Source organism: Apteryx mantelli, chromosome Z (assembly GCF_036417845.1).
Source record: "Apteryx mantelli isolate bAptMan1 chromosome Z, bAptMan1.hap1, whole genome shotgun sequence".
NCBI classification, from domain to species: Eukaryota; Metazoa; Chordata; class Aves; order Apterygiformes; family Apterygidae; genus Apteryx; species Apteryx mantelli.
The window spans coordinates 60,307,655-60,446,194 of record NC_090020.1 but is presented as its reverse complement, the minus strand read 5'-3'; the positions used below and the strand labels follow the sequence as shown (position 1 = coordinate 60,446,194).

Sequence of the window (138,540 nt, the reverse complement as noted above, 5' to 3'; positions counted from 1 at the left end):
TTCTGCCTTCCTTGCCAGTCTGGACAAGAAAGGCTCTCGTGCCTCCCCAGGAGCACAACACTGCCCTCTCCTCCTGCGCCACCTGCACCGCATCTTCCCTTCAAAAGTAGGAGGGATCATGGCAGTAACACCAATTAAAAATGTAGATTAAGCTCCAACTAGGCTGGAGCTGGGTCAGTCTGAAGCACCATAAGGAACTGTGAGCTAGTTAACTGTGGAAGACATTCAAATGCTGTGGCAAATTGAATAGATGGGTAAAATGGAGACCCAGGGCAAAAGTGTTGAAAACACTTTCCAATATCAGCAGCAACTGCTCCATTCAGTTGAGGAAGTATTTTTAACTTATTAACTGTTACGATGTACAATTGAAGACACTACTGAATACCAAAGCATGGTCTCTAGAAGAATACGTCCCTCAGATTTTATAATGGTTTCTAGGGCAAGCAAAAGAAACCAGAAGTAGGCCTCAGCAAGCTCTGTTGGGCTTCAGTAATACATTCTAAAAAACAAGTAACCATTATATATCTATATAATTGAAATTGAAAAAACGGTGTTTAAAAACAGAAGAAATAGTTCTTGGGGTGGAGAGAAAACAGACGTACAAGAAACTTTGACTGAACCAACCTCTTACATGAAGAAACCAGATATGTACAAAAACGTGCATGAAAGAACACTTTTGCGTAGTGCTGACACCTGAGAAAAAATGACACAGAGAAATGAATTCAGTGTTTCCTTGCCAATGTGTATCCTTCAGAAATCTTGCATCTTTACACCACTTGGAGATCTCATGGTGTTTGCCTTAAAGGTCCAGCTGCCACAGTGACGTGGTACTTAGGAATCTGCACATACACTGTTCTAAGTAAAAGAACTTTTCTAGACCTTTTGTTTTGTGGAGAGAACTACAAGTACGGACAAATAGTTTCCCCCAGCACTTTTGTCAGTAAAACCTTCTGACTTCTGAGTGAGTTTCGTTACCCCAAGGGGTCTGATTTCCAACCCCGAGCCCTTGGTGAGGGCAACACTGCAATTCTGGGTCCCACATCAGCCCAGGTCCCGAACTGCACCTTACAGGTCCGAGAAGAACCACTCAGGCACAAGGCTGGATTTTAGCATCTTTCAGACACTGCTAGCTCCATACATGATCTGCCTAGATGGGGGAGTAACTTGCCAAATTTGTTAAAGCAGCCCTGGCAGAAAGACGAGTGCACCTGAATCCGGGATGCCATCACTGTTGAAGTAGTACTTCGGTGGTACATGATGGAACTGCAATCTAAAAAGTGTTTTGCAGCCGTGACTGTAACTATGGGTTCCTGATACAAATACTGGCTTATGTTATTGTGCTGGCATAACAATCTGGGTGGGCCACACCATTAACCCAGTCACAGGACTGATCTGACTTAACTTTCCTCTTCCCCCCTCAAAAAGATGTGATGTCTCACAAGCCAGCTCAGCCCGCAAGGAGCTGTTTAAGTACAATGGGGGGCGGGGAGCGGCTGTGGTGAAAGTGAGAAGCAGTGGTGGGGTGGGAATGTCATGCTATACCATGCCTTGATGGTATTACCACTAAATACCTCGTATCATAAACCACAGCCTTACCTAAGGTGCATTTTTAAGGTGTGCTTTTATATGTCCGTTCCTGTCAGGTGAGGGCTCCCTCCATTTTTCCCATCGAGGTTAGAGTTCCGGCAAGGATTGGTTAAATCCTGCCTGCCAAGGTACCTAAGAAACCAGTTTCTCTGCTTGAACAGGTTTAAAAAAAAAGTATTTGTTCAAAATGTCTTGGACAAATGCCCTGGTTCCTGCAAAAGTGACAGAGTTTTGCAAGACAGAGGTAGCAATCTTTCTCCAAGAACTCTGCTAAAAAAGAGCTTTTTCCATTTGTCTGTTGGAATAAATATTTATTCATTTAACAGAATACTTTGGCGTGGAGTCACCCTCTGTGTCCAGACGTAATGAATGACCATAAAAATGAATTCAAAACAGTTTGAAAGGAGGGAACATCTGTGTCCGGCTGTAGCAAGCAGATTCAGCAAGAAGCTTTCTTTACTGGGTTGGATGTAGCAAAAGTAAAATTTAGATTGTTTCCTCACGTGTTATCTGTGAGCTAGAAATGCTTGTGGTGGTGTTTGCTTTTTTTGTTTTGTAATACAGTGTGCTTCCTTGCGACTGCATGTGCCTAGTAATGTTTCCAGTCTGCTAAAAGTCCATGCATTATTCACTCATTAATGTATTATTTATTTATTACTTTCTCGGCAGAGCAGTAGGAGCTTTACATTTACAGGGTAGCGTGTGACAACTAAAGCAACCTCACAGCTATTTCCTGCCTGCCAACGGTCACCCCACAGATAAAGCACAGACTGAGCTCCCATGGATTTCCACTAGACTAATTCTGGTCTTCTCATTTCCACCCCTTTTCCACTGGCATAGCTCCAGTCTTTTGAAAAGCTCCTCATTATTCACATTAGTGTAAAAATGAAGAACATGTCTAAAAGACCGACAAATTCAGGCTCTGAGAGGCTAAGGGGGAAAATCTAATTCAGCATCCAGGACCCTTTGCAGAAAACACAGCGTCAGCAGCCTCCTCTTATTTAAGTCAAGATGGCTTCAGTTTCCACTACTTTCCAGGAAGTTGCTTTGTTGTTATTCTAAAGGCAAAAAGTATTCCTCAGATAACGAGATCCCAAATCAGCCACAGCCCTAAAATTAAAACCAGTGTCTTAAGCTCCACATAAACAATAACGAGAAGCCCATGTAGGTCGTGAGGGGCTGGGATCCTGATGCTGACTTAGGGGGTTATGTCAGCAGCGCTCGCGGAGGGGCCCGGAGCCTGCCTCAGCTCGGCACCTGCCGGGGCAACCCGAAAGCGTGGCTCAGGCAGGGCCGAGTGCCCCGGGGGTGGCGCGTCCCGCAGGCCCCCAGCCGGCAGCCTGGCGGGAAGGCGGCAGCAGGCAGCAGGCAGAGCAGGCGGCGCTCACGGGAAGTGGGGCCAGGGGCTCTCCCACAGAGCCTTAAAGCAATGCAGCCCCAGCTCCTCGCCGTGGAAGTGGCCAGGCAGGCTAGTACCTCCGCTCACCGCACTGCGGACCTTGAAACTGTTTGGTCAGCTGACTGCAGGTGTAGGCAATGCAACCTCGAAAGCTGGTAATGCTCTCTAATTTTCAGACTACACCTGCCCCTGCTACTCAGCACTTCGGCCACCCTCCCATCTTCTGCAGACGGAGCTTCCCAACTCCCTGGCTACTGCTTTGGCTCCACCATTTCCAATTTCCACACCATACTTTCACGGCAGGATCAAAGGCCTCAGAACAGTTGTAAGCTGTTGGCAGATAGGAGGTAAACAGTGGGCACTTTCAATACACAAATGCAGGGACATGTAATACCAGGTGGAGCGGGGTCCTCATCAACTTCCCTTCTCGAGGCCCCACCAACATACGTTGCTCATTCTGGTTATAGGGAAGCAAAAAGCTATGTGAAACCACTCTTGTTTTTTACCAGTAGAACTTTTAAATATCTCTTTTCAGTGACTGATTGCTGCTAGAAGATTTTCGTAGTGCTATTTGCAAAGTTTCATCCCAGAGCAAAACTTTCTGGCAATTATAAAGCTCCTGAAAATGCCCTGGCTGAAGCAGTGAGTGTGATTCTCTGCTGAGTTAATCTCTCCCTGAGCACCCACTGTCTGTGGGCAGAGGTAAATTCAGGTATCCCAGCTCAGGATATTTTGTTCACCCACGTTACGAGGCACATGTTTCCCTGTCAGTAAGTTTACCTGCAAGCTAAGGATCTCAGCCTGCTGCTGTGCACAGTGCAATATGGCTGAAGCTCTAGGCAAGCTTTATGTTAGTTAGATCTTTCCTGATCCTTTTTGGTAGGTATTTTTCCTACTCCACCTGCAGGTCAGATTGGAAATGGCACTATACCAATGTGGACCTGCCTATTTTCAATAACCAGACATGGCTTCTGCAATAAAACTAGCTCCCCTGACACGGCCAGCATTCATGTTCCTGCAAGAAGGGAGGTTCCTATGTTGAAATGAAGATATATTTCTTTGATTTCAACATTCATGTAACAACAACAATGCAAAGTAATATATTTAGTTACAGAGAACTTTTTAAACAGATGTGTGCTCTCTTCCTCCTATTTTTTTAGTTTATGATCAGTCAGTAGTCCTGATATGCTTTAGCCAGTCTAGTCTGGAGTTTTCTCCTGGGACATAGGTTCCCTATGTCAATGTCCATAGCTATTATGCATTTTATATATATTCTAGCTCACAAAACATAGTATAACAGCCTTACCAAAAAGGAAGTGGAAGACAGGTTAGAGTTCACACTAACTATGTAATACTGATATTCCTGTAACTCAAGAGTATAGCAATATCTTATTGTTCCTTGGCCTACTTCAACATCTTTACTAACAAGGCAAGAGCTAGTGGCCTCTTTTTTTTCTGAACAGAACCACCATTTTATTCTAATTTAAAAAAACCTCTGATTTCAGATAGACTGAAGCCACAAAGTCAAACTCCTGCATACTGAGAACTGGGCTGCAGAGTAGCCTATGCTGCTCTGAGCCTTGTGTTCAAGTGGCCTGAGCTTGTTTTCTCATATAAGTTTAACAGAGACTAACAAAGCAATCATTTCTGCAATCTTATCATTATGAATGGAATATCATAGGAACATATTATAGATAACAGTTCACCAAGGCCCACCAAGGTCCACCAAACCTACTGGATGGGAAGTAAACTCATGAAAAAAGATCCTAACTGCCAGGTAATCTACGTAACAGAAGGATTTCCTTTCACATGTTCTAGCTCTACCACCAATGCTGGAAAATATTGTGTGTAGGCAGAAGCCTGAGTTTGCAAGGGAGTCCTGCGGGGATCGTGTGCAAGGAGAGCCACTCAAAGCTAAATAACATGACAAATACAAGATTCCACTAATGGCTTCACTTCTGGGACAGCTGAAGGTGAATCACTTAGTTTTATCTGATTTCTCCTTCCTATCCTCTGTAAAGTCCACCAGCTGGTCTGACTGCAAAACAAAGGATGTTTTTATTTAAAGTCAAGAATGCACTGAGATTCACAGGGTTAAGTAGTTTGAAGTCTGTATGGACACACTTACACCCAGGTCCTAAAGAAAGTTATTTCCCTTCTCTGTCAGAATTTGTGATTGTTGTAGGAGTGGCTAGTAGGAGTGCACCTGAAGGGAAAATGTGGCTTTAAAAATAGCACCCAAAAGAATCAGGTGAAAATTCCACAATTCCAAACTCAGTTTGGAGTTCCTTGCATGAGGAGAAGAAGAAAGTCCAGGAGAAATGCAAACAATGGCTCATCCTTATCTTCCCATACTCTCCTTTGCCTCAGGTTTGCTTGGGCGTGTTCCTTTAGTAAGGAAATTTCTTCTCTTGTTTAAAGAACTTTCAGTGTTAGGTGATTAATAAGGAAAAACACAAGTAAATATGTTATGATGCAATCTACTGTAAAATCCACCATTCAGAGCTATTGCAACCACTGATGAAATTAGTGTTGTTCTGCCACAATTCAAGTCTATGCATTATCATGACTTTTTTTTTTTTAATAAAAATGCCATTTGCCTTTACCGTCCTATGGGAAAGCTGAGGCTAGAGCTGTAGCCTAAGCTATATCTGATCAGAATTCAGCCAAACTAGTTAACATATGTAACCAACCAAAATGTCGTTACAGGAGACATTTCACGCTTCATTCTTGCAGCTAATGATTCTTAAACACGTATTTTTTTTCAGTGCTGGATGATGGTATGCTTGAAGGTATACTTTGACAATTTTCCATTCTGTGGTTAAAAGTGCCATAGTGCCGTGGCTTTTCCAACAGATAACAAAAGTTATTCAATGGTTGATAAGACTGGCACTGGTTTGTCTTCTCACTTTCAGGGCTGGAAGCATTGCCTAGATGGATTAGTGCAGGCATTTCCAAACATAGGTTGTTCAGGTATTATCACTGGCAGCAGTAGCTGCAGCTTCTGACTCCAGGTCTCAACGTAGGGATGACATTCAGCTTTCTGAGCAGAATTCATGTGGCGCTTTGAAGAAGGCTGTGCACCACAGTGCAGTCAATAGTGGTATAGTGGATCACAGTTTAAGCTCTGTGTTTGTGTGATTCAATAGCTATAGACATCGATGCAGTCAGGTCCTTTCTTTAAGCTCTATGAAACAGCAAGGGATCTCTCTGTAATATGGCTGTTGGTGTCTTCCCAAGTTATTTTGCATATATAACACTAGTTTGCAATAATGACACAAAACCATTACTGCCGTAGCATTCAGACCAATTTGGTCCACTTCAAGAGCAGGAAGTAACACATTCCATCTGAGTGCTTTCTGCTGAAAGAGTGAATTCAGCTGAGTACTTTGAGAGTTTACATATAGTGCCATGAGAAAACATATAGACTGATATAATTTTCAGTTCAGCTTATGTTTCTTAGAAAAGCCTATGGAGAACTTTGAGCCATTTCTTTTTCTCTGTTGCCAACATGAAGTGTCATATAGAAGTTCCAGAGAGGACTAAGTGGGAGAGGGAGTGATTTGGATCAGATACTGATCTCACAGCACCCTAATATATCATATGCTTAACTTTACAACTGCAATGGATTAAATAATAATCACAATCTAGCTGGCATGCTAGTTGAATGCAAACCACATGGAGGACGTGCATGATATGTCTTAGCATTCAGTGTCAGGTATATGCAATGCCACATTCCACAAAATGCTGCACCCACAGTCTCTATGTACCTGTGCTCACACACACACACACACACACACACACACACACACACACACACACACTACTCTAAACTAAGCACCTGATGCTCTAAATTAAGCATCACCACTTTGCTAGAATAACTGTGTTGGCCAGAGGTCTGTTTTTCTCCAGTTCAGGCTGACACCAGTATGTCTGCGAAATTCTTCAGAAAAATGCAGAAATGACCTTTTTGCAGGATCATGTGCTACATTTGCAAAACTGCTCTAAGCCCTGTTGACACAGAATCCTTTGCTGCTGAAGGTTTTCTGCAGAGCAGATGAAGTTTCTGTAAGATTTTTATGAACATATGCGCAATTCTTCTCCCACACTCCCTTTTGCATTGTGATCTTCTGCAAAAAAAAGCTTAACTTCTTACCTGAATTGGGAGACTAGGAGGAACAGACGTAAAAGCTTCATCTCCATTAGATGAAGAGACCAGTATAGTTATACCATTAACCCCCTCCAGATGTAGATAGATGAAGGTGTAATTTTAAGAGCACTTTTAAGATGGATTACTACTTTTGCTGGTAATATTTAATAAATGAAGAATGTTTTTTCCATACTCTACCACAAATAGAACAAACTCTGGTTGCCAAAGGACAGTCACAAATTCACATGTGTCCTCGAGGTTGTTGGGTTTGCAGATGGTGCTTTGCATGAGCTGAAAAATGCTTAAATTCACATGTAGCCTAACTTTTTCCTATTGGTGACACAGCTGAAGAAGCTCATGTGCTTTGTTTATTCCATCATCTGTTTGGAATAACCTATATTTGGAAATGTATTCCTGATCCAGCCATGGACATGGCAGAATATAAATAACTCAGCAGTTTTTTGTTATTTTAAAGCTACCACATTTGATCAGTTGATGCTTTTCTGGGGCTCTTAGAGCACAATGCAATAAAGAAATATTGTTGCTGCAGTGCCGGTTTGTTTTTTTGTTCTTTTTGTTGGTGGATGCCTGGTTCCCATGGAACCATAGTTTATTGTATAAATTCCTATTAGCCTTTCAGATCCACAGATTGTTATACCTTGCACCAGTATGCTTTTCACAGAGTTAGATTAGACCCTTTGGCTGATAACATACCCCTGCAGTGCAGTTACGTAGTGAAAGACCAGATGTCTATTTGTCCAATTATATACCATAAAAATATGAATCCCAGATGGTTAACTAAAGGAGAACTTTGCCTCTTGCAACCATAGCAAATTTTACTCTTTTTTATGGTGTTCATTTACATTTCTTTAACTTTATTAACTTGTACCATATTTTTAAAAAAATGTCTTCATCTTCTACTACCAGCACTAAAAATGAAATGCATAGGGAGCCTTTATAAAAAAGAACTAGTTGAGATAAAACAATTGTTTTCAGTATTTTGAGGGCAGTGATGAATGATGGTCTAGCTATTAGCACACTGATGTGTATTCATTGCAGAGAACAACTCTTTATTTGAATATAGTGGAGCAAAAAATGCCCCTTTATTAATCTGATGTGCACTAAATAACTTTGCATTTGTTACATGGATGATAAATATTTGGCAGATAAATTTATAAACACTTCCACATTTTATAGATTTATACTGTACACAGTCATCCTACACAGAGCATGCCCTTTCACAAGTATACAGACAGCTTTCCTCAGAGGACTTAATCGAAACACTTCGTCAAACATCTTGGTAGTTGGCAATCTGACACAGAGGAGCATACTAGAAAGATGAGTTCACAATTGTACCGGCTGGACTTGAAATGGAAAATTCAGAAATCCAAAAGGAAGAATTTATCAATGCACACACATGCAAGCACATATATACAATAGTGACGACTGTAACCCGCATTACCAGGCAATCACACAGCAGTAAAAAAAGCAAACAAATCAAAAAACAGAAAGGCCAGGACCATTGCCAAGATCTTGTTGCAGATTAGTATATCTGAAAGTGAGTATGTATAAATGGGAATTCAACTTCAAAATATCTCATTACTGTATATACAATATGTACATGTTTTCTCACATTAAGAAAATGAGAATGTCTAGGATTTTCCTTGCCAGCATATGCACACTAACACACCTGTGCCTCTGGATGCTAAAGACAGTTTGCCAAATTCTGCTCCCAGTTGGTTCAGACCAGTTAGCAATTTCAGTGGAAGTTTAGTGGGAGAAACTGGAAGCAGAAAATAGCTCACAAAAAACTAGGAAAGAACACCCATTTTCCTTCTGTTGCTTAGCGTTAGAAGATGCTAACTAGTTTTTAAGAAAATCAGTACCCTGACAATGCTGATAAATTACAGTGAAGCAAAGAGTTCTACTTTCAGTACCTAGTGTTTGATGCCTGATTTTTTGCACATATTTATTATGCGGCAAAGGAAACTGCCGACTTAAAAAAATCTGCTTATATACACCTAATCGTCACATATATTTGAGGTCAAGTACAAGATACAATTTAGTTGTTGCAATGACATGCAGCTGAGGGCAATGCAGCACTTCTGGGGAATTTTTTAATTGTAATACAACATATTTTATAAAATGGCTAAAATAAGTTATCAGTTGATTCATTAGACTTGCAACGTGAGATGCTATTACAAACTCGATTACTGGTTGGGAAACACCAGGCCAAAAGTATTCATGTGAAAAAAAATAAGGGCTAAATGAACACATTTCTCTCGCCTCATAAATTCCAACTTGACAGTATACACAATCAAGTACATAACATATTCATTTTTAGTATGAGAAAGCTAAGATCCCGGTCCTGCAGATTGCTCCACTGATTGAAACAGGAATCAGTTTACATACACATCACTACTTTCATGTAACAGTTTATAGGATCAAGGCCTAAAACACTGGGAAGACAATAAACCCAATTGCTAGCAGCATGGTTTTTGTTTTACTCTTTACGAACAAGTTAGCCTTCATGCAGCACTAGGTTTGTACCTGCTCTTATTTTTGCTGTAAATGCAAGCAAAACCTTTGATTTCACTAGTAAAGTGCTGATGGAGTCAGTCACCATACTAGGAGGTATCTGTGGCAGGAAGAAATAGGAAAGAGCTGTAAGGTTTATACAAAAAGGATAATGGGATTTTGTTTGCTTTTGGTAAGATTTCTCTCCAAATTTTAATATTCTCTTTTTCCTTCAAAACTATTGCTTTTAATCTATGTTTACAAATTTCCATATGGATGGTAATATCACCAGCTGTTACTTTGAATCCAAACAGTAACTTTCTACTTAAAATTGTCTATTCATGATCACTATTGGACACTACATGCTACCCTATCACTCAGTGAGTGTATGTTTTCCTTCTGAAAAGACCCAGTACTTCCCCCAAAATACTATCATATGAGCACTGCTGCCCTTTTCTACTATCCTCTCCAAAGTTTGGTTTAGACTAGTATTCAGTTTATCTACTCACGGAACACAAAAAAACAATTGTTAGCAGCTTGGGTTTCTTTTATTGTTGTTTTAATCTTACTATAAATGAGTTAGGTTTCCCCTAGCAAATATACTTTGTCAGCTCTTCTGAAAGGAATACACCTTTCTTCTACTGATTCCTTAGTTGTGTAGCATGTGTGCATGCCCCCACCGGAGGAAGCACACTGAGAAGAGTGAACGTCTTGAAAACAGGGAAGGAGAAATGCAATAAATGCCAGAGCTTTTGAAAGAACTCTCTCCACCCTCACCACTATGTGTGAGTGTGTGCGTGTGCACGTGCTGCTATTTTAAGCCTGGATTTACTTGAATTATAGCTGGAATTACTTTATACAGCACTAATTACTGTAGCAGATCTTTGTGGGTGTAATCATTAACTGAAAGATACCCTGGCAATGGCTCTGTTTCAGGCTGGTCAAAGATTGCTGATAAGCACAGCCGTAAACAATTGTATAACCACATTACTAGAACGACAGCAGCTATGTATGCAGAAACAATGAAAAACACACAATACAGAAAGAAGACACAGACATTTTCTCATACATTACACAGAAGTTAACATGTTGAGATCCACGTGGAACATCTTTAAGGACTTTTTTTTTCTGAATAAGAGAAGACAAACTTATAGGGTTTTGAGCTGCTGAGAGTGCTGTGTCAAAGCTTTTCTCCTAGTCACCAGCACATGACCAGTGCCTCTATGTGGTGAGCCGTTCTGCTGTTTGGCACAGTGTGGCTGGGGACAGGTACAGCTAAGCCAAAGCTTATTTTTCAGACCACTTCAGGAGTTCTCTTCCAATGATATAAAGGTAATGGCCAGCTAAGATGAATCTTGGCATCACAACAATTTTATGCATGAATAAGTAAAGAATTTTGCAAAGCATAATGCAGAAGGTAACAATTAGTGACATCACAAATGACATCTTTTTAAGATATATGGTTCCTAAGTCTTATACCCACCTGTGTTATGTATACTGGTATAGGGGTGTGTGTGTGTGTGTGTGTGTGTGTATAAAAATATATATGTGTATATATATATATGTGCATGTATATTCACCCACACCCACGTGTGTGTCTATATTTATACATATCTTCTCTGGCAACTGTATAGGACCTCTTCTTTAAAATCTACAGTATTATATAGCTGCAGGTTAGGATTTAAAGAAAATGGCTGCCAAAAATAACAATAATTGAATCCCAGGCCTTGAAATCTTACTATTTATGGCTTGTATTTAATTTGATTCCATTTTATAATTTTTTCCCTACACTCTTCTTTTGAAGGTCCACCTTTTAATTGGGCAAGACAGGTCTACATGAAGTTCACAAATAACTTCCATCACATTGCCAGCAGGGGACAGGCCTATATTTACAAGGCAGACCTTAAGAGTACAGAAGGCATGTATCACACGTTAGGAAACATATAGTGTTTTCAGAATAGCTAGATGACAACTCTAGCTGTAGACAACAGGTGAAACTGGAACAACATATAAGACATCGGGCTCAGAGTACTACACTTGCAATGAGTTATGAGTGCTGCCCATTAGTAGCAAGTAGCTTCAGCTTGCTTGGTCAGGACTATTGGGAAAAACTCACTGGCAGGTGGTAGATGTCCAAAATTAGAAAGCAAGAGGAGGAGCAAAAAAGTGGATGCTTAGGATCCAAGAGAAACGAGCATAGGTGCCTAGCTGCGGAGAGAGTGATGAAAAGTAGCCTGCCAGCAATGTGGCGCTCTCCCTTGCAGCCTGAGGTGCCCGGCTGCAGCTCCAATGAAAGTGCTGAAGGACAGTGTATTGGGCAAGACCTCTGGTCTTTCCAGTACTCCCACAGACCCTCTCAGTTATGTGGCATTAAAATATATATCCATGAATACCTTGGGGGAGCAGGGACAATATTATTTTGTTTCATGTCATCCTCATCCAAAGACCTTTGCAGTTATACAACTTCTTTGCTCTCTGTGGTTGTTGGACTGTGCACTGGTTAGGAGCAAGCGATGTATTCTCAACCTTTCTCAGGCAGAGGAGATTATTAATACTCCAATCCCAGAAAGCAATTACACCTGTATTTTTTCCTACTTTTTTTCTAATTTGAGTGTGTGTGGTGGGAAGAGGCCTATAATTATTGCTATCATTTTATTCATTTTTAGTTAGACAGGATGTCCTCCACGGCCTATAAAGTATGCTACGTATTACAGGCCAGCATCTTTGGAGATAATCTGACCCATGGTCAAACAAGAAAAATCAGTCTGGTCCATTCTGCCTTTTCCTGTTCCTGACATGCTAAGTCACTGCATCAAAGAGAGGACCTGAATGTGGATGAAGTTCTGTATAATAATTTTAGAATTAAGAGGAGGATTAGAGTAGGATTAAATGCTGAAGTATGCAGCTTTTGCAGAAAGAAGTAGGTTATTCACTACTGCAACAAAAATAAAGAATGCAAATAGTGATCCAAAAATATTTTGCACCACTTAGTCGAAATTATCAATATTAGAAGAAAACAACTGAGCTGTGATACAGAAATCAACAGGCTGATTTCAGTATATGGACTGGCTGTAGACTGGATTAGAGTAGGTGAAGGTACAGGAGATTTGCAAGCAGCATTATAAATTGGTGCTTCCTATTTAATTCAGGTTCTGATGCGAGTTCCAGACTCGCTGGCTCATATGTCTCTGCTAACTCCACATCACTGCATGAGCCCCATCTTGCCTCCAATCTGCATGCAAAAGTCTCTCTTTCATGCTGTGTTTCCTGAACTAACAGTATTGGAACACACTAATTCAGGCAAGTGCTTACAGTGAGTTTATTGAACAAGAAGGCAGGAAATGCAGAGGAAAAGCAGTCTCTCAGACTTGTTTTCTTCTGGAACATGATTACTGAACATGTGTTTTCTTTCAAGACTCTGGAGGAAGTGGAGCAATTCTGTTTCACTTCTTGTGTCTTTGACCTCCTGAGTGCAAGTATTCTTTTTTAACCTTGTGATTGAAATTTTAATTGCATTTCCAGGTTAATATTAAACAGAAAGCATGGCATGCAGGTTGTATTAGCATGATATTACCTTGTTTGGGTCAAGTGGTGTAGACATCTCTCTCTGACTAATGAAGATGATTTTAAAACTCACTATGGGGAAGAGAACCGAAGCCCAGCTCACAGAGGCTATCAGTATGTGGGGCTGAGGACTATAGCCCTGTTACACTGCTAAAAAACAGAACCAGCGGATGTGACTCAAAAGCAGGCTCAGGCAGTTATATCAAGTTGAGGTTCCAGAGTGGTAGAAAAAGAAAACAAGAAGAGAGAATAACATTTCCTCCAAATGGAGCTGTGCTAGATGCACAGACAAGAAGATTCCTCCACATTCCCAGTCACCACGCAGCAGCGGCTGATGGAGCTAAACAAGGGTCATTCTGTCAGAAGGCTCCTCTTTGTATTAGTTCAGCCTTCTGGCTATGAAAGGAAAAGTGGATTTTGGCTGCTTCACAAAAGTGAGATTGTCTGAAGGCCTTCTGAGTTTGTTTTCCGTCTTGGTTTAAAAAAGGATGATCCAATTGCAAAAGGTAAGTGGCAAACCTTGTTACTGAATGTTACTGTGAAGTCAGAAGCAACTGAGAGTATGAAGAATGAGTTGTAACTGTCTTTGACAGTGGAACTCTGGTAAGAAAAGCAATTTGGGATAAAATGAATGGAAAGGTAAGCATGAAGAGAGAGTGGAGCTTGAGTTAGCAGTCTTATGCTGTCCCACTTTTCTAAGACAATAAGCAAATAATACGCTACTGGAGCCATCAGGAAGGAGGGCTAACACTTTTTCTTCTGTAGCTAAGTGTTGCAGTATACAGCTCTGGAAGGGCACTGACTGAAATCAAGCATAGAGGAAGAAGGCTTCCCAACATGTCATTCCTAAGCAATCCACTTCAGCGCTCCTGAAACCACGAACACGTAGTTCTGATTCCCTTGCCAGCAGTCCCCGCTCAGCAATCAATGCAACACATACCAAATGTTGTAGTGCATGCTTCCAAGTGACGGGGTACTAACAAGAATATAGCCAACCTGGTTAAAACGTACGAACACAATGAGTAAGATGCTTTGAAGAAATGAATCTGTTAACTCTGCCCAACAATCTGTCATGAGTAAAACTAATGAAAATAAAATTTCTTTGGCAAAAATTGAAACGTGGTCTTTTCCGCTGACAGTTTTCAAATTTTAAAATATTTCACTAGCTTGATTAATACTATAATAAATGCTGTTAAGTCTTCTCTCTCTTCAGGGGCCGCTGTACTTTGCATCATCACTGTTGCCACTGTGTTGAGCCTATGAGCTTTACAGCACAAGGGCACTAGAGTCCTTGTATCTTCCTTCAATTTAGACTAAAAGAAGTTTCCAACTAGTGGTCATTCAGTTCAGTGACCACAACAGACAAATAGGAAGTTCTGATTATATGTGCTTGACAGCTCTGATACACAAACACAGTCAAGTTTAGTTCTCTGTGTGTACAGAATGTAGTTATGTTGCCATATATAGCATTACATGGCATTCTGTTTTGAAGGTATGTGCAAATGACCTGTATATCATAGGTATATCAGGGATCTAAACAGGCCACTAAGTGACCCTTTGTGTTAGATATAAATGAATAAAGATAGAAAGGAAGTGAAATTCCTATTGTCCAGCATTTATTACCCGAGTTGCTTTGGAAGCTGCAAAAAAAAAAAAAAAAAAAAAGAAGAAGAAAAAAAAAAGACACATATTCACTAGAGACCAGCCAAATCACTTTTGCCTATAACCTAAGTAACATTTGGGCCCAGATCTCCATAGATTAAATATTTGTGTTCCAGCCTGTGGATTGTAACCAGCTATTTATACCGTGAAATTGCATTCACTCCTTTTCTCTTTATGGGATGCACCTTTACTGCACTCAAGCCTGAAATACTTGATTGTCCAAACAGCTTTCATGCTAGCTCGCGCACTAGCTCAAATCTGTTGAGCCAACTGGCTCACCAGTTAGGGGAACTTCTAGCTTTAGGTCTTGTTTAATATGTTGGCAATGTACAGGGATTTTTTTCTCTTTGTTCTTCTCTTCTGTTTATCTTTTCTCTCCTTTCCTACCCGCTATTCTCCTTTCTTCCTTTTTTCCTTTTCCTGTCTTAGAGCTTTTGCTCTAATCCTGGACCATGCACAGTCCATGTTGTTCGGCATTTTGTTTGTCTTTACTACTCCCTGCTGTTGCTGTATTCCAAGCATAGGCTCTCATGCTGCTAGCTCCACTATATCCAGACTTAATCATATACTTACGATGTGGCCAGGATTTAGTATAAGAACCAGTATTGAAATCAGCATAATTTTACATGTAACAAGATTTTAGCATATTAGTCTTGAAGTGGAGCCCTCAAAAGTTGAACCTTTATTTCCTGTGCCCCATCTCCTCCACACTGGTCAGATGGCATGATGTATTGGATCTGGCTGTTCTTCAGTATTACATACAGAGATGGACAGAATATACTACTTTAAGTGAACAGTGCATAGCATGACAATGTAATTTTCCATTGCATTGATGTTCACTCCAAACATGTACAGAGGCTTCAGATTTCAAAATAAGATGTGCAGTAAGTACAAGGAGGTGGACACACGCTACTAATGAATGGCACAGAGAAGGAGGGCCAAAGTCAAATGTAATTCTCATTGGGTAAAACAGCCTTGAAATAATATTAGGACCGTGACAAGCGGACAAAAGCCATAGATGCAAAACTAAGTATGGCATTTTGTTCTTAACTTGGAACTTGGTGAAAAATAATTCTTCTTCTCTTTTTCTTTTAAACACAGTTTGGAAATTTAAAAGACATGTTTAAATCAGATTTAAATATAAAATATCTTATCTCAAAAATTTGGACTGTATATTGTAAAATAAGCATACTTCCTAAACTTTGTTTCTTACTATGCAATATTTAAATGATCAACATGAAAAAAATGCGCACTAATCTTCAGTACTCATACTTTTTAATTTAATTACTTTTCTCATTTGTTAATAGCAGAAAAACACATTCTTGGCTAATATTTTGACGCTACAATTTAGCACAGGCATTTGTTCATAACTGAAATTTAACGTCTAGATTCAGTAAATAAAAATAGAGAACTTTAAATGTAATGAACGGTCTTCTTATGTGGACTGTCTGACTCTTTTAGTAAGACTGTGATGATGACTCACACAGAAGGCAGTAATAGATATTACTACCCAATAGTAAGTAATCATCATATATGAGACAGGAAAAAAAAAAAGCAAAATATATGTTACTATATGATGACCTTATCTGAAAGGCTGATTTCTTTGGCAACAATTCAGCCACCTGACAAAAGTTGTCAGACATAATTTGAAAAAATACTGATAAACTTTCTTTTATGTTTTATATCTAATTTTTTCTTTGAAACTTGAAACTGCAGATGGTTCATCAGCTGATACAAATTTTTTTAGCTCCACTGAAAGCAGTGACAGTTTCTGCCATCAGAGGATCTGCCCCTTCTTTCTGCTAATTTTATAGACGTATCTTTATTTAATTTTTAATGCTAACATTTTAAAATGATCCAGTAGTCTTTCATATGGAAGTAGGACTAGTAGGGAACTATTTGTTATAATCTAGAACAGTCCACATCATATGGCTTGGAAGGAATATATACACCACCACCACTCCCCACAGCCTTGGCATGGCCTCTTTCTTAATAGCCTTCTTGGGAGATGCATGAAAGTGTTAAGTGGTGAGATATCTCCAGAACTATTACAGATTAGCTGAGTAAATGATTATGTGACAGAGTGTATAAAGTGTGAAAATTATTAAGGTGTTTTTATTATTGCTTTTCTTTGTTTTGCTACTCTTTTCAAAAAACTCCAATACATTTGTTTTGAGAGTTTTTAATTAAATTATACTGTATATTGAAGTTTTCATCTAACTACACTAAGTAGGTGGCACTATTACCACTTATTTTTATAACCATTCTATGACAAAGAAATACAAATTAAAAGGTTAAATAGTAAAAACACTTTTCTGAAAGCATCTTTTCATATAGTTCACTGGCCTGATTCACCCTTTATTTATACTTACAATGACATAAATATTGGTTTTCATAGATTCACTTATAGAGAAAGACAAATTCACTGTTTTAAAATGGCAAAAACATTGCAGATGCCCACAAGCGAGTAGAAAACAAATATTTTCTGGGGGACCAGTGGCAAAAAGTGAAAGTGCTTATTTTATTATTCTCTTTTTTGCACACCTTTATGAGCTTTGTTCTTCCTTGTAGTAGTTGTTACCCTCTCCTCAGCAAATATGGGGTGCAGTTAATAATCTTTACTCTAGATCAAATCTACATAAAATGGTTTCCCAGGAAAGAGGCACCATCACTGCTAAAGCCTGCCCATGCCTCTTTCTGAGAATGCAGGAAGTTTCCACCATTTAAATATAGCCACCCAATACTAATGCAGTCAATACAGTTTCCTGATAATGCTGCATGCGTTGGTACATGTAAGATTAGCTTTTTGTGCACCAGTACGGGTTAGTAATCGACTTGCAGGTCTGTATTGTTACAAAAGCTCAGCCAAATTTAGTATGTGTATTTAAATAATATGACTGATTGCATTTTAAATATCTAATTATGGTATGGTTTTTATCTTCCTGGACACATCACTGAAAATGTTTTAAGAGGTAGCTTTGCAGTGTGAAATTAAGCTGTTTTAAATAGCAAAGTATGCAAACAAAAAAAAAGAAATTTAAAACTTTCAGATAGAGGTTTCTAAATCTCTGCCACTCCATAGTATCTTGTTTTGTGTTTGATTTCTGCCATCTGAGCACCCTGCTAAGCTTTGAGAATCTGAAGCCTTTGCACCATAAGTCAGGAGAGCTGACATTTGTACAAAGAAGGAAATAAATAATAAAATGGCTTTTTGCAGTTACATCAACACCTGGGTTCTTGTGTCAGGAAGCCGAAGTCCTACCAGACCTCCACATACTAGAACAGTAGAAGCAAGGAGAATAGGGATTGCTTTGGTTATACCAACAAGGGAACCGAATATTAAGTTTCCAAGTACAGCTGCTGCTTTGCATAGTGCATTCAAAAAGCCAAAGCCTGTTGCCCTAGAAGAGAAAACAAAATAAAGTTAAAAATGGGTGAAATAGTAAAGCCTTTGAGACAAAGCCTCAGTGGGAATAAATCCCCAATATCTTAAACAGAATTATGCCAACAAAGCTTCTGCCCATTGTCTTTATAAAGTGAAATCAAAGCTCAACTGTTACAGCACTTTATTGAGGCAAACCCATTCTGCTCCATCAGTGATCAAAACGTAAAATGAATGACTGAAAAAGTAACTTTGCACTTCTGCACAAGAAAAGGACTTGCAAATGGAAATTCAATAACATTTGAAATGCTGGATTGGGAGCCAGGAGATGGGGAAGCTTTCAAGTGCTACATGGTGATTTGGGAAGTCATCAGAGTAAGAGGATGATCATCTTGGGGTACTGAAAAGAAATGCATTTCCCACAGATGATATACATGGTGAAACAGCACTTTCTCAAAAGGCTAATGAGACCTCCAATAATAATGAATGGCTATCTCTTAGGGGGTAAAGAGAATGATCACATTAAAAAAAAAAAAAAAAAAAAAAAACTTGGGCAGAAGAGATATCTGAGAAACTCTAGAGAAAAGGGAAAGAAAATGGACTGCCATCAGAAAGGATGACTTGGGCAATTCAGAGGGGCTTTTGCTTTGTACAGGTGTGATTTTAGTAATACTTGGTAACTAAACCAAGAGTCACTGATCTGCACAGTTTTGGAAACAATAACATGTAGATATACTATGCAAACTGCTATCATTTTAATAAATTGTGTTCTGACATGACTGTATGATTCATAGCTTCAGGAATAACCTTGCACAAAATGTACCAACAAAAATATCTCTATGACAGTAGAATCTCTAACATGCCTCAAATCTCTAAGAAGCAAAAAAGAGAAGGACTATCAGAAGCTCAAACTGTGCTCAGTGGGATAAAATAATAAGAATTAGGAGGATGATAGCTTTCCTCAGAACAAAATGTTTCTTTCTTGTTAATATCATGGAAGATTGCCATCAGAGAGAAAAGCCTCCAGCCTAAACATCAAGGATTAACAGAAATACTAATGGACTGAGCGACTAAAAAGAGTCTTAGTTATCAAACTGAGGTTGACTATGAGGAAGAGAAGTCCTCTACTCAGACAAGTCTGAATTCTAGGAAGGAAGTCTGAGAGATCCTTGAAAGCAGCCCAGACATATGTCAAAGTAAGCAGATGTGCTCCTTACTGGGAGCAGGGATATAAACTGTCACGGTTCCTTCCAGCACTATTTTCTGATTCTGAAAAGGCAAACCATGATATCAAAGGAGAAGAGGTCCTCTCCCTCAGCAACAGATGGACATGGCCACAGCCCAAAGTGTCATTAGTTCATCCACTTCTCTCTTCTGCAAATCTTGTCACTGGATCTCAAAAGTTTTGATCAGTCAGGCCTGTCAGTGTCCTACCTCCAGGTCTCATGCTGGGGGAGAGGTAAAAGCTTCTGTCTAGCACAGTTCACCAGGATGAAGCATTTTTCAGCACTGTCCACATCCTGACATGCTGTGCTTTCAAACTGTCCTTCAGAATTATATCAGGCCTGATGTATTTGAGGACACTGCTCCAAAAGAATGGTGAAGGTAGGTCTGGACTCTTCTGACATACTTCTGCATGACTTTAGTTTGCTCTAAGAAGCTGAACTCAATGAACTTTTTTAGTTAACCAACAGAGTCAACTTCAGAATCTGACGAAGATTCAGAAATGTGCTAATTTGAAGTAAGTGTACTTTGACCAGCAAATTTCTGAAGTTAACAGAACGTTTGCAGAACAGACTTAAAACATGAAACAGACTGGTTAATATAGCTTCTAAAAGTGATTTTTCAGCTAACATTAAATATTAATTTGTCCATGGTTGCAGACCAAAGTCAGTCCTCTTCTTCTAAACCCTTTCTTAAGGAATTAAAATCATAAAAGTCAATACTTACTTTTCCAGTGTTAGCTCTGAGTATTATATACCTTTTCTGACCTCAAGAGAACAAACGAGTTAGTCTCTTTTGCTGTGTAATTATAACCATATTTTATTTATTAGGCCTTTAACCATACGTCTCTTGCAGTGGACAGCAGTGTTTTGCGACTCCCTTGATCTCTTTAAAATAGCCGGGATTTAGAAAAGTAATGTTTACTTTGCCTGAAGTAATCATAATTCCTCTTTGTGCAAAACATGGTACCCCTTAATATATTGAATGATTAGAAATATCAGTGATTTCTATGGAAAGAGAGACAGTCTATTTGGACAGCAGAGCAGAAACTATCCAGAAAACCTCGTTGAAACTGGTTGAAAAACAAGCAGAAGATACTCAGATATGCCTCCTGAATGGTTAAAGCCCTTACTAGTTTGATTAAACCTGCAGACCTTACCCAACACTTACTGCCAAAAAATTTGAACTTGCACATCCTGGAGATGACCATCTTTAAAGTGACATGTTCTGCTGCCTGACAGAAGGAACAATGCAGACCCATGAGGGCTGCCTGAGAGTCCACTGCTGAGAGCAGCTGATGAGGAAACTTTGGAAGTGTTGCTTGTGAAGCTTTCTGACAGAGAAATACTTGCAACAATTCCATGAAAAGATCTTCCTCACAGGAAGAATGAGCAAGTTTTAGGAAGACTTTCGGAGAAGTCAGTCCAAAGGAGGAGTGAGAGATGTGCTGAAAGAAGTGGTGAAGAGCCACCTTACTGGAGTAATCTTTCAAAGCCCATAGGAGAGTAAGATCAAGCCTCTAAGACAGAAATATCTGTACTATAAGGGCAGATAAAGCCAAGCACCAGAAAGTGTCTAAAGGAAGCTGACCAGAATGGGGAGAAGCTACAGACAATGAAGGAGCTCCAGACTGATGTACCTCGTAGGGTGAATGACAGTGGAGATAGGAAGGAGGATCAGGAAGAGGAAAGACTGCAGTGAAATATACTTTATCACAAACAGATAGGAAAAAGTTGAAGACAGCTCAGCCAGCCTGGAAAACAGAATTTATCTGATGGAGTAATAACAGGCTGCAGCTATTTTGAACAAGTCCAGGGAAGAAGGAGATGAAAAGAGTCAGAACTGCTCCTATTTTGGCCTTGTTTATGCCTAAAAGATATTTCTAAAGTTATAGTGGTGACTGGTTGTGATCACTGTCTGCAGATGTAAATGCGATTTCCTTGGCTCTCACTACTGATGTGAAACCAAACTTGTCCTAAATAAGAGTTACAGGAAAATAATAGTATTCAAATAGAGAAAATGGACACTTAGCCATCAACAGCCTTAATATATTCAGAGAGTTACTAGAACTCACAAAAGAATATATAGATTTAGCTAATACAAATTTGGACAGAGATATGGGCATGAAGTCTTTGGAAAGGCACTAGTACAGAACATATGGGTAAGCCTTACTTACACTCAGTGCTGTTTTATATTACCTTATAAAGGTAAGTTGTTTCACAGATGCTATTTGCTTGCCTCACCTGAATACAATTTTCTGAACAATTCGGACCATTTATTTTCATGTGCTGGGCTCTACAGCTAGCATATTCAGGGCTGCCACTATAATCTAGAACTATTATCAGTTCTATATCCAGTATTACCATATTAAGGATTAAGGTAATTTTGTAATACAAAATATTGTATTTTAATAATATTTTGAATTATATTAAATATTTTGTATGTATATTGATTTTGTATTTGTATTTTGTATAAATTTGTATTAATTTTGTATTTGCATAATTTGTATACAAATTGTATAAATCGCATAAATTGAAAAAATTGTATTTGCATAAATAAATGCAATTTTGTATAATTTTGTATACATTTGAGTTGTAATTTTTTATTTTGTATTTTTTGTATTTGTATTAAATATTTTGTGTTTTTGTATTAAATATTTTGTATTTCTATAATACTGTATATTTGTAATAGAAATTCCATTTGTAATAAAAGGTAAATCTGTAATATTATAATGCAACATTTCTTATATCTGAGTAAAATTAAGGTAGTTTGTTGGCACTGAAAATCCATTTCTTCTTTGTAAACCTAACTTACTAAGTTTTTCCAATTGTAAGATGTTGCTATTAGTCTAACCTTATTAATATTAACGAATTGTCATGAAAAGAGTAAGATAAAGTAAGCTTATTTTTATTGGCTTGGCTGTTCTGATGATACAAAATGAACAACCCAGCAGCAATTCAGTCTTTTGATCTTTAAGCAGTTTCCAGGCATGTCTTTTTGCCTAAAATATATAATGTGCACATCAGTTTGCCTGGTCATTTATTGTGACATCCACTGTGACAGAAATAGTAAGATTTTTCACAGGCTTAAGTAAAATGTCTAATTACATAGCTGTTACTACCTGTGCCTGAAAAGTAGTATCCCTGTTCAACATTCTCCTTTTATATCCTTCAGTTCTAATACTGTGTTTGAACATGAATTTGTTGTGCGCTCAGAATGAAGTCATTGAGCAAACTGTTGAGGGATAGGGATGGCAAATTCAGAACTTGTTTGTTTAAAAAACAAACAGCTTTCTTAAAAAGGTGCTTGTGACTCAAATCGGCTAAAATCTGTACTAATTCATCCCTTCATAGTTCATTCTACTGAATTCAGAGGAGTAAAAAAAAGCCATGCAACATATATGCTGAAACACACAAGTCTTCTCCTGCAACACTAATACGATCTTTGCCATAGTCTTTCAGGAAAGTGCTGGAGTATACAGAAAGTCTGCAAATGATCAAAGATACATGATGTGTCATCTCAGCATCCTGAATGAACTAAGTGAAAAAATCCAAAAGCCTAAAGTCATTACTAAATATACCAGTCTCCGTTATGTTGATCAGTTACTGGGCAAAGCACTGGCACAAAAATCTCTTTTTGAGTCCATAAGCAATCCTCATTACTGGCCAAGGGAGTTGGGTAGCGAGAATCCTTTGCCCAGTCAGACAGTGCTGCTGCATCAATGTGGACTTGCTTTAAAAAAAAGTTACAGATTTCAGTAATGCTAGAATAACAATGCAAAAGTCCTATGAAAGTGTCAGATATGCGAGAAAGCTGGATGTTAGGATAAAAGGCATTTCCACAAATGTATTTTACTTCAGGGGCTGGAGAAGCTGTGACCAAGGAAAACAGCTGGCTTCCTTTCATCCAAGACCCACATAACAAATGGCAAGAATCCAAAACAGTTAAAAATAGAGGGATTATCCAAGTCTTTAGATTAAAAGAGCTTGTTTCCCAGTTGCCACATATGCTGCTTCTTAGACCAGGTGCTTATACACCTAAGTAAAATACTTTGGCCCCACTTTTCCATTGCTTATAGTCAGAACACTTAACAACCTCATTGTCCTACAAGAGCCTTTGGATTGCTCCTGAATGTGTAGCGCATATATTTGACAACCTTCTTGCCAGAGCTAGTGCTGAACCTCTCCAACACTTTACAAAAGACTTTGAATACCATTTTCATGGGTGTTGATAACATTGAAAGGCTATGAAAACCATGAATTTTCTGAATGTGCTGTGGCCGATTTTCTGAAGTCCAGACATTTTCAGATGATAGACTGGCCAGTTACAGCCTTCACTGTGCAAGCAGACCCATGGATTTTGCCTTTCTGCCTTGGACTACTAATCCATTAAGTTTGGTTGTGAATCCTTCAAAAGCAATGATTCCATCCTCCTGTACGTAAGTATAAAACTGGAGACAAAATAGAAAAAATTAATCAAAGAATAAGAAAGGCCTGGTTTCTCCTATCTTTGCCTTGATGGAAGAGAAGAATTAAGTTACTTTGACAAATGCTCTCACAAGAAGAACAAAACAGTCAAAAATCCTAAACTTCTAAGCCTTTTTTATTTTATAATCCCTGAAAAAATATTTCAAATTAGTTTGATGCCTTCTGCAAGACAAGACTGGTTCAAGGCATCAAACGTAGAAGATAAGGATTTCGTTTCATATTAATCCTACCTGGTTCCATATCTGCAAGAAATCAATGGAATAAAAATAAGACAGTAAAGAAGGACTTCAAAGTAACACTGTTCAGAATTTTTCCATAGAAATATGGTCTTGCCAAAAATAAATAACTATCTAAGAAGATGGGTGCTACCACAGTGGGGGAGAAGAGGGACTCTAGAGCGATCCTAGGGTCTTTGAATTGTATAGATATTTTGGTGGTAAGCGTAAAATATACACAGCAAATAGAGAATATCTGCCTAGCATTCTTTGAGTTGTCAGCAGACTTCAGTGTGACTGGGTAAGAAATCAAAATCTCCAGTAGCTAAACAGCAAACTATTTTCAGTTCAGTGAACAAGGTAATGGTCATTATTCACAACGCCTGCTCTGCTGGGAAAGAAGAAAGAAACTGTATAGCTGAAGCATTTCATGTCCTAAAAACACCAACATGAATTTCAGCAAAGTGCAGATGAACCACATCCACAGGATGGCAGTAGAAAATAGCTGTCAGAAGTGCACTGTAAGCTGATGACTTTGCTATTACAACTGAAAAGAATAGAAAACTTCTCTTCCGACAGCCACAGCAATAAAATGTTGTACTTAAGATATCCTGTGAATAATGGTTATGAGTCTGGGGGGAGATTCTCAGGGCTCAAGAAGAGAAGCAAAAGATAAATATATAATAAACTGAAGATAGGTGCCTTATTTCCTATTTATGACCAAACCCTTATGAATTTCTTTCAGAGATATTAAAAAAAGCAGAACAGGATTTCATTCCAGACTTCATTTTGTAGCACACCTTGAATTCAAAATATTCCTGGCCAAGATTCAAAACTAGATGTCTGGCAACCATAGTAAAAATGATGAATTGTTGGTTATTTGATGCTATCTGCCCTTGATTTACTCTGCAGGAAATATAAGGAGATGACTTATTGTTTTCTAGTATCTGTTTAGGTTTGGCTTATTTGTTGTACCTACTCCTTAACAAGTCTTGACTTAAAATCTTGGTGCTTCCCAAGTTAGTTCACAAGAAGACATTTAACATTTATGTGAATGCAACGACTGTGTTTCAAAGTCATTAAAATCTTCATAAATGTTATTTCTTTGGAGAGCTTTAACTCTCTTCCATTTATATTTGTATTATAGGCAGACCTAGGCAACTGTGCAATATTCAAGCCCCTTGGGCACACACATTACAACACAATCTATAATTACCTCATCACATAGTATTTTTTTCCATATCATTGTGCCAATGCACAGAACAAAGAGAGCTAGAGGGATAAAACAGTTATGTAGTGAAGGAAACTTGCTTTGCCTCATCTGTTGCAGAAGTTGGAAGGTGCACTGTCACTAGGGTTGAGGACGGCAAGATGAGAAAGCAGAGTCTCACAGTTAAGGTAGTTGAACGCTGTCAGGAGAAACGGATAATTCCTGCCCTCATCATAAAATTCCTGAATGATGCTAGGCAAGTCACTTGAACCAAATTAAGTGGTCATTAAGTATGTGTTTCACATTTTCTGGGTGCTCAGCTTAGCACTTTCAGATTTGAGTTGCTGACAAGCACTCATAGCTGCAGTGGAAGTTATACTTTCAGCCCATTTCCCCCTGTAAAATGCTCAGTAACTGAAACCCAGACCCCACATTTGTCAAATCAGGCACCTAAAGTCATTTTTAACAATATTATCTTTCTCCTCTGTGCCTCAAGTTCTACATCACCTCATTTAAGGCAGTGTTCTGAAAATACACTAGGTTTATAAAAGAGTAAGAAATTACTCCAGGAGCATCCAAAAATGCTCACAAGAAGTTTAATAACTCTCCTTTAGAGCAGAGCTTCCATAGCTACTGAGCAGCTTAGCTCGGCTCTCCAGTGGGTCACAGCTGACCAAAGACTTTTCAGAATGTGCTGACTGTTGAGCAATCCAGAATAACACAGGCCATTAAGAAGACGAGAGAAAAGATGAGAGAAAAGATGAGGTAAAACAACTGCTTTATACTGTGGAGCTGGGCTAACTTCCTTGTTTATTAGAAATCAGCTAATTCACAGCTTATCACCATTGGTGTCCTTTAAAGTTTGTGTATTGAAAAGTAATAATAAATTAATATTATGAAATGATTATTCATTACCTCTGTGTGTGTCATCTGGAAGAGATAAACCTCCCTATGACTAGGATTTGTAACATATCTTTTATCTTTTAACATAACTTCTTCATCTATCTGAAAACCACGTGACATCTATACAGTCTCTAACATCTCTCTTACTTTAGCAGTTGCTCATATCTACCGAAGTTTTATAAAGAACATCCAGGCAAAAGCCATGCTCCAACGGCATAAAATCTGAAAGTACTCATCAGGAATTTAGGACAAACTGCTTAATTACCTCTAACCCGGGCATTAAATTGTAAATTAAAGCATAAATCCATAGTTAAGTTTGAAAGCATACAGAACCCAAATCTGTGAAGATTCTGAAACAACCTTAATTCTGCCCTCTGGGTAGACGAAGAGAAAAATGAAATGTGTCCTGTGTATCCTATACTCCAAAAGCTTCTAAACTGCTCACCACATCCCTGCCTGGCAGAAAGCCAATATGGCCTTTCGTAAATAAGCTGGAGTACGATTTATGAAACGCATTTTGTATTACCCTGCATGACACTGGCAAATCCCCAGCAGTTTGGCAACTGGCTAGTTTCCAAGAGGAGTCATGCAGGAAGAAAAGGAGGTGTTGCCAGGCTCCGTCTCTCATGCCTGTGAAGCGTTTCACCGGCCTCCTTCCACACCCTTTTCTTCCAGCCCAACCTCCAGCTGCCCTTTGCTGCTGGTTTCTAGCCATTTCACCAGTCGGGAGAAAGGAAAGAGGACATAGCAGGGTAGCAAAACAGTGATACAGTGAACAAAATGGTTGCATCTAGATCATCTTTTACGGGAAAACATTCTAGGACCACATTCACTGTGGATTCAACCAGCAGGTCTGAAAGTGCATCTTTAGAGTGAAAGCAGAGCACATCCTCTTGAGTGTGCAGGACCCTGGATGCAGCTCCGTGCATCATATATTCCTGGAAAGGCTGTCCGGTCCTGGGGCCCCTTGCAACACCTGGAAATTCCTGGCAAACTGTGACAAGTCATACTAGGTTATGGAGATCAAAGAAGTCTTAGAAGGACAAACAGGACCATTAGAGGTAGGTAATAGAGGCCTTAAAAACTGGAGCCAGCCTGGATACAAAATATCAGAGAAAGAATCGTGGAAAACAGGCAATGAGTCCCTGCAGTTTTATGAAACACAGGGACAGCCTTACCCCAATCTAAAAAGCTAGGAACAGACTTCCAGAACTGCTCATTTCCTTATAACCCAACAGATGAAAAATGGTAGTGGAGAGACCAGAACTTTTGGGAAAAATCTCACCTTCATTATATATAAGCAATACCTTTTCTGAGACAGGTAGATTGCCTATTAGCCTTTTTACACTGATATTATAAAATTATATATTTTCTATGTGAGTTGTTTCCAAAAAACCCCACATCTGGAAGTAAATTTTCATGGTGGAATTCAATACAGCTATTTTTGCATGCATAAATTTTTAAAAAAGAAAATGAGGGAAAAAATTGCTACAATCTCAACGCTAGTGGAAACTTCTATACAACAACTATTAGCTCCAAATACAGATGCCCTAGAAGAGGTATCAGTAATGTTTGTTTTATCATTCCTAGTACTGATGATTATTTTTTCTTCCTTTAAAATAAATGTGTTTTACCACAATTATTTTTCTCTGTTTCATTTTAGGAAAATATTTATGACTATTTCATTCATGAATTCCAAGAAAATATCTATTTATAAAGGATGTTTATTAAAATTATACCATAAAGCTTGACTAATGGAATAATTATTGCCAGAAGAGAAATTTCCTGAGGTGGAATAAAAACAGAAGTGCTATAAAAACTTAGTGCTTTGGATTCATGAGCAGCACAGTATGGCTATTTGGACATAACCATAAAAACAGAGATTACTTTCTTGTGTAAAGAAGCATAAATTAAAATAAAATGCCAATGAAAAGAAAGCAGAGGTGAATACTCAACCCAGTCTACAGTCTCCTTTCTCCTAATGAACATCACCAAAGCCAGATGCATCTGCGCCCCAAAACTTAGAACTGCCAGCAAGGCATTAAGCATTGATAAACTTCTGGAATTTTTTTTTCACTCTATTTGAAACTTCTACTGAATGACATAACAAGTAGTATTGTGATAAGAGAAAAGACACTCCACACATTGGCAGGAAACTCTGCAAGCTTACACAGAAATTATTTTTTAAGGAGAAAAAAAAAAGAAAAAATATCCCAGTCTGTTCAATAAAATGTGACTTTTATGTTTTTACGCTTGACATAGCGTATGACTAGACTGTTCTTCCTACAGTTCATTCAGTGACATCAGATCAACGTTAAAGAGTATCCTACACCTCAACACTAAAGGAAAAATTCCCTTCTAGCAGCAGTGCTTGCAGGACATGAAAACTGTCCTGAGTCTTTCTCCAAGATCTTTGAGAGGTTGGGAGTAGTGCCCAAGACATTCCTGTATGTGATTAATGATGAGAACATACCAACTGCTATTGACCCTGCATACAAATCCTTAGCGCACTGATTAACAGTTCAGCATGGTTCAAACCCACAATCTTTTGCAGAAGATGCTGTTCAGCTCCAGCCAGTGATTTTTATTATCATCCCCACACCACTTCATAATCAAAAGACAAACGCAGCAATATTGCTATTTTGGACCAAATGCTGACTTCATAGCTACTTGCATTAGAGGAAACCCAGAGTTATTGCATTAATGTTTTCAGAAATACTATTGATGATAAGTAGTATTTTAAACAAAAGTAGCAGTTAGACCTTCATATTTCATATGAAACTACATTTGTAGTATTTTCCTGACTAGGTAATATTTGATGCAAAACACATACCAAATAGCTCAAAAAATCTTTTTTTTCCCCTTGCTGTTCATAAGACTAACTATGTATTTGGCCAGCTCAAAACATTACCACTGCTGTAAAGCTCATATTTAACCATTTCTATTTACCATTTCTGCTGGTACACAGAGATGGACCCAGCAAGGTTAACAAAGATATATCTGCACTTACCTTCTGTCTGTAGGATACAATTCCACAGTAACGACATCAAGGGAGTTCCACGCTGAGATGGTGAGACCATTGTAGAGGCAAAGCATACCTATCATCATGGATTCACTGGTCCCAAACCACAGGAAAAAACAGCTTATGCCAGAAAGAACCATGGAACCACCTATATACAAGACAGATGAAGCAAATACTAAGTGGAGCTGTATTTAAACGATCTTTGTTTGTCTAATATTTCTATTCACACAGTGTGTGTGAATAACTGATCCATATGTTTTGAGTTAAAAACTAAAGAGATATCCTCTGTTGGCTAGACCATTCTGGCAGACAAAAGTTTTAAGGGGCTCAGGGAAAAAAACGAAAGTGTAACTCCTCAAATATTAGGATATATCGTAAAGTATTAAACTGGAACCCCCTCTGAACTACCAAACAAAGTCTTCTCAGGAAAACCACCCCTATTCTTCATTGTTTATCATCTCCTGCAATTAAACAAAACTCAATCATATATTGTAGTGTGAGCAGGAATTGAATTTATATATAAATATGCTCCTAGAAAATGAACATAATAAACTACTACGTAGTTATAGAAGTAAAATGAAAACAGATTTGTCATTGGAGATATTCTGCAGTAGATGCCTTTCAGCTGTATTACTTTCCAAAATGGCTAACAGGCTAAGGACTGCTCACTGGGTCATTGCCAGGAGCTGCTCCACTAGCCAACGATAATCCGTGTATATGCTGCTCTCCTTTCAGCTAGAGCAAAGGCAAGCCAATGGTCAGCACTGTTCCAAATCTCATCCCAAATGCCTAAATTACAGTCTTGTAATTCCAGTGTGGAAGAATAATGATTGATAATGTGGCATAGTAGAACCAGTTACAAACTCCTTTGTTCCTAGACTTCCTAAATTGGGAGCTTTCTAAAATGGCACTTAGAATGCTGCATAAAGGAATAGCTTTAGAAGGAATTTTTTTCCTTACTTCTCTGAATTAAATCCTTTAAAAAGAGAAAATGTTACTTTATCAGGATAGCTTTAGGTTTTGCTTTTGTTTCCTATTTTACTGTGAAGTGCATACCTAGCATTGTCAAACGCCCAATTCTATCCATCAAAAGAGCAGAGACAATGTTTCCTGGCAACACTGCCAACGTTCCCAGGAAGTTAACAAAGTAAATCCAGTAGGCACTATAGTCGTCATCAAAAGAGATCTGGCATCCTGTCCTGATGTGGAAAAATGTGCAATTTATAAATTCACTGTCAACAAATTTATATTGCTCGAGATCTGTGGAAACAAGAAAAAGAAAAAATTCAGCAAATATTTGACTCTGTGTGGTTTTTGATCAAAAGCATTCCAGCTTAGACAACCTTAATGATAACTAGGCCCTGATCCTGTTTCATGAAATGGGACCAGTTATGGCTGTTAATTTTCACAGCTTTCTATCTTAATAAAAAACATGCAAAGCTCATAAAAGTAAGGAACTAAGGCCTTCAAGTCAGTAAATTATATTAATGTACTTCATCTCTGCTTGCACTTTATTTGGTTATGTCCTATCAGCAAAGGCTGGTCTTGCCTAAAAAGCCTGGGATAGTTGCAAGTTTCTACCACTGAGCACTGCCAATGTTCCTCAATTTTGCTCAGTATCAGACCTACTGTTTGCATACCAGGTATCCTTCCAGCCAAGACTGCCAATCATGCTCAGTTTGTGTGGGCTTCTGTTAAAGGCAAATGATCATAGGGAATTCAGAGTAAACTCATTTTCATTTTTGAGCAGAACACTTGATCTTCAGCTCACTTCTAGTCTGAGAAAATGACTCTGCAAAATGAATCCTTCCTAGTGCTTAGAGAGGCAATTAGTTTTTTGATTATTCAACATTTTGCTAATGTTTGCTCTGTAAACTCAGCCTAAATTGTGTCTGTTTTAATATTTCTAAATGAAACACAAATGATCACATATATTTCTGACTGCTCCAGTTTTTATAGTTTTGCATCTAGTTATCATTTCAAAAGTTATCAGTCAGATCCTCCTGGGTTCTGAAAGCAGATTGCCACCACTGTAAAACTGAACGTTGATGTGGTGACATTTTCATGCATTCATTATTGAACAAGAAAATGGATGTGTTACTACATGCAACGGTTGAAGCCATTCTTCTCCAAATACCATTTAGAGATCTCTCCTTACTTCCCCTTCCCTTCTATTGCTCCTGTCAGCCTTAAAACCCTGAATCAGGAATACCTTCCTTCCAGGCAATGAAAGCTGGGCATTGCTTGTTCTGAAACCTGACCCTATTACTAATACGATTCCTGGAGTAACAGGAAAGCAGTAAGAAGTTCTGCATTCTTCCAGATGTAAGCTGTTGGCCATATGCTACTCTCATTTACATAGTATTGAATTGGAAAAAAATGTTTTTACTCTGTTTATATGTGTGAAAATGTGTGTTCCTCTTGTTGGCAGAATATGTAGTAAACTGGGAATGATTAAAGATAAAGTAGCATGAATCCTGAACTTAGAACCCCTTCCCACAGTAAGCACAATAGGACAATGTACTTCACCAGTCCCATTTAGATCACATAGAAAATACAGCTAACTGGAGCAATCAGTAAATCAGTAAACATATCTTCTCCTCTCCAGACTGAAACTCTCTAGAGATGATTAAAATCAAAGAGACATTCATTATCTGAATCAATATCAGGCTTGCAGTCTCTCCAGTGAGGATATGAACCTTTCTCTTTTCTGGTATTTAATTACTGACCCCTGTTGCTTTTTATAGCTTTGTATTCCTTACAAGAAGGCTTCCTGAATGTCTTGTTAGAAAACTAGAAGCTATAATCAGACCACAACAGTAAAATACGAACATGCAGTGGAACAATGGACTTTTTTTTTTCTCTTGTAATACCTGTGTTGTAGAAGGTGGTATTCACAAAAGTACAGTTCCTGAAGTATGTGTTCAGTGAAGTAATGTCTTCAAACACACAGTTCTTAAAAAGGGAATCTTCAAAGGTTACTGATTTAAACTTCATCATAATAAACCTGCCAATACAAATAATTTCTATCAGTCTACCTTCATAGGTCAGAAACAGTGACAGAGCAGAATGACTCAGCTACACAGGTTTACCTGGTGCCTTTCTCAAAAATCTCCACCTCCGAAACAGTGATTACTTAAAAACGTTACGGTGACAAAATTAATGAAAAGCTCATTCTAGAATACTACCTTTGAGAAAAAGCATTAAAAAGGCATCTCCACCTAGCTGCTGGTTATAATCAGTAATACAATTTATTTTAATAACTAACATAAAAAGAGACTATTACAGTTACTACATGTCTGTGATCATCAGCCAAAAATAATGTCATGGAATATCCTTGTAAAATCATTATTACTTGTAATTTGACATTACTGTTGTAAACTGGGAGCTTAGGCTCCAGAAATCTCATCTCTTGGAACAAACAAGCACCTGCTGGTACCTGGACATCAGAAAGAAAGAATATTTGAAAGAACCTTTATTTCTCCAGATGAACACTCTGCACTGTGTCAAGCTCAACTCCAAAAAATATTGATCCAAGTTTTTAAAAATGGTTTCACAAAATGGTTTAACACGATCACACCAATTACACATGCAGTTTACAGTTAGATATCTGACCAGAGTATGTGTTTGCTACTACTGTGTCTGTGCATACAATTGCAATTACTGTGTACATAAACCATGTACAAACAAATTGTTATTAGCTTTTCTTATTTCTTAACATCCTCCTTCCAGAGGATGTCTCTTAATTCATTCATTCATATAAAAATTCAAGGACAAAGCATGGTACTAGCAACAACTTCCTAGTTCTACATTACTAGGCTAAACCAGTACAATAAGCTTTTTCTAGTATATTTACGCAAACTAACATCATTATGCTAGAAAAAACCCCATAGATGTAGCAATAAATCAGAACTTTTTGTAATATATTTTATTTCACTTGAATGTGGGAAAAGCTACACCTACAAAAGGGTAGTTTTGCTGGCAGTTTGCATCAAAAGTGACAGTGCCTTGAAAAGCAGTGCTTTAATTGTTATATAACAGTAAATATAGTTAACATGGCAAAGCCTTCCAGGCACAGATCTGGCTCTACTCTAATTAAACCTGCTGTGACTAGCTAAGTATTTTTCCTATTACAAGAATAATAGTAGGAGTGCAAACATACAAAATATGCTACATACCAAATAAAAGGAATTAAACTTGCTCACCAATAAAGTTGTTAGAATCAAATTTTAATGAGAAAGGAGAACAAAAGATAACTGTGATTATCACAGGAAAATAATTTCTAGCTAATGATTTCTCTTCTTGTATTGGTCAGAAAAAAGGTGTTCTCAGCCCATTAGTATTAGTTACTATATATTTCTCATTTGTGACAGTCTGATTAAAATCAGGCTGGAGTTCAATGTCAACTCATTATCATTTTTCATATAGCACTTTCCATTTAAAAATGTAGCCTAATTTCAGGAGAGAACAAAGAGAATTTAGCAGTTAGATTAGTGAGCTGGAACAGAAAAGACAGGCTATGTCCTGTGTGCTTCTGATGCACTTTTTACTCCGGACAGGAAATATGTTGTGACTGTATTAAAACTGGTTTGGATTACTGAGGTGATCTGAATTCAAATCCATGAGAAATGCATCAGAGTAAAAAGTTAAGTATTGATGGATACATCTTCCAGTTAAGAAAGAACTTGAAGGAAATACTGAAAAATAGGGGTAAGTAGAGTACTGAGACATTTGTTGGGGAAGAATATCAAAAAAGTGCACATTAATGTGGCAAATGTTTTGTGAAACTCTGAAATAACTGAATAGGCTTATCAAAGACCTACTAAATTTGTACATTTGAAAGAGTAAATTAGGGGTTTAGAGTGGATTAGTGTTAGATTTACTGTTTTACAAAAATTTTCAGTTCAAAGTGATAAGGTCTTGATTGACAATGCAAAACAACTGAAACTTACTGAATGATAGTTAACTCTTCTTCGCTTTTAGGAGAACATCCGTCTCCTGGAAAGAAAATGAATTTGGAAGGTATAGGCAGTTTAAAAATGAGATAACTGCTCATTTTTGTCTGCAAAGCATAAACCTTCAACTCAAGACTTTAACCTCAGAACTCAAGTTCCTATTAAAAAAGGAATTACCCTGATTTACCAAAATCATCAATATTATTCATTTAGATATATATTTTCCAATGGAAATAATAATTATTTAGTACCATGACATCCAGGAGTCCCTTCACATGGTTCTTCTGGATATTTCTTAAGAGAAACCAGACACCTAAAACAGCTGTGTTTAATTTTTCCCTAAGTTATCTGGTTATCTGTAAAATTCTAGCTAGAGTCTGAAGACTTATGGATTCAGTTAAAAAATACAAAATGCATTGCCAATGTATTGTTTCCCATTTAAGAGTTGTTCATGCTTTTTATTGATTTACAGTAATATTTATCTTTTATTTTTCTGTGATATGATCTGATCCTCTAATGCTTAACATTTTCACACAGCAGTCTTAACTGCTACAAGAAAGAACCAGCAACAGAGATAAAAGTACATCCTCCCCCATCCCCCAGCAATATGCTGCATACGCTGGCTCTGAAAACCTTTGAATCCCACTGTGAAAGGAAGTAGCATTAACTTGGGCTTTTCAGGCTTTCTCCAGGAATGCAAAGAACCTGGTTTTGCATGAGGGATCTTCACAGAAGAACTTGGGGCAGAAGCATCTTTGCCAACAGGCTGGGCAACCTGGTAAGTAGGGCATTAAACTGGGAATGATGGGGGAGGGAGAGAATGACCAATGGTCCAGTAAGGAAGTAGTGGACAGGGCTAGCAACCAAAGGGTCTGGGGTGATGTAAACAGAAGGGGCCTCTTAATCAGCAAAGCGGGGCTAAAGTGGAATCACCCCAAGCACATGTATGTGAACAAGGAAGAGCCTAAGCGGCCACATTATGGGGAAGGCTCTCGTGCCCTTTCTAGGAAGTCAGCATGCCGGGGTGCCTCTCTGAAGTGCCCGTACACTCATGCACACAGCACGGCAGAGAAACTGGAGGGATTAGAAGTCTGTATGCAGTTACAGGGCTACAGTCTCACTGGGATCACAGAGACATGGTGCGATAGCTCACACGATGCACAGTGATAGCTGCAGTGGATGCATACAGGCTCTTTAGGAAGGACAGACAATACAAAACTGGAAGGAGTGGCTGATACACTAGAGGGTTGTGTAACAACAAAAGTAACAACACCTTCTATTAATAGTTAATATAGAAAATTATTAGATTACTAGAACATGCTTTAAAACATGCATTTATTTGTTCTAGCCAAGTCAGGATATTAGAAAATCTCTAGACCTGTCATTGATGTATTCTCCATTGCTGTGAATCTGATTTTCCAATGTGAAGTTGAAGACAAAATGTGAGACTTCCTCATTCCGAAAATGTTTCACTCGGGATGCATACTCGTCTGACTGCAGATGTTTAATGACATCAGGAAACCAGACAGACAAGCCGTAGTAGCTGTGAAAAACAGCAAATATTCAGTCACAATTCTCACATGTTCAGAAATCTGTGCAAGGTGAGAATGAGCAGCTTTCTCAACCATTTACTTGATGCATGATTTCCAAATATTGTGTGTAAAGAATAGATCCAGATTGGAATTCACTTCTGCATGAAACCCATGTGTCAGGGCCCTGAGGTACTAACAGCCCTCACCACCCCTGCCTGGCCTCCCCCGGGGTCTCCCTCCACCCTGCCCAGGCCCAGACCCCATTTCAGTCCAGCCCAGGGCCTCCCCAGTGACATCTCATCGGTGCCGGGCTCCAGCCCTGCCCAGTCACAGGCCCCACTGATCCCGATCCCAACTGTGGGTGACCGCCCAGCCTCGGCCCATCCCTGTCTCCACAGAGGTGCCCGGTGCCCAGGGCTGGGCTGCCCCCGGGTGCCCTGCTCCCTCGTGGGGTGGCAGGACAGACCCTGTCAGACCCTCGCTGCTACCGGCCCCTGTGGTGCCCTGACACAAAGAATGGAGCTCTGCATAGACTGGAGACAGGGAGAGATATGAAGAAAAAAGTCTCTTCTAGCATCCGGCATAGGAATTCACGGTCTGATCACTGGTGCCTTGTCTTTGGACTAAAAAAGGAAAGGAGCTCTACCGGAGTGCCAAAACAAAAGTAAGCTAGGATATACTATGCTGAATGTTCTCTAGAGTAGGAAAGTTGGGCAGATGAAGTGAAGATGTGGATTATTTTTGAAGTGGGAGACTGTAGGAGAATTGTGAAGACTCTGTCATGGAAGAGACCCTGTAACGGAGAAAAGTCAGCGTGTTTTATGAAGGGGCTACACAGCATGATTGCCTTTAGATACAAACAGGTAAGCTACAGCAGCATCTGTCTGCAGTGACACCAGTGAGTTCTGGATCAGTGGGTAACAATATCGAGGACATCTTCCAAATACTGCATAAATCAAGTCTAGCCTGAAGACTCCGGCTTTAAAATACATACTTTTTTAAAAGTTAAAGCAGGTAGAGCACCAAGCTCCCACTTTTAAAATGTTGAAGCAGGCACAGTTCTTCTATGTTTGCTGATTGCCTACATGAAAATGTTCAAAGATCCTGATCTACAGAAGATGCCAATTGTCTTAAACCATATATTCTTAATGAATCAGGCTTGCAACCAAAAAGAGACTAACCAAAACCAGACTAACCGATAAATATAGCATTACGTGGAAAGATATTGAATAAAACCTTTCCAAAGAAAAAAGATAATCATAGTGACAAAGATTTGCATGCAGATGATTCCTCTGTCTACCAAGTCTGCCAAAAATGGTTTAGGATTTGAAGCATTCTTACCCGAAAGACAGGGTGAACCATACAGCTGTAAGTTTGATTGTATTATCCTTCACCGGATAGTTGAAACACCTCATAAATGTCAACCAAATCTGTAAATCATTAGGAAATACATTTATTTTTAAAATATTTTGAACAATTTTGTTAAATGACAGAAGCTTTTCTATTCTGGTTTTCTTGCTTCTACAGGGTATCAGAGAGAATAAATTAGCTCTTTGATACCAAAGTCAGACTGTACTTATGATATAAGTAAGTTAATTTCTGGCTATAACCAGATTGTGCATGTTCTGTGTCTTTCTGGCCTCTTTTCACTTTGTCTGTTAAGTTACCTCCACAGACTACTTCAAACTTTCCTAATCTCTAGGCGTCTTCAATTCACTATCACAAATAAGATAAGGATCTGACAAAGATCCTCTCAGAAACGTTTCCTTCTCACCTCCCAGTATTATACTGCTTTAAGTTTAGATGAGCTATACTCCATAATTCAATAGGATACACAAATCAGAGTTTGATTTGTCATTATCTATTACAGCTAGAAATTGGTACTTTAACTATGTGAGGAAAAGCTGAGACCATCCCCAGGCCAGAAGCTCTACAGCAGAGCTGACTGAGAATGGTGTTTTCCTCTCTCTCTCAAGGTCATTTCCGGCTTTTGGAGAGAAGAGGCAATCTGTCCTAGCAGTTTTTAGCACACATCAGGTACCAAGGAAGACACTCTGACCCAGGCACTAATTCAGTGAAATGACAAAGATGTGAGACAACAAAGCTGCAACTTCTTAACAGTTGTTTTAGTAACAAAGCCAAATCATAACACTTCCGTTTTCATCTACTCCAAATTTGGACAAATAACTTTAAATGTAGACACTTCCTGGATTTTTTTCATAGTGAAAAGCCAATTTTTGAAGCAAAGTAATTTTGATCGGAAATATGTGACAAACCCTAGTTTACAACACTTCTGCTTAGCTCTGGAAAGCTTTAAGATGTCAGATTTTTCAGAGCTGTGAAAAGCTGTTTTGGACATTCTTAGTGTTTTTTATTAATAAGACTTTTCTCAGTTTTCATTACAAGGTTCAAAGTTACTGTGCAATTTTACTTAAAAAAAAAGGAAAAAAGGATATGGAACACAGTCCCAGTGAGCTTATATTAATGAAATAGTTCTGAAGTAGTTTTCTGGTAAAATGTTTGACGTGTACTAAAAATACATGCAGATACAATGCCTTATAAAAGTTTTATTGATATTCATCTACATAATTTATTCATGGCTTTACCATTTGTAAGTAATGTGGCCACCTCAACTTCCTGCTGATAATTCTTCACCTCATCATGTATCATCTCTTTCCATAGGTATGTATTAATATGCATTCCCAACACACATTATATTGTAGTGCTTGGGCATATGCCTGTATAACTAATAGCCATGACTTGTGTAAGGGCTGATGCAGCGTTTTCCTCCTCAGAAGTCGGAAACAGCATCTCCACGATTCACCTATACCTCTCCTGGGTCACGAAACGGGAATCTTACAATGGTTTCCAAATTCCCCAGTCACATGGAAAGCATGGCATTGCAGTTGCCACCAGTATGAGCTTGGCCAATCAAGCCTACTTCCGAACACTAACTAAAAAACATGATAAAAACAGAACTAACAGTGATGTTGTTACTTACACCATATAGCTCTGTGCGAATTCTTACAAAACACCTCCTATACCACGTTCCTGTATCACTCTCAATTTCTATGAGCTCATCTATCTGCTTTGGAGTTTTGATTCTGTTAACCTAGAAATAAAAACAGAACAGCAAATATTTGCATTTTCTTGAGGCATTAACAGCACATCAAGGAATTCTAGAATGTTTTAATAGCTCCCATAAACTAAGAATGAACAGATATTAAATCTGTGTCTACACTAGGAATACTTTAGAAATATAAAGGAATAGTTGCACACTATAGTGTCAAAATGCCTGCTATGGATGCAACTGTTTTGGAAGAGCTGTACTTCCAAATCATGCAGGAAATCCATTTCCTCTGAATGAAACAAGCTGTAACTGCTAGGTTTTACTATGGTGTTGCTGTATATCTCTAATGCCACAAAGGATAAAACATTCATTAAACCTCCAGTTAAGCATGTCCCAACCTTGTTGTCAAGTTGTTTCTGACTTGCAATGACTACATCTTTGAAAGTCTACTGATTCATTTTTAAAAATACTGTAACAAAACAAAAAGCATTTGAAATGTCAAAAATTAACAGTTGAATAACTCTGTTCTTCTGTTACTATTTCTTGTAGTGGTAGACTGGGAAGTCTCCTTGTCTATTTGATATTGATTTTAACTATCCTTTTCAAAGAGGAGAGAAAAAGTTAGCTGAAATGGTCTGAAGCCATGTGTATTATTGCTGTTATGAAGAATTGCCTACTTCACCCAGAATGAAATGAGATAAACATACATCTAGGAAAAATACAGAACTACCAGTGAGAGAGAATGCAATGCTGTCTACAGTGCTAATTTTCACTTGCAGTCTCCTGTGTGGCAGAGCAAGATTGTGTTTTATCATTTTAGACAAATGGAAAGAGAATGGAAAGAAAATAAATAAAATAATAAAATGGGGAAGGGGACTGACATATAGAAGGATAGAGCAACAGATGAGGTGTTCAATTTTGGCAGTAATTTCTGAAGGTAGCAATGTCTCCTGTTTCTCCTAACAGAATGAGGACCCCACCACCCAGAGATGTATCACAGGGGATTACAGGACACCAGGGAATTGTAGTCTTGATCGTATACCTCTAGTTTTCAGTCTGCTATTCCTGTAGATACACATTGTTTAAGGCCTGGCAGTCTCATCCCATGAACAAAAACAGCAAAGGGTTTTAACTGTAACCACTTTCACTTCTAGAATACTGTAGCTCACTGTCTGGCCAAACAATGACTACACCAAAAGCCTGTATGCTTCTCATCACGCCTCTTCCAAAAACAATAATCCTGTCTGCATCATTCAGTTGTTTTTCAGCTTTTCTTAAAGTGTTTTTATAGAGCATTTTATACAAAAGACTGAGCTGAATCCTCCAAGATTATTTAAGACCTTGTACATAGGGACATCCTCACATACTCTCATGCTGCCCCTCATGGCAGAAAGGACGTGCCTTTTGAATCCCACTCCATAAGCAAACACAGCTCTTGTAGGCTGAGATGCAGCCTTTTCGTTGCCCTGGACACCTGACTTCTCTGGAGCTGGGAAGATTGCGGGGAATCATATATCCTAGGGACACTGCATGTGATCTCAGGACAAAAAGCCCATGGCCTTCATGGTCATTTAACCTAAGAAAAGTCCTGTTGAATCAGGCCAACCATCCATCTGTCCCAGTGCAAATTCAGCTTCCAGCATATAAAGTATGAAAGAAAAAAATGATAAAAGTTACTTATTTCAGTGAAAAGGGAGCTTCAGTGTAGTAGCTAGAAATATGGAATTCCTTAAATTATACAAACTAAAGACCTGTTGCAAAGGAAAAAGTCTGCCAAAAAAAGATCAATTAATACATGGCAATGAAAGAGCAGAAAAAATTTTGGTTTTAGGGGTAGGAAGGTTTTTTTTTACTCACCCATTTAGACCAAGCAATCCAATGAATGCACATTTTAGGACCCAGGAGGATAATTAAGCATGTACATAAACGTTTAACATGTGAGTAGTCCCACAGTAGAAGCTACTATCAACTTATTGCTCTGTTATCTCAGAAGAGATTTTCAGAAGTATTAAGAACTGCCAACTCCACAATTTCCACGGTCAGTCACTATGAACTCCATTTTGGAGTTCCTAACTCTCAACGGTTCATCAATTTATGCCTTTTCAACTTTAAAACTTTAAAGATCCTCAGTAATATGAGTAACAAGAATAAACATGACTTGTGAAGAAGCTTCTAGGAAAATATGGGATCAAAATAGACAGAAAAATATATCAAAGAAAGCACACTAAAACTATAATAATAATGAAGAGATAAAAAGTTACATCAGCTGTAGAATTAGAAAACATACAAACAAAGTATGTTTATCTCTGATGCAACTAGTGACACAAATTGGAGGAAAGTATTAACACTTTTATAAGTCATATATAATGATACTGGATGAAGCAACGGAGCTTTGGAAAGTTAGGTGAATAACCTACTGAGACGAAATGTCACAATATCCAGGATTAATTTTAATTTTAAAAAATAGAGTCAAAAAAGGATGTCCCAAGCAAATTACACAGAAGTCCTTTGCGTTGTGGGCATAATAAGTGCTAATATTGTCCAAGAGGAGACAATGATAAGTTATCATTTTCTAATCATACTAACACAAGCTTACATTAGGAACTGCTACCAATGTGCAACCCTGACACACAGTCCAGTATTTCTTATCTTTGGACTTTTTGATATGAAGATCTGAGTTTTCCCAATGCTTATGGCAGAAATGGCAAAAATCCCAAACCGCTGCTGTTTTTTCCCTTATTCATGCAATGAGAAAATTGTAATAAAGGTTGACAAATTAACTAAAATAGTTATAAATAAAAATGAGTTTAACATGGGTCAGTGTTACATTTTAACAACTGTAGAGAGAAGACTTGTTAGATCACAAGAATTAGAGACACTAAGCACATGCTCTGTTTTCATCTCTGTGCCCAGTTTAGGATGTGATCACATCAAACTGATGTGAGACTGCCTTGAATAGTTGATCATTCCCACCATCTTTTGTGCCTCCTTCCTTTTCTCAGCACATTCCTGTCTTCTTCCTTGTGCCTAAACTACGCCTGTAGGTGGACAGGGTCGATGCTATGGCTCACTATGCAGTAAATCAATGAGCATCAACTCTGGCAGAAGAAAAATAAAAACCAAGCAGAAGCAGGAATGCTCCTTTGGAAAGCAGCTCAGATGAGCATTAGCCATTTGGGAAATTACACCCTAACTCTATACTGTTAGCCAAATCCCTTTACTCATAAACATCAGAAAATAAAACAAAGTTAGGTTGAATGGTATTAGGGGTATGCTACTGCTGTATAAATAATGGAGGTCAAATGTGATAGATATGCTAACCAGCCTTCTTTCAAAATGAAAATAGCAGTTTTAAGCTTCTTTTTGGAATAAATTAAATGCAGGCAATGGAAACTACATGCAAGGCAAGAAATTGAAAGTCTTAATGGACTAATGTTACATGGTCAGATGGTCAGTCCTTGAGACTGCCTGCAAATGCAGAACCTTTAAGAGGATTTCTTAACTGAGTTATATGTGCATTAGAGCAAGAAGCAAGCCTCTGGAAGAAGAAAAAGTCCCACACATAGGCCTGAGAGGGAGTAGAGTGCCAGCACTCCCACCACACACAAAAGGCTGGAAAGGCAGACTGGATTTCTGAGCAAGAAAATGCCTGCTGCTGTTTGGTCCCACTGTGTTAAGGAAAACAAAATTGTGTATATTCTTCATAGATAAAAAGACTGCATAAAAAAAAAACCCACGTCTGAACTGTCAATTTTTCCTCCAAATAGAAACAACCCAGCAATATTTCAAATACAGCCTTTTCCTTAGAGCTTGAAGTCAACAAAACAACAAGAAAGAGTCAAGCTTCCAAGATATTTTGAAAAAATTAAATGTCTGAAAAATTAATATTGAACAGAAGTGGAAATAAAGTTTTTAAAATAGCTGTATTAGCTGATGAAAATGAAAAATCATTTGAAAAGATTCAAAGGAACAAGAGCCAGCTAATTTGGACTTCTACTATGCGCTTATTGTTAATATTAAAGTTGAAGTAAACTTAATAAAAGATCACAGCTGGAGTCTACTGATTATCTCAGTACAATGGAAAATACCACACCACAGGTTCATATGGTCCAGAATATGCTGGTCAAAATTTCTAGCGGCTGGTATCTTAACATCTGCTGAATATATAACAGCGTCAATAGGAATTCAGTTTTTATATTCAGACATTTAGGGTACAAATGACTTCTTTTCTCTTTAGTACATAGAGTGATAATATTGATTGCTTAAGCACTGAAGACCTTGCCAATCAGCAAGCTGGGTGATACTCTAAGAGATTAGCTTTAAGAGTAATACTCACTGTGAAAACTTTTTCAGGCTGTCCACGAGCACGCATGTTTGTGTCATGAATTTGCTTGAGTATCATCCAGGCTTCATCATGTTTTCCAACCTAAGTATTTGATCAAAGCAATTAAACAAAATATATATTCAGATTAAGATATCCTCTATAGTCACTGAACAATCTCAATGCCTGTTATAATGATATTCTGATCTAAACACATAAACAAGTTTGACTGGAATCTAAAAACGATTTTGAAAGTTATACCTCCAACAAGAACCGAGGACTTTCTGGCATGAAGGTGAGGGCTACCACAGAGGAGACACAGGGCAGTGCACAGACGATCACAAATACTCGCCAGCTGTGGAACTGATAGGCCGAGCCCATGCTGAAACTCCAGCCTGTGAAAGAAGAAATTCACAAAATGTAGAGAAATAAGGATTATTGTAATTTGGAGTCTGCAGCTTCTTCAAAATGGGAAGCAAATCTGTATCTGGAACTTGGTTCATCTGTTCTATTTCCACAAATATCAAAGATTCCACAAATATTCCTAGCCTGTGAATTTTAAACTCTTGCACATGACTTTTCATGCTGGAAAACGTTCAGATAAGGCAGGATGAGAGACTTCCTTAAACATAGATTAAGAAGTGTCTTTCAAGCCACTTGGCAAATCTGTATGAAGGTAGTTACATGAATCAAACATGGACACCATTGCAATCTTCATACTTGTTCATAAGATTTTATACATAAAAAAGCAATAACTTAGTATGAATACTGGAAAAAGAGAGAATTAAACTAAAAACCTACACTCATACAACACATTTTATGGAATTTTGTGTCATCTAGGAATACTGCATCTGCCAGAGCCTGTGTACCATTAAAGGAAAAGCTTTTTTCAAAAAACACAATTTTTCCAACAAACTATCTATTCCAACAAACTATCTATTATTTTTCACCAATAAACAGTCTGACAAAATTGAAGTCTAACTGGCATCTCCAAGTCTTCCTCTTAGTCAAAAGCTATTTAAAGTGCTGATGAATATTGGGTATTGAATTCTCATAGTAAATTGCTAGCAATAAATAAGAAAGGAAGAAACAGAAATAATGTGAGAAAAGCATTCATACAAAAATACAATCAAGTCTACAGTAACATGCTTTCAGACTTCTAGAAACAGAAACACTAAGACCAGAGTAAATTATTCATTATAAACTCAATGCTCTTGGATCTTCTTCAAATAAGCAGGCACCTTATAATTTAGCATTAAAGTACTAGGATATCATTCATATTTGAGTTAATTTTCTTTTACATTTTTTTTTGGTCAAGATCTTTCTGAAATAGTGTTTCCATTCCATTACAAGTGTGTATGGTTGAGGCCAATGGTTCTTTTAGGTATTGATGATTACTATTTTGGAGTTTTGAGAGTAGTTTTCATTGTGGTATTTGCTGTGTTATTTTTATATAATTGAAGAATACAGGAATAATAATTAGGTATACATAAGATTACAGAGTATGAAAACTGGAATTTTAAGGTTTCCAACTGTGTTCTAATTATATTATTATTATTATTATTATTATTATTATTATTGACTTTTTTGACAAAGAGCTAATTTCAATAATCTTAATCAAATAAGACTCTCAGAATGTAACAAAATGAAATAAATAAAGCATTTACAGGGCCTAACTTCTGTTTCTATCTTGTTTCAGAGCACTATACAACACCCTAAAATCTGTGGAAAGCAAACTGAAAAAAAACCTGTAACTGGATGTAAAAAAAAAAAATCAGTATTTAAGCTTTCGTCTGAAACTGGCAACCTTAACACTGAAGTAGAGAGAGAATTGAGGATGATATAAAGAGATTAAGAAAAAAGAACAGAAAAAAAACTCCTCTTTGAAAAACTGATCCTGAAATATCTCTGAGCACTGACTAATAACATGAAGTAGAAGCCATTTCAAAGACATATTGAGAAGAAAGCAAAAGGAGATATTGGAAAACTTGTATGTGAAACTGCAGGGCTGCTAGTTCAGCTTTTTAATAAAATATCTGATTGAGTGGTACATTATGACTGGACTATAGCAATGACAGGATTTTAAAAATCCTAAGAATTTAAGAAAGAGAAAAATATGATTCGGATAACTACCCAGCCTATTAGTGTGGCTTCAATACAGCAAAATCCTTAAAGTAAAATTTTGAAGCAAAACTTATTAAAATTGGAGTAGAATATAAAAATAACAATTAGCATAGAAGCAGCTACTGGAAGAAAATGAAATACTGACTAATGAAAGAGCTGATGCCAGATTCATCTGAGATCTTCTCTGATAACTGATTTTTCTAGACAAAAGACGTGGTAAATTTAATCTGTCTGGATGTCAGTAAACAACTGGCACCACATGGCACCAAATGGGCTATTAAATACTTCTTCAAAGGAGGTATTCATCTGTTAAATAGTGTATTTTGGAATTTAAAGATCTCATGCTGTGGATCATGATTACATTCTTAGAAAAAAATTCATTCTCATTTTAAAGTATTTATGTGTTACAATATGAAGAATACAGTAATGCATTCTTCAGTTATGTGTTCTTATGTATATTCTATAGAATATATATTATAATATGAAGAATACAGAATACAATTTTTTTGCTCTTTATCAAAAGCTCTATGAAACACTGCAGACTTAAGACTGGTTTTCTGGTCTCCTACACACCTTTTGTATTTCGGAAACGATCTCAGCTTGCTTTACAGCCTCATTTAGCCCTTCTGCCTTTACCCAAGGAAGAATGAGGTAAAACCAGTGACAATATCTGCAATGATCTTGGAGTGCTATGCTACTTTTTTTTAAAAGTAAGGCTCAGGCTAACCATACTTACCCCCTCCAAAGTTCCCTCCAACAAAAAGAAGCTATCTAAAACTTCATGTTAGATTTTATCCCAAAATAGAACTTTGACCAAATATTTAAGGGAAAAAGAAAAACAGGAAAGGATGTGAAAGTGTATTAAAAATTTACTTCTACTGACTTTGTAAAATTTTCAACTTTTAACCTCACTGAAATGGAAATAATGCCCATAAATAATATGGGCATACTTTCATCTAATTTGGGAAGGGAAGGAAGTAAAGAAGGAAAGGTTTAAGGTGAGTTAATGAAGCAATTAGAAAACACATTTGTGCTTTGGGTATTGCATACACATATTTTATCATAGTCATTCTTACTCTTCATTATATATTTCAAACTGCAGTGTAAAATCACCTGATACAGACGTCACAACATGACTTTGGTTTGGCTGCGTCCGTGCGCAGTCGGAGCAGCGAGCCGCGCTGCGGCACTGTGCAGCCAGGCTGGTGCCGCCAGCTCGCGAGGGCAGGTTGCACCTGCCACCCCAGCATGACCAGGATCCTGGCTGATGGCATTAGAAACTGGCCCAGCAGCACCCACAGCTAGCAGCACGTTTGCACAATCTGGTTTACGTTTTGTAAGCTCCAACTCCACAAACAGTGCTTCCACTGTAAAATGAAATTACCCCAGCTTCACACCTGTTATAAAACTATGGCAAAATCTTGTGCTCTGTAGCCAGCCCTAGAAAACCCTGGTAATAACTTACTTCCAAGGTGTGATTTATTAAGGTAAGTGAACCATACTACATTTAATTAAAAACAATGAGGCACCGTTCATCCTGCTGTCAGCCTCACAACCTGCAAAATATCTTTTTTACATATCTCTCCTCAAAATATCTGAGGGATTGTCAAATGAAAGGTTAATTACGGTTTTTATTGCTCTTACTATGCTTTTTTTTCTTTGTATTGTTTTCGCTGCTGCAGTTTATCTCATGATTTAATATATCTGCTGAATTAATGATAATAGTTAATGTCAAAACTGTAAGAAGAAACAGGTAGGAAAAAAAAACCACAGTTGCAACACAGCTCTCTTTAGCCTGCTCTTCTATCTATTCCAGCACCACACGATAGAGAGCAAAACAAACATCTTTTAGACGCAGAGCAAGTTCAGATTTATTCTTATGTTTAACACATCACGCTTTCCTAGGTCAGGAGCTAATCTGCAAAACAGAGCCATTAGACTACTTCTGGATTTAGCTCTCAAAGTGGATTTCAGGCCCCTTGTCTGTACATCTTGAAACCAAACGGTAGTGTGCCCTTGGCTGTACCTCAGCTTGCCTCTCCCCTCCTTGAGTTATGATGCAAGAGCAAAGCGACAAGAGCTCTCTTCGGTTGCAGGCAGAGCACTGCACACGTGCCCAGCTTCACCCTTGCTCCTGGCTGTGCCGTACTCTACTGTCGTTAATCTTGAGATCAGCGGCGGCTTCCACTGCTTTGTGAGTTGTTAAAACCCTTGGCCCAAATGCATCCTGGGAGCCAGTTGCTGTAGAGCAACCGAAAACCTGCAGTGCCTGAGTGGGAAGTCACTGCAGCAGCCTCCTTGCCGAATATCACCTCCTCACTTGACTGATTACTAGAAAAGACCAAGTGAGTCACAGACATGGCAATTACTGATTACAGAACCACAGCGGCATGTGCCAGAGCAACAGCAAAATGTACCAAGATGCTAATCTATATATAATCACTGATTTATATGTCAAATTCAATGTCAACAAAATCTTTTTTTTTTCCCCTAGCACCACATTTCATCTACTGCAGAGTATTAATAAACCCAAAGGATATTTTAAACAAGTTCTTGCTCCAAAGGAAAAAGAAGAACATTTCTGTCGGAGGCATCCTGGATTAATAGAGGTGTAAACCTATCCTTATTATGCTGAATTTTGTAAATATATGTTAATTGAGAAACAGAGGTGTTTTCAGGGACAAGTATCATCTTTCATAGTGATTAGGTGACCAGAGAGTCTACCTAATGACAGGATACTAAAGAGGATGGCTTGCTTAACCTTTGAAAATGAAGGCTAAAGGGGAACATGATCGCTCCCTACAAATACATATGGGTTACACTAAAGTGCAAAGTGAATAATGAAAATACGGGTGCATATTGACTCTAAATAAATACAGGCTGGTAAAGGGATGGTTTCTAACCACCAGAGGAATAAAGTTCTGTATTACCTGTTTAAGAGAGTTATGTGGGGAAAGAAAGCCTAACTGAATTTACGATGCAGCCTACAAAAATGACTTTATGGCATGGTTATCTAAAGACTGACTAGTCTTGATAATGTTTGTTATTCATCAAGTAAGTAGGAACTGAAGGAACTAGATTCATGGCAGTGTCAGAAACTGTCAAAAGCAAGTCTGCATCTGCACAAAAAAACCCATAAAACTCTTGCTAGATCGAGGGAGGGAGTAGAGGCAAGAACACCACTAAAATTAGGGGTGGGGGGAGCACAGTCAAGGAATTTAAAGGAATTCATAGATGCTATAGATTCTTCTGCAGAATCCTTTCTATGATTTTATAATGTTGCTTATATCTATTTTATCATATACTCTTTGGTCAGAACTCAGTTCTATAGCCTTAATTTATCATTTTTAATTTTGGGAAATTTCCAGTAAATAAAATGTATGATTGCTCTATATTGCCACTCGATGGCACTGTTACTGCATTTAATACAAATAATCAGTAAAAAAATCAATAAAGAAAAGAGTTCTACTATTAAATGTTGTTTTTCTGCTTAGTATTTCTGAAATCTAAAGCTGAATTTCTGAATTCTGAAGCTAAATCAGAATTATAAGGAATAGTGGAAATATTTTACACCTGGCAGCACTGAAATCACAGAATCACAGAATCACAGAATCGCTGAGGTTGGAAGGGACCTCTGGAGATCATCTAGTCCAACCCCCCTGCTCAAGCAGGGTCACCTAGAGCACATTGCACAGGATTGCATCCAGGCGCGTTTTGAATATCTCCAGAGAAGGAGACTCCACAACCTCTCGGGGCAACCTGTTCCAGTGCTCTGTCACCCTCACAGTGAAAAAGTTTTTCCTCATGTTCAGAGGGAACTGTCTGTGTTTCAGTTTGTGCCCGTTGCCTCGTGTCCTGTTGCTGGGCACCACTGAAAAGAGTCTGGTCCCATCCTCTCGACACCCTCCCTTCAGATACTTGTACACATTGATAAGATCTCCTCTCAGCCTTCTCTTCTCCAAGCTAAACAGGCCCAGCTCTCTCAGTCTTTCCTCCTAAGAGAGATGTTCCAGTTCCCTAATCATCTTTGTAGCCCTTTGCTGGACTTGCTCCAGTAGTGCCACATCCCTCTTGTACTGGGGAGCCCAGAACTGGACACAGTACTCCAGATGTGGCCTCACCAGGGCTGAGTAGAGGGGGAGAATCACCTCCCTCGACCTGCTGGCAACACTCTTCCTGATGCACCCCAGGATACCATTGGTCTTCTTGGCCACAAGGGCACATTGCTGGCTCATGCTTAACTTGGTGTCCACCAGCGCTCCCAGGTCCTTCTCCGCAGAGCTGCTTTCCAGCAGGTCAACCCCCAACCTGTACTGGTGCCAGGGGTTATTCCTCCCTAGGTGCAGGACCCTGCACTTGCCTTTGTTGAACTTCATGAGGTTCCTCTCTGCCCACCTCTCCAGCCTGTCCAAGTCTCTCTGAATGGCAGCACAATCCTCTGGCGTATCAGCCACTCCTCCCAGTTTGGTATCGTCAGCAAACTTGCTGAGGGTGCACTCTGTGCCTTCATCCAGGTCATTGATGAAGAAGTTGAACAAGACTGGACCCAGTACTGACCCCTGGGGGACACCGCTAGCTACAGGCCTCCAACTAGACCCTGTGCCACTGATCACAACTCTCTGAGCTCTGCCATTCAGCCAGTTCTCAATCCACCTCACTGTCCACTCATCTAAACCACACTTCCTGAGCTTCCCTATGAGGATGTTATGGGAGACAGTGTCAAAAGCCTTGCTGAAGTCAAGGTAGACAACATTCACTGCTCTCCCCTCATCTACCCAGCCAGTCATTCCATCATAGAAGGCTATCAGATTGGTTAGGCATGATTTCCCCTTGGTGAAGCCATGCTGACTACTCCTGCTCACCTTCTTGTCCTCTACATGCTTAGAGATGGCCTCCAGGATGAGCTGCTCCATCACCTTTCCAGGGATGGAGGTGAGGCTGACTGGCCTGTAGTCCCCTGGGTCCTCCTTCTTGCCCTTTTTGAAGACTGGGGTGACACTGGCTTTCTTCTAGTCCTCAGGCACCTCTCCTGTCCTCCATGACCTTTCAAAGATGATGGAGAGTGGCTTAGCAATGACATCCGCCAGCTCCCTCAGCACTCGTGGGTGCATCCCATCAGGGCCCATGGATTTGTGGGTGTCAAGTTTGCTTAAATGATCTCTAACCCGATCCTCCTCGACCAAGGGAAAGTCTTCCTTTCTCCAGACTTTCTCTCTTGCCTCCAGGGTCTGGGGTTCCTGAGGGCTGGCCTGAGCAGTAAAGACTGAAGCAAAGAAGGCATTCAGTAACTCTGCCTTCTCTGCATCCTTTGTCACCAGGGCACCCACCCCATTCAGCAAAGGGCCCACATTTTCCCTAGTCTTCTTCTTGCTGCTGATGTATTTGAAGAAGCCCTTCTTGCTGTCCTTGACATCTCTCGCCAGATTTAATTCCAAACGGGCCTTAACCTTCCTCATCGCATCCTTGCATACTCTGACAACGTTCCTATATTCCTCCCAAGTGGCCTGTCCCCCTTTCCACTTTCTGTATACTTCCTTCTTCTGGTTGAGTTTTGCCAGGAGCTCCTTGCTCATCCACGCAGGTCTCCTGCCTCCTTTGCTTGACTTCCTACTCACAGGGATGCACCGCTCTTGAGCCTGGAGGAAGTGATGTTTGAATATTAACCAGCTCTCTTGGACCCCCCTTCCTTCTAGGGCCCTAACCCATGGGATTCCTCCAAGTAGGTCCCTGAAGAGGCCAAAGTTTGCTCTCCTGAAGTCAACAGTTGTGATCCTACTTGGTGCCCTGCCTCCTCCTCGCAGGATCCTGAACTCCGCCATCTCATGGTCACTGCAGCCAAGGCTGCCCCCGACCTTCACATCTTCAACCAGTCCTTCTTTGTTTGTTAGTACGAGGTCCAGCAGCACACCTCTCCTTGTTGGCTCCTCCACCACCTGTGTCAAGAAGTTGTCACCAATGCTCTGCAGGAACCTCCGGGACTGTTTGAGCCTAGCTGTGTTGTCTTTCCAGCAGATATCGGGGTGGTTGAAGTCCCCCATGAGAACCAGGGCCTGGGATCGTGAGGCTACTTCCAGCTGTCTGTAGAAGGCCTCATCGACTTCCTCATCCTGATCAGGTGGCCTGTAGTAAACACCCACAACAGTGTCACCCATGCTAGCCTGCCCTTTGATCCTTACCCATAAGCTCTCGACTCGCTCTTCATCCACCCCTAGGCACAGCTCAATACATTCCAGTTGCTCTCTCACATAAAGAGCAACTCCGCCACCTCGCTTTCCTGGCCTGTCTTTCCTAAAAAGCACGTAGCCATCCATGGCAGCACTCCAGTCATGCGAGCTATCCCACCATGTCTCTGTAATGGCAATGAGATCATGGCCCTGCGACCGCACACATATCTCTAGTTCTTCCTGTTTGTTCCCCAAGCTGCATGCATTGGTGTACAGGCATTTCAGGGAGGTGATCGAGCATGCAGGTTTCCCAGGAGGGGTAAAAGAGGGTCCTCCATAGCCACATCCCATGCGCACTTCCCTGGCTGCATTCACCTGTTGGAGGCGTCCTGACTTGAGCAGTCTTTTGCCGACTACCCTGGCACTATAACTCTCCCCTTCCCCTATCTTTCCTAGTTTAAAGCCCTCCTTACCAGGTTGGCCAACCTGCTGGCAAAGACCCGCGTGCCCCGCCTCGTGAGGTGGATCCCATCTCTCGCCATCAGTTGTCGATCTTCAAACAGGGTCCCATGGTCGTAGAAACCAAAACCCTGTTGCCAACACCAGCGGCGCAGCCAGTCGTTAAGCTGGAAAGTCCGTCTCCTCCTCCTCTCATCCATCCCCCTCACTGGCAGGATTGAGGAGAAGATGACCTGGGCTCCCAGACCCTTGACCACCATCCCCGGAGCTCTGAAATCCTGCTTGATGGTCTCCAGTTTGCCCTTGGTGTCATTGGCGCCCACATGGAAGAGCAGCAGTGGGTAATAGTCCTAAGCGTGGACGAGCCTTGGCAGTCTTTGCATGACATTTCTCACACGAGCCCCCGGCAGGCCACAAACCTCTCTAGACAAGAGGTCAGGTCGGCAGATAGATGCCTCCGTCCCCTGCAGCAGGGAGTCCCCCACAACAATCACCTGCCGCTTTTTCCGGGCGTTCCGGCAGGGCACAGGGTCTGTTGTCCCAGGTACTTCCCTTGCAGCCATGCCCATCTCCTCCTCATCCTGGAGGGCACTAAACCTCTTCTTCAGCTTCAGGTCTTCAGGAGGAGTAGGAGCCTTTATCCTCCCACGAGCAGTGACCAGTTTCCAGCCTTCTTCTACGATGTTATGATGTACCGTTTCACACGGCACAGAGCCCTCTGGCAACTCCACTGCTGCGGGGGGTTGGGACTCCCGAAGCTGCACAGTCTCCGAAAATACCCTGTCTATCACTTGCTCCGCTTCCCGGATGCTGCGCAGCCTACTGACCTCCTCCTGAAATACACATTATTGTATTTGTGTTTAGTCTGTCCTGGCATTCCCAGGTTTAACTGTGAGTGACATCTATGACTTGAGCCCATACCTTTTAGTGGTACTGACTGGAGTAATGCTAAACCATCCCTGAAACAGAAACAATGAATTCAGCTAAGTTATATAGCTGAGGAATCTCTGTTAGGTATTTTTACAAGACTGAGTGAAATATATGCTGTCTAAGAAGTGCAGCTATGTTTTCAGAATTATTGTGTAGGTGTATTAATGTGAAATTACAGTGACACAAAGTAGAACTCTTGTCTCTTATATGATTAGATTACTAATATCACACATGAAAGGCAGTGGTATTTTTAGCCTGTACAGATAGGTAGATATACTAGAGGCCCATGGGCTCAGCAGGTAAGCTGCTGATAATTTTTGCAGAAGAGAATCTGGAAATGAAAGAGAAGAGCTGAAGTGTAGCAAGCCATGATTGAGGTACCTTGCCAAACTTGCATGTAAAAGACTTTCTAATTCTTAGCCACACTAGTCTGGCTCTCTAGCCAGTAAGTCCCCGAGAGTCATAAGGATCAGCAGTTCAATAAAAGAAGAAAGTAAGTGTTAAACAGATATATTTTATAAATATATTAAATACCTAGCTCAGACTTGGTTTGATGACACTTAAAACTTTGATTAAAAGGAACAAGACATTTTCTAAAGATACATGTCCTCTCCTACACAGGCGGGAGTTGCCAGCCACTGACACCCATCACTTCCTTTTTGTGGCACTGATCCTGATCTGTAGACCTGAGATCATCAGGTGCCGAATCTTTCCCTGATAACTTTATCTGCTACTTAGACATACACCAGCTCAGTTTCAAGATGGGCTGACCTTGCATAGAAAATTATTTGCCCTCTAATAACATCAGACACAAATCCTCTAACCAGTGCACGGCACTGCAGGACAGGCGAGGCCTCCAGCTGTAGAAACTCTGGATAGTGACATCAGTGCTCTTTTTTCTAATGTTTCTAATACCTGCTGTAGTGTTGCCCAGAGTATGTGCTCTGTTACCTCCTGCCAGCTGAGAAGGAAGTTTGTGTATACTCATACTTCATAGGAGTATGTGAAGTAATGTGCCCAAAGTTCATTCAGGTTTAGTGATGATACGAAGTCAACCTTTCTTTTAAGTATATGTATACTCTATGCAGAATATAGAGCTATGGATGGATTAGGTTTCTGTTTCCTTGCTATAGAAATGCTAATATCAATCTGTGGCAGGCTTGATACAAAAACTATAAAAATTAGTTTTAAGTTAGAATACCTAACAATGCTAGGGGAAAAAAAAGAGGAGGGAAGCTTTAAAGTCATTCTGTGTGTGGACTGCAATGGTCTACCTTAAACCTGATTTCCTTTTGGCCCTGATCAAGATGCTGTGACTCAAAAGATGTAAATAGAGGCAAGAAATTCATCTCTGAAATGGCAGAGGTGATGGATGGATGTAATCATGTTAGAGAATTAAAGCAACAGCTCCCAATACGGGAAATGCAGCTACAGCTGCTGGTCATGCCATCTGTCCAATCCCGGCCAATGCTAAAGCTGGCAAAGGATGTTTAATTAGCGGTCTATTTATGACTAGAAAACACAGGATCTCTCTTGCCTTTCTAGCTAGAGAAAAAGGAATGCACGTAAGGACTTGAAGTAGGCGGTTGTCAGTACTGAGCCTCATGGGCATGGCTTATCTCTGTCTTGACTTCAGCAAAGGAAGTAACTCCTGTACTTCATTTTTCTTCACTGGGAAGGATACTGGACTGACTAAACTAAACAGGGATATGAATAAGGGAAAATCACTCATCAGCAATTCAGAGAGCTTCCCCTGCTCTCTGTGCAAAAGTCCAGGTAGCTGGTGCCAATTGCACTATCTATACGTAAGAAGCACTGAGAGAGAGACTGACTGATTACAAGGGCAAACTTCACGCATTCCAGCCCTTAAGTTTTAAAGACCTCATTTTTATGGAGTCTCACAGGGCAGAAGGGAGGTTATACAGAACCAGAAAGAAAAGTTTTTTAAACTGAATTAACCAGTGATAAATGTTTTTCCCATTCATCCTACATTCTCTGCTTCTGCGGACTATTCCAACGACTCGATAGTTATAACAAACAGTGGCATAAGAGTAAAGACCTTTGGCAAGGGGCAGCTTATGGCATTTTCAGAATTAATTCTCCATCTTCTGCACTTACTATAGGAACATGGAAAGGCAAGACAATATGTAAAGTAAATTTGACTCCTCAAAACTTCTGTGTGGTGGCTTCAGTCTTTCCATCCCCAACAGTGGAAACATCTTGTGATAAACACTAAATTCGGTAGAATAAGCAGCAATGGAGCTTTGTTTTCAAGTCAAATTAATATACAATTTTATATGACTGAAAAAGGTGTAATAACAAGAGGATTCCTGTACACTTCACAGAGATGGACAAAATAACTTTTTGTTCATGTAAAGCCATGCTGAAATTAATACATTTTTAATGATTATGTATATAACCGGAAAGCACATTAAGGAGGGAAGAAAAAGATCTTGGCAGACAGTTGGCAGGAATATAGGGTTATTCCCATAAAACCAGTCTGAAGGGCTTTTCAGTATCCAGTTTCACTCCTCTTATTCAAATCCCCAAACATGAGACTCAGACACACCAGCAAAAACATCTGCCATTAACACCCATAACTACTCATAACTACACTGTGTCCTCAAAGGCTTATAATAAAAGTATGTAAACTTTGAAAATGAGATGGAGTGACTACTTCAAAATTACGGAGAACAACCATAAGTTGTGTTTAGTGTGGGAGTTTAGTTGGAAGTTTATGAAGTTCAGTGTGGGAAGAGAACAAGAGATACTTCAAGGCCTCAGAATGAAAAGGTAAAAGGTACCAGAGCAAGGGGGAGACAAAGAAATTCGTCGAGCCTAAGTCCATTTGGCCCAGCACAATCGAATGAAAGTTTTACATAAGGAAAAACTCCGAACTGAGAAAAAAGTAAGAACTGAATAAAGATTGAGACACACTTTGTGATAAGATACATTACAACTTAAATCTTTAAAAAGGAAGTGACACCAATATTCCGAAGCTTCTGGGTTCTACCTGTAGTAACTGAAATACACAGAGTATAAAAGGCAACTGGACTTTTCAGGGAACATTCTGGTTTGAACTGGGAGCTATAAGAGTCAGCTGACAGCAAAACTGGCTGAGAGGAAATGAAGATTCTTCTCCCTGCTAACTTATTTATCTTATATAGAAGTATACATATTTGTTTATTCATCTTAGTTAATCTTCAAGTCACCATTCTCCCTAACATCATCAAAGCAATTACATGGCAAATCGAATCATTGGTATTCTGCAGAGTTTGATTCGGCCTTTTATGCTGCATCCATCTCTGTAAAACAAGAACAGTAGTACTTACATCAGCTAAGTCCTAACTGAGTGCTCAAAGCTCTCAGGAGGCACTAAAATAAGAGGAAAAAAAAAACAGAGCCAAAATATATTGAGCTTGGGAGAAGACTAGACTGTTTGAATCCATAAGGAAAGACATTTACATGAGTTGTAGAGCCATTACCCCATATGGAGAGAGGGAAAGTATATCAAACTAGTATATCAAACTAGCATAAAGTCCTCTGCATAGTTTCTTGACATACCTGCATACCTCATTCATAAAAGGATTAGGATTGTTCTCCAAAATCTGTTTGGCCCTGGAAAGGTGCTCAGCTGACATGGGATCATACGGAGCTTTGTTGAGCCTTTCCTGGATAGATCCCCTTATTGAAACCACTCACTGTTCCCATCAACACGATACTAAATGAATGTAAGGGCTAAGAGCAAAGCATTCCACCCACAGACAATACCGAGGATACCATGAGGAGTAGAGACAACCTTGCAGTCCTCTACTTCTGTTTGTTTAACTTTGGCTGCTTAGTATTTTCCATTCTCAAAAAAGGGAGAAACCATAGAAACACACTTTACTAAGACGTCATGCTGATGCAAACGTCTCCACCTGGCCATCACCATGCAGGATCCAATTTAGCATTTGACACTGAGTTACCTTAACAATTCTGTACTGAACACAACCCCAGTGCAACTATCCTGTAGGACTGGAAATCTAGCAAAGCACTTCAATGCAGAAATGAAATGCTTTGGCTTATGACATCCCTAAGGAGTTCCAGCTCTGTCCTGAATCATTCTGCCAGATTTCAGACACTTGCTACCGTGAGTCAAGCCTGAATAACTTCTTCATGGCTTCATTCTGAATGCAAATATCATTATACTGCCTGGAAAGTGAGTATATACTCACTCATTACAATCCCTGGAAAATGAGGTAAGTGTTATACACCAGAGAGCATGGATTTTGCTCTGTTTTCAGTAGAAACATGCAGATTTCAGACAGGCTGAAAAAAAAAAGTTCTAGGGAAAACCTGTAATTTTCTGCTTAGATCATAAATCAGTGTTTCCATAACTTTCTACTTGCACTTCCTCAAAATAGCTTCCTTCCTCTCTCACCCATATCTACATAAAGTATAAATCAGCACAAATTCTTTTAAAACTTATGTTATTTGCAGGTTTATGAAGTTTAAAATGAGAAATACCATTTTGCTCTTGAAATTGTTAAGTTAGCAAATATGCATCTTCCATGCTAGAAAGTATGTGCACTTCCCTCATGTGCACTTGTGCCTTATTCTGAGACAACTGCCCTAGGCTACTAGAAGTTAATGTAGATTGACACAGGTCAGATTTTGTCCACAGTTCCTAGGCAAAGCACAAAAAGAGCTGAGGTTTGTAAACAAAAGCTCAGATGTTGAATTGTCATATAAATGGTTGCTTTTGTGAGATTTCTGCACCTACATTGGATCAGGAAAATGTTCTCCTTTCAGTTAAAGATCTGATGCAGTTCTACAGCTACTTTTACGTAGAGATACTGGAATTCATATGGTACTTTCCTCAGTCCTGTGGAAACTAATACTTGTTATAAGTGCTTGGGTATGAGCTGCTAGGATTTGCAGTCCTCTCAATGCCCTGGTAATACTACAGAGTAAGAAAAAAACGAACGATAATGCTGGAATGCAGTAGACCAGTGGTTTGCAACCTTCCTGAATTTGAGGGCCACTTGGTATTTTTCAAATTGGATGTGCAGGGTCCTGTATAGCTAATTAAGGCCTATAGATGATGTGTTTGTTTGTCTTAATTACTTTTACAGGCATATAGGCTAGAAGCAACCTATGAGCTCCTCACTGTTGAAAACCATGGCAGCAGCTGAAAACATCTGGAAAGAAAGCTAAATCAAAGAATGATCCAAGTATTTTCTTAGTTTAACAACCAGGTAAAAAGTGAGCATAAAAATAAAATGTACTTTCCGATACAAGCAGGACCTATTTCAGTATTTATACTGAACTTAAACTATAGTTCAAAACAGAATGGCGACAACCTGAAGAACTGGAAAGGTCATGTTCTAATTATTCACATACAAAAAAGCCAGAACAGGCCACCAAGGGTTAATGTTAAGCTGATACCATCAAAAATCTCATTACAAGCACTGTGGCACATAACTGATCTGACTGTATGGCTGATTGAGTCAGTGGCCCCAGAGATTTATAGACTCACACAGTTCTGTAAAGTCTTTGCTTGGGTCTGGCTCTGAGCTGCTCACTCAGTTAAGGCACTTCATAATGAGCAAAACAGATAAAGAGGTAAAATCTGCTAGACCCACTCTGACAACAGCAATGGCAACTTCAGTATTGAATTGCCCTCAGAACTTACAAGCTCATCAAACTAAGGAGAAAAGGCCATTTCTTACTTTACAAAGATCACAGATTGAGCAGATTGAAATAAAAAGGTGAGAGAGGAAGCTCATTTGAAAACCAACTGCTGTCAGAATTTAAAAATACAGTGGTCAGTATAATATTTGAGACTACGCAATCAAATGTCATTAAAATGTCCTTCAAATTTTGTTTGTATAACCTCACTTGAGATTTCTTGTTAAGATTTCTATCTCTGGTCTCCTACATGTACTTAACAGTTTCCGCTATTTTATTTTACTACACCTAATTAAGAATTGAAAATGGTTTGCATATGAATTTCAAAACACCTGTTTGGACAGTGATAAAGAGTACAATAAGAGTAAATCATCAATAGCAGACAAAATCTACATTTACAAATAGACAATGAAAAAATTTTAAATGCCTAGCACAGAAGTCATTATGAACCAAGCCTGAAAAAAAACACTTGTCTGCAACAAAATCTGACTAAACTGTTGTAGAATGATGACTTTTGTCCTACCAATATTCAAAACACAAATACAGTAATCTCTACATATTTTTGTGTAGTGCCTTCCACAATCTACCATAGACCTGAGCTCACAATTTGTGGGTGAAACCCTTATGGTTTCAAATACATACTTGGTCTGTATGTGCAATCACAAAGAGAAATGTGATTAAAACCTTGAAATTGTTTTGCTGTGGGCTTCTAAAAACTATCATAAAGCTAAGTTATATTTGGTGTGACAAGTTGCTGTAGGCACTACTAATAGTGACTGTTAAATGTGGAAGCTAATTGAAAATGTAAGTGTTCCTGTCCTGGTCTGGGATTTTCAGTGATTTATGGGCATCTGAACTAAGGCTCATGGTGAACACGAAAAGAGACGTGATTAATCAAAAAAGACAATCTGTAAAAGCATAATAAAACACTGCAGTTTATGAAAAGAAATTGAGCCTATTTATCTAGTCAAATTTTTACAAACAAAGCAATCATTGAAACGCTTGAGTATTTCCTGAAGAAAGCAGAGATAGAACAGATTTTTTTTAGCAGTGATCTGTGTTTTATCTCTCACATTTTGGTACAGTGTAACAATAGAACACCTTTGCAATCAAGAAGCCCTTTCAACATCTTACCTTATTATATTTTATTTGTTTTGGAAGTTGCTGCAAGAAAAATCATTCTTTTTCACAAGCATTTTTGTGCTGTGATTTCAGTCTCATTTCTTTTTTCTGTGCTTAATTTACCTTTTATTATCTTTTTTTATTTTACAAAAAATATATAGAAACAAAATGATATCACTAAGAAACAGAGCCAAACAGACTCGACAGGGCAGTTTATGGTCACCTAGCAATTTGAACAGCTGTGCACTCTAAGAATTATCTCCTAATCTGATGCCAGTCAATTAAACAACTCTGATCAGTTGAATAGATGGGGTCTTTTTGTGCATACTATGAATCGTGTTGTGAGAAGTCCTGAATTAAAACTTTTGTCAAATACTAGCAACAAAAAAATGTTATTTGCATTCACAAAACAAGTAATAAGTATCTAAGTAGTTATTATCTATCATAGCTATCTGAGGTGATGGGGGGGGATTTTTGCCTATGGAGAGACAGTTCAAGTGTGTGAAACGTAATTATCAAAGGGATCAAGGAAAATACAATATGCTAAATAAGCAGAGTATTACACTATTTTTCAAAACACCAGAGGCGGAAAGCTGCATCTTCTCACCTCGCTCAGTATCAGGCTGAGGAGACCAGAAACTGAAACCTCAGCTCAGAGCCCTCACTATCAAATCTTTCCATTTCTCTTTGCTTATTTTATACTGGTTTTGGCTGGCACATTTGGAAAACAGAAATATACACACCTTTGTGTTAGGAATATTAAGCACACACACACTATAGGGGAGATCAATATTTCCCTTATCTTTGTAACAGTTCCTCCCCTATAAATATGAGCAGAAAAAATGCAGTCCAATGCTGCATTCACATACAGTTTCATAAGGCAGATATAAACAATAATAAAGCACAGGCAACAGATTTCTACTGTTGTATTGTATTCCAGACAAAATGAATATAATTATGTATCTGAATAATCACTGAGAAAGACCAGCAACCCCTTCCCCTGCCCATCTGTACACATCAGCTGAATTTTTCATTTACTTCTTATAGACTGATCGCATATGATGTATCTGCTTAAAACAACAACAAAAATCTTTTTGTCTTTTTAATATAAAAAATTTGAACAGAGAAGAAATCTCACAGGTAGCACCTTCTTTGCTTCTGGCAGAGACAAGCAAGGATTACGCCTGCCGCTGTAGCCACCTGTAATGGAGCCGGGGCAGAGTTCTAAGGCAGCTTCATTAACTTCTATGTAATTATTCCTAATTTACTTCAAAGCCAATTCATTGTGTGAAACTGGGTTTTCATGAAAACTCAAGCTGAAGAGATGCTGTTGCTTTACTGCCATAAAAATCGCTATTACCATGGCTTCTTTGGAAAATGTTGTTTATGGCATTAGACACTTCTGTAAGTTCCTCTGTCTGCCAGTTCCCCCCCCCCAACATCTTTTACAGCCATTGGCCCAGTTCAGTCAAATTTGACAGGAAGAAATAATCTCAAAAATAATTACATTCCCCAAAGCTTTGTGCAATGTGGTGCCTAGGCAGAGGAGAGGGATGCCACCCGTCCAGCGAGGAAAAGGCAGGAGAAGGCAGGGGTTCGCCAGGGGCGCCGCAGACACCTTGGGGGCCCGGATCCCGGCCCCAGCAGCGCCCCAGCACCCTGCCGCCTCCGCCACAGGCAGGCAAGCGGGAGCGGGCGCACAGCGAGGCCCCGGGAAGGCGAGCGCACCTTGCGGTGGCAGCGCTGGGCCACCTGCAGCTACGCCTGTAGCATGGGATTTGGGAAAGGCGGGGAGACACTGAAAGCACTGCTATGGCACCTTACAAGGGGTACAGGGGAAAACTGGAGAGAAGGGGGCGGACCAGCATCACTGGGACATATGTGGGACACAAACCCACAGGAAACTAGGTCTCATGACTTCTCTGTTCACAAAACAACGTGTTAGTTTTTTCCTGAACCTCTAGATAAACAAATCATCTTTCTCTTTCACAGTCAACCTACAGAGCCCAGGAGAAGGTTATTTCAGAAACTTGCTAATGAGCATCTTTAGTGCTCATTAAGTAGGTGTGTTAAAAGCTACTTCAGCTTCTAACTGTTGTGAACATAAACATCTAAATCACCATATAAACCCCTGCATTAGGGCACAGAAAACAGCAGACTGATAAACAAAGTGATTTGTTTTGCTCTCCCAGCGGATTTGCATAAGCATCTGCTCTAAATTCTGCTGTGTTCAGTCATTCTTGTTTCTAAAGATGAAGATTTTTTAAGTAGTCACATTTAATATAATCTAATTTTAGAGGATTTTTTTCAAATGAAAAACAATTCATGAGTAGGAATTGATAACTCAAGTTAACATTAAAACTGCCTTGTCCCACTTTAATTAACTTTTGGAAGTATATACATAGCTTCAGCCTGCAGGATACAAAATTAATGGAAGTGCACCAAATATGGCGGTGGGGGGGGGTGAATGAAAAATATAGCACTTTGGGGATAATTTTACCTCTTAGTGGAATACAAAACAGATCAACAGACTTTGCATTATACAGTAGATGCCTTTATGTCTTATCTAACCCAGTTGTTCAGTATTACATGGTTTCATAGCAAATGCAGATTCAACATTAACAAAGCTCAAACTTCTTCCTTTAAATCCCAAATAATATTTTCCATTGGTCAAAGTATCCATAGATTCATGGATTCATAAGTGAGAAGGTATACTATAAGAAAGGCAAGCAGTTTATTTCCCTTCTCTTTGCAGCTAATCTTGCTTTTCTCCTATTAGTACTCTGCCTCCTGGAAAAGATCAGAGAAGACGTCACTGATGCACCTCCAGCGTGACTAAATCAGTGATCATATCCCATTTCAGCATGTTCCAATTTCAAACAAAGAAATGGAACAGGCCATCACATAACTATTTTTCTTACTTCCAACTCACATTAATCAGGTGTTGATGTATAGAGGACAGCAATAAATAATCTCTGTAGATATGACTACTGAGTGTAATTGCATTTCCTCGTTGTTTTGGGTACAGTCACTGTAGTGATGCAGCAATATGAAATCAGTCAAGCATGTCTTCTTTTATTATAAATCATGTAAGTGTACCCCTGCCCTTTGATTGGAAGCGTGCACTGCATCAGAGAGACTCAAATTCCCCTCCGGGGACTACAGCAAAGGAAGGGGGGAAGAAGGAACTCAGTGATCCTTTGCCTGAGATGAAACCATGATTTATAGTACATTTATAAGCTGCTGGGCACCTTGCTGCTGGGAGCAGGTGATGAAATAGGTGTGAGTGAAATCAAGCTGTTTCTCTGATGCTCAGACCCATATCTAATGCACATGCCTGAATTAGAAGCTCTACAAGAAACATTTGTAAAACAGCAATATCTGTAAAAGTCACAGACTCTTATTTACAGCATCGGCATCAACTTTTGACACTTCAAAGCTTATAGCTTTGAACAGATAAACTATACCTAAAGATGCTTTACAGATATTAATCTGTGCGATCTCAACATAGTAATTAATAGTATGCTGTTCTACAGACAACTAATGATGAGGTTAAGACTGTAATTTTTCAGAGGTATTCAGGAATTTTTTATACTCATCCAGGTGTAATTCTAACCTAAACCTTCAAAATTCAAACAGAAGCCAAAAGATGCTTTGAGATACCCAAATTCACAGTTTACTTTTGAAAAAACTGTAGTCTATACAAGCTGTCTAGCAGAAAATCTGACTTCTAGTCCTTTGCCTTGCTAATAAAGCCACTCACTAGCCATTTAATTTCTACAAAAATACATGCTGAAAACAGAAAAAAACCCTCTACTTTTTCTTATATTATCTAAAACATATAATATGCAATATTTATATACTGGGGAACAATTGTTTCATGGCAGTCCTCTTGGAATAATCACCACCTTTCGACTCCACTTTGTGGCTGGAATGACACCTGCCTCTGCTTAATGTGAGGATCCAGCAGGCTAGACTGAAATCTCCGCACTTCCTTTCTTGCAGCTGCCATCGCTCAGAAGCATCCATTTCTGCTCATCAGAAGTGCAGGAGGATGGACAGTTTCTAAGGTCCTTTGGCTTTTACTGCTACTCAAGTACTCACCATGCCCTATGACCTCACCGATATCAAAGAATGCTGGAAAAGGATTTTTATATCCCCTTGATCCCAATACAGCTGCTGCCATATATCCCTGAGAAACCCTTAAGCCCAACAAGAAGACTGAATAAGGGAATTTAAAGTTTCTCTGACTTCACTGCCGCCTCATCGTTTCAGCCAGACCGGCCCTCAGTTCAGTCTTTCGCAGGCTGAGAGGTGCAGCTCCCCTGCTCCCACCACCTGGCGCCGCGCGGGCTCCAAGTCGCACAGGGAGCTGCGGCAGCCAGCTCTGCTTACCTCCCTGCCTGGTTTATGCCAATATACTTCACAATAGTTTCATACAGAAGGGGATTCTGTTGAGGTTTTGAAAGTGTGTTTACCTGTCTATCTCCAAGTGGCTGACACAAGAACAAAGCAAACGTGACAACAGAAAATGCTACAGTAACTACTCTAAAGCCACCTACCAAAAAGGCGATGAAAAGATTATTTCTATTCCTGGCACCATTCACCTCTTCAGGCAAACTGATTTGCTTCTCTTCAACAATCTTTTGTTACAAACTGAGAAATGTTTTCCAGGCCACTTTACTCAAAAAAAAAAAAAAAAAAAAGCCCAGTGTAATCACAATGGGACTAAGTTAGAAACAGGAGCTATTTATGGACTCCTGAGCCTGTGAAAAGACTCATTAGTATCAGCAGAATTATGAATGGGCAATGGGTCTCCAGTAGTAGGTTTGGTAAAATTAGTGTAGTCCTAAACTATTCAGGACAGACAGTAATGTGCCCTTAGAAACCTTATTACACCTATATTTAAAGCTTTTTTTCCTATCTAAACTAAATCCCACTTCCTGCAATTCAAACTCATTTAAGGATATTGGCAGGAGAAAACTAAAAAACAAAGATCTTTAAAGAAAAGTAAAAGAAGATATATTTTCAAATGCAAACCAGTAAGAGAATACAAAGTCTCCAGTAGGAGAGAGAATTAAGCCTTTTAAAAATAGAAGTTATTTTAAATACAATGTTTTGCAGGTCTGAGGTTTGAGTCCATAGTTTGGACACTTTTATCTCTTCATTTTTTAATACTTTATTATTGTAAAAATGTGACTCTTAAAAAAAAAAAAAAAACTTTAAAATATTGCCCCAAATGGCTCTCTTTAGTTTGATATCTAATGACTGGAGAACAACTATCCTTTGTAACGTGTCCTCTTTAAGTCACAGGACAAATTATCAGCTGTTTGCAGATGCAATGGAAAAATCTGCTTAAATAGCAAATGCGTTAATACTTTCCTACTTACACCTAGAGCCATTTCAGCTAGACAAAAAAATCTTATATTCTGAAATGAAATGCTTTTTCTTCTATCTCTTATTCCAGTTCTTTCTCCTCCAAATCTGTGTTCCCTGAATGGTGCTAAATACCTCTCTTCTGAACGCAAGTGCCTGGTCCTCAATTAAGAGGAAGAGAGACTCTACTGATGAAATATGAATAGTTCAAATGAAGATCTCTTACGTAATGTGATTAGACCAGTCTGAACAAAATGTTTAGACAAAAGACTTAAATCTGCTTTTTGTATTGACAGTGTTAGAAAGTAGTACATTTTGTATTTCCTTGATTCTGTACTATTAAGAGGGTAATTTTGTAGTCTTTTGTTGAATAATCTAGTCTAATTTAATTGGAATTTGACTGATACATAGAGTAGTAATGTCTCTGCCTCAGATCATACCACAGAGCTTTTCCCATGAAATCTGTTTGATGCGGTGCTCTCCTGTCTCCTGGTAAGTAACAGAAGTGGTGAGGTTAGTGTGCGGGGAAAGGTGTCCTCACCTCTTCCTAGACCGTTCAAAACTTCAGAGAGAAGACTGTAAAGATGATTCCTGAGGCTAAGGCCTTAGGAAAGTCATTAGCACTGTGTTGGCAGTGAGTGAGGGACATTGGAGACCACCGGCTTGAGGTTTAAAGAGCTGTCTATTCTGCAAAATGAAAACCCCCACCTATTTCTAATCCTGTTATTTTAGAACTTTATGATCCATTTTACCAGGTACTCTACTACCATCAGGTTGGATTCAGAAATTAATCTGGTGAGGGAACACCCTTGCTCTCAAAAGATTTTTATTTGCACAGATCTAGTTGCAAATACAGTTCCCAGGTAACAGGTTGCAGAAAGTCTTGATGAGTTACAAAAGACAACCAAGAAACTAGTAACAATTAATGTCGAGGAAGGCAGCTTCCCATAAATTAGAGCAAATTTTAAAATGTATGAACATTTGGTTTGTTTTACTGATCTTTTAAGAAGCAAAACCAAATGACATTATTTAGAAAGTGATATAAAAAGAGAAGATAGTGTTCCTCTTATCCTTTCCTGTATATTAATAAAAGCCTTCTGCCTACAAAGTTTTACACTCTTAAAATAGGACTTAATTAATGTATGGATATACTCCATGTGTGCTAGGATCTGCAGCAATGAATCTATAACATCAGATGTTGTGCTGGCAGAAGAACCATCATTATTTTCTTTTTATTGGGTTAAAGTATAATGACAGAACTCTTATCCCTCCTTCTCTGTCTCTCCTTCATTTGTCTATCATATATTAAGCTACATACTAAACAATTACATGCCAAACAGCAAGTTGTCGGTATTTACTTTTTTGTTATTTTGTCTTAACATTGCAATGGTAAAAAACACGAATTGTTGAAGAAATGAACATGACCTGAGTTAAGAAATGTCAATAAAGTACAGTTTCTTTGAGATAACCTTATCAACTCATAAAACTGTGCATAGAGAGATACTAATATTAATGAATCTTAGGCCTTTCATTTTCTCCTGTGCTCCCAATCCAAAATCCTACGTATTAATTTTTGTGTTGCGTGTTTGTAGATCTTAGATTATGATCTTGTTTCAGGTATTCTGATAACTGGAGAAGTCTGATGTTTGGATCCCTGATTTGAAGATACATAGTCTTCTACCAGGTTTGGAATAGGAAAAAGAAGTACCTGCAGTTGGAAGAGATCATATATATATTTACAGGTGCATAAGTTCAAAAAAATTTGTTGTAGTTTAGTAAGCCAGAAAAGATTTGTATATATCATATATGAAGAACATAAAACTACACAGAACACTATATAAACAGTTTAAATAAGCCGAAATCCTTATTCAGCCTTCCCTGATTTTTAGTTTGGTGATACGGCAGAATGAAAATCTAGAATCTAGAACAGTGTATGGCAGGCAACACACTTTTTGTGCAGAATTACTAATTTGTAACTTTCTTTTGTTTTTTAATTAATGGGTAAAACAGCTAGAACAACCTGGATGATTCTTTTTGGTTCCCAACCTCAAACTGTGATATAAATCTGGTGTAATGAATTAGTAATATATTACTATCTAGATTTTAAATTGAAATCTAATTTCTCAGTCTTAATATTCTTCACTGTTTGAAAAATGACACAGAATATTGCAATAGACATTTGATGCATCTGACAGTCTTTGAAGAAGTCTACCTTGAAATATTATGCTAAATTTAAAATTTAAAATGGTCATTATCTTTCCTATCCTGACCTAAGTAGTGCATAGAGCAATTTCTTCATAGCAGCCCAATCTGGGACTTGGTTAACTGGCAGCAATTAGAAGCATTTCTCTGTGCATGTTTATTCTAATAGCTTCTCCACGACCTGAACTCGTCTTTCAGAGATCCTGAACAAGTCTACATTCATTTTCAATTTTTAAACAGAAGCCAACAGCTATAGACTTAACGAAGTCCTGAAATAGCAATGCTTGTCTTACAGCTGAAATTGTCAGGCCCTTGCAACACTGATCCTTCAGTATACAGTCACTGCAGCACTGCAGCACATTGATTTCTCCCTAAACAACCGCCTGGTGCCAAGGCAGCTGTTACCTTTTTTTATTTTATGTTTTAGAACTTTACCCAGTTTTCAGGCATTCCCATGCTGCTTTAACAGAAACGAACTCTTACATATGTAAGATGCAATCTTTGTTCTCTCACAAAAAGATAGAGCTAAATCTTCAACTGGGAAGCTAGTATAGACCCATTGGCTGCCTTGGAGCTAGATAATATATACCAGCTGTGGATCTAGGACTTTTTAAAGTGTCTTGTATAAGAGCTAGTGCAAATGAAAAGAATACATTTGTAAAAGAAAGGGAAAAAATCTACAGAATGACTTTACTCTGTTGTTCTGGTATTTTTCTATTCATTTAAGAATAATTCCACTATACTCAATGGAGGTTTATCGCTTTTCAACAGATGCAACTTCATTCCAACTTCCTTTGCATTACTTCTGACTTTAATTAGGAAAAATCAGCTCACTCTTTGTACCCCTCGTGTGAGAAGCAAACAGCTCAGAGACTCCTATGCACTATATAAATGGAAATCATGTAGAAATTGTAAAAGCAAAAATACCACTACAGGAGTCTCCTTATGAACATATATGATACATATGGTGCAGAGACCTACGCTAGTATTCAGCTAACCTGGAACGTTTCCATGAGAATAGAGCAGTGCGTGAACGTACTCTCCTGAGTGCCGAGGCAGGCTCTGCCCCCTTGGCAAGGCCTGGGAGGACGGCAGGGAGCATGAACACGAGGCTGTTTGCCCCGGTCCTGCGCTGGCATCACCAGGTGCAGCTGTGCTGCGCAACATGGGCTGCCCACGCGCGCTGACTGCAGTGGAGCTATTCCACATTTACACCAGGAGGCAGCACACAGGCTTTAAACCTGACAACATAATGAAAAAGTCTAATTTAAAGTGAAGGCAATTTTAAGACCACATCAAAAGCCATAAATACATTTTGTTTAATTTTGCCAAAATGATGAGGAAATTCATTTCTTTTCTTGTGAGGAAGCGCTGTTTCTGCTGTTAGTACCTCTCCTTTTAGCCCTCCTTTTGGCTATTACGACTTTTATTAATATACTGCAAGGAGAGTGATTTATACGGCCAAAGCTGAAGAATACTGTCTTTTAAAACTCGCTTTTACAATTTTCTGTCTTAAGTGATTTCATAGCTATCTTTGCAGAAGAACAAAAAAACTAGTTCAGCATGGCTTTTTGTTACTGATATTCTTCCACTGCCAAAGAAGGAAGAAAATTATTCCCTCTAGTGCCCCTGCTTTGGTATAAGGATGTGTGTTATTATTCATTGAGCTATACTGCTATGTGATGTTTTAAAAGCACCTCAGTAATGGTTACTAAGTTAATTATAAAATCTACAATAAAACTAGACAACCCTTTAAAATCAATCTGTCATAATGTTTGCATTTTTCACAGGAAGAAAAATAAAATATTAATATATAGGAAAGCAAAAAAATCCTTGGCATCCAGAGCAATTTACTAATTGAAAAAAAAATTATTAAACATTGTGTCTTGCCAGCAAAGATTCCTGTCCTTGATTCCAGCAATTCAAAAACAAATGCAAGGTTAAGGAGATAGGCTGAGCATACAGGACACTAAAATTAAAGGTAATGCAATAGTCTAGATATTTGATTAGTCTGCATGATTATAATGTATGTCTGGGCATTACTGCTTTCCTATCTTGCTAAACGTTCTAATCACTTTGGGCAAACCTTATGAATTTTCCAGTTTCCTCTCTTTCACAATCCAACTTTTATGAATCTCATTGTCTGGCTTAAGAAAACTGCTTAGGATTCCAGCTAATTCACAACATTGCTTTAATTGTTTTGAAGAGTGTCAGTGAAAAGCACTTGCAGAGGCTGATTTGTAAGAACCACTGAGCAATTTCAGCTCCCATAGAGATCTATGAGTGCTTAACTCTTCTAAAAGGCAAGCCCAAGAGACTAAGAATCAAATCTGTACCTTCACATAATGTTTAACTATGTCATAGCAGTAAGAAGTTCTTTCACAAAGTGATACGTATTGCATATTCATGTAACTTCAGTCATTGCAAGTTTTCTGCTTTATTCACCTTCATTCATTCCTTCAGTATTTAAGTAGAGTCTATATGGTTTCTACATCACTAAAAAGATCAGCTCAGAACAAAATACTCAGCACAGCTTTATATTCAGAACTAGTGCTGCAAACGCTAACTAGAAAACACATAGTCCTCACTCTTCTTCTAAAGTGAGTATATTTGATATTTTATCTCTGTTTCAAACAATTAAAAATAACTTTCAAATAAAAGACAGTAGAAAGTAGCACAAATTTGACACCAGGCTTTTTAAAAGCTATTTTCTCTAATTCAAGTCTCTATATCAGATATCTTCTCCAGTTTCAACAATAACATCAGTTATATTATATGAGTCCAAGTTTCAAGTAATTTAAAGAATCTGAATAAGCATGGGTATTAGCTATTTCTCATACATGTTAATATTTTGTTTTTCAGGCTATGATCTACATTGCTTGCATCCAAAAAGGAATGAATTGTTTCTTAACAGCAGGGTCAGTATTTTGAGAAGAGACACAAAGTACCCTCTTTTAACTATACTTAAGAAGTTTTATACTAGGATAGCTACAAATCACAAGGAGAAGATGTTTTTCTTACCATAATGAGGAATTATTGCCCAAGCCATTGCAGAAGCATAGATACCGCCAATCATCCAAAACATACAGAGCCAGCTCAAGTGTTCACCTCGTTTCTCCCGAGCAAGCACTTCCGAAAAATAGGAGAAGACTGTTGGAACAGCTCCACCAATCCTAAAAGGAGATACATATCTTGGATTAAGGGAGAAAGTAACAGCTAGTTAAAGTTTGAAGAAGCCCATAGTTGCACTCATTTAAAACCCAATCTACAAGCAGCTTTTCTGGCAAGGGAGTGTGTTTTTCTTTAATAGCACCATGTATTTGAGAACTCTTGAGGAAGCCTGTACCAGTTTTGACACAGTTATCAGCAAAGATTTTCATGAAGACGCTATGTTCAATGTAGCCAGTGATTCAAATGGATTGTCAGCGCACGGGCCTCTGGAACAGAAACCAGTATAAAACTTTGACTTTTGCCATTACAAAAATCCTGTAATCACGACAGTCTACTGCCAAGTGTGAAAACACTTTCCTTTTAACTGAAAATATCAGCCTAAGGCAATCAAGAAGTGGACTAAATGACAACTATGTTATTAATACACTTTATTTCACACATACTTGGCAAGATATTTTCTGTTAAGTTGCGCTACATGATTTGCTAAACCCATGCTGGCTTTTTATTTAAGTTTTCTATGGAAAAGCCAATGCATTCAAATATCATTCACAGTTTTCACACAGTAAAACTAAACACTGTCTGAAGGTTAGCTGGATGAAAACAAGTTCAACTTGTTTTTACAAACCTAGATAAAACTCAAACTAGGTATCATTTTCAGCATTAGGTTCCAGATCATTTTTACTGTCTTTATCTCTTTGCTATGAAACCCTCCACAACAGAGTAAGTCCATTCAGCACTTATGGGTTTTATTCTTCCTGCTGAAGAAAACACCTAGGAGGTTTGAGGAGATATTCTTACATACTGGCTGACATACTCAAAAGAAGCAGTACTTTGCATGGTTTAAATTTTTAACGGAACTTTAAAGATAAATGCATATTTATGCTGTTATTTCAGTGACTGCCAAACTGGGAGAAAAAAATAAGCAAGAAAGCTTAAAACGGATCAAAACAAATATTAAAAAGGAAGACATTAATACAGAATAATATTTCAGTCCTAAGAAAATTCAGTGCCTTAGCAACACAGTTGATCGTAAAACACGTTCAGGTACTGCAAGGAAATCCTGCCGCGAGCAGCTGGGTTTGTTGAGCTGACTGTCGCTGTGTCGTTCCCTTCTAGCCGCCGCTGACCAAGGACTGCCAGGCCCCTCTGACAGCTGCAGTGAGCAGCTCCCACGGTGGAGACTGCTAGCTGTTAGTCTCTGCAGGTTCTGTAAAGGTCCGTACCTCCACGAATTCCTGTTAGATAGCCAGCAGATTTCTCAAGCAAGAGCTGTATCTGTTTTCCTCTTTCGGTGGGTGACTAAAAGGCCTCCCCGGCGCCCTGCCGCTGGCCGTGAAGCCAAGGGTGCTGCGAGGCTCACCAAGAGCCCCGGGGTAAGCAGCGGGGCAGGGGGTGCCAAGGTTGCCCCCCAGGGAAGCCCTGCTAGCTCAGGGGCTCCCCAGCTCCCCGAGCACAGGCTGATTACACCTATGATTTCTTGTCCTCCAGGCCTCAGGCACAGCACTGAATTTCATTCCTACCGTATTAACTGAAAACAACACTCATGGATCAAATTAAGTTCTTTTACTGATGTTGAAAATTCCCTAGATGAATCAGAAACAGGCCTTGTTCTTTCCTGTGTAAGCTGGAAAGTGCTGACGGGGAGTTACAGGTGCTCACTTCTAAGAAACCCTAAATTAATATATTGCTTATGGTATGCAGCAGAGTATCATTCATGCACTCTACTTAATGGGGAAACAGTTTTTGGTAAGTCAGCACTTTTTTCTCTGCTTGCTTCTGTTCACTAAGAAATGTATAACGAGTGGTAGGTAAACACATATTTGGTAATTTTCCTGTTCTATCATCCAATCTGTGTTTCTAAATTTACAATTTTCTGTTTCATATTTCTTTTCAAGAAGTACAGAATCTTCTCGCCCATGAGTGAAAACGGGTGGGTGCTTCTTACTAACCAGGAAGTGGAAAGAACATATGGTATCTCAGTATCATCAGAAAGCAGGGAGATCTTGACTGCCAAAAGCAATACAAAAGAGATCTCCTGCCTGTCAGCATTAACCAGTGGTACCATGGAAGATGAGAGGTTACTGTTGCTATAGCATTTAATACTGTTCCAGGGGGGTCAGCTCCCTTTCTATGTCCTAAAGACCCTTCAGGCTATGGAGGAAGCAGTGTCTGTACTGACCAGTTTACTAAAGAAACTTTTCTGACAAACAGACATTTTAAAGCTGCCAGGGAAGTAGATAAACATGTAAGAGGAATTTTGGATCCAGCACCAAAATGTTTATTTACGGTATGCAAATAAACAGGAAAAAAAAACAGCTTTGGAAAAAAAGCAGTTTGTCTCTCTCATCTGACGTGATTAAATAGATATTTCCATAGAGTACATCAACAGGCTAAAAAAGGCTTAAAAGTCTGGAAATGATATTCATATTGATTAGGTAGTGAAAATAATTTGTCCACTCTCTAAAGCTCTGTAACCTAAAAGAAAAATAAAGAATGTATTTTCATTATACCCGTAACAGCTGCTATTTACAATTGCAGGTTTCAGTTCCGTAGTAACTGTGTAGTAAAGTGTGTTGTGTACTTCTTTGTACTTTTACCATATGAATGGAAAACGTTACTTCCCAGCTGGTAAAATTCTTCCCTCTGGTCTCACATCAGTGATGGATGATACTGCTAGAAACTTTTAGGATACTGATACGAAAAAGCTATTCATATGCCACTAATTGCAACGCTATTAAACTGACTTGAAAGCTAGAGGGGCTTATAAACAGCAGCAGGAGAGAGAAGAGGAGGCTGGAGAAGCAGCATCTCGCTGCAGCAGTGTTTCTTCGCTCTCCCGCTGAACAGCCTCAGGGCAGCAGCAGCCCTGTCGCTGCTCCCTAAAAGCTGCTCCTGAACACAGGGCAAGTGAGAGCAAAGGAGAGCTGCAGCTGCCAGCGCACCCAGCCACAACCAGGAAACTCCTTAAAAACTGCCTGAACCTGCAGGATGCTCTTAAGGAGCAGAGAAGCTGTGGGCTGATGCTTGCAGAAGTCTAAGTGTGCACGTGGTATCGGAGCCATTTAGCACTGCAGCACTGATGCAGAATCGGGCACACCGCCTGTTGCTAGCACAGACGGGAGCAGCCTCCTGAAGGCTCCAGCAAAAGAAGAGCTGAGCAATTCTGACTTCTTCCATCACTTTCTTGTGAGGGTCTTTCATATACCTCAGCAGCTATTGTGCCTCATGTGCATTCATCAAATGGTCATATTAAAAAAAAAAAAAAAAAAAAAGCTGTGTCACCCAACAGCTGCAAGGAAAAATACCCTTTTTATAGTTCAAAAAAATCCTAGGCTAGATCCTACCATTGCTTACACTGATGTAGACCCCTCCTATTTCAGTGACTACAGTCGGGTCCTTCCATACTTGCATGGAAGGAAAGGAACATAATTTGATCCTCCAAATTTTTAATTTAGAGTTTTAAAGCAGACTGTCTTTAGTATCCCATCAAGGTTGCATGGAATGGATGGTGGAGAGCACAGGAGGGAATTCCTAATGAAATCAAAGACCACTTTGCCACTGACTTTAACATAGGAGGACATTTATCTTTTGTTTTATGGGAAATGCAAATGCTGTTTCCCCTAGGGTACAGTATTAAGCTTGCTTCTGGAAATTAATTAGTTTAGCGCAGTGTGATGTTTGCCTTTATTGTATTTATAAGTTATGTGGCTAATCCTCATTTGTAGAGAAAAAAATCTAATGCACGAAACTGCATTTTTCTCTTCACAGGTTCTGCACATTCAAATGAAAAGCCTACAAAAATCACGCTGATTTGAAAATAATTTTTCTTCTAAAAGAGGTGAAAGATTTTAGCCTTTATTTAATACAAATGTTTCAAGCAAACTGAATTTTTTAAATTTTACCTGTTATTCACATGTTATTTTTCGACTCATCATAACCTAAGCAGTAGATATAATTTTGTTATCCACAGACCACTGAGGGTCTGGACTACATTCTAACAGGTCACAAAAAGTAACTAAGAGTTGTAAATCTGTTGTTAGTATGTGCAAATTAGCAATACAGTATTTTACACCTCCACTGGAAGACGTGGAGATTCGGAATATTTAAAAAAAGGTTAAAAAAAATGGTCTAAATCTCTGGCTTGATGATAGTGAGCGACAACTGTCTCTAGATTAGCAGAGGTCTCTATAATTAGGAACAATCTAATGTCAGCAGGAGACACAACTTTTTTGAGTCTGGCTCAAGACTATAAAATAAAATCTGCTACTTTGTAAGGACTATGTGTGCCTGCACCTCCAACAGCAGGGTGCATTCCTTCAGCCTTATCTTTTTAAATAAATATACAGGAACATATGTAAGAATGATACTTAAGAAACAGCAGAAGCCTTTTCTATTGCACATATTCCTCCACACGTTGAGAGAATGACATAACAGACATATGAAAAACGCCAGTCATGATCTTTCTCAGTTACACTTTATCTTTTGTAACAAACACCATTAGAAGTAGGCAGAACAAAAGCAGAATGCATACTCTTTTTTGGTATTTTCCTGGAAACATGTAAACCAATTAAACATCACATTATTGTTCTTTTCGAGCAAAGAATTGGCCAATTTTGGAGCCTTATGCTTCAGTTCTGTTAGGAGATAAAATTTATGACTGAACAAGTTATTTTGATGCCATCCTGGTTATAGGGAATGTACATAAAGCTCTGTACCTAGGAGGTTTCTACTTCGTGGTTCCAGCTTTTTTCCCCACTAAAATTCTGCCCCCAAAATCCTACTTCCATATTTTTTCAGGTTTATGTTCTCAATGCATTTCTATCTATATTTTTAGCTTTCTGCTATTTTCTTCTGGTTGTTTTTGCTCATATACAGAGCCAAACACAGAGTCCTCTGCTGTTCAGTGCCTATCCCCTGCAGTTGCATTTACTGTCTAGTGAAAGCCATCAGCTACGTAGTTCAGCTTTCACTCTATTTGCATATGGCATGGGGTTTGGGTGGTAGGTCATATTTGCTCAGCTCTGTTACTTCAAAAAAGGAGTCATGCTGCTACTGGTATTTATTCACAAAGAGTGACTACTTATCCACCCTTTTGATGCATTTTTTTCTGATTTTAGATTCAAAAAGACCAACAGTGATTCAGGGGGAAAATGACATATAGAAATAAGTAACTGATCTAATCCCACTTTTCAGCAAAAGAAGGTTCAATTTCTGATCTCAGAGGAAACATGCAAACTGAAAGCCCTGCTTTTATAACATTATTTCTAAACACTTTCTGTTACTGTTTGTTCTGTGAAATTATGGGGTGGGGTGAGGGGGCCGGACAAAAAGGAGATTTAAATAATGCACACCAGGAGAGTAGAATTTAGGGAAACCAATAATAACCTAAGGTGCATTTGCGTTTTCTTTGTCACCGGCGAAGATGATAAATGGCTGCTAATCTACCTTCAGAGCCGTGATCTGTCACAATAGACTTTGGCACCTGCACCCTGTGACAGCTGCGACGAGAACAGCACCCTGGCAAAGCATTCAGGAGCCTCGGGCTTCAGAGAGAAGCCTTTCTTTGTTTGCAGGTTCACTAGCCAAAGGGCCTTGAAATGCAAAAGCATAGAAGGAATACAGAGATAAATAGGAAAAACCTCTCACAGTAGGTTAAATTCATAAGGCAGAATGGTGTTCTCCTCCTGAAATATCTTGTCTTCTCTTTCAAATTTGAACAAGATCCAGACTAAATACAGTAAAGACCCTGTCTGTGTGTGGTGACATTTGCCAGTAATCACCTTGTTATTCCTGTTTTGCTAAGAATTAAGTGATTATTAAAGTTGAAATTAAGTGGGTTCAAAACAGATTCACTGTTATGCTCCTAAGATCTGCAAACAGCCCACCATCTCTCTCCTCCCTCTGTCCTCTCCAGTTGCACATACTCTTTCCCCTTCTTATTAACAATTCTCTACTCCCACAAGTCTCATTAAAAACATCTTTGTTGTTTTCCTTTCATAACTTTCATTAGACTGGCTAAACGTCTAATAGTGAGCAGGCAGATTTAACGGTTCACCTTGAACTGCTGGATAACGCCCTACAAAACTGCGAGGTACTACAGACCATGCGTTGCTGCTCATTCTACCCATGTTTAAATGCAAGCACCTCTCTGGACTGCATATACTAGAGAAGTTGTCTTTCAGGTACAGTATACACCTAGCCTATATACTATTAACAGCAAGAGAGTCCCTGTGATTAAGATTCACGTCATTTTTTATAGAACTATATAATACTTCAGTTCTGATAGAAACAAACCAATGAAACTGAAACTAAACTGAAATAATTAATTGAAAAAGTGTTTCCAACAGTAGCAAAAACACAGGTCAAAGATGATGTCAAATTCAAGCAAATAATTGCACATAGTCTGTTTGCAGTATTTACTCAACTGGATATGTCAGATAAACTGGCTTTGATCCTGCCAGTATTAGTAAGTACAAAATCCTTGTTTATGCTCTCTCTTATTTTTGCAGATCTCATTCTTGCTCTTTTTTATTCCTCTTTTCAATTCTTTCTTTACTGCCATATAGGCTCTCTATCTATTAATGTATTTTCCTCCTCTAGTCTTTCTCTCCCTTTTGTATAATCTTCTTTTCCTCTTAAGAATACTTTCCTCGTCTCCCACCAGTCTTACAACTGACCTCGTATCATCTCCCAACAACCTTGGGCTTACACCGATTAACCTGTATCCACTGAAGCTGTAAGGGCTGGAAACAAAGCTGTTTGTTTTAAAAGCTCAGACTCTGCCAACAGCTTCCTTGGCTTGACTGAAGAGCGTATCTACACTTTTGGCATATGTTATCAGCTTTGAAGCCAGTCACCTGCAGAGCTAATGAATCGTCTGCAGTGTAAAAACACCAATAGCCACAGGTGGGAGGCAGCTGGGGGCTGCAGAGGAATTAGATGTGGTAGGATTTTAGCCCTTTGAGGGTTAGAACGCACAAAGTATTTTATGACAAAAAAGTAGAGCAAGTGCGAATGAAGAGGTAAGAGACGGGTACAACATGATACAGAATACTGATAGCACATAATTACAAAAGCAGTCTGTTAGCCTTGATCTAAAGTTTGTGAAGGCAACTGCTTGCGTAAGCCAACTATCTTCTGCTGTGCCCACATGGTCCCTATCTTTGCTAGAAAGAACATTTTGAAAGTTGTTATGCATGTGGACCATGTACATGTCCTTTCTGTCTTGGTCATTCAGAAAAGAGGGATACACAAAACTGAGAGTTTCTTGCCAGTCCACATAATATATAAAAGTGGTGGTAGAAGTCAGCATGGGTGGGTTTGCACAGGCAGACACCTCAAAACTACTAATTACAAGTAACTTGATCCACAGTTTTGGATTTTTGCTAACTGTTGATCTCCATAAAAATATGAGGAATCTGAGCAAGATCTAAGTTATGATTTTAATATTACTACGTTGACACCAGTACTCTATGTTAGATCTCAGCAATGTAGAAGCAGTATTGCAAGTAGCTTTGCAGAGAGATTTTCAGAAGAAGGGCTAAGAAAAACTGGCTGAAGGTGAATCTCAAATCTAATTAAGTAATCTAATGTCTTTTCAAGTAAAAACACTCTCTGTATAATAGTACATCATGCGTAAAAGTCTTGCTCAAGATGCTCTTAAGCAAGACTCCTATTCACAAGAGACAGGGAAAGGGACTCTTAATGGCTTTTGGTTACATTAGCAGATATAAGTTCACCACATCTAAGCTGCATTTCTTAATATTTCCATGGTTTTGCAGAAGAAAATTGGCCAAATTGGCAGTTTTGTCAAATTAAAGACAGAAAACACTGTAGGCCAGACATAATATTTGGTCTGTAAATTAGGATATATTTATTCAACCTTTTTTACTTTACTCATGAAAGAAAATCAGTTTCATTTAACAGCAAAAATATGGGGCTGCTTGAAGAATTTCTGAACTGTAATTGGTCTCAGTATATATATTTATTTTGGCCAGCTTTTTACTGCATGAAAACCTTAATTACTTTTAGAGGTAACATTGAGCTGGATAAGCATCATACATTTTTCCAAACAGCATCATCTCTGCTTATATCAAGGGAACCAGAATGAAATTTGCTGGGATAATACACTTTTAAGTGCATTAAAAGTACACTTAAAGTGTACTGGGATAGCAGATTAAGCATGCTATTCTAAACTGAGTTGTTGTTCTTAGAAAAATTGCATCCAAAGTTATCTGAAAGTACCAAAAATAGTAACTTGGATGAAATGAAATAAATGCAAGTTTCTGTAATAGATCTTAGATAAAATTCTCTAGCCCAGATTAATACTTCACAGTGGCAGTGTTGAATAGGCAACAACCCCAGTACCACTCCAGTTAGTGATATTATGAGCCAGGTATTAGAGAAGCATTCCTTTAACAATTTCAAAGACAAATCTAACAAACTGCTTTTTGATGATAAAACTTGGCACATTCCCTCAATGGCCAGTGATAAATACAGCTCACAGTTTCTTGCCTAGCTGTTTTTACTTCGTAGGAAGCCAAGTCTAAAGCTCTCTTAGACTTTTATCTGCTTTTGGGATTCAATTTCCTTTCGAGTTGTGATTTGGAATTAATCAAAGGAGGAATCACAGTTATGATATTATTTTCCATAAGAGGAAATGATTTTACAGACTACCCAACTTTTCTTTATTCTTTTCACTACTTTAATTCATCTTTCAGATTTTCATATCCCTCAGCAGATGCCCTTTACCCAGCAATACCTTAATATTATTTCTACTGTTTTGTATTCCAAATCATTCTTTTTGCAATGAAAAAGAATTTTTACCAGTTTCAGTTTTTCTGGATGCAAAAAATTATCAGAAGGGATTTTTCCAGATTTTATCAGAAGCAATTTATTTTTATAAACACATTTTGACTGCAATAGAATCTGAGGAAAATCTATTTTATAGTATTTAAAGTAAAACCTCCTATTAGATACCATTTCATGCTACTCCATCTGTCTTTATATTTTCTAGAGGATGGCATACCAGTTTAAACTCTACACACCTATTCAATTTTCATATCTCACATATACTTCTTAATAATTTATAAACTTATATGAAATCATCCAGGTAATTCTCTGACCCTTCAGAAAGCTTTTATCCAATATGAGTATCAGTACCATTTTGTCTTTAAAACATAACACTTAGTTCTTTGCTTAAAATTATTCATATTTCATATTTGGGCTCTCTCAGTCACACAAAATTATTGAAACAAAGCCACCTCCTTTGCTAACAGAGATATTTATTCCATTTCTTTGGATAAGAAAGGGAACTGTCATCTCCTGTCCCAAGACAGGACCTCTAAAATGAGGAGAGATTAGAAAGAGAAATGAAGCTGAATTTCTATTCCCATTCAACTGACACAATTCCCTTTTCATTTGAGCAAGGACGTAGTAAAGAATGCAATAAATGTAAAAAACTTAATTCAAACCCTTTAGGCAAATTTTGTCTTGTATTGCAAGAAGATATGGCCATCAAACCCTACTAGCAGTGGACTTTACGTGCGTGGCTTTATGACACCAATGTACTGTGCTCTCGCTGGCCCATTCAGCATCCTGATGATTGAAAGTGGTCTGACATGGAAGTGTAATTGGAAGTTTTGGTCTGAATCAAACAGTTACCAGAAGTGCTAAACTAACTGCTCTGGGGAACAAAGCCCTTGATTATCCAAGGGTGCAATAATGGTACAATGGAGGTAGAAGCGTTCTCGTACTAATTTACTTGTGTATATCAATCTCAGCTTGTGTAAAGTTTAAACTTAATGGACCCTTACCAAGCTCTTAAACCTTTCTACCAACTCAGAAGTTGTTTGAATTGAAAGAAAATTAAAGCAAATACAGGCCTACAAACATCATTAATCTGGAAGAAGCAATAACACTTGGCATGCTGCAAATAAGGCCCTCCCAAAGCAATCTTGACTGCAGTGGTACTATAAACAGCATTATGCACACAGAGACATTAGAAACTTTACAAATATTAGTGAAATCTTACAGTACACCTGTGGAAAGAGTATTATTTTGCATACTGAACAAGCAATACATAAAGAAGCTGAGGTATAAAAGTTAAGCAGGTTGTCCAAGTTCACAAAGGAAGTCTGTTGCAAAATAAGAACAGAAGTCAATCATTCAGTTTTCAGTCTGTATCTTACCCCTAAAATCATCATTCTTCCCCTTCAGGTTGTTATTTAGGATTGTAGTAGCTACATCGTATAATTCGCTAGTCCCTGACACAAGATTATATTCCTACATTAAATAGTCTTTTGCAAACAGGAAAGTTTTATTAACACACAGAATTGCAGAAACAAACAAAACCAGAGGAGCTTACCCAAATCCAGAAAACAAGCGACAGAAGAGGAAGAAGCCATAGCCCTGGACAAATGATGAAAGGAAGGCAAAGAATCCATTGACAGACATGCATATCAGGAGTGACTGTCTCCTTCCCACCTTGTCTGCCAAGCCTCCCCAGAAGAATGCCCCCACCATCATCCCAAGGTACACTATGCTACCTGCAATACACAAAAAAAAGACGTTGTTTTGTGAGCTACATAACTGAACACAATTGACCACACCAAAAAAAGTCATATGTACTTGAGTGATTTGCTTTCAGCAATCTTCTGTGTTTATAAAATAAATAGCATAGAGATTAATTTTTCTTTTCTCAATAAGTATAAACTGTATGCACAGCTTTGCAAATGCACCTAAGGAGAATAGGTTTCCTATTGTGTCTGCATCATCTGTTAGCAGACATACTAAAGCTTAATATAATTATGGAATGAGGTGCCTCTAGCACCTAGCAACAGTTGAAATACAGGCTAGTAAGACTGAATAGGAGAAGGACTGCCACCCTTTCCTCCGGAATAAACTGCATTCATGTTAAATATGGCAAAATTAAAACCTGCCCTACAGAAACAAATTGCATGAATGTTTCTAGAATACAAGCAATCCTGCAGAGGATTTATCACTGGGAATAAAATGTGCTAAGTCTGAAGGAAAGTGATTATGAAACAATACTTTCCATTTGAGATCTACAATATCAAAGATGTCCACCTTGATTGTTTCCTCCCTCCCACTTCAATGTACTGCTTTATTTTAAAAGGTATTATCCTGTATAAAGAAAAACACTGGAACAGTTTTATTTTCAAAGAATTTTGAACAAATACATTACAATTTATCTATATGCATTAAAATGAGACAGTGAAAAAATTATTTTAGGGTGTTTTTTTAAATTAATGATGTTTTCAAAGTAACTTCAGAAGTGACTTGAAATATTTAGCCCTCTGACCATTCACATCTTAGCATACTGTACATTATTTCCTTTCCAGGGACAAACCCTTCTGTGCGACACTAAACAAAGATGAACAACTCATTGAGCAGACTGTCAGAAGCAAGAGTAGTTCCTAAGCTTTGGATAGATCCATCCAGACTTGTATTTTGTTTTGATACAGGTATTATTCCTTCTTCTACTTTCTACTTCTTATTAAGCTTCCCAGATTGGGCTTTATCTATATAATGGTCACTGCCATCTTGTAAGTCTGCTGCAGAGCAAGATTTAAATGTAGAGTAGCTGGAAGCAGCTAAAATTTTAGCAAGCCTTGTCCTGAGACTCTTTGATGAGGGAAAAGGCCCCAGGAACTGACAAACTGCAGGGCTTCACCTCTCGGCGACTCCAACAGAATCAGCTCTGCCCTGCAGCGGGTAGTTAGAAGAGAAAGGAAAGTGAAAAAAGCTCGAATGCATGGGCTTTGTTAACTGAGTATTAACTTCAAGGTCACTGTCAGTATTTCTATGCTTGGAATTCCTTGTGTTAACACTTGAACTGGCAGAGCAAACCACTGCTGAAGGCTCTCATGCACCACAAAATATCCCCCTTCCCCCTCATGTTTTATACAAATAGATTCCACCATGCTGCTTCCTTATCAAGCATCAGTCTAAAACACTTGCTATAACACACATGACTTTAAATTTATATTAGTAAGATAGAGAGTTATATTTTGCTTAGGTAAGTATGCTATTCCTATTACATTTATCACAACTAAGCACCTGCGTGGACTTTCTCATTGGATACCACAGTGATAGGCAAATGCTGGCCACAGTCCCTGGAGGCTTTCTTACATTTCATATTTTTTAATAAAAATAATGCTATCTATATTACAAATATTGAATAGAAAACAATAATATAAAGATGATCAGTATCCATTAGTTGTTTCTAGATTCAAGGTCCCTACAGAGTAACCACCATCTGATGTTGTCTCTGAGCCCTAATTGTACATTTTGAACTATGAGTCAGTATAAAAGATGTGTAAAATCACAGAGAAAACTCTTCAAAGTGTAAGCTGTAAAAGGCTCATGCATTCTGTCTAGTCAAGAAAATATATGGAATATTTTCCTCTTCCAAGAAGTAGCTAGACATGGAATTTTGGAAATATGAATGAGCATGGAGGCTTTTTATCACATGGAGCATGCACAATGTATCATGAAAAGAACGGACTGAAAAACACAGACCAGATTTCTATCATTTGCATTTTTTCATTCTCTGCATGATTCAGGTAACTTCCAAAATCAGAGCGATGTGCTTCTTCCAGGTGCAATGTAAACCCATACATACATACATACATAGGTACACACACACACACACAAAAAAAAAAAAACAAAAAAAAAAAACCTGTATACAGAAGCAGTAACTACAGCAGATTATTCTTGTAGGTCTGTTCCTATTTCATCTTCCTTATGGAAAGAAAATAGCCTATTGTAATCTCTGATTCAAATAATGAATTTCATATGCTTCAGTTACCTGGATCAAAAAAAATATCATGCCTCAATCTAGGCAATTCAAAGCAGAGCAAAACTGCTACCCCCTTCACCATCAGTTGTGACCAGTATCAGCAAATCAGTCTTTTTGGCAGCTGCTTGCCTTTTTAGCCAATGACTGTCTTCCCCATGAGCCCATAAAGACAGAATGTCAGATCCATTGTTGCTCATCATAAAAGCATTAACTGTATCTTTACCCAGGCAAGACCAACAAGCTTCTAAAGAAAAGCAACAGTTAAATTTCCTCCTAAGATAGCTTTTACTGCCACTGATTTTCTAGCTATTACTGTGATCATACTTTTTCATCTTCAGAGAAGACTGATGACACTACAGATAAATCCAGAATTTTCAGAAGTCCTAAGATATCTTTGCTATCTTTCATCTTACGCTTTAGCCCAGGAAGGACACAGACACTATAATACTCTCTTTGGTTTAGAGGTGTTTAGTGACATACTCTTATCAGATATCTCCTGCATTCTGATCTGAAATTTTTATTCTAACACTTGGGATTTTCTTGAAAGCCCATACACAGGTTATATATGTTCTAGTCCTACAGAGATAAAGTTTAGTCAGTAATTTGGCATGTTTGCTCAACTGCAGTAAGATCTCTCTTGTAGGTAAGTTTAATATACCACACTTCAGATAGGCCAGTACTCACAGTTTGGAAACTCCATGCAGCAGAGCTGGTGCTTGTTTGGCAACATGAGCTGAAAGAACTTAGCAAAAATGGTTCAATAGCTGCATTGCCAGCACATCTGTTTCAAAGAGGCAACTCAAATGGTTAACTTTCACTCCTGAAGTTGACATTCTTTACTACGATATTTAACACTGTTCATTTACAGCTAGATTTCATTGGGTTATCCCAATCAACACTCTAATATTAGAAATGCTCACAGAAGGCCAGTCAAATATTTTGAACAGCTATCTTTGAAATATTCTTATGCAAATAATCTTTATTTAACCAAATAATAGCTTTCCTTGTGAAATATAGAAAGTTGTTTTTAAAAAAAATCAAAATACCCTGAAAAGAGTTCTTTTCTCTTTCAGATTTTCTTCAGATTTTATTATTTATGATAATATCATCACAATTCCTCTAAAACCCTAAAGTTACCCATTTTAAGATCTCATCTTTGATTCCTCTCTTTTCATGAAAGAAAATAGTTTCTAAAAATTTGATGGTTTAAAAACATTAGCCTCTTATATTAAATCCTTTGGTCATCAGACTGTTTTGGCTTCTCTCATACCCATGTAAGTCTCCTGAAGGGCATTCAAAATAAAGCTGCTAAAAATAATATGCCTCTCTTATCAATAAACTTCTATAAGTAAGCTGCTCTCTCAGTCCCAACACTATCTCATACTTTCCCATCATATTATCTTTGATTTCTTCCTAATTGCCTTGTGGATCCTCACAGTAGGCTGTGTGAGCCTACTGCAGCCACCAACAATACCTGCTTCATTGTATTTTCCTGTCTTTATTCCTTTTTTTTTTATTATTTTTGTCTCTATACAGAATACACCTCTGGCCCCACACCATGAAGCTAGTCCCCTTCCTCTCCACATTCACATTGTTCCTTTAGACCTTTTTTCTCCCAACAATATTCAAAATAAGCAGTAGAAGTGACAAATGGAGAAGGAGAATTCTAACTATGAACAGTTGAAAATAGCTTAACAACCACATAATAAATGCAAGTAACCAATGGCATCAGTTTATCATTTTACCCTTCATCATCCCTTTTCTTCCAACCTTTGAAGCTCTTGTTTACCATGTCATGCCCTTAGTCAGAATATAAATCTCATGGGGAAAGTGCTATTTATTTATTTACACATTTCATAAATCACTTAATACATTTTGTGCACTGCAGAAATAGTAATTTTAAATATGTAAAAATTAAATACCCAGTTGTTGGTTGGACCCTGCTCTCTTTCCTCATTACCTTTAAACACCAGTTATAAAAAGCAGTAAATGTACAGGTATACATACACACATACAAATTTTAACACAGCATGTCATCCTGACAGTCACACTCCCTTTTTGAGCAACTGCTACTGATATAAAACTGTCTGCCTGTCTTTTTCTTTCTGGTATAACATACTTGTGCTTCTAAAGGAGTTAGCTCATAGAGCACAAGACATACACTGATTTCATATACTGCATCATCCCAGAAACATATCCCAGAAAATTAAAGGTTATTTTAAAATACAAAGACTACTAATGGTCCTTAACACAATTCTTTGTTCACCTATGAAGTGACATATAATCTCAGCAAATTCTGTCATTTGGTGGAAAGTTGCTGAGAAGAGCCAAGCAGCAGCTGAAAAAACCCTCATCCCACGCTAAAATGAATATTCTCTGCTATTGCTCTTTTACCAAGTTGTAACACTGTATCTTCTTTCCACAGCAGAAATTCTGCATACTTCAAGGAACTTTTCTGTTGTACAAATGTACAAAATACACAATTGTTTCCTCTTCAGATTGGGGGCTGTCTTTCTCAACGTAATTGGCAATTGTCCATGGATAAGCTTTTCTTAATCTATTATTTCCAATCATATTCTGAGAGAATGTCTGCTATGAAGGGACAAGAAGTTTAGCATCTGTTAAAAGAAATTACTCAGTATGATCATTCACTTTGTCATTGACAGCTGACAGGATCTCAGTTTGGAATTGGTTTACACCATGCACACACTTTGGACATGATGTGACTAATTTTTTTATTTTTATTTTTATTTTTTAAAGAACTGCACACAGCATCTTTCAGGTTGCTCTCAATAGCTAGGCCTTACAAAGCAGGCAACCAACCGATCCTCAGCGTCAAAACTCTGGTTATGGACAATTTAAGCAATGGGATAAAAATAAATTCATGTCCAGTCACTGAGGTCCAGCTGTTAAACAGCATCTTTCTCCTTGTGGTCCCATAACTTTATTGCTTGCATCTGTTGCAACTCATATCCTGGTACCTAAACTAAAGCCAAAACCTTCTGAAAAATCAGGCTGTAAGTATACACCTCATTTGGGGAAAAGAAAGCAAAGTAGGACTTCCTTGCAACACAAAGACTCGGGCTATGGGACACTGATGTTCATCTTCTGCTTTAGTACACCTCTTGTAAAGTAGGTGTCCAACTAGCGTAATATTGTGTTTTTTTCTTTGTGTTTTGATCATTAGTCTGAGGGAGGAAAACATTTCACAGAACTAGAAAAAATACTCTCATAAAATAAAAATATCACTGTGTAAAAATATAAGATTTTATTTTGGAAAACAGGAGCAGACCTATGACAGCTCCAATGAGACAAAAATTCTTTTCACAAGAATTATATTGTACTTTAATCAATGGGTTATTTATTTGTATGGGGATCTTCCTATATGTTATTGTTTTGGAAATAAAATAATTCATACTGAAGAACTTAAAAGCCCTTAAGTAGCATAATGAATAAGAATATCCAGATTTATCTTTGTTTTAACCCTGATAAACAGCATATGCAGAGTTTAAAGATGATAATCTTTCACAGTTATACTTAATTATTAGCTGCCATTAGTTTCTTTGATCAGAAAATACTGTGGAAGAATTGTGACCCATACAATAGTTTTCTTCAAACAAAGATAGCTTCTAATTAAATTGTTCATAATATGAGCTAATTAAAACAGGCACTTTTCCATTAAGAAGAGGACAAATATAAGAAAACTGTAATTACTCTAGAATTGGCAAAAGAACTCCATTTTCTAAAGCCATTGTCTTTAGATGTCTAAAGCCATCTGTGTAGTCAAAATACTAGATTTTCAGGTCTTACTCATCATCTTATTCTGTTCACCTCCTCAGAGGTACAGACTTCAGAATTCTTAAGTAAAGAACTGCCACAAATTAACACTCCTGCATAATTTCTTCTTTCCTCTACACAGTGCTTGAAGTAGTAGAATAACAAGATGTAGATTTGTGGAATGCTAAGTTTTTAAGGTGTAGAACTAAAACGCTAAAAAAATAAAACATGAGTTGTTCAGCCATTTGGAAAAGATGATAGGTACTGCTTTCCAACAAATGTGAACCAACAGAACCTTATTAAAATTTTGTATGAGTCTTTGCAACTTCAGGACTTCTCCAGCCATAGATTTTCTTTATCCAAATGCTAGCAGTGTCCTATAGCAATTATTCTGCGTCTTAACTTCAGATGCTAAATGATTGCTCTTGCCTAATAATACGCAATACAGGCAAATCCCAGTGGACCACAGCATATCAGCATCTTGCTCTATTACTGCTCTTCAGACTAATCCACTCCTTCTGCATTCCCTTTCAGGACAGCTGCAGACTTCAGTCTGCAATTTCATACTGTCTAGTATGCAGATGCTTAACTGTATACTCATTTCGAAGCTTTTTGCTGTCCTATTTAATATATATTTACAAACATTAAAGCTTTTCTTCTATTAAATTACTAGAATTATTTTTAGCAATGATCGTGGTAATGGGTTTTATCTGTTTAAATACATGAAAAATATAAAGCAATTTTCAGGCTCCAATTCAACATAAAAGTTTATACAGTGTCCATCACACTGCAGGGATTCTTGGACCTTCAAGTGTTACTTGCAACTCAGTGACCTGTATGCTTGGTTCTCTAATATTAATAATTTCTAAATAGCATGTCTTTGATCAATAGAGCATTCAGCTTTTTTATATATTTATTAGTTGCTAAGTGCACAAGATATTCTGGATATCCTTTGGAGTCAATATAAAAAGGCAACTATATCTCCATAATAACCAAAGAAAGGTATAAATTCATACTCAATGAGGGGAAGGAATATATTGAATCCCAGGGATATCAGTGGAGGAAAAAAAAAAAAGACAACCTCATCTCCTCTTCTGAAACACTCCAGGCACTACAGAAATATTAATGTTTTCATGAGGGAAAGAAAACAAACAAATAAAAAGGTTCAATCCAAATCAATTTTTAAAATGTTTATTAATTTTTAAAAATTTGTTTCCCTAGAATTTACATAGGAAAAACAACTCATGGAAATGCTCTGACAGGAAGGCTACCACAAAAAAAATAGTATATAATTCACAGCTCAGATTAATCAACATGAATAGTTTAACTGCAAACAGACTCTAAAGTTCCAGTCTTAAATCTGCTGAAAAGATAATGCTATTTATAGGATCTACTGTGTACTTCTACTTTTATATGAAGTCATTAAACAAAAAGACAAGCAGGCAGCACAGAATATGAACAGAGCACAAATGAAAAAATAATTATTGCTACCACCAAAAAGGCTGCTAAGGTTAAGGGTCATGGATCTGACCTATTACTAAAGTAGAAAAACATAAAGTACCAATTCATTCCTGCAATAACTTGCTGGATCTCAATGAATTAAATATAGTGAATAAGATAAACTCAGCAAGGTGTTCAACCTTCTGGGAAATTATATTTTCTGACCCTTGCAGAGAACCCCTCTATTCAAATTCTGTAGCCAATTTAATGCAATTCAAGAATTTAGCCACTAAGTTAAAGATGACTTTCAGAAAATAGTTTTCAAAACTTTTTTGAGCCAAAAAAATAATAAGAACAATAAAAGATAAATATAGACCTTCTACTTCATCAACAGAAGGAAAACAAGCACAGACTACCTCCTTACACCACTTCCAAACGTGCCTACGAAACATCTGATACTCAATCTGATACCAATCCAGAAACCTCACATAAATAGAAATCAAGTGAACAGAAAAAATGATCCTGTTCACAGGCAATACTGATCAACTACAATATTTGATAGAGGAACTCAACCAGGAAAGTCAGGAAAATGGAAGTGAAAGCAAAGCTGAGCAAAAGAAAGCTAATATTCAGCTGATCAGTGTAGATGGGAAAATGAAGAACACGTAACTCAACAGTTCTGCTTGCAAAACTGTTTGTGGTCTTTAAGATCAATAGCACAAAAAAAAACAACACACCATGATCAGCAACAGGGATGACACAAATGTGTATAATAGTATAACAAGCATAACTGAATGACTGACTTAATTAAAGGAAAACTGTTGTGAGGTGGACATGTACCTTTAAAGAGAGAACCAGAGAAGCTTCACAAATATTAAAAAACAAAGATGGAGCAGAGGATAAGTAGAAAATATTAAATGGAAATTAAATATATACATATATACACATATATTTCCATGTTTTTCCCCTTTCAAAAGGATCAAGTCCAAGTTTTCCAAGGAACAGAAACAAAAAGGAGAAATAGATGTAGAAGCACAGTAAGAAGCATTCAAAATAGCCAGGAGACAGCTGAAACTAAGTGAGTAGGACACAAGGCATCATCAGAAGGCAGTAAGAATATAATGCAAGAAGAAATTTGACAGTACAGTACTTTAGATCAACAAATGCCCACAGTACATTTGTCTTGGTTGAATGTAGAGACTGAAGGGAAAATGGTCTCCCACTACAGCTACCCAAAGTCCTCACCCAGCTTTGCTCTTCAGGAGCTCAAAGGCGAATGGGGAAGGTGGGTTCTTCTTGGGAGGACGGGAGAAGGGAGCACCTGGGGGGGGGGGGGGCAGAAGGCAGTTTGCCCAGGAAAATAACTGACACACATTTCCAAATCATGAAGCTACTCCAGAGTGTGTCCACCGTGGAGGGAGCTGCAGAAATGAAAACCCAAAGAAGGAGAGATTTGAGCAAAGCTTTTCTAGTGCTAGATCAGAAACACCATCCACGTGAAAGTCAAAGACTCCCAAAACAGTCGTTCTCACAAATTTCATTCAGATATTAGCTAGTTTCCTGATCTCCCCTGGAATGTCTCTTAAGAAGTTTATATGCCTAAAATGTCTGCTTTTGGTTTGTTTCCTGTATCTCAGATGTGACCTTCACAACCTTGGTGTCTGTGGTGTAAGGCTCTCCTTCACTTTAATCCAAGAGGAAAAAAATTGGTGCTTTGCCTCCATATTTGTTCTGACTGGGCCTACGAGACTGATTCTGTTTTATGTAGTATCTGAAGAACAAGACGATTTAGCTCTGGATCTTTACATTGTTTGTTACTTCAAAACCAATATATTTTTGTTGCTTTCAAATTCTGTATGCCATTAACTCTCCCTACAGTTCTAAGGATATTCATCTTATAATATATCCAGAATTTATACCAACAGGTGTGTTGATACATATTTTTTATTAATGAATCGTTACCGTCTTAACAGATGAGTTTCCTCTGTACTCAGATATTAATTATTTTAATTAAAACATTTTTATAACAAAAGGAATATCTGCTCCTGCTTTTCCTCAGATCCAGATCAGATAAACTAATAAATGCATAGAAGAAGCCAAGTGTAACTGCAGAGATTGTGACAGGTAACAGATTGCTCACTAGGAAGGGGACTTTTCTTCACAGCTGTATTCTCCGATAAAGCAGCAAAAGAGAGAAGAATATGGTAAACCCACAGCTTTGCATACATTATCATCATCACTTATGCTTTAAGAACATTATCATGTCAATAACTAAGTCTTTAAAAAAGTCAAATCCACTACCAGGCATTAGCATCATTTTAATTTATTCTGTAGCAGATTTCTCAGAATAAAAAAAATCATATTTCATTTTATTAGAGTTATTTACAAATGGAATACTACTAGTGTTTATTGCAGCAAATGGCAGCATACTGCTATTTTTTACTGCTGTTGCTTGACTAGCAAAATCAATAATCCATTACAAATAAAAAGATCAATGCTGTAATTTCTCACAGATAATCAATCAGCATTCAAATGTAGCATAAACCCAGGGCTGTAAGAATCAGTCAATATGTGATATTTGTCTTCCCATATAAACAGCGGTTTTAGAAGATGGTTGTTACCAATATGCAATAGATAGGCCACAGAGTTTATCAAAAACCCAGGTAATCCCAGGTAATGATGTGAAGCCGTTGTCAGATCCCCTAGATACTATCACTGAACGTATTATTTTCACCCTATCTCTTCCTTTGATCCAATAGTTCCCCCGGCATTAGAAAGGAAATCCTAACAGACAAGCCTCAGATAAAACCCACCTAGTTAAGCTGTCCTAATACCCCCGATTCCTGGTTTTTCCTTCCACTGCAACTGCAGAGGCTCCTCTGAATTTTTTTCCCTCTCAGATTTAGATGTTAAATTCAGTGCACTCTTCACCCAGCTCTGAACTGACCATGTTATGGTGGAAATTGCTGTGACTTTGCAATTGGAAATGCACTTCCATGGCAATCCTGAGAATCAGAATGATTATAAATGGTGCATATGATTGAACAGTGCACAGCACTTACTCTACAATGTGCTAGGATCAATAAAATTCCAAAGCAAAAATAATATTTCACAAAAGCTTTTAATTGCCCACACAGTCCTCTAAATTAATCATCTCATTTCATAACGAAACTCTTCATTTTGGCTACACATTTTATTGTCTTAATCTTGTTTGCTTAGTCCTGCTTCTTACTCAAAACAGAGCAAAGACCATGAATAATCACTGGAATTTTTAATCAGTGCTGAATTAAAACAGAAAGTCCAAAGTATACACATCTACATTAAGAGCAGATGCATCCAACACAAGTAATCAAGGAACAGGATACTAAGAATTACTTAATAAAACTGTGCTGCTACTGAAGGTATCTGTACAATAATAAAGCTTAATAAAGCTAACTGTTGATTATTACTTCAGTGGTTAATCAGCCATTAACTTTCCTTACTGAAATTATATTCCAGTACTGTGCAAACTACTTCCCTTGTAAATGAGAGGAAATAACTTTTTATTTTCTTTCTTCTAAACAGTGACTGTTACTACCTTTGTTCCAATGTAATGAAGGTGGGAGGGAAGATAAAAATGTTAAAAATGAAAAAAAACCCTTATATTTGAAATCTCTGACTCTCACTGGCTTCAAAAAAAGATACTGGATTAGGCTTAACCTCATCAGGAGGAGGTTACCAGAGTGAACAACTGTCGTGGGGAGGAAACCCCCCCCCCCCAACACACACACACATCTCCCACAGTATCTGACAGGAGACGCGGTCTTCCTCACCTAGCACACAACAGCATATGAGTGAAAAAGAGAATTCCCTTTGCTAATGGTCCCATCTCATCTTTCTACTTTCCCTTTTACAGCCAATGAAACACAGTAACTAATCCAAGGTCGTAACGAAGAAGGATGGACCCAATAACGCTCTGCTTGGTGCCAGTACACCTGCAGGGGCTGGTGACGCCAAGCAGGCTTTTTAGTGATGTATTTACAATAGTGCCAGGAAGCAGAGTTATAATGTCTAAATGGAAAATTATGTAGATGACTCTATCTATCAGTTCACGATCTCTATTCAGCAAAACTTGCTAGTGGCAGTTTCAGAACCTTGAAAATCGCTCTGAATTCTAGCAGATTAGGAAAATATTTGTGAGCTGTGAAAATGAGCAGAGCTGACAAAAGCAATATACAGTACGATAGAGAACCACATATCACATGAGCTACATGCATCCATACTTTCTCAAGTTCATATGAAGCCCTCCACTGTTAACCAGTACAGCAAATAATTTCTGTTCAGCTGACATGACAGAAAGAAATTTGCAAACTGGCCACCTCTGCCTCTCTTTGGGAATGTAGACCTTTCTCTTTTTTATCATTATAGATGTAAAGCCAATGTCACTTCACACCATTTCCTTAATTTCCCTAGTTCATATCACTCTCCTAACTTCCTACCAAGTCAGATACAAATGTCTGTCTGCCTGATAAATTGCTTTCTATGAATCTTGTTTCCTGTGAAACGGGACACTTTTATCATTCACACATTTATCCTAAGAGAAGCTTGCTCCTTGTAAGCGTAAATGCATTTATGCATTGTAAAGCACATTTTGCTCAAACCAGAAGAACTCAACATATGGACTTGTCATCAAAAACTCTTGGTTTTATTTTCCACTAGCTGGAACAAGGGCTGGTACATGATGGTTAAAAAGGGTCATTGGTCTAAGAGAGCCAAAGAACAATTTGATAAACATTTTACAACTAGTGGTAGGGAAGAGGAGAGTATCTTATTCTCTTTCCCATCTAGAAGTCTGAGCAGTAGGCAGAGTTACGTGGACTGGGTGTAAAATCTGAGATTCTTCAGCAAAAAGGTTATGGACAGAACTTCCCTACACTGCTCACAGGTCCAGTCACAAAGCAGATAGAGAGTAATCCTCCCTGGACACTTGTGGCCTGTTAGTTTGCTGTTTTTATGCTGCCATATTATTCATTCATTTATTTTACCAGTAATTCAGCATCACTCCTTTATCTAAGTGTTTACACTTGTGTAGTATAGTGGCTTTGATCCTGCCTTTGCTAGGAAAGTAGTGACATTCCACATATTTGTGACAATGTAAAACTAGTTCAAACAAGGGAAACAGGCCTGTGTAGTGAGAACAGATGTATCCATCATAGGAAAAGAGTTATGTCCTCACTAAAATACTGTCAGAGTAGTTTACAAAATTAATTGCATTCCTTCCTTTTCAGCATTGACATTCATTTAAGCAAGCCAAAGCTCTGGAATAACTAGTTAACTTATAGTTAACTTATAGTTAAGTTAACTTAACTGTGTTGCAGAATTAACCAGACACGGACCTTAAGGAGAGTGTAGCATCATATGAAAAACGTTCAGTTTGGTTAAAAAAATGGATTTGACTCACTAAAACAGCGATGTATCATCAGCCATAGATACCAAAGGCGGGGGAGGGGGGGGGAGCAGAGGTGACAGCCAAATTAAATGTGTGAAATCACCAGGCTTTTCCTTTGGGAGGCATTTCCTTCTTTTGGCCATTTTTGTAAGATTATAAATGTGCGTGACATGAACGGTAAAATCACTGGTCTGTGATAGGATAGGCAGAGCCAAAATATAACCTGCAGTGCGTAAAAAAGCCCAGCGATTTTTAACTATTTTAGACAATCAACGGAAATAGAAATATCTTATGAGCCAGAGATTTGAAGGTAATTGAAGCACACAATTATTTGAGCCTTATGTATGTGTGCAGACAAATAACACAGGGGTATTTGCGCATGTTATTAAAGCATGTTTGTAACTGACCAGTTAAATGCACGAGTATCTCAATGCTTACTCATACAACCTTCATTAGTACATATGCTATCCCAATTGTCCACTGTAATTTCAGTCATTTAAATAAAAGAGAGTTTCCCAATATCCACTGTACTCACTGGATTCAACTGAAGCAAGCACAGCTTAAGTCTTCAGGAAAGTGTCACATTCCGGCAACAAATGTCTGTCTCAAAAAGTGGCCTAGTACTTTACTAGCCATATATGCACTTATATCTTTGACACTGTTCCAAGGCATAGGAGTATAATTATGTCTATCTAACTAAAAAAAGTAATGAATAAGTATTATGCTACTTACAGAGCTCTCAAAAGATGAGTTGGTTATAACAGCATTTGGCCATGCTGGAAACACGTACAAACACCAAGCCTCTCAGCTGTGAACTGCAATGCAGTGATTTCATGTTGGCTTGTATTGAATTTTTTACTCAGGTTAAAGCTGCATAACTGAAACTGGTTATTGAATTCTCCTAACCCCAGGTTAAATGGTTAATCTCTTAAAAGCGAAGAGTGAACACATAACTTAACGTCGTCCAGTAGCTTGCAGTCATCAGTAAAGCTGAATGCTGGAAAAACTGGATCATCAAAACCTTCTACATGGTGCTGATGTTCTCCCTATTAGCACAGCCTTCTGTCACAAAAAGACAGTTTAGGACCTGCAGGTAATCATACTCAGAAAAGGAGGGTAGCTGTGACCTACCTTAAACTACTGGCTTCTGGCAGGAGCCCCTAACAGCTCAGAGAGCTGAATACGCTGCATTTCATTAATGGTTCCAATCCGTGCTCCCAGTTCCTATCTTGTGACAAGCCCAGGATATTCCATGTGACGGGTTTAAGCCAGTTCATAACAGACAAAAATTATATTGCACGCTCTCTCTTCTGTTCCTTTTTTCCCCTCCAAAACCAAAAACAAACATACCATCTCCACTGGTTCGAGTAACATAGCTCCTTAGAACAGACAAGGATCTTTCTCTTAATTTTTCTCCCTCAAATAATCATGTTTGGAAGGCAAGCAGAGAGAACACTGCAGTAGGAATCGTTTAATACCACTGCAAGGGAATTGACCTTGTACCAAAGGTGAACACCATGCATGACAGCATTTGTATTTCTGGCATCTTCTGAAGATATAAGGCATTAATCCTACATGCACATTTTCACCTTGCTCAGGAATATTTAGTGCACATTTCAATGACTACATCTCTGTTTCTAAATATTTCTACTGCTGCTAAAGATTTATTACTACTATTAACCATAAGCACAATGGACTCTCACTGTTATTTCAGTGATATTCCTCACACTCTAAGGTCTGCTATGACTCCAGTAAGTATTCTTAACCTTGCTTCATTTCTCATGAATACAGTAATTTTAAAACCCATATCTAAAAACCTATCATTTCAAGATCTGTGCTGCCTTCAACAAGATTACCATTCATACCATGGCCAAGATTCCATATTAAAAAAAATCAGTATTAAGTCTCTTCCTCTATCTTTGAAGTCTAAAATCATAACCCCCAAAAAATTTTAAGAAGTTCTCCATAGTAAAAATAAATAAAGGTGTATCCCCAGAAGATTCAACTCCATAGGAGCACATCTTCCACCACTTGCACATAACGGTAAAATACAGAGAAGCAGAGCATGGTTTTCCTTTAATTTATACCATTTGTGGTCTATTATATCATCACAAATCTGGTACCCTGCTACCAACTGAAATGTAACCAGAAAACACTCCCTCACCTTCTCCTACTTTATTCTGTGCAAGCACACATAATAAACCTTACCTGCCTATAAAGACCTATTATAATATTTAACAACAAGAGAAAGAAAGTGCTGTAAATAGGTTCCTACTTACGGCAGCAGGAATGAGTTTTATTAACTGCTATGTAAGGATGGTTTTGTGACCACCAATTATGATTCAGACCTTTTTATAAATAAATTTCAATTATATAAGTAAGTGTTCCTGTCTTCTGCATGATAGTATACAGAGGAACCACACTGTCAAAAGTATCATTGGAATTGAATTGAGTAGATTAAAGTAAACCATAATGCTCAAGATAGATATTTTTTTGAAAAAAATCTTAAATTTCAGACATTTAAGAAGAAATACAAATAAAATCAACTAGTCAGTATTATACTTTCCCAAGTTTTGGATTTCAGCCTCAAAAGAAATTTTAGTTAAGCTAGTCATAAATGTACTATAACCCTACATAAACAAGGCTGGTAGAAAAAGTTTTAATGAATTTACAGAGGGGAAGAACCTCAGATCACCAAGATCAATACATTTATTTTTCATGGCCCCTTTTCAAGCTTACAAGTGCATTTCCTCACAACAGGCAAAAAATAAAAAATAAAAAAAGGATAAACTTTACCAATGACTAGCAAAGACAAAATCTTCAGCTTCCATATTAAAGCATAGTTCCCCCAAAAGATTAGAAAGCCCAAGAAAACTCCTCTTCTTCTACAAATCATTTTATCTCTGTTTATCTGGCTTCCACAGAGAATTTATAGCTACTTTAAAAACAGAAAAACAAAAGAATATCATAAACATTGAAAATCAAAGAGAACTTAACATAAATTTTACTTAAGATCATTTAAGTCTTAACCTCCACAACATGCAAAATCTCCTTCTCTCTAAAAGGTGAGATTGTTGCTCCAGCAGCAAATTACATGAAGGAAATCTATCAAAACATGCAAGAGAAGAAGCACAATCTGAGAATAATAATTTAATTCCTGATTTGTACATATATTTGTGTCCCAAAGGATGTGTATAAGGTGTCTACTGATTTAGTGAGGTGCCCAAGCACTTTGGAGAATTCCACCAGGCATGTAGATGCCTGAATACTTACAAAATGCTTCCCTCAGACCCAGATCCTGCAGTCCACTACTCACTGTCATGTTGTGGCAACAACTTAGAGTTCTACAGAAGCAAGGAAAAATCCATACAGGCTCACGAGGAGAGCAAATAGCTCAAGCTATACGACTTTGCCCAAATGAATTTCAACCCCAGTTTGTGTGTAAACCAGCAAGCCTGTGCAAAATCCATGATTTCAGAACAGTGTGTTCTTTAAAGGTTTACTCAAATGTAGTAACTGTAATATCTTTTTTGGTTATAGGAAGCTAAAAATGTTATAACTAATGACGTGTTTACAAAGAGTTGTTTTTCAAATTGTGGAATCAGAAAAGTTTTGGTTGAGAGACTGTTGGAGGTCACTAGTCCAACCTCCTGCCTAAGGAGTGATAGCTTCAAAGTGAAATCACTTTACTCAAGGCCTCATTCAGGCAACTTTTGAAAATCTCCAGAAGATCCCACAACCTTTCTGGGTAATGCGTCCCAGGGGCTGACCACCTCACTGTGAACTTTTTTCTTTAAAGGCAAACAGAATTTCCCTGGTTGCAACCCGTCACCTCTTGTGCTCCTCTCAGAAAAATTTGATGACTTCTCTATAGTCCTCCTCCTGCAAAATTAGGTAGCCAAACACTACTGTCAAGTCCAGTTCCCTTAGCTGCTTCTTATATGTCATGTATTCCAGCCCTCTAACCACCTTAGTGGTCCTTTGCTGAACTTGCTCAAATTTGTTAATCTCTCTCTTGTAATCTCTCTCTCACAACTGGACAAAGTATTCCAGATGTGGCCTCATAAGCTTGGAGTAAAGGGAAATAATCACTTCCTTCACCCTAGTGGCTACACTCTTGCTAATGTAGCCCAGAATGCAGTTAGCTTTCATTGCTGAAGGGTGCACTGCTGACTCATGTTCACCTTGCTGTCTAGGAGGACCCTTAGATACTTTTCTGCAGAGTTGCTTGCCACCTAAGCAGGTGATTTATCATGATATTTGATTTTTTTGGATAGAAGAAATTCTCTCTCTATGGCTAATTAACTAAAAATATCTTTTACATGTAAAGATTATTTCTCTTTGTGTTCCTGTACTATGAGCCCTAATTATGGACTGGGATATTGTAGTTAAGTAATGCATTAAGTAACACAGAACAAAAAAGATTGTTTATGCTCAAGAGATCATTCAGTCTAAATTTTCAACAAGAGGTGATATATGGGTACAAAGCAGAGCAGGGGAGAATACACGGAAACAATGAAAAAGCAGTGGCCTCTGGAAAAGATGATAGTCATAGCATGCGAGTGGCTTACCGGTTGTCAGGTTTTGTTGGCATGAATGCAGAGGAAGGTTTAAACAAGATAATCACTTAATCCTGTGACATTTATATGGATTTTTTTTTTCCAGTGCTGAGGGGCTAAAGTGAAAAAAGGATGAAGGTATCTGTTTGAAAAATGCCAGCAGGGCAAAGAAGGCTTGCATCATGGGCCAGTCAGAAGCAGGAGTCAGCCTCTATCCACTGATAACAACGGTAACAGCTGTGTGGCTATCAAGGGCTTTACAAGCGAAGGTAAGCCCTTACAGATCGCATGGTGGAGTCAGTGAAGAGACATTCAGAAGGAGTGGCATGGCATCCTGAACAGACATAACTGGGACAGGATAACTTTGTCTAGCTCGGGGGAAAGGATGCTTTACTACTTCAGCTGCAAAGATGTTGAGAAAAGGGAAAAGTGTCTTATTTTTGTGATGGGAAAAAAAGGCCATAGTTTAAGTTTGCAGAAAAAAAAAATTGTAAAATTTAGGGACAATCTGCATGTGGAGTCATAGAAATAGGGTTATTCAGACCAAGAGTGACAGGAAGGATAGCAATAGTCCCACTGATGAAGAAAGATGATAGCCTTTGAAAAAATGAAAAGCGAGGAAGATTAAGATTTCTATTTTAGCTGTTTCATACTTTAACACATTTGTTGTCTACAAGGAAAGATCAGGAAGGCAGGATGAGATTACATCCAAAAAAGACAGAAGATGTGTCATTTTTCAGCACAAAGATGAAACTGGTTTTGTTTTTATGGGTGAGATTACACAAACAGAGAAAACTAAGGCAGACCACGAACATGGCTGCTGGGACCCCTGCCTACCAAGGAAGCTGAAGGAAGGATTAGAAGGGCCTTCTAAAAATATCAGCTGTAGAAACCATTAAAAAAGAAAGAAGAGTATCAAGAGATTAGGGAGTCACAGAAGCTAAAAGAGAACAAGATTTCAATAAGTGTGTGGAATTGGTAACTGCCAGTTAAGAATGATGAAGATGAACGGTTGGCTCTAAGCTTTGGCTAGGTACTCAAGCAAGACCAATTGCTGTGAAGTATAAGAAGCCAAAGCCAAACTGAAGAAAGCTTAGGTCAGGTGTGAAGGAGAGGAACTCCTGAAAATGATTGTCAGCTGCACATTCAGTGGGCTAGAAGATGAAAGAGAGAGTAGACAGGATTTAGAGATACAAGTGGGGTCAGTGGTAAGCTTTTTAAACAACAGAAAAGATTAAATGTATGTTTACCAGCTGTTAGCAATAAGTTAAGAGAAGAATAAAAGTATCCTGGCCTAAAATGAGTGCAAAATATAGCACTTTACAAAAAACAATTCACACATTGAACGCTTAGAATTAAAAGGCACTACTAGATTTAAATTTGAAAAAAAACAGCAACACTGTTTATAGAATGCCACATCAGGTCTCTAAGAGTATTTATAGATCATTCAAATGAAATTAAAGCCCTTCCAGGAAGAGCTGAATTCTATTTTACCTTAGATTACTTATTACAACAGGTGCTACAGAGGATTGACAACCTACAGAAAAAAATCTTTCATAAGATTACATCTCATCTCAACAGATAACAGCAAGAATTAAATGGGATCTGTAAATTAATCTTCCATCACATAAGTTGTTGGCATCAGGAAAAAAAAAAGTTACAAAAGGCAGGACACATCGTCTTTTCAACACCTAGTAAAGCAGGCTAGCGCTTTCTGCTGTAGGTACTGAAAAAGAATAGATACAGCCCAGAGAAGCATAAGAAGAAGTATAAATAATGAGACATCCACAGAGAGACTTGATGTGACTTAGCTCTACTTATTTCACACTTTATACAAATACCAGCATATTCTTAAATATATGTTCTTACTGTGATTAGATGCACTCACAAAAAAGTTAATGCTTAGAAAGAATTCAGAAATTCTATTACAGCACCAGCTCAAGTGAATTTAACCTTTAAACAGCATCGGGATTTGCTGGTGAACAGCACTACCCTCACAACACAGTGAAAACAACATTGGTTTCGCGCGGAGGCTTACACTGCTGTTCGAGCCTCTGAACGTTCCAAGATGCATAGTAACCTTCTATAGCATGCAAGGACTGTGTGTCTTATTTCCACAACTTGATGTCAAGACAGACATTTTCTGTGTTTTTTTCAGTCTGAGTGGAATGCAGTTTAGTATCTGTCAAGCAAAGGAAAAATTCATTTGTTTGTGGTAATGATCTGCTGTCAATGACTGTGAAAAAACAGTCCTACCAAGCCATTCCTCCGTTCTGACTTCACTTTTCTCCAGCACAACTGATATACTAGTGGTTATTTCAGTGATTAAAATAAGGGGAAAAAATGAAACCCATTTCCTCATTTATCTTTCTTTAGGGCTGGAGGTTTTTAAGAACAGGCTAGACAAATGGTCTATGTCAAATATAGTTTACACTGCAATGGGGTAAGAAAGTGGACTAGAAATTTCCCATAGTTCCTTCCAGCCCTCTTTTCTCATTTTAACACCACTCACATTTAAATAAACCTGTCCATTCCAGAAGGTTTGTGACTCAGGAGAGAAATCCCTTCCGGCACTAAAGGATTATTACCCTCTTAGCCTCTTAGATTTTTCCTTATCTTCTAATTCTCTTACAACAAGTTGAGGCTATGTTCAGTTTGAGGCACCAAGGACTGCAACTTCCTTGTGATTTTGTTAACATTAGCGTGACACTAACTAATGTTAACAACCATTAGATTGGAAGCAGATAGGCATCTCTTTATTAGCACTGGAAGAAAACATTTTTCCATCTCTTTCTTGAGAAGTTTTGCCACAAGAGAAAATTCTTTCAGTTCGCCTACTGCAAAGACTTGCTGCACTTCTTAGATCCCCTTCCTAGTGCAATCATATCGTGTGGTCTTCAGAAAAGGAAAGGTGTTAGGAATTTGTAATTTGTTAGTTACAGCACCTTATATCTGCTTACGGAGAAATAATAGTAGCCCTCTCTATAAATCTAGAAAGGACAAAACCTAGTTTGTACAGTAAGTCTCACATGAGTTTCATCATCCAGAGGAAATTCCAAAATCCCTAGAGGATTAACTGAAATCAGGCCAGTTCTGAGCTACATGTGCATTCCTGTCTCACTGGGGCCAGGACCAAGAGGTCAGTGGGGATCCACATATGGGCAGGTTTTAGAGTAGGGAAAGTAAACCTTTCCCTTGATCTTAGCAACGTGTCTATAATCATGCCAGAGTATAATCAAGGCTACTTCACTATTTATTAAAAAAAAAAAAAAACCTTAGAGAAGAAAAAGATAGATGATTTATATTATTTAACCCCAAAGGTATCAAGAAACCAGTTCATGAATTCTGATCAGCACCTTCATCATATACCTTCACTGACTCTGAAATGCTGCTACTGATCAATCAACAGCAATCGCACGTTCATCCACGGGTCAGTACAGAGGGAATCTCAGAATCTGCCAAGTAAGACAAGACATGCAACAGGGAGATTTTATGAGTATTGTCATATGCTTTTAGGTAGCTTACATCCCCTGGTAAACCAAAGTGGCATGGGGGATAGGAAATAAGTTTTTACAATTAGTAGTCAAGTCAGTGGATGCTTTTTTAGTGACAAATTAGCATGTTCTTATTGTGTTCTTCTAATAGTCTAGAAAATCGCCTGAAAAATAAGTATTGCACATGTGTACATATGTACTGACTCCACTTTATAACTTCTAGCACTGGACTCATGACTTCAGTATTCTAGTAACATTAAAGCCCTCTAGATTATGAAATTATAATCATGAAAAAATTATGCCTGTCTTAAAGACCCCAGTTAGGATGCAATTATGATGGGAAATCACAACAGCAAAGCATTTGAAATGCATGGCTGTGAAGGCCTAGTTATGATCACATTAAAATGCTTCCACTAAACATTCACTGCCCTGATGAATATTTTGTATCACTGAAATTATGGTTATTCTGTCTGCAGTATATTTATATTGGGCATAAGTATTATATTCATCACTGTATTGAAGGATTGCAACCTATAATACATTTCTATTACTAATGGGCATGTAATATCATCGGTTTTGTGGAACTATTGATAAAACCATTACTTGTTGCAATGCCTTTGACACACATTGGGAAAGATAACACTGCTTAGCTCAATTTTTCCCTTTTTCTGTGTTAATCTTTTAATGTAGAATCATTTATTTGTTAATACCACAACACAGAGGCTAGTGCTATATTATTACAAAAGGAAGATATGGGGATATTCATTACAACTTCCATATTTTAGGCATAAGAATACATTGTTCACACATCTAAGCCTTTCAGACATGTTTCCTTAATTTTATCTGCAAGTATCATTTACATATACATAATATTTGGAAATTACCAGCTTCTGTGCTGAATTTCAATTAACCATGCACACAGTCATTCCAAAGTATCTCAAGAAAGCATCTTAAGAAGTCTAGTGATTGGGGAACCCTCAACCTTTCTTCAAGACATGAGCCACAGCTTTATATATGGCTCCATATTCACACCCACCTGCTACTGCACTCCCCACTCACAATCACGGAGCACCTCCATAATGCATACAGCAACTGTTTAAATGAAATATTTTTAGAAAACATAATGTATTTCCCCTCAAATTTCAATTCTATCTTGCAGGTGTAACAAAGAAAAAGTGTTAAGGCCATGTTCTCCACATCCATAATGTGATAATCAGAGATATCAAGAACACTAAAGTTTCAGAACATCTCAAATACTAGAAGATCCATTTCCCTGTATAACGTTTAATGTAAGTAAGTGGAAGGGACTGCACATGCAGATCAGTTAGCTACTGAATGTGTAAGCAACACAAAAAGATTGCAGAGAGAGTGGCTACCCTTATATTGCTGTCATCCTGGGTAACAAAATTAACTTTGACAATTCAGTTTTTTGGGAGGGTGAGTAGATAAAACAAAAGAGGTTATCAGTAATTAAAAAAGGGGGGTGAGATACATAATTTTTGTTCTAGCAATAGAGAGGACTTGTAAATTGATTAAAAGTGTTTAAATATGTTCAGTCCTCAGCTGCTAAATACTGTGTAACAAAATCACATTAAAAGCAAATTGTGCACCACTGTTTTCATTAAATGTGTTCCATATTAGTATCTGCAGTGACACAGTAACATTTATGTTGTCCCAAATCGGGGATTCATTACCCGGTGTGCAACAAGTCAATCCACACACAGAATCGAGATATTGTTTTATTTTGATGTTGCGCAAAATCGGGTGCTAGGTGATAAATCCACAAAGCTAGCATGCCAGGTATTTATTTATTATTCTACTTATACAGTTTTTCTCAGCCAAGAGCTGCCTCTGTTCTGCCCCTATTACATGACTGGTTAAATTATTTGCATATTGCTTACACTGCACTTCTCACTTACACATGCCCAGTGGGGAAGGGTCTCCCCACAATTAGGGGTCTTCAACCCAGTGGGTGTGATTTTTAGCATTATAATGATTTTATAATGAAGAAAGTTCACTCTCGGTTACAGCTAGTTGTTGTTTTTTTGCCGACTGATTAGATATATACAGGTTCCCAGGATGTTCCTAACTTAAAGGATGAACATCGTCGCTAACACTGATTAAGAGTTTCTCCCCTGTTCACTCTTGGCAGCTTCAAAGATAGGTGCTCTGGTCCTAAATCTTAACCATTTAAATTCCTTCTGAAGTAAAATTCGCAAGTTCAGTTAATAATTCAGATAACATTTAGAGATACCATTTTTTTGCATGTTTTAGTTTCTCTCCTCTATCTCTCTCCTCCATGCCATAAATAGACATGTTTATGCACCTTCTTTCTGTAAAAGGTAGCTATGAGAACTCACAGGTCTAAGCATGGCAAATATGACATTTATGAATTTGTGTAATCAAGAGTACCAAACAGTATTTGCATGCAGCCTCTTTAATCAAAAAAAGTTGGATGATTTAATTTATTAGAAGTTTAATTGCTGTACCATACAAATAGCTAAGGTAGTTTGTTTCCAGCAAAGCTGATCTAATGGCAAGGAATGTCTCAAAGAGCCCAGACAGGTGAGAACTCTGCTCCCATTTCCACTCTTGACTCACTGACACGAAGAGACATTTGAAGATATAAATGAGGATGACCATTGTCCACTTTATTAAAACCTACAGTCAAACTGCTAGTATCAACGTCAGGAATCCAGCCTGATCTGAGCTTAATGTTCTACCAAGAGACCTTCTGTTGCAATTTGTGCTATTTAAAATTCTGAATCTAGTTTTTATGCATTTAATATTTTAGGGTACTTTTAACTCATCAGGAGCAAAGGGATAAAGATTAGGACATGAGAGAAGATGAAATAAAGTTAAAATGAGACTGTTGCGATGTTGAGACAATGCACTGTAAAGATACAAGAAACAAACAGCATATCTGTTGTAAGGCAAAAGTTCTTACATATTTTACATGAAGCCCTCCTTCTTTTCTGTAATAGCCTGGGCCCTTTCAGGCCCAAACCCCTTATATACATACATATATTCCATTCTCTGTCATGTCCCAAGTCCCTCCACTCCTACCTCCCCTTTTCCAAGGGTAATCACTTATACTCTCGTTTTTTGTAACCCAGCCCTGTGAAATCCTTGCTTGATCTGATTATCCTGGGCATGCCCGGGAAGAAAAGCACGGGCCTGCCTGCAGTGCTGCCACACAATGCCAGCTCAGCCTGCCTCCTTGCCGCACTGCGGGAGCAGAAACTGCCCTTCCCCACCAGCTGACAGGATACAAAAGGCATACCCCAGATGTGTCTCCAGCCATTTGTCCCACTGGCTCTGTCCCCACTGACTCAGAGTAAACATTGAACTTTCTGAGTGGCTAGAGAAGAAAGCAGCCAATGGGAGAGAAGGAGTCAAAGAGACAGAAGAAAGAAAAGCTAGACAGAATTTTCCCTGGACTTCCTGCTTTCCTTGGATTGTATCCCACCTCTCCCTTGGGAAAGCTCCCACTCAGTATGAGAACTGATGCTGGTTAGTTATATGATCTGTTCTCTATTACACCTGTATAAATCCAGAAGAGCTCCAATAATCGCACTGCTTTTTTTAAATATAGGTCATCTGGATGTCTCCTCTTGTAACCAAGAACAGAACATATCCTTCTGCTCTTTAATTTTACTGTGCAGTCTTCCACTTTATTGATTTATACTTCTGATTGAAAATTATCTAAAAAATAAACAAAGTCATTATCTTCATTAAATCCATATTAGCTCTTAATGCATTTAGTGGCTTGCTTATTTACATTTAACATAAGAAGTTTTAAATAAGCGTTAGTGTTCACAAGTTATTGTTTAGACATACTGTAAGTGACACTTGTAACACCACAAAGACAGAGCAGAGCTTTCACTCACCAAGCCATCCTGACCCAGAATTGGGTATACACATATCTGTCTCAGCACTGGGCAACACAAATCCAACCACAAAAACTTCAACCCCATCAGCCATTAGGGCCATTCCCAATACAAAGAAGAGGGCCCACTGGAAACGACCGTGGCCACATTCTTGAATTATCAGTTCATACTGTTGTGCTAGCTCTTCTTCATCAGCTTTCCTCTCTGTTTCCAGTTCATGACGATCCTTATATTCATCACGCATAGGCTGCCCTAAGGCCACCATGCCATCCTTGCCCTGCCCCATGCTGGGGATTCCCTGATATTCCCCTTCATAAATTTCATCATCTTCATCATGTCCTTCAGTTGCTTCACTTGATCCTTCATCATCATTAGCTTCTACACCATAATTTCCTCCTTGGACATAGTAATCATCATCATCTTCTTCATCCTGAAATCGGTTGTAGGACCTCTGGGTGTAGCCATCCTGAGCTTTTTCAACAGCTTTATTCACTTTTTTGACAGCTTGTCTCTTCACCTCTTTGGCAATATCTTTTGCTCCTTTCACTAGCGAAGTCCTATCTTTGTATGTTTCTTCCATCTTGAGTCAAAGATTGCTGTCCTACTGCAGACAGGCCTGCCAAATACTGTTTGGAATACCTACTTTGTGTAGGACATCAATACTAAAAGCCCAAGAACATATGAAGCTCTAACACAGCACCTGCAAAATATGAGAGAAAAGAAAATGACATTTTGTTCCTTCTCGTTTGATTCTTCACACTGATAGAATACCACCCCAATATATTTAAGCACTGCCACAGTTCAGAGCTTCAAATATACAAACATGCATTTTCTTCAGAGATGCAAACATCCCAGGCTACTAGGAAAATATTCTAAAGAAAAATCTAATTTCTCTACATGATTTCAGAATGAAATTTATTATATCCTGTTTTTTCAATGGATACCAGTTTTTATTCTGAAAGAAAACAGGCAATTCCATGAGCTGTACATCACACTGACTTTATCTCCAGGTTCCTTCCAGCATTTGAATTCTCTGTTGCATACTAAAAAGTTATAAATACTATAGCTTTTGTCTCCATGAGTTACCATTAAAGTTTCCATCCTCTGTCCAGCCTCCTTTTTACATAAAACTCATAGGGAGGGAATATTCCCAAGATCCCTAACGGTCTTTCAAAACACAATGTGTTCGCAAGTCATTACGAGTAGACAGACAGTTCAGATTTATCACACTGAGTTTTAGCAATATATGCTGTGTAGTTGCAGCCTATAATTAGTGCAGGGAGACAGGTGGGCTGAAGTGGTAGCACTTTCACACTTCGGAGATTTCTAATACCTAAATTATCCGCAGAAGCATCCCTCTCTCCTTTTCCATACTGACAGTAGAGGCAGCCTGGAGCAACAATATATGCTTAGCTGATACATCTTTGAGTGTTAATCCAGCACGAGCTCAGCCCAGTCTAGCTGGGTGCAAGCACCAAGACGTCCCATCCCATCTCCCCTTGCTGCTCGCCTGCTGCACTTTGGCATCTCCTCCTTCGTGTCCGCATTTGTGATCCTGTGGCTGCCTATTGAGTCAGAGCTGCTTGTGTATTTGACTGAAAATGAACTATTTCCTTTTCCCTGACTAGTTTTCAGGTATATCAGGCAAGGCAATTCAGCTCATCACACACCTGCACAGTTGCTAGAGGTGGTAGAAAGAAATGGCAGCAATGTGCAAGCAAAGGCAAGGAAGAAAGGCAGGGTCCTTCTCTGGCAGCGCTCCACATTCAGAACGCTGAAGCTGATGACAAAACTGCACCATTAGCAACACGTCTAAGTTAAGGGGGATTAATCTGAGCACTGCGTCCACACTGCAGGATTGCAGGAGCCTCACTTCTTTAAGAAATCATGCTAAAATTTCAGCATCAGTGCTTCCAAGAAAACACAGCCTGTTTCCAGTTTGGGAAAAAGGTTGTTTTTAACAATGATCATTTTAATTTTAAACTCTGAATTACTCTGACTCTTAGATTATTGCTTTTTCAGTAATTACATTCTTTTAAGCATTTTCAGTTGTACTGATGTTGTCAAACTTAGCTTTACCATAGGTTATATCTATGCAAGGAAGACAGCAGGCATTAAGGAATAATGGACAAAAGTGCTCCTAAGTGCAATGCTGACACACTGGCAAAACAGCTCTTTGTGCTTTTACAGTAGATCTACTTCTTGAGTTCAGCAGACTACACTCTAAAAACACAAATTTGCAAAAGTAACTGAGCTTATACTGTAGGTTCTGTCAGACCAGCTATGCCAATAATGAATTACACCTCTTCAAACTCATTAATAGTATAACTCTGCCAGCAAAAATCCTGCACAGACTTCCCCTAAGTCAAGTTTCTGTCTAAGCAGTGAGATTCAAGACGTACTGAGTATGAGGCCAAAAATTTCTCTTTATCGTGCCCAAGTTTCCCAGCAGCATACCTGGTTTGAATGATGTTCCTTTAAGTAACTGTACTTTATGAACTGAAATCCCTGCCTTAAGAGTGATAAGTACAAAGAGGAATTGTTTACAGCCCATGCATAGCAGCTCCCTACCCTTTTAATCATGTTGGGCTGATTGACTACTAGTAAGCAACTGGGAAGTCTGAAGGAGTGAGGATTAATGACTACCTGAGTCGCATAAAATAGCTAAAGTACAAATGAGAATCTAGCTATTGATTCTTGTTTGTACCAACTGTCTTACCCAACAAGCCTGCCACTTTCACTAAACTAATCCCACATTCCTATTCGATTCCTTTGATTAAAAAAACAAAATGTAGCATTTTCCAAGGAAAGCAGTGATTTCACCTCTAATAAAAACACTATTTCAAGTAGTACATGCAAATAAATATTTCAAAACACTCACAAAGATACATGCACAGGAAAACAAATTATTTGGTTGCTGTAAAGCTTTTTCTTTTCCATTCTACTATGTTTACAAACTTCTTTCTAGTTACCACTTAGTTCTTTCACATGTTGTGCCACATCTAAAATAAAGGCTGGACACTGCAAACTAAATCAGTGAGGTCCAATAAAGATGTAAATCTATGAGGTGCCAGAAACCCCATACCCCTATACACCTTTGCTTAACATAAGCTGTGAGAAGACTCACTGAAGACCACAAGCTACTAACAACATATGCTATCGAGTACGTGCATATGTTCAGATCATAAATTTTTCGGAACAGAATTGAGAGTCACACTCAGACTGAGCTACAGCTTTAGCATGGACTTGGGCATCTAGTATTCACAGTCCAGGTGAACCTTAATTCTTTCTATGAAATCTTTAAACTAGTTTGAGCAGTGCAAAACCAGTAAAAAAACTGTACAAAAGGCCAAATCCTGTCTTCATTAACACTCACACAATCGCAACAAATTCAATATAGACTCAAAGGTATAACAGATGACTCAGAATTAAGATCAAAATGTTCTTGCCACACTGATCTTAATTCTGCTAGGGCAGGAAAAGCTAGAACTGAAAGCACAGAGCTGCAGATATTTTCCAATGATTAAGCAGTGATGTATTCCATCCAGACATATGTTCATGAGAGAAGCTTTTCTGATTTATAGTCAGCTTAACAGTGTTTCCAAACATGTATTAACTGGAGTGAAATGACTGAAAAGGGTGACTGCACTCTAAAAAAATGTTATTACAGTGAGACAAAACCAGATCCAAAGTTAATGCAATTTTAAACAATACTTGAAATTGGTATAGGAGGAAAAGGAGGGGTATATATATATATTTTTTTGGAGGCAGGGGAGGGGACAGGGGATGAAGGCTTTACATTTAAACTGAAATTTTTCTATCTTTACTGGCTGTTACCCCTATCACAAAAGTAAAACTTTTCCTTATTTGATATCATTGTTGCTTTATTTGTTAGAAAGTAAAATTTAACTTGATGAAGGTACTGTAAGAAAGTACTCAATATATGCTCTTTAAATCATATTCTTTTGAATTGTAATTCTTTTTCAAAGAAAAAGAAAATATTTTTAAAATTACTTTTTTAATTTGATGCCTCTTTAAATGTACATTTTAGCCAACATTTTGATTTTGGCTTGACTTCTGTTTTTTTCTGCCTTCATTTTTTATTATTAATGATGTTTGCATGAGTACAAGCTTTCTGTTTCTTTTGAGTTTATCCATTGCTGGAAGTTAGTCCTCATCTGAAGACATAACCTTCTGTCAGACAGATCATAATCACCTCCGATTATACTACTCTGCTCTGATGTCACAAATTATTTTATTTCCAGGTGAAAAAATAAGCAACAGAAGGTACTGTTTTCTTGCATCTCTTCTCAGCTATAAAAAATGGCTAAGAAAATATAGAAAAGTATTATGCATTGCTATGTCATATCAAAGAACAAAGGTCTTCAAATTTTACTCAAGTTCTCCAACAATTTTTACATGATACAGTTCAATAACACAAAGGATGCAATCCCACAAGTCACTGCAGACCTGAGCCACATGCAGAAGTACAACCCATCCTTGAATTTACTGGAATATCTACCCACTTCCTCCCCATCCCTCCATGCACAAAATCTGTCTTGAAGGGCTGTTCTTTCCTTGCCCCAGGGGTAGTTCTTGCTTTAGTATGCCCAGATAAAGAATAGATATCCCAATTTCAACACGTAAATAACAGCAGGCACCAAAGCTGGTGAGAATGGGATTCTTTTCCACTAACATTAGTTGATTAAAAGATAGGCATCTAGTCTAAGCTAATTTTCTAGGCCTCTTCCAGTCAGCAAGAGAGAGAGACACTCAGTTTGTGACTCATCTATCCTAGGATGCAGTTGCCAAAGCAGTGTAACTCACTGTGAGGCTGCACTGCCACCAGCACAGGCGTCCCCATCACTCTCCTTGTTCCTGCTGTGCACCACTTGCCATGTACCAGCACTTTCCATTATTCATCCTCAGTGAATCCACAAACCACGTACACAAGAGGAGCTAGGGAATTCATAAGTCTAGTACCTTTTAGAGATCATGGGCTCAGCGGAGACTGCATTTCATGGTACACTTCCATTTTATTCCTCTCATTCCCCTCTAATTCACCAAACCACCTGCTTCTCTCTCTGTATCATATGTGACATCTGCCCAGTTTCTCTTACTATTCAGCTAATACACCTAGTTAGAATGGGTACATAAGTACAGAATCAGGGTCTGCAAAATCTCTGCTTAAAACAGTACAAATCCAAAAAGTTATGTTACTGGCACAATAAAATTGAGACAGAATACATTCATAAGACCGAAAACGACAAAAGTCTTTCCAATGAAAATTGGGAAATCTTAACTCAGACTGAATCTTTTATGATAAAAGTTAAACAATACTGGAAGAACATAGTAAAAAATGAACACTCCTTTAAACAAGGGAGCCAAAATAGAAAATGATAGGTACATGTTTTACTGCAAACTTAGGAGGTGGACCATTCTTCACTTTATACTTGCATTAAATTACTCCTCCCTGCATCATTTCCATGTTCTAAATATTTTTCAAAGAATATCTTGAAGAAGGCTGCCACAATGCTAATAGTTTTATGAGCATCAGCATCCTTTTAAATAGTGATATAAATGTCTAATTCAGCTGGCCCTCATTAAATACACCCAACCTTCTAAACCACTCTGATCCAAATTTCTGTCTAAAGTCAGAATCTGGATTTAGGATTCATCTACGGTCCAGCCTCTTAAGCGCTTTTCATTCTTACTTTTGACCTATGAAATAGCCTCATTATTGAGAGCAAAGATTGTAACTGCTCTGTGGTTGCAACACCTACCAACCCATCAAATTCTGTAAAACAAGTGAATAATTTCAGTTCAATCCCCTGCACACACTAGTAAGACTAAACCATATTACAAAACTGAAATAATCATATCTACTAATCGAAATAATCACAGTGGTGAAATTATAAAGACTCTATACTGAAGTGATCCTCACTTTCGGCTTTTATTTTTTTTAATCAAATGCACTACTCTTCTAGGAAAAGCTGACTGAACTGAGGAGTAGGACATGCTTTGAAATGATTCAGTAATTGCTCGTAAATGTCTTGCACAGTAAACTAATAACACAGAGAACATATATAAAGAAATTACATTAACTAATAGATATTTTAAAATCTAATACCAATCACTGTTTTCCTGATATGCCTTACTGTACTTAAGTACTGGAGGTTTAATTGCTTTTGTTGGTTTTGCCTTCCATCTAATTACAATCTGGTTTTACCTGAAGAAAATGCTACTTGTTTTTCCTCACATGGGAGTCCATGGATACAGGGAACTGTGAATGTGGGTCTCATTAAGCAGGTGGCTGCAAGGCAAGGCAGGACCTTTGGAATCCCCTTCCCATATCGTAGTTTTACTTTGCACTTAGAGCACTCTTCCCATTCTTCTTGTGGTCCTCTCAAATGAGCATTTCTAGGACTTGTGTTGAGTGGAGGTTACGAAAATGCATCGATTTGTTGACAGGAAACCAGCAAGGAAAAATTTAAGCCAAATTGAATGACATAAACCAAGTATCGTCAGTGAAAGCTAATGAGTTTGCATAATGTACGCAACCCTACCTGGAATGGCTAAATCTTAGGGATGCTGCTATTTCATCATTTTCAAAACTTTTCTTTTAACCAAACATATTTAAACATGCTTCTCCTGCATTTTTCAGACTGTCATGATAAAAGAAAATTAATTCCCTCCTCATACCTACTTCTCTTTAAAATTCACTTTCTGCATCGGGCTATGCAGATCCAGTACACTTTGTCATTTTCAGCTGTCAGCCTCAAAGGGAAAACAATTGTCCTGCATTTCAGCAGAGAGCGGAGAGGGAATAGCATGAAGCAACTGGACAAGCTCAGTTCTCACTGCCTCAACACTGTTAAACAGGAAAAAAAAAAAAAGTCAGCACTCTATCTCACATCTGCTGTGGTCATGTTTCTTGCTGCACAGAAAGAAGACAAGTCTCCTCTGCAAGTATAGGCCCGTCAGCTGTCAAGAACTGCTATGAACTGCTCTAGGGGGAACAAAGATAATTCCCCTCACAATGGAGAAGACAGGCAGAAAGCCTGGGGATAGTTATCTAGAAAAATATATTTTAAAAGTGCTAGTTGAGACTAGAGTTCTAAAAACAACGGAAAGGAATCCTACCCTCAAAGAAAAATAAAAGAATAACACATTGTAGAAATTCTGCAGGGAATAAAATCTGCAAATACAGTGGAATCAGCCTCAGTGACTCAAGTAGCCATTTCTGGAATTAATCCATACAAATTTGTGATGCACAGGTACTATGAAACAGCAGTCATACATATACTAGACGGACAGATGCCACAGAACAGCGCTGGAGCTCAGGGAGTACATGGAAAGGCTGAGGAGCATCTTGTAGGGCAAACTGTTTTACATCTTGGAATTAAGTGCCTTTCCTTTCCTCCTGGAATAAAACAGGAAATTGTTTTCTTACATTTCAGGAGAAGACACAGGAGCGCAGTCTCAGCTCCCACTGGGAAAAACTTCCTGAAATGAATCATCCTTTTGTGTTACCCTTTTTCTGCAGGGGCACCTCATCCCTGGGCCTACAGAACTGAGCCCCAAGACTGTTCTCAATTCTGAACTAATGCATCTGCCAGCTCTCTCGTTCTCTGCTGCTGGTTTATATTGTCCTCCTCGTGGGGAGTCAGCTCTTGCAGCCAATACACCTTGGTAAGAGAGCAGCAGTTTCTTGGCATAATGTTAAGAGATACTTTAACGCTCTGTTTTTTTAACCCACTGCCTTCCAGGCATTTTGCCATTCATCACTCAAAGCACATATTCTTTCCTTTTTACTTTTAACACCTGTTACTTTTTATTGTTTGCAACAGGCGATAAAAGGTTGGAAAATAAAATCTGTCTTCTAATTTCATAGTTCTCCTTTCTTAAATATTTCACTTTGCTACATTTCCAGCATGGCAACAGCTGAACTTACAACTTCAGTTTTATTCCTCTGTTTCACAAGCTCGACATCAGACTGGTCCTAGCTCTGAGAATCCTAAGTACTCATGTTAACCTTCTCCTCCTAGAGTGAAGATGTTTGCATTGTCTCTGCTGGACCAAAACAGTGACAAACTTTATGTAGTTCTTTCTGTGTCTGAAAGCCTGTTTCCTCATTAGTATTCATCCTTAAAATAGCTTTCAAAAAATAAATAAATAATTAAAACAACAATTACACACTAAGCTTTGCTGGTGAGAGACTGCCTCAGCTGTGGGAGACTGAGCATTCACCAATTTGACTTAGCTAGCGAGGAGGAAAAAAAAAGAATTGTAGGTGGCAATTCTGCTTGGTGGCACAGACCACTTGGTATGTAGTTTATCTCAGTAGTGCAATGAAGGAAATGCTGCTGTTAGGTAGGGCAAACAATGTATTCTCCAATGACCATATAAAACAGAGGTTTATTATTTCTCTATCTCATTAAGCTAATGACACAAAAATGCAAGTTTCAGATGGGAATGTATTCCCTGAATAAAATCAATACACACACAGGTTACATTTAATATACTGCATTAAGTCTGCAGAAATGCACGTCCAGGTGAAAACCAGACTGCAGAGGCGTGCAGAGCGCCCTTTCCCCCATGACATAAGGGCTGCAGGTTGCGTTGCATTAGCAAGAGTGTTGCCAGCAGGTTGAGGGAAGTGATTTTGCCCCCCTACTTGTGAGGCTGCATCTAGACTAGTATATCCAATTTTGACCCCCTCATCACCACCACAATATAAAAACAAGGCAATGACAAACTGGAGAGAGGACCACAAAGATGGTTAGAGGGCTGGGACATGTGATGTACATGGAGTTGCCAAGGGAGCTGGGTAGGCCCAGCCTCTGGAGAAGGATTAAGGAGGAATCTAATCACTGTCTTCCATCACCTAATGAGTGATTACAGAGAAGATGGAGTCAAGCTCTTCTCAGAGGTGCAAAGAAAAAGGAAAAGAGGAAACAGCCACAAACTGCAGCATGGGAAATTCCAACTAGATACATGGAAGAAATTATTCATGATGAGGATAGTGAAGCACTGGAACTGTTGCACAGAAGAGCTGTGAGATTCCCACCCTGACTTCAGTTTGGAGCTAGCCTGGTTTTGAGAACAGGGTTAGATTAGATAACCTCCCAAGGTCCTTTCCAACCTAAATTATTCTAATAATTCTAATACAGATCTAAGAAACTTCAATAGTCTCTTATTATACAAAGATCTGTTTCTTGTAAAAGAAAATTAAATGGCACGTGTTGAACTTGACAGTACACAAACATATTTTCCACAGAACAATTGAGAGGTCTTCAGAATCTGTGAATAACTGGAGAGAGGTTAAGGGGAACTTCAGTGGCCTCTGGAGGACTGGTGGCATATACAAACCAACAGGTCATACAGCCTAAAAGGTTGGCTAAACTGCATTGAACGGCCATTGCTGATATTAGTATTGGAAAAATCTCCCGGTTTCACACAAGTTTGATCTGGGAAAAGCATTTGGCAAAGATGTCAGATATGAACAGAAATCAAATACAGATGAGGTATTTGTCACATCCCTGTCAAATGCCTTTGACTGGCAGCATATTTAGGCTTTTGCTCTTGTCCAAAAGGTCTGTAATGTCTGGAGATTTTGAGACACAAAAAATTCACTTCCATGAACTTGCCTACTAATTCATCTCTGCTTCAGAAAGTGAAGTGTCACAAAGTGTCTTCAGTCCTGTTAACTCTTCACTCGCTCGTCACAAAGTTAGATGGTATATAGCCTCTGTACATTTGCTGTTGAGAATGATTTAGGGTATAAAGGCAATATATCACAAAACCTTTAGATTATAAATGCTACAAAGCACAGGAATTTGCTTTTAGACAAGTGTCTTGGACAAAACAATTAACTGCAGGCAGGCTATTGAATTTTTTTCACTTTCCCACTTTGAAATAGTGGCAACTGAAACACAGAAAAGTTGGGTCACTTGCCCAAAGTCACACGGCATCTATCAAAATAGGAACTAAAATGAATATTTGGTAATTTCCCACACCGTACTTTTAATAGTAGATCTTTTCTTCCTTGTGTTGATCTGTAAACTTGCTACCTGTGAGAGTAAACAACTCAAAGAAACAAACTCAAAACAGCAGGCTGTTTGCCTATGAAGGTAAAACCTGTAAATGGCAGGCACAGTTCTTCACGCAAAATACAGCAATAAGAGAGCTGATAATAAGAAGTGTATCTGCACATAAAAAGTAACGATGACTTCCAGAGTCTGACACAGAGATTCATCAAAATAGTAAGTCAACTATAATCAAGAATGACAGGAAAAACATTCATTGAGCACTATAATGAAAATAAACTGATAATAAGCAGATAACAGGTACCTTGGCAAAATGTATTTTCAATACTTTTGAAACAGAACTGTTAACAGCTAATCTTTTTCAGGCATATTTAAATAAGAATTAAATTTAAGGGATTTATATAATTTTATTTTAATTTTCTTTATGAAAGTTGATGATCTGTCTTGAAGTATCTTGGCATCTTATTCAGCATTTTCTTACCATCTTTTTTTAATTCTAACATGCTCATGGGAGCATTACAAACATGCTCATGGGAGCATTACAAACTTTTATATTTATCTTATTAGATAAGTTTTTTATTTAATCTAAAAGAGCAAGTATATCTGAAATGAAAGAGGAGGATTTCAATGAACAGATTATTTTATTTTAAAATTAGGCTACGAACTATCGTTCTTCTCCAACAGTTGTGCAACAAGTACAGCTAGCTTCCTGTTGTAAACAAAGTAATCCGGTTTCTCATCCACATTAGTTTTTTTCTGTTATTCTTAAGAACAGGGTATTTTAGAAATTATTCAGTCGAAAAATTTACACTGTGTACATTCCAGATGATGTACACTAATCTTTTATATTTCATCCTGTTTCTTTCAAGGTTTTCCAAAGACTGTTTTCTGCATTCTAGCAACTACTCTAGGAGATGTACTGTTTCTACTGGAACTTGCTGAGTTGCTATCCAAATGTCAAATATACTAAAATTCATACTGAAAATACCATACTTGTATGAGAGACAAAAACACAAGAGGAAACGAACCAACAGACTAACTGCAACAGGCCAACCACACAATTCCCAAAGCAAAAGCTACAAGGAAAGGCAAGGCAAGGGATAACACTACTGGATGCAATTAGATTATTTCATAGTGTCAAGCAAAATATGACAGCATCAGGTCATCTTTAGATTTAATTCTAAAGTCTGTGTACTGTCTGCATTTTTTGTGCTCAACAAATTTCTGCATAATATATATAACTGACATTGTAGAAAAACATTTGTAAACTACCAGAAGAGAAGTGACACATGTGCTCCAACCATATTCTTAAACTAACAAGACAACATGTTGCTACCAAAAATGTTTAATTCTCATTATTCGCAAAATACGGTATCCTAGCAGCATTTCTGGGAACTGACTACATGTGCAAGAAACAAAAAACTGTGAAAAAGGAGAATTCATACAAGTAAATCAACACAAGGTAGGAGATGGATCTATTTATTTTTCTATTTGAGTAAATTAAGCTGCCTCCTAGTTTCCTGTTAGTTTCCTTCAGTACTTTGTTTTTGAGGATAAATATAGAACATTGCAAATAAAAATCTTTAAGATTTTGCCAAAAGCTCAAACTGAGATTTAGGAAGTTTCTCACTAAGTTCTTTACCAGAAAATCCTTGTGATGAAAACAGAATTAAAAGGTATCTTTAGAGTATGAGCTAATGAAAAACAGTAAATTCTGTGTTAAAAGCCTATGTTCACAGTAACTCATCACTCTGCTTCAGACATGGCTCAGATATTAAAGATTATGCAGTGTGCTATCCAAATAGAAGGCTAGATCTGCAGCATTCAAAAGTGATTTCCTACACTCATAACCTCTTACCTCTCCCCAGGGGAAAATGTAAGTTTTAGGTAGAAATTTTTTTTTGCAATTAAGTCTGATTCATTGGCTTCCAAGTTTTAACCTGGTAGATACAGTTTTTCAGCAACTACAGGAAAACTTAAGCCCTAAAATAAATAATAAATCCAAGTGGCTGCAGGTGCATGGCCCCCATTAAGCCATAAATTTAAAATTTTAACAGTTTAAAATTTTGCATCCCTACATGGTTCACTAAACTTCATAAGCCTTCATTTTGTAGATTTAATAACATGAGTGAGAAGGGAACACAGAGAGAGAGACTAAAATAATGGATAAATAAAGAAACTGTACTGAAAAAGCAACAGTGCCGAGCTTCTCAGATGCTGCAACTTAGAGCTCTGTTAAAAGAGAGTGTATCTGTATGTTAAAGTGCATTATGCAATTTGAGTACTACCTCAACTGGCTTTCTTGCCTTGGGTAGAGGGTGTAGAAGTGGATAGCGTAACTCTGCAAATACAATGCTCTATCATCTAAAGCACAGACTAGGCAGTAAAACTAAGAGAGAAGAGCTAGTGAATGTTTTTCAATCTCAGTAAGCTTCCTACAGCTTATTTTGAAAACCGCTTATTTGCCAACCTGCAAAGCATCCTGTTTCTTACATCTAGCCCCGCACAACAACAAGGTGAGGTGAGCTAAAACACCTCAGAAATAAATTCTGCCATGTGAAACCATTTTTATTTTATTCTAAAACACAAAGATACATGACAACTGTTATTTCTCTGTGTGGTTTATGGGTTTATACAGTATTTCAATTCACTGAGATCCTCAATGTTTCCACTTATTCTTAGCCTAACTCTTAGTTTGGTGCTTGAAATCGGACATTGAAGAGGACCGTTTTACTGTGGCTCCACACTCTGCAGTTCTTTCCTCTCCTTCTCTTGACGAGCTTCAAATGATCAGACTGCCAGGGCTTTGAGCGCCTCAATAGGCCTTCGGGCCCCCCCCCCCCCCCCACTCAGATGGAAATCTGTTGCTCCCGCCACCTCTGCTCACTCAGCTCAGGGGCTGTGCCCACCAGCAGGGCTTGCACTGCCCAGCCTGCGCTGTGGTCACCCTCAGCTCCGGGGTCCCCTTTCCTTGGGGAGCAGCCTCGAGCTTGCTGCTCCCTGACGGTTAGCTCAGGCAAGGAGTGAAGTCTGGGCTTAAAGGGAGCTCCTGGACCAGCGGGCAGAGGGTGCCTGGGTGGTGGGGGGGCTGGGCAGGGCCTACTGGAGCGTTCAGGGTCCACACACACTCAGGACACGCACTAACAGTTGTTCACCAAAGGTAGCCCTGATCTGCAGACTACCCGTAGGACTGTGAAAGCTCACCAAGAACAGCAGGCTTGTTTACTTCTTCATGCTACCTCCATGTTTTAAAAGTTGGAATACTAATGATATTTAGAATACAGGAAAGCAAAACACATTTCAAGGATACATGCAACAAAATAAAGAAAAGAATCTATTAATTTCTAGAAGTCTAACATCAGACTGGCTCATTCCCTAGAAACTATATATTCCCCAAAAGGTAAGAATTACTACTAAGTTTTTCACCAACTTATTTTAATCTTTGCTAGACTTACAGCAAAAATGTTCTTGCTCTCCGACACTACAAGTGTAAATAAGGCACCATTCTGACAAGCTGCATTGCAAAGTCATTTCCTTTGAGTTTCTTTCTCCAGCTTGATTATTTGATATCCACATTTTCTACCCTGGCTCTTTACTGATATTGCCCTTGAATAGAAACATAGCTCTTTAGCAGTTACTCAAATACAAAAGCCTTCATAGTCCTATCATGTTCACATTTGCCACAGTGAACGTTTCAGGGCCAGTCAGCTTTTTGTATAGCTAAAGACATTGCTATTATCAGTAAATCAGTGAAGAAGTGCCACATCAGTAATGTCCCCTGAATGCCAAAGATAAGGTGGACCCTACCCTTATCAACACCTCAATTACACATACTCACAAAGCACATTGAAGCACCACTATTCACACTTGGCAGACTCTTCCAGTGTCTTCTCATTTACCCTAGTGCTTGGGCAGCAAACGCTTTTTATGTTCCACACTACTAATGGGCATTTATATTTATTTCCTTTTTTTTCCTCTCCACTCTGGCCCTAATGTTATCACTTTCCTTATTCAAAAGGGACATTAAGACTCTTCTTACCCACCCACATCAGGGCTCCTGGATGACTCATATCAGGTAATATATTTGATTCAATGCAGGGAAATGATGAGTACATTACCAGTACCGGCTGACCAATGAAGGAAACTGGTGTTATTCTCCGAGCAGGCCTCTTGCCTACTGTGTGGCTGGGGAAGTCTGAAGAGACTATAAGAAGAAACAACGCACTCTTGTGCATATGAAGTTATAAATTCAGAGCAGGAAAAATAAACAATGAGCTAAATTCCAATAAAACACAGCAGCCAAGCTCTAAAAGTCATTTTCCTATTTGGGGGGAAAAATCCAGATGTCATAAATGTTTAAATTCAATAAGCAAAGCAATTTTAAAAAAGAAATTCTTGCTTCGTCAGCCAATTAGTTCTCAATTCTAGCTTACAATTCACTTTCTAAAAGCATCACATTATGGTGGCCTCAGGATATACAGCATATTGATTAAGTGCTTAGAACAGTTCCTTGAATATATGTGTATTGGCTTTCATTGAAAAGAAATTACAGTGTTGCAGATAGTAGAGCTGACTCAGTGCTCATTGCTTGCGTCCCTAGAGCAAGTTCCAGCCAGCGTGGGGCATTCCTGTTAAGGAAAGGCAGTTTTTAATTCAATCCAAAATGTCACAGGAATTTGAATCAACATATCTTTTCTGTCCGCCGAACTTGCTCTTTCTCACCTGACCTCATCCACAGATTTCAGTGGGACAGTTCACACACACAGTACATCACCTTTCCATTCTAAGCTGTTACAGAACTGGTAAACCAACAGGGAACAGGTTTTAAAACTGTACTTTTAACATCAATTAATTGGATCTTCTTAAAAATCTCTACATGTTTACAGTCCCCTTCTGAAGTACAGCAACAGTTAGTTCCCTTTACATCATTCCTATTCCAGTTATGATATAAACTTTCTCAGAAAGTTTTATTGAATCCAAAGATCTTCCTAACCAAAAATGCACTTCATTAAAATATGAAAGACCAAGGGCATCACAGACTTCTTATTTCCACTGTTTTAGAACATTAAATGAAATTGAATTTAATATTTTAACAAATGCAACAGCTTAAAGAAAGTTGCTGGCTTAAGTTCAACCATTATAGAATACTTTTGCTCACAGACACTAGTCTTACTGGTCACAGGAATGGAGGAAGGCAATGTACTGGGGCATGTATTTGACTCTTGTTATTTGTAGACAGTGAAATACAAACATAAATAATGGCTTCCATCTATTTTACGTATGAGAAGTACAATATATGATAATTTTCCCCAAACTGAGAAAAAATTCACTTCTACCCAATAACTCTAAATAAAATGAACCCCAAAGCACTTTACATATTTGATATAGAATCACCAAAATTTAACTGAAAAAGTTCCAATTGGTAATTCAGTACTGTTTCCTACCTGTCTCTCCTGGCAGGGAACTACACTGTGATATAAGTGACACTGCAGCACAGCGCAGCTGCAAAAACAATTTTTAAAAGCTACTTTTTTTTTTTTTTTTAAGAAAGACATTTTACAGGATATAGTTTAATTTGACATCAGAAAGTTATGCACATACATCCCATAAAATTAAATCAGAATAACCCATTTGCCACAAGATTTCTACTTTATGAAATAAGTGGTCTTACTCTGCAAAAATTTATGCCCTTGAGTAAAATAATTCATACAAACAACCCTATTGCAATAGGTTGGATTATATACATATAATTTTTGTAAGATCACAAATCTATCCTTGTAGCCTCCTGCGGGATAGAAGCTGAAGTGCACAGCCTAGAAAAGAGCATGCAGGCACTCCAGTAAGTCAGCCAGCCTCAGGGGAGGGCAGTGGAGGGGAACAACCTTCACTAGATGCTTTTCAGGAATTAAATTTCTGCATTTTTGCATTTTCACAAGCTCCCTCTTCCGTACAATATCGGCCATTTGCTAGTAAAAGTGAATATAGTAAAAATGAAATAATGCATCTGACTGCGTTATTTTTAAGATAAACCATAAGAGAAAATCTTAAGGAAGAAATGCTAGAGCTCTTGTGCCCATACGAATTAGAAACAAGACCACTTGGCTCACCAGCCCAACACACAAAAATCCTTATCATTCCAAGAAAATGAAAGAATTAACTATGCCTGTGAAGTGTGAACTTGGATGCTAGAAGTAAACTTTGTATCTTATGAGCAAATACTAGCATAAACTGGCTTACACTGGTTAAAAAAATCTACAGTCTTCAAGTTTTCTGATCCTAAAGATTTTATTACTGTAGTCTTAGCTTACCCTTAACTGGATTTAACTATCAGGTGCAGTAACGTCTACTCAAATTCTCTTTGTGTACTCCAAAGTATAATTCTCCAGGAAGAAAAAAGCTGTCTGAAAGTCAATTTGTGTGTCCAGGTTATGAGCTGACATGACGAGCTACTGCATCTCCGTAAGTGAATAATGAAATGATTCAGCAATTCTACAATTTGGCCCTTTATGTAACCCTTTAAGAAGCAAATGAACAACCTCAATCATCAATAAAACCTATTTCCTGATCAAGGTAATTATTTTGTTTTTGCCTCTCAGCCTGTGCCAATACAAGAATTTCTAGCCAAATAAGAGACACTTTGTGGTATACAGATTAACAGAACAGAATATTTTGCTGTGAGTAATCACACTCTCTCTTAGATTTTAAATTCTTCACACCTAGTGCTACATCTTCTGCTTTTGTAAGCAATAGTAAAAAGGGACCCTGCTCTTGACCAGATACTATTCCGACATGAATAAAGGGCTTACAGGAAGAGGAGATGGATTTCCATGATGTATTAACTTCCAATAATATAGACTCTTTATGCCAGTAATTCCTCATACAAGTAGAATCATAGAATAACTTAAGTGTGAAGGCCTTGTAGATGTCTTCTGCTCCAGCCTCCTGCTGAAAGCCAGGCTAGCTTCAATATGAGAGAAGGATGCTCAGAGCTGTGTCCAGTTAAATTCTGAATATTTCCAAGGATGTGAATGCCACAGCTTCTCAAGCCTGTCCTAGGATTTCACCACCCGCACAGTGAAGAATTTCTTTGTAGCTGGAATTTCCATTCCCTAGCCTGACTCCATCTTCTTTATAATCACTCATCAGATGATGGAAGACAGCAATCAGGCCCCCCTGCCCCTTCCCTTAGCTTTTGCTTCCCAGCTGAGCAAACCCTCAGCCTTTCCTTGCTCCTCAGGTGCCCTAGCCTCCTGCAACACTGGCAGTTTGTCAGTGTCTGTCTTTACTGGGTGGGCCTCAAACTGGACCCTGCAATTCTTCTGTTCTGAAAGACTGCACATTGACCAATCACTAGTAAAACCTAGAACAGTTAGCAAACATTTTCTTCCTACCCCTACCAAAATAATACATGTCCCTTAGAACACCAACTGTGATGATTTACATGGGCAACATTCACTTTAGAATAGGGGAGGGGTGAAGGTGGAACAGAAACGACACCAAGAGCCATGTAGCTCATCTGTATTAATAAGATGTGATGTGTGATCTCTACAAAAATCCTCACATATCTCAGAAGGTAAGATGATCAAAGTCCCGTGTAGATGATACTTCTCATCATTTGTAAGTTATTATGAAGTCATAGAAAGCTTGTCATGCTATGTGGGAATGGGAGCACCATATAGCTGGCAATGTAGCATTCTTCCTAGCAAAGAAGAGCCAAATATGAGAAATAAACACCATTCAAAAGGTTTTGTGTATTTCAGTCCCAGGCAAGGGATTTGAGCACAATTTCCTGAATTCTCCCATATACTGAGGAGTCAAAGCTGTTAAGCACTCTAATACTTTCTAAATTGGTAAGACAAAGAATGGCTTTGATAGACTATAGAAGAAGCTACCCTGATATGGGTTATTGTTGAGTTGGTCCTTAGCTACTTCAGTTAAAAGATGTCCCAGAAAAATTCTCAGTATTTTCCTATTTAATGCTTCATTTTTATAGTTGTCCCAGTTTTCCAATCAAAACCAAAATGCTGTTTTACCAGGGGAAAGAAGTGCATTGTTTTAAACACTGGACAAGCTTGAACTGAAAGAGAATTTCAGGGAGCCTCTTTTTATCTTTACAAAGGAAATTACTCCAAATAAAGTACTACTCCAGATGAAACTGCCTCATAAAGGTAAGGTGCCCAGTACTAAAGTGTTAGGTTTAGATTAGTAATAGATAGATTAGTAATGTGCAGTGACACACCTTGGACAGATACTTTCTCCAGTTCCACCTGGGCATGGGCATGCAGTGAAGACACAAGCCGTAATTCCAGGAAATATCACATGAGATGTCTATACTTTATTGATTTTGATTTTAGCTATTAAGGTTCTTAAGGTAGGAGCATGTTTTACTCTGTTCCACATAGCACTAAATAAAGATCTTTCATAAGAATTCACTTTAGCCAATTAACATCCTTTTTATTATCCAGTTTCTACCCAACTTGGAAAGCCCAAGAAATATTTGAAACTTAGGAGTCTCTTTTAATAGTTTAAAACACTTAAAAATATATTATAAATGAAATACAGCACATTTTCTGTTTCCAGTAGCTAAGGAATTAGCCCCTCGATATGCAAATGTAGCGACTTCAACTCATTTAGAAACCTCAGTGTTGTACACTTGCAGGAGATGTATATTCAGAGAGTGATTTGGCTTGATACTTTTCTATTGTTATTCTGAAAGGACATATATACATGTATAAAATCAAACAACATTTCTTCTTGACACTGTACTGTGTATAGTAACATTTAAAAAATAACTGGAATACTACGGAGCAGTGGACTACTCACTCCTTATAGACACTATGCTATAAGGAAAAGTTTTGCTCTGAATTTTACATGTAAATAGTCAAATTATGCAATTGATAGGAGCAACACTGCATACATTCTAACGAGACTGAATGAGACCACGATGATAAATGGAACTAAAGGGATGCCATCAACTAGAACATTATTCTATTTTAAAAACTGAAAGCGATTGCAGATATACCTCTGATCTCAAAATTGTCCTACTAGTTTTTGTGGCATTGCTATCCTAATGTATGCAGCTTTGGTTTTTTATGCTTCCTCTCTCCTATTTTCACTTTAGTTCTGTGTGAACATAGAACCCTTCTAAGTGACAAGAAATGTGGGGAAATCCATGAAACTAGCTATATCTGAAATGGTGTGCAGTGAATAAAATCAATGGGGAAAAAGACTTTTAATTCCTTTAAAAGTTCATTTTTTTCTTTGGTTTTCCCATGCTAATTAACATGACAGTATCTGCCATGCCTAACCATCTGGATTCTATTTTAAATTCAAGTATTAGATATCCAGACATAAGGAATCTTAGGAGGGTATACATTTTCTGGTGAAATGTTTATTTTTTTAACAAAATAATTAAGATATTATATAAAATCAAACAGAAAATAATCATTAGGGAAAAAAGATCTTTGGCAGCCCCTTTTATCCAGCAAAATCTCTAGACTGACAGATTCTGAGCCAAATTCACATAGAACGTAATTCCATTTACCTCATTTGAATTACAGTGGGGTGTACTGGGACCTAAGCTAGTGAATATATGTATGTATGTAAGTATGTATATTTATAATAATTTAATGTGGCTTCCCTCCTCTCACAATTGAGATGCACAACCTGTGGAGGACATCTTTGTTAACTGGCACTTGAGCCTGTATGTAATACTTGATAGCTCAGTGGTACACTTCTCTTCATGCTGTTTACATGCATTCAGTATTACATGTCTCAAAATATTTTTCATGAATTATCACACTCCGAAAATCATGCACAGTAACATTTTTTTGAAACATAACGGGAAACATTTTCTACAAGAAAAATCAGGGCACCTGTGCCAATGCCAGTATTATAACAAAATGGACCCCATTTTAAGTTATGCTGCTACAGTTACCCTGTGGTGATGAAGGATAACCACACACTGGGTTGCATTAGCAAGAGTGTTGCCAGCTCTAGACTAGTATGTCCAGTTTTGACCCCCCCTCACCACCATCACAGTATAAGAAAGACAGTGACACACTGGAGAGAGAGGACCACAAAGATGGTTAGAGGGCTGGGACATGTGATGTACACACACAGAGAGGCCGAGGGAGCTGGGCTCGCCCAGGCTCCAGAAGAGAGGGCTTAAGGTGGAATCTAATCACTGTCTTCCATCACCTAATGAGTGATTACAGAGAAGATGGAGTCAAGCTCTTCTCAGAGGTAAAGGGGAAAAGGAAAAGAGTAAACAAACACAAGCTGCAGCAAACAAAATTCCAACTAGATACATGGAAGAAATTCTTCACAATAAGGGTGGTGAAGCACTGGAACGGTTACACAGAGGAGCTCAGGGATCCCCCTCCTTGGAGATATTCAAAGCTCAATTGAACAAGGCTCTGAGCAACCTGACCTAACTTTAAAGTTAGCCCTGTTTTCAGAAGGTGGCTGGATGAAATGACCTCTAGGAGTCCCTTTAAAGCTACATTTTTCTATAATCCTTTTGCATTGCAGTAGTATTGTGTAGAAACTCTCTTGTGAGTTTTAAACTAGTTAGCTTGGACAGAAGGCAATCTAGCTGCAGCACCATGGTCCTAACTGTGCGATAATCTCAAGCATGTTGGGGGATCGTTCTGAGCATCTTACTGCTGTACTATTTGGCAACAGAAACCAGCTATTTTAAACACCTTCATTATGTTTACAGTATCCTGCAGTCAGTGAAGAGAAGGCATAACAATGGAAAGAAAAACAGATGCCATCTGCATAGCAGAGACTCCTACATGCCTTAATACTCCTTTTCTGAACAGATCACCCTTACAAGATTTCCAAACAGAGTAATGAGTGCGCTGGTTACAAATCTGACACCATTTACGTGCATTTTTCTTTGATATTCTACCTACTGTCAGAGCTTGATTTGTTTAAGACAGCTGACAGGAAATAACAGTTGAGCTATTTGAAAATAAGGTGTTGCTGGCAAACTGAAACAGAATGTTATGAAGGTAAGTGAATCTGGTCTGAGTGGCAGTCTGCTCACCAGTTACACATAAAGAGAGATGGTGAGTCCTGTTCACAAAAGGTGACATCTAGACCCCCAAAAGAATACTGTCCAAATGCAAAAGACACCATTAACTGCACAGCTGTACACTGATATGAAAAGCAGGAGACCGAGACAGGTGAGATGTTAATATTTTGTATATTCACCTACTGCATTTAGAGCTCCCTTTTTTCCACTTGTGGATTTAAAACAGGTCAAATGCAGCTTAGTTAAAATAAGGAGAATTCTGCTCTGTAAAATAAAGAATATGCATTTTCTAGAATCAGAGGGGGCCATAGCAATAGCTTACCTTTCCTTTCAGCATCAGCCTAGCATGACTTATGAAGAAGCACCCCAGTCATTCACAGATCTATAAATCCCCTCAAAGATAGCATCACTACAGGATCCTTCAGAATCTGCACAAAGCAATTTACTTCTGTTGGCCTGAGAGTTAAAAAGGAAAATGTCAAATAGTATCTGGTGCCTTCATATCTGTACAAGAAAGATATCACAAATGCCCTGCAGAGAGCTTTCAACATGATCAGGAAATGGAAGAACATACGTTTGATTTTATCTTTATTGTTGGTGGTGCCTGGATACATTTTGTGATGGAATTTTCTAGTGTGTTACTTTTAAATGAAAATAAATATGTATCTTGTCCCATTTTTTACAGATAGCAAGGACCTGAGATACACCATCAGCTGTCCAAGAGGAAGGATTTCAAGAATCCGCATAGATTCAAAATACAACAACAACCCACATGTCAGAGAGCAGTGACTTCCAGTTGGAAGTGCAGTTCTGAGGAATCGATCCCTCCTGTGCCTTTGGAGCAGCTCAAAGGACCACTTCATTTGTAAGGCTGCAGCAATGGCTGGGGTTCCTGGAAAAAGGCAAAAACTACCAGGGTCAGGGTGTGAGCAGGGAGGGGTATGTGTGGAATCTAGTCTGCAAAACCACCTTCTTGGGATTAGTACTATTATTCTTACAAAAAGCAAAGTTTATCCTCCAGTTTTACATGCCATGAAAATGGTGCCCATTAAAGACCCAAAGGCCCTATCAAATGCTAGGAGCAAAGTCACCTCTCAATTCCATGGCTGTATGTACTTCTAAACAACCAATCTCTATGCTGTATTCCCTAGAGCTCTTCCCTATACACAACTCATACTAGCATCAAAGGGAAAAAAAGCCTACTGGACGGTTGAACACCGCTACCGGCTGCATTCATTGTAACTCAGATTTTCGGTCAGAAATCTGTACGTGCTTGTGAGGTGCAGACTACCATCCTAGAACAAAGCACATAACCAGACCCCCAGGGCCCTGACCACAAAAATAATCTGTTGAGAGGGGGAGAGCTGGCTACAGGGATGCTGCTTTATCTTAAAAAAATCTTGCTGCTGGCAAGGAAACATGAAGCAGCAGCAACACTATATTCTTCATGGGTCTCTGATCAATATAAAGCTTTACATCATGTATGCTGAAACAGCTACATTAAGTGTTAAGTGTTATTCATGTTTTCATTATCATACATTCTAGTCCAATTACAAATATTTTGATGGAATGTCCATCTAATCTCTTAAGTCTGGTGCTTGTTGTTGTGTGTCAAGTCTTTATGGTTAGCAGCTGGTCAGCAGAAATGCAGACAAACATAGGTAAGATTTCAGTATTAAAAATGAAAGAACATTGCATCTTAAACAATACACTGCATTACACCTTAAGCAGTGCGATGGGTATGTCTGCAGCATTTAAACTTTCATTAGCCTCTCTGGGTGGGGAACCAGCAGAGAGTTCCAGCCCCAGAGAAGGAAAGAAGGACATGCTTGGCTCCACTTTAGCTCCTCTGACTGTTCTGTTTCACAAGGGACAACAGTTTCAATCACAGTCATGGTAGAGAAATCTGCACATCATTGTATTTAACACACATGTATTTACCTCATTAAAATGGTTATTTTGAGACCAAGCCTGACTGACATACCACAGACTGGCAACATTATATTTACAGGAAAATAGTTACTTTACATGTTTAGAATGTCTCTAAAAGAACCAAGTAGAGATACACAAAATCACAGGTAAATTAAAAGCTTATAAGACTAATTTTTACAGCTATCAAACAGTGTTCTATGGAAAAAAGGCCCACCATGTTTTGTAACATAGTTTTAAGCTAAAAGTGATATGTTTTCTAGTAACTGAAACAGTTTTATAATTTGAAAGAAAAAATCTGTTTTCTTACCAATGTTATTACCATCAATGCTCTGAGCACACTTCCAATTATTTTTTTCATTTAACTCCTTACAAACACCTAAAAGAAAAGAAGCTCTAAACTCAGTCCTCTTGAAAATTTTAAAAAGGACTCCAATCTGTTCCAAGATGAAAATATTATGCACTACATAATACGAAGGCGGTGGCAGCAGCTGGGGGTTCCCTATCATAGGTTTGCAAACACATTTAATCTAATTGATGAGCTTTTGTTTAAACAAGCATTAATATGCATCCTGCGATGCATACGGGTTGCAAAGATTCTCGGTAACATACAGCCCAAGTGATCTGCCTGGGAGGATAAAACAACTTTTATGCAACTGAAAATATGAAATATCTTCATTAATACTATTTTCATACAAATAATATTTTATAATGTTGTAGCTGTATTTGTTCTGGTTCCCACTGAAATCTATATTAAAATAGCCACTGAGCTGAATGGGAGGATGACGGCCATTGTGAATAAGTGTTTGCACTCTGCTTTGGAACACATTATTTTAACAATTCATTTGAAATAAGCCATTACTGCAAGCAACTTATGTAATCTTATATAATCAGGTACGTATAATCGCAGTTATACATCTCATGTTGTCACCTGCAGTCACACTACATCTTGAAAATATAACTGAATGCTTCATGTGATCTTCCTTTGTTGCAAACATCTTTCTTGCATGTTGCTCAGAACTGAGAAGAAAACAATTCTTTCACTTCACAGTTATTAAAAATGAATTAGATTTCACAAATATATAGTCAGAAAACACCTGGCTCGACCTCATTTGGTCAAATACAAATCTGTTTTTTCAGAATGCAATGGAATGTGATTTTACATCAAGTTGCCGTTAGGGAAAGTCTATGTCTAGTCCATGTCACTGATATTCACAGTCATCTTTATTAAATTAGCAGTAAGAATACAGCTTCGGAAATACAGATATTAAACCTTGTTTCCTTTTTTTCTTCAAGTATCATTTAAAGGTGCTTGGAGGCACCATGTGTGTCAATAATGTTAACTGGCAAACTGTCTTTTTGTCAATACTTGGCCTACAGGAAGCTTTCCTCCAAATATATAGAAAATTCCAATTGAAATGTATTGTGACTACATTTCACAGAATTCTGCATTTCTCAGGAGTACAGAAGAGAAATGCTGCCTGTCCTCACATGTTACAGAAACAGATAAAAACAATAAAATAAGTCCCCAAATGGTAAGATCTAATGCATGTTATTGTCCAGTAAAATAGCAGAAAACAGCTAGTTGAGGGAAAAGGAATGGGGGCTCCAATTTACCACAGTGCCTTGTTCTCTATGAAAATGCTGAATACATGCTTAATTACAGGGAAAATGATTAATACTGGACAAAACAACTGAATGGCAGTTTTCATTCCCACTAGGACCTCAGTCTAAGAAAATTCATTGTAAAACTTCAGTAACTCAGGAGGACATACAACATAGTAAAGCAGGGCTCTTTCCTATAAAGAACTCAAAGGAAGAACACTTCAGACAGAAGTATACTATTTACAATGATTCTAATCAGAGAACTTTTTTTTTCCCTAAAATCCTTTGTAGTTAATTGCAAATTCACCAGGAAGTTGCTTCCAAAACCTCCTTACAGTTCTATTTCCAGTTCTATCTGCAATTCCCTCAGAAAGCAAAAATCTTCAGCATAGTTTGTGCCACCTCTACAGATAAATTCAGCATCTCCCTCTCCCTGCTAAGGCAGAAGTTGCTGTGAGCTCCCTGCACTGCAGTGCAATGCAGCCCAAGTACCAGCAGCACCAATTGTGTTTGTCTGGGTAGGTTTCCCTTGTGTTGTACTAACCTCTGCAATCCCCCCCCACCAGCACAGATACGCTCATCAGCATCCTAACCCTTTACGGGAAGGAGAGCAGGATACTATCAGTCACCGAGGAGCCTCTGGATGATCTCAGCATCTTTCGATGAGATGATCTCCCCCCTCCCCGCCTACCTTTATATTTTTCTTCCCCATCTCTTCCTTCTCTGCTTGCCCTCCTCCCCTTCTGCACAGATGCGCTGTGGCCACCCCAGCCAGCATGACTCAGCTCCCACCCTCGCCCCCCGCCCACCCACAGGGCTCACCGGGTTTAGGCACCCAAGACTCATCGATTTCCCCTGCGTCACCCAGCCTCGATGTTCCCGGGGTGTCCTGCCTCCGCTCAGGACTGCCTGAGTCCTCCAGCTCCTCTGCCTCTTTGCATCCCTCAGACTCCTCTGCCCTGCAATCCTCATTAAATAAGGAGGGGATCGCCTCAGAAAACCTCACCACCCTCTAGGCTTTTCCTAACCCCAGGACCTGGACTAGAGTTTTCCCCACTGTGATTTCACTAAGGGATATGTCAAGAAATCAACCTTTCGCCATGCTCCCCTCCCCACATACGGCACGGAGGTTCTTAGGATCTAAATCCAAAGCACCAGGAAAACAATAACTGAGCGTGTTTTGGAAAACTCCCTTGCTGAAGCTGTAGGGAAGGGAGTCCCCCCTTCCTCCCCCTTATGGATGGTGAATGCTAAACTATTCTCCCAACGCAGTCAGTGTGAGTCACGATCCTTGCAGGCAAACTATAGTGAGAAAATGAACATAGTTTTCAAAAGCACTGAAATTGTTTTTTGTTTTTTTTTCTGTTGCATAGTCTGAAACACTGCCTGTTCTCTTCTAAACGCATCTAAGAAAGTGCCAGTTCCTTACAGAGCTGGAATCTTTACATCCTTCCTGCATCTTTGATTTTCTTTACCATCCTTACTGCTAGGACCTTTGCAAGCTTGTTTCCTTCATGCATCTGGAGCCACTGTGGACCTAAACACCCCTGGTTTTTGCTCCCCTAGCGTGCAAAAGTTGTGCCAGCCTTAATATCCTAGTCAGCTTCAAAAGCAGAGATTAGACATTCACACCGCCTCGAATCTGTACAACCTGGTCCCTGTGCAAAAGAGTAAGCGAGCTCTGGAGAGGGCTGAAGTGAGCAAGCAGCAGCTGGGCACAGGCTGCTCCCGCTCACCGCGAAGATACCCCGCACTCCCTTTAATGCTCGACCTGCCCCAAGAGCTCCCCCCCGACCCCCTCCCCAGCAAGCAAAACCCCTGGTAGGTCCTGTGGAAAGGCTGAAGTCCTCCTCTGCCGCACGCGTGCAGAAAAGGAAAAGTTGCCCGGGAGCAACAGCGGCCGGCAGCAGCCCCTAACTCCGCGGAGCATCACTTACCGGCCGGGCCGGGCCGGGGCCGCGGCGCCGGCGCGGGGAGAGCGGCGGCCGCGGGGCTGCGGGGCGCTCCCGGCTCCCGGGCGCTCGCGGCTGCCTCCTGCCTCCTGCCTCTTGCCTCCTGCCTCGGCGCGATGCTGCGGGAGGGAGCGAGGATGCTCCCGGAGAGTCGCCAAGCGTGACGGACCGGAGGAGGGGCGGAATAAAGTGGCTGTGCGGGCTTCACGTCGCAGTCCGCTCTGCCTCTGCTTCTGCTGCAGTGCCGGAGAGCGAGCGGGCGCGGCGCGGCGCGGCGCGGGAGGCAGGCAGGCAGGCAGGCAGGCAGGCAGGCAGCCACGGTCAATAACTGACGGCGTGGGAGGGCGGGGAAGGCGATCCCGCCACCGGCAGCAGCCGGAGCCGGGGCGAGAGGCAGGCACGGAAACCAGCACGTCGGCAAGGCTCCAAAGCCTCTGCAAAAGCAAGCTCCATTTTCCTGAGAGAAGGAAAAATAAAAATAATAACCTCCCCACACACGCACTTTATTTCAGAAGACAGTGTTTCACGAGAGGCAGCAGCAGGGGAGGATGCATGAAACGGCTTGTTTTGTAAGGGGGTGCAACAGGCCCTGGGCCACCACCTTGCTCCCCTCCCGGAGCACTTGCGGGGAGCACCCTGCAGCAACAGGGCAAGCGGCGTGTCCGGCACCCGCAAAGCCTGCGAGCTCCCATGCGGGCGAGACCTGGTGCAGGAATCCCAGCAAGCGAGGTTTACTTTCCTGAGTGGCAAACTTCCTACGAGAATCATGAAGCATTAAAACAGATTGCCTAGGGAGGTGGAGCAATCACCATTACTAAAGGCTTTTAAGAAAAAAGTCGGAAAAACATATGTTTAAAGGTCTTGGGGCAAATGGATAGACAAGTCTTTTTTTAAACTTATGTTCTATGAGCAATAGGAGGTTACAATATTTTTTACCATTATGTAGTGGCATTTACAGACCTCTAAGTGATATCATAACTTTGTTGCACTGGACACTAACAGCCACTGTGGAACAAAAAGCATGAAGAGAGTTCCTCCTTTATGGCTATATACATTTACATCCAATTGCATTAGCAGACAGTGTGTAATGTGGTACAGAGAGTGGTATCACCAAAACAAAGACAAAAGAGAAAGCGAAAAGAGCAGACAAGATTCTGTATTAAAACTACTTTTCAAAATGAGCAAATTCTCCACCAGTTCCATTAACAGACATGGGCTCTGGGTTTACCTCTCCAAAACATGTTAAACTACAAATCATACCTGTAGTAGGAAGCTAGGGTAATGGGCAGACACCACCACCCACCACCCTGGGCTCTGAACATGCCTAGCGTGTGGCTTCTACAGAGTAATTTCTGCTAGCTCATCTGTCTTTGAGTCTTCCTGCCAATACTTGTGAGCTTACAGGCTATTTGTGCTATACAAACAAGAATTAAAGTAAGATGTTTTTCCCACCCATTTACCATTGACTATCTAACTACAATAGGAACCTTTCTCTATGTCATGTGCATCAAAAAGTGTATTTTATAAAACATATTTTATGGAAATAAATTGATTAGAACAGCAGACATGCTCCTTACAATTCTTGAGCAAATATAGCAACTGAAAAAAACCACAGTCATTTAGGTTTTGAACAGGAAAGACTAAAATACAAAGGAAAATAAATCATGGTAATCAAATCACAAAGCACAGACAGCCTCCACTGATAAAGGGCCGCTACAGCAGCCACCTTCTTCCTCATCTACCACATTAGAGGGAGAGAAGTCCATGTAACAGATTTAAAGACATCTCCTAGAAAACAGGCATATAGACTAAAGCATAAACACAAGAACCTTATCTACAAAACCACAATCTCTTGGTAGAAAGAAGACCAAGGCAGAGGAGCAAATAAGCAATGTGATAGCAAAGAAACTCAGCAGTGATACATACAAAAGTGCACACTGGAGGAAAAAAAGACTATTTTTATACCTCCACAGCAGTGGATACAGTCCTGATCTAACTGGACAGGCAAAGGAGAGGTAAAAGGTTGTATATCAGGAGGATGGTTCTGCCTAAGTGGTATTACATGTGCAATGCATCTGGAAGTGTTAATGGGGGGGACAGAGGGTGCTACAGCCCACTAGGACACCTCAGTAAACCTACACCTGCCCTTATTAGATTGTAATTGAATTATGTTGAATTTAAAATAGTTAGAAGACTGGTCAGCGTGTGTAGCTTTAATCCCCCCAAAGTGAAATATATTGTAATAGACAAAAAAGGACTACTAAAAAAGTATTGCAATTTATTAAAATAAATGAATGATATGGGCTTATATTGGAATATTGAGTGTGCAGTTTCATGATCAGATTAAACTATAGGAAGACTGTGTTGCAAATGAAAAGAATGCCTCTTACACCCATCTGTATGCTCCACCACTTTCTTAGCACCAGCTTTATTGTTTGTGTGGCTTCAGAGTAAGCTGGACTGGTGAGCAGCTCTGACTGAAAAATAAGCTTGGCAACCAGAGAGAAGTATGCTAAAGCCTAATGAGTTTTCAGTGAGATCAGTGCCTGACTCACCTGTCTCAGTCAGACGGAGTTAAGCCAACCATGGAACTGCAGCGTGAGTATAGGCCTGATCGTGGCAGCCCAGAAAGGGTGAGAGCGTGGGAGGCATCATTGCTGTGGGAGCATGAGGCATCATTTAAGTGAAACTATTTAGCTTCTCTTGCTATATCTTCCATGCATGAGGAGTATTTGTCTTCCCCCAAATGTCCCCATTACAAGTTGACTGGAAGCAGCTCTCACTCCTTCGACCACGAAACACATCCAGAGGTGGATTGCCTGCAAACAGGCAATTCTGATGGAAACAAAGTCTCTTAAATGTGAGAGTTTTATTGAGACTACCTGTATCTTCCCTGTTCCTGGGTCACAGGGCTTAAACCTTCCTGAAGTTTGCTGTCAAGAGTACTCTTTCATATCATATATAAAATTTATCACGCATACATTCAATTAAGCTCGTGAATTCTGATATTCTGTCAGTTTTCCGAAGAGACTACATGACACAGCTGGACAGATTTATTTACAGCTCTCACAGACCCAATAACAATATTTTGCTAGCAGCTACTGGAGACAGGATGCTGCATCAGATGATGCTGGAATATGACTGGCATGCGTTGCATCCCATTGCAACAGGACAGAACAGAGGCATTGCTTCGAGGTGGATGCAAAGACAACAACACGTAAGAATCTCTGGCTTTTGTAAAGGAAGTGAAAAATGCAGACCTGGTAATCCTTCCAAATCACACATTCCATACGAGTTTTAAAAGTACAAGACAAATAAACTTCTGTGACAGAATAGGATTGTCTTTGCATTTTTTTATTTTAACTTGCACCTTGAATGTTTGTTCATGTAATCAGACATGAGCTTTGCTCCTCCACTATTTTCTTCCCAGTATACAAATATAGTTATATCTGGCTACTGAACTAAAAACAGGTCTTTAACCAGCAACAGAATCAGGGTCTTTCTCACTGTGCTGTATGTTCCTTTGAACAAAGCCCACATTCATCATGGACTCAATCCTGCAAGTACTTTCATTGACTTAAACGGAATTGATTATGGGAAATCAGTAGAAATCATACATAAAGTGTTCGTCTGCATAGAAATGCTAAGAGTTAATCCTAAACAAGGGATCAGTTAGTCCACAAGGACCTCTGAGTTGTGCTAAACAGGCCACTTCAGTATCTGAAGAATTCTAGTATTTTACTGTGTGCAGTGCAGACTGTACCCACAGTAGTATATTTTAAACATGTGTATAAACATTTGAGACTACATGTGTGTACAGTGACCTAACACAGTGTGATCTAGTCCTGAGTGAGACATTTGAATACCACTTTATTTTTAAAGAGTAACAGCAGGAAAATTCCACCTGAAAGTGTGAAAGGAATTCACTACAGTTTTGGGTGACATAAGCAGAATCCCCCCCCTACAATGTGACTAAGATAAAAAAGAGATATTATATCATCTAAAAAATTTTCATTTACCTCGAATTTTTTCCAAACTCACAGTTTCAAACCAAACAGGCAGAAGGTATTAGAGACAAGCATAACTTTACAAGAATATACTGACACTGCTTTACTATGCAAAGCTCACCATGCACTATAAAAATAAAACTTGCATTTTGGGGTTGGGATTTAAATGAAATCAGGAGGGAAAATGAAGCACAACGTCTGAGAAAAATAATTCACAAGAGCAGGAATTGGAGCATGATTAAAGACAGCTCCATTACTAGTCTGCTGTATTAGACAAGCAAAATGTTTCCTCAATAGTTTGGTTTCATAATGCAGATTCATAAAGCTTACTCTACAGTTTTCTTTAGTTATACATGAGATCTTGTCTGGATTTGATCCTAAAGAACGTGTATAATAATGTTTTGCCTCACCTATTTGGAAATATTAGACAAATAAAAAAGTGAAAGGTAAAAATCAGTGTTAGCTGCCAAATGAAAATCACTTTTTAGATCAACCTATATAGTACTGAATCATGAACCTAATATAGGCCAGTCCCTCTTTTCCTGTGGCCTCATAAAACAACAGCAACAAAATCTTAGGTGAAGGCTGCCACTGATCAAAAGGTCTTCTACCTGTTCTAAAATTAAAGATGAAGAGTCACTAAGTAAATCTTCACATGATGTAAGCAGAAACAACAATATCAGCTGACTAAGTACTCTACCAAGAAGAGGGCTATTAATACTTGAATTCTCTTGGTCATGGTACAGATCTCAAACAAAAGATATTTCTCCTTCCTGACATTGCATTTTTTTATTTTGTCTAAATTTCAAAATCTGCTGACAAGAATGAGTGTATTCCTGGACAATAAGCAACTTAAACACACATCTCCTAGGGGTCAGAAGGCCACTGGTTTGGAGTTTTTTGACCTGCTGTGCTCACCTTGAGCAGATCATTTCCTCAAGCCTCTGCTTCCTTGTCTTTTCTTTGCCTGTCTTGTTTATTTAAGAAGTTGTATCTCTAAACACGAGGAATTATATGATTATACTGCGTGCAGCACTGATCTCAGAATTAGAATTGCAATCCATAGTTCTCTGCTTCTAAGTACAACAAAAGATTTAGGCCTTATTTCCACAAGGACTATGACATGATCTTAACTAAACTCTATATTCAGTTGAAGTTTCTGGGAATACCCCTTATATAAAAAAGTCCCACTCAATGCTGTAAATCTTTGCTGGATCAAGACCTAAGTTTGCAACAAGATAAATACCATTTTTCTGGATGGCAATGGCAACTTAACTGAAACAATTTTTATACTGATTAGATTTATACATGTGTGTGCATGTGTGTGCATGTGTGTATACTGGTACATTGAATCTGAGATGAGTCCTGAATCATATTAAGCACGTAATTTGAAATCTCCTTCTCTTTCAAATATTCTGTGTTTGATTCTGTTTCTGTGTTTGATTACTCTTGTTCAAGTGATTTTGGTGCTGTCATGTGCCATTTGGAGAGGATTTTTCTTATAGGCATTCATAGTGCTAGAGCACAGATCATACTAGCACATAAGCTATACTGGTATGTATCTACAGCTATCACAGGGTAAGAGTGTATAGGGGCTTTATAGACAAGAGCAAGCAACTGTCCCTTTTACTGAGGACAGCATGCAGACGTTAGGAAGAAAAATTACTGACCAAAGGAATCAAATATGAACTTAATCCAGAGAAAGGTGAGTTATTCAAAGACATAAAAGTGAAAGGTGACGGCGAAAAGTGCAGAAGATCTCATAATTTTGAGTTATTGGGTGATAAAATGGTAGATGAATTTAAAAGTTGACAAACATGAGTCAATGTGTATTGGGAAAACAATCTGTTATAAGTACACAATGGCAGGACCCAGAACAGCAAAAACTACCTTGTTAGTATGTTACATTGAGTCAAGCATGTCATATTGAATACCTTCAGAGTTTTGTTTCTTAAACATATTTACCTTTTATTAAAAAAAAACCAAACTATTTCTATTGTGACATGACTGACTGGTGCAAGACAGTTTTAAAGGTGTTTTTTTCAGCTGTAACATGGCACATAGACTATGCCATGTTTTAATCAAAAGAAAAATTGTAACATACCTTTTCATCTTACTAAGCAGC

At 38.6% G+C, this 138,540-nt stretch overlaps 1 protein-coding gene across 1 annotated transcript; it reads right to left on the bottom strand.

The window, feature by feature from the left end:
• Positions 1 to 18,096: 18,096 nt before the first annotated feature.
• On the bottom strand, positions 18,097 to 106,526 carry SV2C (synaptic vesicle glycoprotein 2C). Its single transcript, XM_067315516.1, has 12 exons — positions 105,833 to 106,526; positions 80,788 to 80,968; positions 70,272 to 70,423; positions 43,462 to 43,595; positions 43,216 to 43,305; positions 38,811 to 38,921; positions 37,151 to 37,239; positions 35,656 to 35,820; positions 32,196 to 32,329; positions 30,379 to 30,582; positions 29,311 to 29,470; positions 18,097 to 18,280 (listed from the first exon to the last, which is right to left on the bottom strand). The coding sequence occupies exons 1-12, from the start codon at positions 106,410 to 106,412 to the stop codon at positions 18,097 to 18,099; spliced, it is 2,184 nt and encodes a 727-aa protein (XP_067171617.1). The 5' UTR covers positions 106,413 to 106,526.
• Between the last annotated feature and the right edge of the window lie 32,014 nt (positions 106,527 to 138,540).

Coding starts and splice junctions, on each gene's coding strand:
- SV2C (XM_067315516.1), bottom strand. CDS start 106,412: ATGGAAGAAACATACAAAGATAGGACTTCGCTAGTGAAAGGAGCAAAA. Junction 80,969..105,832: donor TTCTGGGTCAGGATGGCTTG/GTGAGTGAAAGC, acceptor TGTGTATTGCAG/GTAGCATAGTGTACCTTGGG. Junction 37,240..38,810: donor TTCGCACAGAGCTATATGGT/GTAAGTAACAAC, acceptor AATGATTTACAG/ATTTGGTTGACATTTATGAG.